The 109561-nt window shown below is 53.8% G+C and overlaps 2 protein-coding genes, 2 long non-coding RNA genes and 1 other non-coding gene across 18 annotated transcripts; all 5 read right to left on the bottom strand.

Annotated features, from left to right (window-relative positions):
* Positions 1–8924: 8924 nt before the first annotated feature.
* NUAK2 (NUAK family kinase 2) lies at positions 8925–20519 on the bottom strand. 3 transcript variants are annotated; one of them, XM_029999910.2, is made up of 8 exons: positions 20459–20519; positions 20244–20428; positions 15344–15464; positions 13768–13919; positions 12692–12757; positions 11537–11656; positions 11056–11188; positions 8925–10978 (listed from the first exon to the last, which is right to left on the bottom strand). In XM_029999910.2, exons 1-8 carry the CDS (start codon positions 20490–20492, stop codon positions 9846–9848), a joined length of 1944 nt encoding a protein of 647 aa, XP_029855770.1. In that variant the 5' UTR covers positions 20493–20519; the 3' UTR covers positions 8925–9845. The 3 variants fall into 3 exon arrangements, with proteins under 3 accessions (XP_029855770.1, XP_029855771.1, XP_029855769.1); XM_029999911.2 differs by having other exon boundaries at positions 20244–20434; positions 20465–20519; XM_029999909.2 differs by having other exon boundaries at positions 20244–20519.
* Positions 20520–26128: 5609 nt separating this feature from the next.
* KLHDC8A (kelch domain containing 8A) lies at positions 26129–49067 on the bottom strand. 7 transcript variants are annotated; one of them, XR_005931326.1, is made up of 10 exons: positions 48816–49067; positions 48442–48651; positions 48012–48046; positions 37311–37377; positions 36687–37119; positions 34909–35073; positions 33396–33611; positions 32899–33000; positions 27173–32679; positions 26129–26681 (listed from the first exon to the last, which is right to left on the bottom strand). XR_005931326.1 is itself a non-coding variant. In XM_029999912.2 (7 exons), the coding sequence occupies exons 3-7, from the start codon at positions 37060–37062 to the stop codon at positions 32486–32488; spliced, it is 1053 nt and encodes a 350-aa protein (XP_029855772.1). In that variant the 5' UTR covers positions 37063–37119; positions 37311–37377; positions 45147–46472; the 3' UTR covers positions 26129–32485. The 7 variants fall into 7 exon arrangements, 1 of the variants encoding a protein (XP_029855772.1); XR_005931324.1 differs by lacking the exons at positions 48012–48046; positions 48442–48651; positions 48816–49067 and adding an exon at positions 45147–46472 and having other exon boundaries at positions 27173–28156; positions 28580–32679; XR_005931325.1 differs by lacking the exons at positions 48012–48046; positions 48442–48651; positions 48816–49067 and adding an exon at positions 45147–46472 and having other exon boundaries at positions 27173–27352; positions 28580–32679.
* Positions 49068–50197: 1130 nt separating this feature from the next.
* On the bottom strand, positions 50198–65544 carry LOC115334957. 2 transcript variants are annotated; one of them, XR_003921315.1, is made up of 8 exons: positions 65350–65544; positions 64593–64792; positions 64371–64509; positions 62053–62243; positions 59585–59658; positions 56934–57019; positions 54512–55681; positions 50198–50830 (listed from the first exon to the last, which is right to left on the bottom strand). It is a non-coding gene; the product is annotated as an uncharacterized LOC115334957 (long non-coding RNA). The 2 variants fall into 2 exon arrangements; XR_003921316.1 differs by lacking the exon at positions 50198–50830 and having other exon boundaries at positions 54372–55681.
* TRNAW-CCA lies at positions 65404–65475 on the bottom strand. The gene has a single exon. It is a non-coding gene; the product is annotated as a tRNA-Trp (tRNA).
* Positions 65545–66469: 925 nt separating the features above from the next.
* On the bottom strand, positions 66470–102937 carry LOC115335270. 5 transcript variants are annotated; one of them, XR_003921407.2, is made up of 4 exons: positions 102255–102937; positions 74018–74221; positions 73408–73727; positions 66470–71309 (listed from the first exon to the last, which is right to left on the bottom strand). It is a non-coding gene; the product is annotated as an uncharacterized LOC115335270 (long non-coding RNA). The 5 variants fall into 5 exon arrangements; XR_003921403.2 differs by having other exon boundaries at positions 66470–73727; positions 102255–102936; XR_003921406.1 differs by lacking the exon at positions 102255–102937 and adding an exon at positions 91914–92916 and having other exon boundaries at positions 66470–73727.
* Between the last annotated feature and the right edge of the window lie 6624 nt (positions 102938–109561).

Below are 109561 nucleotides of genomic sequence, written 5' to 3'. Positions count from 1 at the left end.
GAGGTGAAGCTTTGACGTCAGCCCGGGAGGAATTCCTTAATGCCATTCAGGCCTCCCTCGCCAGCGTTGCTAATTGCATTTTATGTAATAGCTGCAGCTGGGCTCCCAGTCCGCTATTGAGCGCGGGATGAGACACGGTGACAGGGGCAGCGGGGGCCCGGGCAGCGCCGGCGGCTGCGAGACACGCCGAGCCAGGGGTGCCGGGTGTGGGGACCCTCGTGGTCCCGCACCCAGGGGTCCCGGGGCTCAGCCACCCCTTCCCCGGCATGGGGAGCAGCTCGCACCTACTGCGAGCCATGTGGCATGGGTGCATGCAGGGGCTGGTGCCTCCCATGCAGGGGCTGGTGCCTCCCATGCAGGGAGGACAGATATTGGGAGCTCAGCGGGAAAAGCCAGAGATGGGTCGGGGTGGGGTTCTGCAGGGGTGAGGGGCACTAATGCTGCAGCTGAGCCGGTGGGGTGGCACCTCTCCGGCCGGCAATGCCAAAGGAGTGCTTCCCTCTGCAGGGTTTGCCTTCGCTCCCCGTTTGGGGCTGGTTTGCAGCGTCGCGACCGCACCACCAGTGCCATGAAAAAGCACCCTGGGGTGCCCGGGCCCTGTGGCATCAGGAGAGGGGTGGCCAGGCAGGGCTGGCCCCCGTCCCCTGTGCCTCGTGTGTGTGATCGCCCATCACCGCAGTGAGCTTGGAAGAAGTAATAATAATAAATTGTTTTGGTATCTAAGGGGTAATTGCACTTAATGGAGATGAACGAGGCAGCAGTTTATCTCACTAGCATTACACTGTCGGGTTTCCAGCCGCACGAGCCTTGGACGATAAAATAATGTATTTGCTGCCCTTTGCTCTGCTGCTGCATCTCCCAAAATATCCCTGCAGCATCCCCATTGCTCTGGGGGCCTCCCAGCATGCCCAAGGAGAGGAGCACCAAGAGCTGGAGGCTGCTCCCTCATGCAGGGACCCAGAAGCACTCACCTCCTTTTCGGGGCGCTGCTGGCATCGCCTTGCCCCCCCTCACCCCGCTGCACCCTCACCCAGGCACCCGCTGGGACGGCCGAGCCAGGCGCATTGTGGGGGTGCAACGCAGAGGGGGAGTTTACCCAAGGAGGAGGATGAGGAGGACGGGGGTTTGGGGGGGGAATGTTGGCAATCACCAGTGGGAAAGTCGGCGGGACCCCAGGCGTCCCCTCCCCCCCTCCCCGCCGCCGGCGTGGCCAAGCTTAGGCCGTAAAAAGAAAGAGCTGGTACCAAGGATAACATGCTTTGCATTCCTGCGCTGTCTCCGGGGGAATTTCGACTGATCTACATGAAAAATACTCGCTGCCCCCCAGGTCAAAGTGTCTGGAGGAAAAATTTCCGAGCGGAAAAGCTAAAAGCGGTGGAGAGCCACAGCCAGCGGCCGGCTCTGGGACACTCGGGTCTCACCTGGTGTGAGTGGTGGTGGCCAGTGCTCATGCCACCACGGCTGGTGCCAATGCCACCACGGCTAGTGCCCGTACCACCATGACCAGTGCCCGTGCCACCGTGACCAGTGCCCGTGCCACTGTGATCAGTGCCGATGCCACCATGGCCAGTGCCTGCACCACTGTGGCTAGCGGCTCTGCTACTGTGGGCAGTGCCCGTGCCACCGTGACCGGTGCCGATGCCACCATGGCCCTCCCCAGAGCGTGGCAGGGGGCTGCTGCCACCACCCGTCAGCCCGTCCTGCTTCCCTCATCCCCATCAGGACCGGGGGGGGGGGGGGATGTCTGCCTGCCCCCATGGGCAGCTTCGCTTTTCTTTCTTGCGGCCAGGGAAAGGTGGGGAGGGAACCGCTGCTGGGAGCCAAAAACACCCCACGCAGCCCCTTTCCTCTGAGCCACTGCAGATAAAACCACGGCTCGTGAGTCCAAGCTCCTGCAGCCACTCGGGGAGGGCAAGTCCTGGCCGGAGGCAGAGACAGGGACAAGTAGGTCGACACGGACGGTCTCAGGTGCCGCCTGCCTGCACCATACCAGTGATGTGGTTTTTGGGAACCGCCCGCTTGCCAGACCGCTGCCATATGCCCTCACGCTCTCGGCCAACACAGGCACTTTGGTTGCCCCCGGGGGCATGCGGACCCCTCCCAGGAGTTGCTCTCGGCAAGCTCAGCGCCCAGCGGTGAACACCATCACCCCGTGGGGCTTCAACTTTCTCCTTCCCCAGGGCTGCTCCGGGACCGGAGCACCCATGCACATCATCTGCGCCCATCGGAGGCACATCGGCCACACCGTGGAGCTGCTCCTGGTGACGCTGGGCTTCGGCAAGGCCAATGTCTGTGGGTGCTGGCTGCTAGACACGTGCCGTCCCTCTGCCACAGGCTGGTCCCGGGTCCTGCAGCAGCACAGGGGCTGCCAGCCCCCGAGCCCGAGCTCCCTGCCCTGTGCACCCATGCTCAGGCACCCAGGGCGAACAGCAGCATCTTGAGCTTGTACGAACCCGGCAGCCCACGGTTCAGCTGCACGGGGAGGGAGAGCAGGGGGAGAGCCCCGAGGTTACCCCCTGAACCATGCGGAGCAGAGCCCCGGTGGATCTGGCTCCGGTTATACTCATGGCCAATCTAATAATTTAATTGCACATTTAAAAATAAATACTCGTCTGGGGTTGGGGAAAAGAAAGGCTTACGGAAGAAAATTAAGAGGAATTTAATTAAGGGCAGTGCTGGGAATGTCTCTACCACAATAAAGATAAGGAGGATCAATTGCTTCTTCCTAGGATCAAAGCGAAGGGCTGGAGGGGGGAAGCGGGGCTGTCGGGCGGCTACAAAGGGAGGGAGGGGAAAGCAGGGAGAGAAAGGCACACAAGAGAAAGCAGGAGAAAGACAGCTAGATAAGATTAGAAAAATAATTGATCATGTAGCTCCCCAAGGGCTGCCCGGACTCACAGGTCGGTCACAGTGTGGCGGAGGCTGGGGGGGGTCTATGCTGTCTCCCCGGCTGCCTCCCGCCTAGCAAAAGCAGAGGGAAGGGGCAGCACCATCCCTCCCTTCCAGACTGCCTTATCTCAAGGTACCGACCCGGCTGGGCACCAGCTGAGCACCCCTCAGCTGAGGCCATGGCTTGGTTGTGCCTATCCCCAGTCACCCTCGCAGGGCTGCGCAGGTCCCAGCGTAAATCAAATTAAACGGTCGGTGCCCCACGTCGGGCACCATATGGCCAAAGCCGTCGGCCAAAGGTTCGGGGTCGGGCTCTCCCCCCGTCCCGGGCCTCCTGGAGGGTCCGTGATGGCTCTGCTGTCCCCATCCCCTGTGCCCGTGGGCTGGTGGCCTCCCGGCTACCAAGAGCAGGATGCTGTGGGTAGATGCAGGCAGAACGCAGAGGCGTGGGGCTGCACCGTGGGCAGCTCCCCGGCTACAGGTACCCTCATCCCAGCCCTTCGGCTGCTCGTGGAGCACCGCAGGTTTGCGCAAGCCACCGGCTATCATCTCTCAGGCAGCGTGGGTGCCCCGGGGTGGCCCGTCTGGGGCGAAGCCCTGACAGCGCAGTGACTCAGGTGGCCCCGTGGGACACCGAGGTTTGCGACACCTTCTCTCACCACCGTGTCACCCCGATGGCATCTCCGTAGTGCCCAGGCCAGCACCCCTGCAACTGGGCAGGGCTCCGCTGAGTCCGGTTAACTGGGGGAAAGCCAGACCCCGAGCAAGGCTGTGACCCCAACACCACGACCCTCCCGGCCAGGTCTGCACGGTGGTGGGCACAGGGCTACCATTAGCCAGCACGGGGGGAGCAGGACACTCCGAAACCTCTCTGCCAAGAGCCCTTTCTGCATCGGCAGGGAGCCTCTGTCCCACAGCCCGGCGCCGTGAGGGAGCTGGTCCCGTGTCTCGCATGGGAAGGGAGTGCGGGACCGCTGGGAGCTGCAGGGGAGGGCGATTTTCCCAGCCTATCTGGTTGCCTGTGAATGCAAAGAAGTACCCAAACGGGTTTCTTGAAAGGGTTGGACCTGGCGGGTCCCAAATTCAGGAGGCTGGTACCCAGCCAACCGAGGCAGTCCTGACGATCCAGTGAGGCAACGCTTTGCATCTTTAGGCACCCAAGTAACTGTGTGACTCTAGTTTCTTCAGGTGTAAAACGGGAACGCCAATACCCATCTACCCACAAGACCTACCGCGGAGTTGCCAGGAGGCCTGCTTCTTGCTCATGGTGTTTGCATAGGTTGGGACACCATTGCCATGTCAGGAGCAAGTTTGCATCTCGGCTGGGAACTCCCTGCAGCGGCATTGCCCCACGTGTGAGCAGCGCCGAGCCCCGGCCCCCCCACCCCTCCTCAGCCGCTGCCTCCGGAAAAAATGGGCTCCTTTCTTGCCTCACCTGCTTTTGCAAGAAGCCAAACCCGCACCCGGAGAAAGCGGTTCAGCCGGCTCCGGCGGGGAGGGCCAAGCTGGCAGCCTGGCAAGGAGACAGCATCTGGGTGTGCCGGGTCCGCGCAGAGCCCGACGGCAGCCCCGCTCTCACCGGGCGACAGCAGCCGGCAGCCCCTGGCGCAGGCAGCCGGTGACGGTGCGCTCGGCTGGGCGGTGGAGCCGGCGCGGCTGGTTTACCGTGCCTCCGCGGGAGCCCTGCCAGCTTCGTGCCTCCCGTGCCTGCTTTGCACGTATATGAAGCACTTGAGAAACGTATGGGGTTTTATCGCCATATGGCGGCTGTCCATACAGCCGGACAGGGTCCCCCCCCCCCCCCCCCCCCCCCGCGGGGGCTCGGCAAGAGACGGGCTGTGCTGGGCAGGGTGCTCAGCCAAACGGCTGTCCGGTGAGAGCATTTGTGGGTCCCACGACGCGAGTGCGGCTTTCGCATCCCATCAGCTCATGGCGGGTACGATGGGGTGGTCGGCCCTGCAAATGACGGGCAGGACAGGAGGCGGCCGGCCGGTCCCCCGGCTGCAAACCATGCTCCGGCAGTGCCAGCAGAGCACAGCACCCTCGTCCCAAACCCCTCTGCCCTGTCTTGCTGCAGAGAGGACCACAGCCCCAGCGCTGCACGCCCCAGGACTGCAGAGCTGCTGGTCGGGAGAGATGGGCAGAGTCGCCCTGCTCGGAGAAATCCCGCGGGCTGCCTCCTCCGGCAGAGCCCCAGCAGCCCGAGCAGCAGCGCTGCAGATTTGGGAGGGCACTGGGGCTTCAGGGTGGTTACCAGCGCTCGGTTATCTGGGTCCTCAGCGGGGTCCAGGATTACATTTTTAAGTCTCAGGCTCAGATGTGACGCAGCCATTCCTTGTGCTCCAGGGAAACAGGATCAAAGTTTCCGGGTGCCGCTTTCTCCCCTTTTTCGGCCGCTCCAGGCTGCAGCAAAGTGCCATTGAAGATGGGAGGACTTTCATGTGGGGATTTCTCTTCTTCAGATCTTCAAAGAAATCCAGCAATCAAACAGGTAGTAGTGGAGGCACCTTAAAAAAAAAAGCCCTACTTTGAAAGCATCACATGCAAAAGAAACATCTAAACTTTGTTGTGTTAATTGTTCTGGCACTCAAAGTTACGACAAAATGTCTTAGAAATATTGTTGGCTCTGGGCCCACGACGCGTCAGACAGACACAGAAATGTTCAGGCAGAAAACCTGAGGAAAATTAAAAAAAGGAAGGAACAGCAGCGTGGCTCAGGCATGGCAGCCAGGGAGATGACAGCCGGTGTGCAGCTGATAGGAAAACTCCAGAGCACCCGGGGCATCCACCTGCGTTCCCTTGAGCCACTTCGTGCCCTGGGCATCGTTAGGAGCCGGCTGCTAACGAGAGCAGGCCGTGGCCCTGCCACCATCTCCTTTCCACCGATATGAGAACGGTTCTTGCAAGCACCAGCAGAAACCCCAGCTGCACCCCTGTGCTACTTGCAGCCGCTTTCTCAACAGTTACGTGCAAGTGGCTTTTGCTGCGGGCTGTCCCTGGGGGTCACAGGCATTTCCCCCCCCCCGGGAAGGCACACGTTCCCCTTCCCACGCCGCGTCCCCCCTGAGCCCACTCTGCCTGCCCCGCTCCGAGACCCAAATATGGGCTCGGCGCATCCGGGCTCCCCGGCACAAGCCCGGACAGGAGCGCGGTGCCGTGGGGTGACTCAGGGTGCCGGCAGCTCCCCGGGGCAGGGGAGCGCTGACAGCTCCCCTCTGCCGGGAAATCTGGCCTGGTCCGGGCAGGATCTGCTGGGAGTGGTGGCGGAGCCGCTCGCTTCCGCTCCTCCAAGCAGCTCGCCACTGTCCCGGACCCAAAATACCTTTTTTTTTTTTCCCTTTTTCAGGACACACGGGCACTGGGGCTGCTTGTGGATGTCGCACAGGGATGTGGCTCCCGAAACATTCCCCAGATGAGTCGGGGTTATAGGTCTGGGCTGGTGCATGGTGCAGCACGCCTGGGGTGCAAGTGACCCACCAAGCCACAGCCGTGCCATCCACTCCACCCCCCCACCTGGAAAAATCCCTGGAAATACCCAATTTTCATGCGTGAAAATGCCCACGCCTGCCCTCTGGCCATATCCACAGCACCAGTCCCTGGGGTGCAGCCTGTGGGGATGTACCAGCTGCCCCCCCCGTAGCCCCATAGGACCCCCCCGAAGGGGTCCAGGCTGCCCCCAGCAGCCACGATGCTTACTGCGGGCCAGCTTCACCTAGATAACCCCTCGGGACAGTGAGAAGGGAAGCTTGCACCGGTTGGTATAAATCCACAGGGCACCGTGCTGTGCTCCAAGCACTTCAGCATTACCTCATCACCCGGGACAATTTATCTTTGGGTGCTTCTCCCCGTTTCCCTCTCCCCCAAGCCAGACCGGGAGGAGCACAGCTCCGCTCCCACACGCCGAGGCAGCACTGCCGGTGCTGGCAGCAATCGCAGCAGGTCAGCTGAAGTCACCCCCAAAAAATGGCATTTTTCTCAGCAAAATGCCGCTGAGGTCATTTTCACCCGCTTCAAACACCCACGGCGGGGGGGACGGGTCTGTGCTAAGCAGCTCCCGGGAGCTCGGGAGGCTGGAGGGAAGCAGAGAGTTTGCGAATCCTCGGGATGAAAGGGCTGAATAAAAGCAAGCCGTTAATAATAGTCGTGGCCTGAAAGGGGGGCTCAGCCCCCGGCTGTGGGGGGGGGGCAGCCGCCGTACGGGGGGGCAGAGGCAGCAGAAATCAGGGCTGGGATGAAAGGAGCGTTTCCAAGGGCTGGCGGGGGAATGCCGGGAGCATGGGAGGGGGCCAGCAGCAGGGACGGAGACAGTCACTGCAGCCCCCCCCTCCAAGGTGTCTTTGGGCTGAGACTCCCTCCTTCACCTGCTCATCCAGCCCTGGGAGTCTCTGACGGCATTTCTCACCCTTGCACATCGCTGTGGCCCAGGACAGGGTGGGCAGGGGCTCTGCCCACCGCCGCAGCCCCGAGCAAGCCGGGGTTCGGCTGAGCTGACCAAGACGCTGCACCGAAACCAGTGCAAACAGCAGCTGATGCCCCCGGGACACGTGCAATGGGGTGGTCAAGCGTGCGCCTTGCACCCGTGTGCACCCAGAGCTGCCCCAGCCCAGCCCGGCTCTGAAGGCAGCATGCAAGAACATTTCCTTGCAAATCATTAATGAAACAGGACTGCAGCACGCCGGGACGCTCCAGAAACCAAACCCACAGCTGCCTTCCAAAAAGGAGGGTCTGTCCCTCAGTGGCTGTTAAAAACTCAGCCCAACCTGATGCTCCGTGCCCCGGACCCACGGGTGCTGCAGCCCCCGGCTCACCCCATCCCGCCTCGGCAACCCGCAGGGTACCGGGACTTTGCCCTGGCTAAGCTGGATGCCCTCGGAGCGGTTTTAAGCGCTCCGGCGTTTCTTAATGGCGCGGGAAGCACGCGGGGAATGCGCGGCGGGGGGCAGAGCGTGCATGGCCCCCCCATGGCTTCAGCCGCGTGGGACGAGGGGTGGCATTCCCGGCAGGCAGCCCTGTCACCCTGCCCCTGCGGCTCAGCTTCTCCACGGTGGGGCCGAGGAGACCTGAAACATCTCTTATTAACCCAACTGGAAACAGGAGATCGTTACAGTGCTTTGTAGAGCAATAAAACTGGTTTCAATGCCGCAGCAGGAGAAGAGGATAAAGGAAGCTGGGGGAAAGGGCCAGAGAGGTGACAGCCCCGTGGTACGTGCTGTGGCAGAGCTCCGGCTGCCGGGGCTCGATCTCACTCGGTTCTTCCCCCGGCAGAGGTACCTGCAGGCACTGTGAGAGGAGACGGCAGCTGCCCAGGAGGCAGCTCCTGCCGCCGAGACCTGCAGATATTTCACAAACCTAAACCCACGCGCCACCAGCGTTGTGAAAGCACGTTTCGGGAGCGGAGCTGGCACAGGAGGGCTTTCCGTGGTGGGGAGGGGGCAATGGGTCCATCATCCCCAACAGCCATCTGCCTCCATCACAGCTTTTCCTAAACTTTGGGCTCTGCTTGTTCATTGCCCTCTGGGTCAGGGGCACAGATCTGGCAGCATCACTGCGCCAGTGCCGTGGTACCCCAACAGCAGGTCCTGCCTCCAGCCAGTCCCCCCTCGCTGGGTCACGCAGCAGCAGCTCCTCAGCCTTAAAAACTACAGCCAGTCACCCTCCCGGTGGGTGCTGAGCCCCCGACATAAGGGATATGCCAAGTCACAGCTCAGCACCATGCAGCGCTGGGGGGAGGCACCAGTTTAAGCCCACACAGCAGCCTCAGCACTGGAGAAGGGGCACGTGCTGGAGCCCTGAACGAGTGGAGCACACGCTGCATGGAGGCGTTACACCCTGCAGGACATGCGTCCAGAGCTAACTCATGCTCACCTACACTGGAGCGAGACCCAGCACTGTGCACAGCCCCATCCTGCTGGGAGCAGCACAGGAGCCATGAGACACCAGCCCAGGACAGGCAGCTCAAGGCAGCAGCACCCCATTACACCTCCCTGCCTGTCCCGAGCTGCGGTGGCACAGCAATCAAGAGAACAACTCAGATCTACCATTTGCTTTTAATTTAATGGTTTTCTCAAGACCGTTTTGTAGGAAGGAGGGGAAAACACACACACCCTGGAGAAGGGAAAGGGCCAGCGAACACGCGGCAATAGTGCAACTGAGCTTTGACGTGCGGCACATGAGACAATGGCACAGACACCTCCACCTCCCCGTGAAAAACATCTGGGTGGCCATTATGGAGCCAGACACATCCCGTGCTGCTGAAGTTTTACATCAAGTTGGACAAAGGCAATAAATAAAGAAGTGGTGCCTCAAAGGCACTTTTTTTTCCTCCTTTCAACATAAAGGAAAAAAAAAAAAAAAAAAAAAAGATGTTGGCATCTGAGTGTGTTCTCACACTAGGGTTTCGGCCAGATCCAGTTGGGTTTCTCAGCGGAGGAGAGGGAAGAGCCAGGGCCTGGGCAGTTTGGACCCTTTTGCCAGCGCGTCCTGAGAGCCCAGCCCGCAGGCAGCAGCCAGGGCAGCACCTTTCAGCCCCTCGCCAGCACCCTGCTACATCTCCAGCTTGTTTGAGGTATATCACCTGCCCCATCCGTTACCTTGTGCAGCCAAAAAACAGTGCAAAGAAAAAAAAAAAAATCCCCCCAACCCTTTAGTTTCTCCCCCCAATGAGATGAGCCTGTTTACAAGGGAAGGATGGCAGCGAGGAGCCTCCGGGACCCCCCAGCCCCTCCACAGGGGCAGTGGCCGGATCACTCAGGGCTTTGGTCCATTTTATGTCCTAGCCCTGGGGCATCCCCCCACCAATGCCCCACAGCCACTGCAGCTCCCTTCCCCGCCTGCACCCGAGGCTGCAAAATAAACACGCGGGACGTGGCTCAGCAGCACCGGCAGCCCCGGGGCACGGAGGGCTCAGCCCCCTCCCCAACACACACCACCCCGGGGAGCCCTGCCGGGGGCTGCCTTCAGCTCAACTTCATGCTGATGGCCACGGCACGCCGGTAAACCTCTGTGACACTGTCACAGCCCGCCAGGGACAAGCTGCTTTCTTGCAGGGGACTCCGGCAATGGGTCACAGTCCAGCGGCGCAGCCTGCGCCCTTCCTCTATCTCCTCCTCCTCTTCCAGCCGGAGGAGGCTGTCGGCAGAGATGCAACCCCGCATGCCCCCGCTGCCGTGGGGGACGCGGGTGGGCAGGTCGAGCTGGTCAAAAGACTCCGTGGAGAGGATGCTGTCCTCGCTCACGGCGCTGGACGGGCGGGCACGGGGAGCCTGGGGCAGGGGCACCTCACCGAAGCCCCCGAAGCCCTGCCCGGGGGGACTCTCTGGCTCGGTGCTGCTAGAGGAGTACTTGCCGTTGTGCTTGAGGATGCCTTTCCGACGAGCAGGGAGACCCTGGGGGCCCTGCTCCGGAGAGGGGTTGTCAGCAAACACGCTCCCGTCAAGGTCCAAGCTCCCCGCATCCAGAACATCCCCAGACTCGCAGCACTCCAGGGATGAGTAATACCCCGACTCCCTCGTCGAGGGCTTTTTCAGTATTCCCTTCTTGGGCGCAGCCGTGGGCACCGCTCCAACGCCCGTGTTGCAAGGCAGCATCCCGGAGGACAGGATCCGGGTGAGACCCGCAGCAGCCACCTCGCCATCCTCACCCCGTGCCTCTCCTACGGGCACTGCCGACGAGGGGCCGGGGCCGGGCACCTTCTGCTCGCAGGAGTTTCTCTTCTTCAGGATGCCCTTGGGCCGCTTGAGAATGGACTTGGAGGGGTTCTCCGGGGCCAGGGCCACCTCCTGCAGCGCGTGGGAGACGTCGTTCTCCTTCTTGGACTTCTTGAGGGAGCGCTGCCGCTCCAGGGCCACGCCGGGGATGTGCTGCTTCAAGAAGCATCGCACCTTGGAGCTGTTCTCCAGGAGGGGCCGGGAGGAGCGGCGAAGCCACTCTGCCACCGTGGCCAGCGGGGACTCGCTCTCCCGCAGCAGCTCTTGCTCCCCGATGGGCACTTTGTAGCCCCAGTTCACCCACCAATGCGTGGCGATGTCCTCGATGGTGGCGCGGCGCTCCGGGTTCACCATCAGCATCCACCGGATCAGCCCGCAGGCATCTGGGGAAGAGGCAGGTCAGGCACCGAAGGGAACACGCGGAGGGGGGGAGCGCACAGGGCGGTGGGGGTCTGCTTACCTGACAGCTTCGTGGGCTCCCGGTAGTCCCCGCTCGTGATCTGCTTGACCAGAGTCTTGTAGTCGTGGCCATCGAACGGCATCGTGCCATGGACCAGGATGTAGAGGAGAACGCCCAGGGACCAGCTGTCCACCTGCCAGAGGGACAGATGAGCCTGGAGGGGGGGGGCAGCAGGACCGGGCTGCCCTGGCCCCCACCCCGGCTGGGTAGGACCCCCCAGCAGAGCCTCAGCAGCAGCTCCTGGGACGGACAGAGCGTGGGGCAGGACCAGCTCCAGCCACCTGCATCCCACCACGTTCGCCCCACTGTGGCTGCCACACACCAACCACGCGGCACTTGGTCTTAGGGGACCCGTTACCTCAAACCACAGAGGCAGAGCTCTGCCTACAACGCTCTCCTGGGAAAACACCCAGCACCTGCCCGAGTCCAAGCGAAGGGGAAGCAAGACATTCCCCCACGCAGGAGGCGAGACACAACCTACCTCCGGGCCCTTGTACGGCCTCCCGTTGATGATTTCGGGGGATGCGTAGAGAGGGCTGCCGCAGTAAGTCTGCAGAAGTTTGTCCTGCTGGTAGACGTTGGACAGGCCAAAGTCTGCAATCTAGAGAGACATTTATAGCTGTTATCAAGCAGCAAAGCTCCCTTTCGCTGGTGGAGCAGCATTGCCACCTGAAGCTCTCCAGCTGCAAGCTTGGCTGAAACCAGGTCTGCCCTTGGCACCCTGGTCCTGGGTGCCCTCAGTCTCCTCAGGGAGCAGCAGCTGCCTGGCTTTCCACCCACCAAGGCTGCTCCTGCCCCTCTCCCCCTCCCAGAAAACTCATCCCAGCCACCGCAGCAGCCGCTGCCCCTCCAGCCCCATCATGCTGGGAGCAAAGAGAGCTGCACAGGTGTGGTTAGAGGGAGAGCTGCCGGGCTCTCCTCCAGCTCATTCACAGCCACACGAGGCTGCTTCAGTCCCTATCTGCTCCGCCTAGCACACAGGCATTCATTATCCTCATTACGCCCGTCACCTCTCAGCGACCAGAAGGTACAGCCCTTGCTTGCAAGCTCCCAATTGCAAAATTACCCCTTACAGAGATAAAGCCCCGCAGCCTGTTTATCACCGACCGCACCGATTCCCAGCCGTGGCCGTGCCCTTCCTCCCCGGGCGGCTGCAGCGCTCCCGGCCGAGGCGAAAAGCATCGCTCGGGGCCAGCGGAGCCAGGAGCTGCCCTGCACCTCCCCGCGCCAGCCTGGCCAGCGTGTAGGGGGATCGGGACTTTCACTGGGGGAGCCCTTTCTTATCCAGCCGGTCATGCTTTGACCTCAGCGTTCAGACTTTGCCCTCTTATCAGCACTCAGATATACGTTATGGCTTTAATAGGCAGCAGGGAGGCTCTGCCTCTGCAGCCTCTCCCGCTCAGCTGGCGGGCACAGCTAGCGGGGGGGGGCACGTACAGGCACCCTCCTGGCTCCCCATCTCCTGGGCAAACAGCAGCGCAGGCCGATGCCAGCGGTCCCAGAGCTGCGGAGAAGCATGTGCCCTGGGGGGAATGGGCTGTTGTGGCCACCCCAGTCCACCCACGCTGGGCAGCATCCCTCGGACCCCTTTGCTGGGTGACACCCAAGGCATGGCCAGGCTCTGCCAGCCTCTCACCTTGATGTTCCCGTTTGTATCGAGAAGGATGTTCTCCAGCTTCAGGTCCCTGTGAACGATCCCGTTCTGCACGAGAGAAGGGAGAGCCGGGTTTAGTTTACAGCGTGTTTGAGGAAGGGAAAGTCAGGCAACACGGGGAGGTCACTGCCGTTCACCGGCACAGCGGCACGCAAACAGGACACGGTGACAGCAATCAGAGGAGCAGTTAATAACCCTGGTTGCATTGACGACAGGCTGTAAACCCTGTCCTGACATGGGTGCTACCAGCCCTTTGTGCCGCTCGGGAGAGCGAGCAGGGTGGGACCCCGCACCAGCACCCCGTGCCAGGTGCCATGCTGGGCTCCTGCACCCTCCCCAGCCACACACCCATGAGAGCGGCTGGTGCCAGCTCCTGCCAGGGCACGGTCGGCACAGCTCCGTGCTTTGCCGGGACCTGCTGCTTCCCAGCTAAGCAAGACCCCAGTTTCCTTTGGGTTCAGGAGGTGCCCTGAAACACCCCCTTTCGTGCCAAGGGCACGCGGGTACCCGGGACCGAGGCATGACCAGGCATGGCCTTAGAGCATCCTCCAGGGAGAAGGTCGAGGGTCCTTCCAGGGCAGGCTCAGCTCATCCCACAGCCCCAGGCAGGGCCCTATAGCTTTACATCCCTTTCAGGGGACAAGAAGGGTGAGCCCGGGCTCTGCCTTCAGCCCCGGCAGACAGCCCTGGGCATCTCCCACTGTGCAGGTGGGATGGGAGTCGGTAACTCCCCGGCGGGGTTAGTCAGCCCCACAGTGCAGCAGAGGAAAGCCAAGGCAAGGACTTCCCAAAGGCTGCTTGGGCACTGCCTCCCTGCAAGCCCAAGGGCAGCTGCACCCTTCAGATCAGTGGCAGGATCAACCCCTCTCCCAGGAAAGGCCAACGGCCACGAGTTCCCTTCACCTCCCAGCCCAGGCTGAGCTTCCCCATCGGGCACTGGATCCCTACCCAGCCCCGGCTGCTGCCCCTCTGCCCGGAGCCGGCCCTGCCGAGCACACAGGAGCCGATCCCTCCGCTCTCCCCCCGGGAAAGCGGTGGGAAGCGTGGTGCCGACCCACCTTGTGGCAGTAGTAGACGGCCGACACGACCTGTCGGAAGAAGTGGCGTGCCTCCTGCTCCGTCAGCCGCTGCCGCTCGCTGATGTAGTCGTACAGGTCCCCCTTGCTGGCGTACTCCATCACGATGACGATCTTGCTGCTGTTCTCAAACACTGCGCGGAGATGGGAAGCCACAGGCTGTTAGGAGGGATGCTCAGAGCTAAGGGACTTCTCGTTAGCACGTGCCTTTTAATGAGCAGGCGGAGCCCTGACCAACTAACACACTGCCCGCCCCACTGCCTGTGCCCTCAGTTTAGCGAAACAGAAGGTGTCGGGGTTTCTGCAGGTACCTGCAGGTCAGAGGGGGACGGCCAGAGCTGCCACCCGCACCCCACAGTGCCACCGGGGCTGCTGGCCAAGCAGCCTCTGCGGCCACAGAGCACAGGAGAAAGGGCTCTGCTCTGCCAGAAGGTGACCAAGACGTGTGGTTCTTTGCTAGATAGAGCCCCGACAAGGGGGAAGGCGAGAGCTACTGACTGGCACAGCCGGGTGGCCTTTCTGCGTGTTCCCATTGCTCCCAACAAGGCTCCGGCTCAAGCCAAGAGATGGAGCATTTTCTTCCTGTTTGCAGAAAGCTACCTCAATATTTTTGAATTCCAGCAGTCAGCGTGACTCAGTCCTTGCAAACGCTGCGTATGAACTGCCAATCCACTTGCTTTTGTTTAGAGGACAAAAGGACTCTGGATACCTCACATACACCAGCGAGGCAGCGATAACGCAGGCACCGACCACACGCCAGCACAGCGCAATGAACCCCAGCCCCGAGGAAGAGCACGGGGCACGCCGGGTTTGCAGCCAAAGGACTCGGCATTTAAGCGAAGGCTGATCCAGCTGGAGATTTGCTCTAAGTCTGGTCGTAGCTAAAACTTGAGAAATTCCCCTTCGATTGGCGTTGCCCCGATACCCTGGGAGCAAAGCCCAGCCCTGGCCGTTAAGCCAAGCCCAGCAGCACCAGGAGCTCTCCCAGCACCCTGCAGTTTGGTTTTCCTATGCCCCAGGGGAGGGAATGAGAAGGACTCCAGTACTGAGATTAGCTCCTGCCCCTAGCTGAGAGCAGACCCACAGAGATTCCCGCTGCTCCGGCACTTGCCACGGCTAGGGCGAGCATCCAGCACAACCAGAGCACACACGAAACTGGGCTTTGTGGGGGACCCCGGCCACCGGCTCCCCTCCCCGGCACAGCCTCTCGCTTCCAGCCTCAAAAGACTACGTAAACTTTTGGAGCCGGCGGCTTCCCTCTCCGGGCGGGAGGGGACGGGACGGGAAGCGGCTATTTCTGGAGCAGGTATTTCCCCTCGCCGCTGCTCTGCACGCAGGCGGGGGAGTGCGGTGGGGAAACCACAGCCCGGCAGCATCCGCTCTCCCTGCCGGCGCTGAGTCACCAGCCCGGCACAGGCAATGGCAAACAGCTTCTGCTCTCAACGAGCAGAGGGAGGAGAGCAGCAAGCGCTAACCCCGCTGCTGCAGAGCCTGCCCCGGTACCCCGGGGGCTCCGTTCGGGGATGCTGCTGGAAAGCGGAGGGAGAGGAGGGCTCACCTTCGTGGACAGCAATGATGTGGGGGTGGTTGAGGGAGGACATGATCTCAATCTCTCTCCGGATATGGACAAGGTCCTGTTCATCCTTGATTTTGTCTTTCCGGATTGACTTGATAGCCACCTGCGGATGAGCACATGCACAGAGGGTCACCCGGCTGTTGGGGCCAGGAGCATTGTGGCTTCCCAAAGCCTGTTGCAGAGCACGAAACCCACCCCCCTCTTTCGGGAAGGGGCTCACAAGCCAGAGATCAATGGCCCAGCTTCTCCACCCAGGCGCGCTGTATCAGAGAGCCGTGCTGCACGCCTCCGCTGAAGCAACTCCAATAAAAGTAAACTTTATCAATTAGGTTTTTATTCTCTCCAAGTCCTGTTGCTGTGCACAAGGGAGAAGCTCCCCCCGCCTCCCCCCCAAGGGAAACCTGCTGCCAGCTCCTCCCACAGGTAGCACAGCCCTGCTCCTCATTTATGTACTGTGGCTTACAGGAATTGTGTCCCAGGCTACAGCCGCCGCTGGACCGCGGCCAGCTAAAGGAATGTGACCTGCACACATGACTTGGGAGATAACAACAACAACGTCTTCTTGGGGTCACGCAAATGAAAAAAACAGGTTTCATTTTCCTCACTAATACTTATTTCAAGGAGCTGATTATGCAGAGGTAAGAGAAAGTTTGGTATTAAAGAGCAGATTCCTCCTAGGCACAGGACTGTGCTCCAGCCCCTGGGAGACCCCGCACCGACGATGCGAGCTGCTTTCCAGGCTTTCACTTGGGTTTTCAAGTTATCCTCTACAAGGAAATTGAAAGGGGAGGAGAAAGAAGAGTAAGTGCTGGAGAATAGATGCCTTCTAATCCTCTTTCAAAGGGGCTGGGAAGAGACAATGTGCTCCTAGGGTTGAATTTACAACTGAATCCAGCAGAACCTCTTTTTTTCTATCAGACAAGAATGTGGAACAGCATTAATCCTGTAAAGGGACCCCCGCACCGGTCTCCCAGCAACGGGGAGAGGGGCCATGGACACCCGCCGGCCCCAGCTGCCAGCACAGGAGCGATGCTCATGGCTACGCTGCACAGGGACCCTCGTCCGCCCTTGGCTGTGCAGCATGGATGCTCGGCCTCGTCCCCCTCTGATTTAGGGGACTGGGAAACGTTGCTCCTCAAGACCTAGCCCACCAAGCAGCAAAAGGCTGAGAGCAAGTTTGCGACCCTTGCTAAGCACTCACAACAAGTCACCAGACACTAAAGCGTCGAGATCTCAGCTGCCACATCAGCGTCTTCACGGGAGAAGGACGTGCCCATGTTAAGGGCTCAGACGGGCACGTGAGAGATGGCCGATGGAGTCCCTTTGGCCCCAGAGCACGTCTCTGCGGCACTGGGCCACTTCAGGCCAGCACTGGCCAGGGCAGGGGTTGCCTCCTGTGCACTGTGCCTGCACCAGCCCCAAGGGTTGAAGCAACCAAGCAGAATGGACTCTGGCCAAGGGAAGTTCAATAACCCAGGCCCAAGTTTCTGTACAAAGCAATACTGAAAGCGCTTAATAGCTTCTTGAAAGCCAGGTATTCTTTTTCCTGACCTTTGTGCTAGGTTAACAGGTTAAAGTTTAACAATTTTTTGCTCCAGCCCCTGATTACCTGACTCCCGCTAGCATGCAGGCAAAGCCTTTATGCAGCAAGTCAGCCTGCTCCTGCCCTCCCAAATTCCTGTTGACTCACTCTATTCATCTCCCCGCTAAAGCCTGACATCCAGCCCAACAGCTTCAGCATTTTGGGGTGTATGCAGCACATCTGCTCGCTGACCAAGATGCTCACTCACATACGCCGCTGAGCTGGGGCTTAGGGCAAGATCCACTGTCCTTAAAAAGACAAAGTGGCCCCAGGCTGCCAGCACGGGAAGCCTTAGGAGATGCCACCGGCTGTATTCAGCAGAGTGCCGGAGAACGCCCTCGCCTACGAGCCTGGCAGTTAGTGACCTCCAGGGCAGCCCGGGAGCCAGGGCTGCAGCAGCGAGCAGGTTTAGGGTGCTGCTAGAGCCCCGGGGCTCTCCTTGTTGTGAGTGCTGCCCGCAGGCCAGCTGCCTGCGTAACGGTCAGGCACAGCGAGGGTACGGCACCGTTAGGGTCCACATCTCATCAACAGAGACTGAGCAAGCCACTCGGGGTGGGATGATTTATCTGCCTGTCAAGCCCTGCCAGAGAGGCTAATCCCTTGGCCATCCCATCCTTCCCCAGGGGTGCTGAGAAGCGGCTTTGTTCCGAAACACCCCCTACCCAAGAAGGCTGACAGCAGAGGATCTCCCCTCGAGACACAAAAGCCTGTGCCCGGCCACCCTGGAGATGGGGACCAGCAGCTTCAGGGGCAGACACTGCCACAGCCTACACACTGCCTCCACCATCAACGCTATGAGAAGAATCTCCTGCAGGAAACAGCCCCAAGAAGTCCTGCTGCAGGAGACTAGAGAACTCGACAGTACTTTCCAAGTCAAAAAGGCTTTTAATTAAAAGTTTTTTGGGGGCAGAACAGGTATTTTCAGCAGCTGCTGAAAGATGCATTAAGCTACAACCCCAGGCAGCACTTTAGAAGTTGTTCCAGATTGCAAGTGCAGCATTTCATGCTCCATGAAATATGGATTACAACCCACTACGGAAGAGACCAGGGTTCGCCCCTTACGGGAGATCAAAAGAGACTTTGCTGCTTTGGAATATTCCAGGTGCTGCCTTCCCCTTGACACCATGCAAGCCCACACTACGTTTCTGACACTGCAAGCGAGTCCCACAGGAGGTCCCTCTTTCTATTTGACTTGGCTGCAGGCCAGGGCTTGGGAACCAAGCTGGGAGAAACATTAGGCTGGGAGAAAAAAAGGCCAGATGCTGCCATGCAAACAGGTGCAGGAGCCAGTTTGCACCACCATGGCACACATTACTAAATATTCAAACCAAAAGATGCAGGGAAAAAGAAAACAAAAAACAAAAAAAAAAAAAAAAAGGAAAGGAAAAAGAACCAGCAACTCTCTCCCCACCTGCCTGATATTTCAGGGGCACAACAATTTTGCAAGGACTGGGAAGGGCACTCAGCAGAAGTACCCACCAAAAGGCGTGAGCATCATTTCACCTAAAGGATTTCTAACCAGAAAACAAGGTTTTTTCAGACAAAGAAGGTTCATGGAAGTCCCCAAAAATCCTTCAGCTGTGGGAGCCTGGTCTTCCCTGCAGTCTACCAACTGATCAGGCACACCTTGCTCCGAGCTAAGTCCAGGTAGGTTGGTTAAAATTCAGAGGCAAAAAGAAAGCCAGGCAGTAAAACCAGATGGTTCAATATTCAGTGCATCTGACAGAGGCAGTTTCTGATTAGCCAGAGGCAAAAACCATGCACGGAGCAGCTCCAGCTTTACAGCCTCAGCCGGTAAGGTCGGATCCGCACAGCCCACGAGGGGTAACTGGTGGAGGCAGCAGTACCTGCTCTCACACCTCGGTGTTTAGGAAGTGAAAGCCACTTAGAGAAGGAGCAAATAACAACCCAGCTCAGGATAAGCCTAAAGATTAAACAGGTCCGGAAATGCTGAGTGCTACAAGAAAGAATTTGTGGGAAGAGGAGAGATTTGCGGTTAAGCCTCCTGTTCCTACATGGCCAGCTCGCTGAGGTACTAGTTAGTCAAGCCTTTGACTATCTCCGGCATTTATTGAGGAGTCATTGGCCTGTGTATTTAATTTGCATTATAATAGACCAACGCTGCTAGACAAACGAGTCCCTGTCCTAAGGGGCTTCCCCAGATAGGTAAGTTTTCTGGCAGGTCAGAGATTCCCCCACAAGCTTTGTTAGGTGCAGACTGGGAAAGCCAAGTCTTCTCGCCCATCCCGAGGGGAGGGATCCTTCTAGGTCTGTGGGTGGAAGCTGCATTTCAAGGCCCTGATTATGCAGCAAAACAGCAGCTTCTTCAGAACCAGATAGGCTAATGGCAATGGCAGATCTGACTTAATTAAGAGCTGTCGCCTTACACAAGAAAACCTCTCAGATTTACAGTTGTTTTCCTTGACGTGCCTCAGTGGCACGTTAGTGATCCAATCTCACGCCCCGCTCTTCTGCTCAGCCCAGAGCCTTACTGGGCCAGTCTTGCCACTCACAGGTGGACCCTCGTTGCTCACCCACGGTCTCAAGACGGGCTGGCGTGCAACCGCCTTTCTTGGGTCCCATCCCACACCGCAGGGTGCTCGGGACTGAACAGGGGCAAGGAAATCACACTCAAGTTTGCCCTTCGAACCCCTGCAGATTCCTAAAGGACAGGCCTGCCAGAACAGCAGCACCCCGCTTTCCTGGGGGTGAGGGTCCCCCACTCCTCCCTGCACACTGCCAGCACGCTGGATGGGTTGAGCTGTGCGTTGCACGGAGCCACTTGTTTCGGAGGGGCTGAGGCGTCGATGGACTGAGTCACGGTTTCAATCAGACGCTCGGAGGGGCTCGGCTTTGCTTGCGTGCCGCACTCCGCTGCCGAGAGCCAAGAGGCAAAACCAACCAAGAACCAGGGCGAGAGGAAGGGAAAAACCCTTCAGACTCAAGTGCGATGTTTGCTCTGCGCTGCCGGATATCTGCAGGCTCCTTTCCCCCAGGAAGCCTGACACGGTCAAGTGGGCAAGGGGAGCTGCAGTCCCCTCCCGGGGGGGGGCTACGAGGCCCCTCCGGGCTCCCCCCTCCTTCAGCCCGGGCCCGGGGACGGCAGCACCGCAACCTCCCCGCACGCTGCGCCGGGAACGGGGCCGGGCGAGGGCTGAGCCTTCCCGGTTACCGGCTGGGGAGGACCGATGCCGGTGCACCGGGAGCGGGGCTGGGGGGACGCAGCGGGGCCGCGCCGCTCAGAGCTGGGGGATGCTCCGGCTCCCGGGGAGGATGCACCGGAGACGGAGGAATCCTTACCAGTTTACCGGAGCGCTCCCGGGCTTTCTTCACCTTCCCGTAGGTGCCCTTCCCTAGCGTCTCCAGGAACTCGTAGCGGTGCTTGAGGTTGTGTTTATGGTGGTGCCGCTTCACCGCCTGCTTCTTCATCAACGGCCGCGGGGATTTAATGAGCCCCTCGGCCAGCGAGGCGGCCAGCGCTGGGCTCGGTCTCGGTCCCGGTCCCGGTCCCGGTCCCGGTCCCGGTCCCGGTCCCACCGCCCGCTCCATGCTTCTCTCCAGCCCCGGCTCCGCCGCCTCCCGCCCCGGCCGCTAAATGCGGCGGCCCCGACGGCCGCGCCCCCCCCTTCCCTTCCCCGCCTTCCCCCCCCCCCGCGCCCATTGGCCGCACGGCGGCGGCCGCCCCGCCCGCGAACCGGTGTCAAAAAAAAAAAAAAGAGAGGGGGGCGTTTGGGGGAGAGACCCCAGGAAGGGGGGGAGCTATGGGTCAGGGTGAAGGGGGGCACCCATAAGCTGGGTGCAAAGGGGGGGGGGGGCGGAGGCAGCCCAGGGACAAGGGAGAGAGGCAGGGGGAAAAGGGGGGACGGGGGGGCACAGGGGTAGCAACGGGCGTAAAGGGGTGTCCCGCAGACTGGGGGGAGTTGAGGACTTTCCAGAAGATGATGCGGGGAGAGATTGGTACCCAAAGGCTGCCAAGGCCAGAGCGCTGGGAGGATGCGGAGCAAAGCGCCCGGGATGCGGGGACACGGAGGGAGACGGATGTGCAGCCGGCCAAGACGCACACACACAGACGTGGTTTGCTGTAAGGAGCCACAATGCACCCAGGAGTCTCGGGAGAAAAAAATCGGTATTGAGGGCAAAATCAGAAAAGGGAGAGGCCTGGGCAAGCGCAGCTCGTCCACGCTCGCCACAGGACCGTGCTTCGCCCTCCTGGACGCACGGCCTGGGAGGGAGCAGGGTGCTCCGTGACCAGAGCCAGGGGGGCAAACGTCTGCAGGCTGCTCGGGCGCTCCCACGCAAAGGCTTTTTATGGACATTTCTGGTTAAATCTGCAGCACCTTCCCGTGTGGTCTTTTTGCCCCTGTGGTAAATCTTTGTTTTGAGATATTAAAAGAATGCAATTATTTCCCAAAGCAGCCAAAACAAAAGCTCTTGCCCAGCTCTGGCATGTGTGAGGACACACCGTATTGATTGAAGAAAGAGATAACTACAGCATTACTCATCCCCACACTCAGACCTGGATTTTCCCACCAATTCCAGCAGCTCAGGGCAGCCTGGCAGGGTGAGGCAGAGCAGGGGCTCGGGAGCGTCTGCGAGGGATAATTTAATCCAGCACCAGCCCCTCTCTGCGGGCTTTGTGTCCCTGAGCACAGCGGTGACACAGGCTGGAGCCGTGCAATGGCCCAGCACCCGCTCTCAGTGTACCGTGGCCGTGCCATGTCTCCATGTCTGGATGAGACCCAGGAAGGCGTCACAGTCCCCTGGCTGGTCTTGCAATCTGGGTATTGGAGGAGTGAGATTATAAAACAACTTGTTGAGGATATTCGCCCTGCAGGGTAGCTGTAACAACAGGCACCGGCATCCAGGTCATGGACACAGCCATGCACCAAACTCCTGCTCGCCCGTGGCTGTGATCTGTCTCGGTGCTGGAAAGATGGCATATTAGCTACCAGTTCGATACAGTTAGGACGCACAGATATCTCGTACTGCCACTGTCCCTAATTTTTATTGCCAATGGCCGTGTGGCACCTCTGTTCCTCACAAGATGTCAGAGACGAACAACTTCTCACAGCTTCAGATTGGTCCTGCATCCTTTCCACCCTCAAACCGCCCCCCCCCCCCAAGCTGAACACCCCATAACCCATGGGCAAATCTCTCTCATCATTTTAAAATTAGTCATCTCCCACCAGTATGGAGGGGGATTGTCCAACAGAGATACTGTGCTGAAGCAGTGAGTTGCAATAATGAATTATTTACTGTGCAGTAACAGGAGCTGCGTTTCAATCTGCAAGTGGCCAGCAGGACCCATAGGGAAGATAAACAAGGCGTAGATGAGATTAACTAAACTGCTGTAATTTCAATGTCAAAGTAAACAGATAGGATCCTGTTCAGGCACAGCCCAGAGATTGCAGAAGGGTTGAAGGGGGAAGGTACAAACCTACCTTATTGCAATAAACAAAGCAATTTCACTTGACTAAGATGAAAGTGTCTGTGTCTCCTGGGCACCGCGAGCCCGCAGAGTAATGCTATCGGCAGCTGTGGGATCACTCGTGGTTTAGCCCACTGGTCCAAGAAAGCACTTGAGCACACATTTAACCTTAAGCACGTGTTTAATACCACCGTTGATTTATAAGGATGCTTTCCAGAGGCTTTCCCCGTGATGAAAGGAAGCAAGCCTTGGGTAGCTTCTCTTTATGTTTCTACCAGATAAATTCTTTTCTGCAATTTTCTGTGTTGTCGTTGATATGTAGGCTTAGGTATGCTTTTGTTCTAGACTAGCTCAGGAAGCCTATTTTAATGGAAATGTCAAGGGACACAGATCTAAGTCCACTGGAATCCACTGATAAGGATCCTCTATTGTAACAGTATTGCTACTGCTTTCTCAACAGTGGGGAAATCCACTAAAATTCCCCCTGCCTCCCCCAGCTGCAGCCTTAGAAATCCTAAACAAGGTTTCTCCAGCGGCAGCCCTTTGTACCACAGGCCCCAGTGCATGTCCGCTAAAACCAACATGAAAGTCAACAAGGAATTTGGCTCAATGTCAGGTAAACCTGCTCAAAGCTAGTCTAATCAACTGGATGCTTTGTCATAACGGAAGCTCTGTTTACTTGCAGGCTCCTAACTTTATATATTTCTTATTTTAAAATAAATGCTACAGCATTACCTCAGTGCTAGAAACATCCACGTCGTGGCCAAAACCTACGGCTCTGCTTTTGGACTTGGTGGCAACGGGCTCTGTTCACCTCTGCTCGTGGACTGGTAAAGGAATAAACTTTCCCCAGAAGATACGCTTACAGCAGTGAGCCCTCCAGGAGGGAAAGGAAGAGCTCCACTAGGCATCAAAATGCCAAAGACAACAAAAAGTTTAATGATCGCCTCTCGTTAGTGGTCTTCCAAGCTGGCAGCATTCCTCACCTGCTGCTGGGTAGTGCTCAGGCAGGTGTGAAACCCATTCCTCCTCGGAAAACACTAAGGAAACTGGTTTTGCTCTGATCCTCCCAATTGGGTGCCCCATCCATCAGCAGAAGAAGGGAAACACATTAGCACCAATAGGAGCCTTTTGAAAAGTAATTTATGGCCTATCACATCTAATGATTACAGCAGAGGCCACCTCTGCCCCCCGCTTCCACCGCAGCTGTGCATCACACCAGCCTGCAGACTCCAGCCATCCGCATACGTCTGCTCTGGGTAAAGCCAAGCTCATTTTTTCTGGCTTGATAACTACTCGGTGGGCAGATTTGTGCCCAGGCTAGTCATTTCTAAGGATCATTTTGCAAAACTCCATTACCCTGGTAATGTTTGCACCGTGGTGCTCGTGAACCCAGGTCCTGCCATCTCTCCTTATCGCTGCCAGCATAGGCAGAGGCACAGCGGGGTGAGTGGAAGGGAGCTCCCTGCTTTGTGGAGCTCTGGAGACAAGGGATGTGCCGCAGCCAAGGATGGATCACGGCTGGAGAAAGCAGAAATATTGCCTCATTCAGCTGGACAACATAGAAAAAAAGCATCGCTCTTGGAGGGGCTCCACACGTAGAAACGCGAGTGATGATGAAGCACGCCAAGAAGAGAAAAAGAACAAAGCAAAACCGTACTTAGGAATGACCTGGTTTGTGTGCAGCGTGCGGGCATGGCCCTGCCGGGGTACAGCCTGCGGGGAAGGACAGGCTCCCGGGTCGGTATCCTGCTCACTCTGCACCTGAACCAGCCACAGAAGGTTCCAGAACCTCGTCTCCTGGCCGCTGGTACAGAGCGAGCCACCCCAGGTCAGTGACACACGCCTCCTTTAACCAGCAGAGTTATGAGCTCTTTAGTCCAAACCGTGATGAGGCCAGGAACCAGCCACTTCAAAATATGAACTTATCTTCTTTGGATTTTTAATCGTCACGTTATCAGGTGATAACCTGGTCTTCATCGTTATATGGTATTTACCTCAGAAATTGCTACAGCTACATAAGAGGTGTGCAGTGGTCTGAATTACACTTTAATCTAAATGTTTGTTGAATAAAAGCCAAAATGGCAACCCCCATCCAACTCAAGCCCTGTGCTTCAGCCACTACAACATAATATTAACTATTAACTACAACAATATTAACCCCTATGGCTGAAGCCCCCACTGAAAACCAGCAAACCCCAGACAAGTGGGAGCAAGGGCTGAGCAGGGACTCGCACACAGTTTTCTCTTATACTGGTGAGTTTGGAGCAATCCTCTGGGCTTTGCTCTCCTCTCGCATACACGCCCACGGCTCATTCTAACACACAATTAACAGGAGTTCAGTGCACAGACCAGCAATCACAAGTTACCCACACGAAGGAGAGAAAATTTTACATATCTAATAAATAAAATACATTATTATATATAGTATTCTTCTATTATACTGTCTCATTCAAGGTCCCCCTACTACAGATCAAACAGATTGTAGAAATCAAACAACCCAGGACGCCCTGTGATATGTTCCCAGGCGCTGGAAGTCACGGCAGGGAAGGTTAGAGCCTGCGGCAGCACATGGGGCTACAGAAATGCTGAGGCATTCATAAAAAAAATAAGCAAACTCCCCCCAAAAAAGCTGGAGCTTTTATTTTCAGAGCAGGAAGCGTCTGTATTTCAGGGTAGTGACTCGATATCCGTCCCAGTGCCGGCGGAATGTCTGCTGGCAGCGACCGGGCGCTCAGCTGTGACTCGGCAGCTGGTGTCCCTGCAGGGCTGGGGACCGAACGGGGCCAGGGCAGCACATACAGGGATAGCAGCAAGAGACAGGTCCGAGTGTTTCCTGGTGCCACTGCAGCTCTGGCAGCATGGAGGAGCTCTATTCCCAGCTATCCAAAGATAAATTCAGCGCTGAAGCTGTACGACAGCATTCGCACAAAAGCATGCTGGGTCTCCTTCGGGGAAGGGTTGGTCGACTGATGGCCGAAGGGCAGCACTGACCCCGAAGAGCATCTTCCTCCGATGGCCAGGACCAGCCGAGCAGAGCGGGGCATTGCTGTGTGTTATGGGCCCACGGCAAGGTACAGGAGTCATTTCTGCTCCACAGCCAGACCTGTTAGAGGTTGTTCTAAGGAAGGTTCCTGTTTATGCAGACAAAGTCTGCTCAGGGACAATAAGAAGTGATGCTTTTTGGCAGGAGGGCCAGCGCAGCCATGGGCACTGCTGCGTTGGAGCAGCCGCCGGCGCTGGTACTGAAAAGCCTGGCTTTCAGTAAACACAACTTCGAATATCGGGAGTTCAGGCGAGGACACGGCCGCAGCCAGCTCCAGGATCTGTTGAGCCCCATTAGGTAGCTGGAAAACTACAAGAGCTCGGCTGGGTTTCAGATAAAGGCGCACAGAGAACAGACCGCAACTTCTGAGAAGGTTGGTGGGCACAGGGCTCCTGTGAAACCTGAGGGCTGGCTGGGACAGAAGGACTAGCCTGTAGCTTTTTACAGCTCCCCAGAGACAGGAGGAGCTGGCTGACATACCTACTGAAGATCAGTAAGAAAGAATGCCACAATGCCCCGTTCAAAGCACTTGGTGTACTGAAACGTGATCCCATTTCAAGGCAAGTCTCTCTGAGAGCTAATACATATATTAAAAAAAAGAAAAGATACCGCAGGCAATTACCAATCCATTCTCAAGATTGCTTACAACAATTCTCCAAGGCAGGTTAAAATTACTACATATTTTGGAAAGAAAGCTGGGTTGAAAACCAGTTATTTTATATTTATTTGCTTTATTTCTAAAAGATTCCCTTTGCATCACCATCCACAATTTAAAGGCCAGGTTCAGCAAACGTGCTTTGACATCAACAGGTCTTCTACACTGAGGTCTAAGCACACCCCTTAAATACACTACTGAATTGGCATCTAAATAGGTTTTCAATGTCAGACAACAGACACCAGTAATCCTGACGATGTGAGATGAGGTGGACAGTTCACTGAATTCCCTGCCCCTGAAGAACAAACACCACAGTTTGTTTTCAGTTGGCCTTGGGAAGCCCTGCCCAACGTACCAGGGCGGCAGCAGCAGCCAGCCGAGGCCACAAACTCTCTTCTCTGTGAGCAGGAACGACCCCAGCCACGGCAGCAGCTCCTCTGGAACAAAGCAGGGAGGGAGGAACGACGCAACCCAAGATGCTGCAATGGGACCTGGTGTGTGTCTGCCACCCACTGAGCTGGGGCAATGTGTGAATCCATGCGAGTACCTCCCCGAAATCTCCTGAAGCAGCTCTGTTTGTCACAGCCGTGGCTCAGACAGCAGTACCTGCTAGAGATGACAGTAGCTGACAGGTATGTGCTCTCCTAACACCGGACAAACCCAGCCGTGGGCGCAGCCCGTGGCGTGAGCCTGCAAGCTGCCGGCTCCCCGACCTGCTCACCGTGGTGGCAATTTTGTTGGCTGACATCTCCCAGGAGCACAGCACAGCTGCAGCCTTCGCAATGGGGATGTACACACAGCCCCGTGTGCTATCACACATGAACCCGGTCCCACGGACGGACGTGCCAACTTACACATGTGCTGGCAGTGCAGGGCGTCTGCACGCACCGAGCTGTGTGTGCGCCCACGCCAACACACACGACTTTCCCCTCTGTGCATCTGCGTAGGTACGCACACAGACACACACATCTCGCGGCACAGGGTACCTCTGTGCCATGGCCAAAGCTAAACAGCCAAACCGTTCCGGAGAAGAGAGGGGTTTGTCATCACCCCTCGCCCTGAGAAGCGGCCGTCCGCCCCACGCAGCCGCAGAAGCTCACCCTCCACTGCTGGCAATTCCCATCTAAGGCCCCGTTCCGTGGGGCTGGTTTGATCATTGGGCTGGACTTCCCGGCTGAGGCTTTACCTTGTCCCTCCAGGCACAACAAGCTCCACCAAGTATCAGTTTCAAAGATGGAAGCACTTAGAATCATCTGCTGAAAAGCACAGGCAACATGCATCTGGGGAAAGAAACGCTGCAGCTATCTAATCTCTAGAGATTCGCTGCAGAGCTCAGGGAGCTGCAGCAGTGCGAGCAAGAGCAGGATTCAACTCCACAGACATCTTGACTGACACTGTGCAGCAGCATTACAGACTATCTGCCTGGGGGACCCGAGAACAGAATTCAGCTCGTGTCATAGCTACTGCAAGGTGTCTAGACTCAGGGGCGATGCCTGTTCATGGGAACGAAATGCTAGAGGAGATGCATAACATCCTTTCCATATCAAGTTATGGATCCTTATGCGATCAGCTAGGATCCCTGCACAACCCAAAAAGGCATTTTGGAGCCAGTCTGTGATCCCAGCAGCACAGTCCATCACCACCTGGGCAGGGCAGCCCCCCCAGCTCCAGCAGGATGCCTGCCAGGAGGTGCTGGTCCAGCCTGGGCTCAGCCCATGGATGCCATCTGCCGTTCAGAGCACTGGGAGGAGACTGGGAGCCCATCCAGCACTGCTCAGCCCAAACAAGCACAGCACTTCTTAAAAACAAACAACCCTACACACACAGTCAGGGTGCATCTGATTCACCTCCCTGCTCCCCAGCCTTGGCTCAGGGTCACATCTCCATCACCTGGAGGGCAGGCACAGCCCTTTTGTTGCAAACAAAAGCAGATTATCTCCTGCAGTCTTCTACTTCCCACAGCAGTAGGAACAACACAGAACAGCAGGATTCAAGGTGCAGTTGTGAGAACCATCAGTGGAGACACTTAATCCTCCAGCTCCTGTCTGCCAGCATGCTGGAACTAGTGAATGCCACCATCAAGCCTGTAGAGGTAATGAGAAAGTTTGGAGGATTTCACCTGCTCCTGGAGGGAATCTCAACCCCGCTAGAAGGGTTTTCCCATGAGCCAAGAGGAGCCAGGGAAGGGCTGCTGCTTCTCAAAGGAGGCTGGGTGGCTGGCAAGAAGGTGGCTGTGGCTGGAGTCCCACAACATCTCCTTCCAGTTGTTGATAAGCCCAGAAGCAACTTTAAATAACCTGGTGCTGCCTAACAGCTCACTGCTGATTGCTGGACACCCATCATCCCCATGAGAGAGATGCCCTTGGTCCAGAGAAGATCCATGGATGAGCCCCCAGAGAAGTTCAGCAATAGCAAGGAAGCCCAGCAGGGGTTGGGGGTCAGGAATGGCATTGACCAAGCCATTTTCGGGATGCAATGCAAGTGCTGTGGATGGGACACATGCTTACCTCTGAGTCTCTGCCATCGGGTTGTTTTTGCTTAGTGCCATTCACACTGTATACACAGACATCTGGGGTGGACACTCAAATAGCCTGTTCCAGGGCAAGTGGCTGTAACATACTCTGTGTTTTGAATTATGGGTTGATTTTCCCTGGCTTCTGCTGCAATCTCATTAAATCTCTTATTCCATGATTAATTAGCAGAGCTCCTCCAGCCCCACCTTGGGCTGCTCTGCCACCCAGCTCAAAAGCATGCTTAAAAGTTTGAAACCTTTTCTTGAAACAATCAAAGACAATTAGTTTGAAAACACAGCCAGGTTCCTTCAGCAGGGGTTATGCACTGGCAGAGCCCAGGAGGTCCCTGAGCCCCATTAGGGACCAGGCTGAACTCAAGCCACCAAAAGCCAGATCAGAGGGGCCATACCGAAGTGGTGGGCTCCCACGAGCAGAGCCCAGCACAGAGGCCGATCAGACCTACCCTCTAACCGTAGCTTTTGCCACTGACCACGTAATTACAGGTACAGCTTTTCTCACCTTCCTGCTGCCTGGTTACCTCTCTGTGTTTGCTAAGCCATTTATGATCTGCCGGTAAAAAGCAAACAACATTATTACTAGGGAAAGTGCTTCAATTTTTCAGGTACAGAGGTCTCCGAGTGGGTGTTATTTGGAAGCACGGTGCAGCGGAGGCGTGCTGGAAGTGTCTGAAGTCTCAGCAGCTGCTTTTCCTGGCAGATTTTGGGAAGAAGCCAGCAGTCAGAGCAGGAGGTGGCTGCAGAGTGCACTAGGGGTCACAGCAAAAGCTCACAGCTGCTCAGGAAGCCCCCCAGTCGCTGAAATCAGGATAGACATGGAAACAAACCCCTGGGAGAGCTGCTCAGGGTGGGAACTACACCTGGAAAAGTCCAAATGACATCTAGGTTTCAAGCTCTTGTGAAAACTTGACTCTGCATAGCACCAGCATGGGGAAAAGCATCCCCAGCAATGCAGAGCTACCTGCTGCTGGCTGGGGAGACAGCAGCTCTGGGGACAGACGTACCAGGGATCCTGTTTGGTGATGAGAGCTTGGGTTTCACCGCAAAGGCAGCTGACCCGGATCTGCTTCTCGCTATGCTGCGACTCGGAGAGCTCCTCTTTCTCTCCCTCTCTAAATGCTCAGCACATCCCCCCAGCTTTGATTACTGACCGTCTACCCCCAGCCTTGTCCCCAGTCCCCCATCTCTTCATTAAGTCCTAGAGCGGGTTTACTCCCATGACACTGCTTTGTCTGTCACTCTCTCCAGCCTTTCTGGAGGGAGAAAGCAAAGGATCAGCCTCCAGCTGTGCTGCAGCCAGACAAAGGGAACAGATTCCTCCTCCCCTTGCTCCAGCTTAACAAAGCCAGCCCAGCAGCACCGAACCCTGAGCCTCGACCAGCGCGGCCTCACTGCAACAAACAGGGCTCAGGGCTAATGAGAAAGCAAGAGCAGAGGAGCATCAGGCTGTGCTGTGTGTGGGAAAGGTTCCTTAAGGACAAAGGAAAACACTTCATTAAGAGCTAGAGACTCTCAGCTGTGCAGAGGCAGCTGAAATGGCGATCTGCTGTGCCAGGAGACACAGGGTTTGTTCTAGAAGGCGAGAAGGCTCCCTCTTTCCTTCCAAGCCTCTTCCATCCTCCTCCAATTTTTTACAGTTCAAAGGGATGTTTTATGAGCCTTCTAGGGTCAGGAGGCAGCACCCCCAGGGCTGCACACACAGAGAGGGGTGCTCTTAGCACCTTCCCTCAGCTCTGCTAGACCCAGCAGACCTTTAATCATCCAGGGATGCTGTTACACAAAAACACCTGGCCCCGGTGCCCCACTCACCCTTCCCTGCAGCCTCACCCCCCAGCAGGTCTCACCCTGGAGCCCTGCTCAACTGCACTATGTCAAGATTGTCTCTGCTGGGCTCCGTGCTCCTCACCGGAGGCCTGGAACACAACCCAGCATTGCTGCGGGCAACTCCTCCACCCTGGCCGGAGCTGCGTATCCGCATCAGGGTAGAGCTCCTTTCTGCAGTTAGATATTTGCATCTACACAGCCTTCCAGAACACGGCACCTGGACAAACAAAGCATCAGGACCACAGATGGGAACGTGACAAGGGATGGGGACAAACACTGTTGTGCCTATGTACGCAGCCAGGGACAAGCAGGTGGGATGTAAATAATTAGCGAGCAGGTTATTAGCTGCGGAGTTGGTGCCTTTCCCCTTTCCTCTGAGCTACACTGCACTTTGGGGCTCAGAGAGAGGGGACTCGGAGCTGACAGGGCTGCACTTCAAAAGGAACCACTGGCTTCCTCACAAATACCGGCAGACAGGAACGGACACCCCCCCCGCGAAGGGGCAGGAGCCAGCCCCAGCCCGGTCTCACCGGAGGAGCGATGCTCGGAGGAGATACAGGCAGAGGGGCCGGTCCCTGCCCCCCCCCGGGGAGCCCAGCTCGGGGGTTTCCCAGCCCCGCGCCGCCCCCCCATCCCCATCCCCATCCCCATCCCCATCCCCTGCCGTTGCGGCGGCCGCCGCACGGTGTCCTCGGTGCTCCGCAGCGGCGGGAGCGGGTCCGGCCCCGGCAGAGCCCCGCAGCTGCCCCCGGGACCCCCCCCCCACCGCCTCCTCCAAAACCTCTCCCTGCAGCCCAGGAACCGCTTGCAAAAAGAGGGATGGGACACCGCGGAAAGGAACAAGCGATGGGGCAAGTGCCCAAGGCACGGGAGAGCCCACCGACCCCAGGGACGGCTGCCTGCACTAGCCCCCCACCCCGTCCCCCCCCTTTTCAGTCCGGGTCCCAGCTTTTCCATACAATGACAGTCCTGATGCAGCCCGGAGCACAGCCAGCCTTCTCCGAGGGTTTTTCTGAAGACAGCTTTTAATGGTGCAACTGCTACAAGCTAGAATTGTAACCCGACGGTTTGGACGGCCCTCCCGCAAACCGCCTGGGAAGAACGAAACCAACGAGGAGGCGATGGCCAACAAAGCCATCCCCAAGGCCACTGCCCAGCCCTGGGGTGAGAGTGCTCCAGAACCAGAGGCAAGGCTCAGTTTTGCTCCTTTCTCCCTGGGCTGAACAGAAGATCCCAAATCATTAAAGGAGCTAAAAACAGGGTTGGAATATTGTAGGTTGAGGTCATCTCTGCGTGAAACCCAGCAAAGGCAGTATCTGTGCCAAACATAAGGTCTTCCCTCTAGCCAAAACAGTCCCTTGGGCATTCATCCCTCCCAGGAGCATTGGCAGCCCCTTGCTCCAGCTCCTGGCAAAGTGACAGTCAAATGCTACAGGTTTGCAGGAAAAGCCTTGCTATGAAGGCAAAAGAACGATCCCCCGGATCTGGCTGCAGGTTAGGAGTTTCCCGTGTTGCAAGCCAAGGGGATCTGTGCAGGGAAGCACGCGTAGATCCCAGGATGCTCAAAGAGGGCAACATCACAACAGTTTTCCCTGAACCACCACTGACCTGTCTGGACACTCCTAACACCTTCAAACCCATCGCCTTCGGTAGTGGGTCAGGATGGCCGCAGGGAGACACTTGCCAATGCCCTTATCTCCAGAGTCCTTCCTGCCGGCAAGAGACATGGCACACCAGCGCTGCGAGCAGTTCCTTCATCTGGGTTTCCCCGTAGAGCTCTGAAGACAACTGGGAGGGGGATCCTGGCATGGAACGGCAGCACCCAGGAGGAAGAGGAAGAGCAGCCCTGGCTGCGGGCTCCTGCCAGCCATGGCTCCAGAGCAAGGCTGGGTTTAGCTACAGGCAGGCAGAGCTGAGCTGCCAGGCTCCCAGGCCAGCTCGGATGGTGCTCACCCAGCCTCAGCACTGCTGAGAGCTGCCCAGCACCACCACCACCAGCACCACCACCACCACTGCTGGAGGCAGCGAGGGGCAAGTTCCTCCACCGGGCAGGAGCCAGCTAGGAATCGGAGAGGCACAGGGCCTCCACGGCACTGCTCAGGCCCTGGCTCACCCCGCCGACAGCCAGCAGGCAGTTCCGGATCACGATGCTGGAGCAGGCACAGCGTGGGGTGGGCATGGGGGGCAAGCTCTCCCACTTGTTCTTCTCGGGGTGGAAGGCCTCTGCGGACTCCAGGACGGTCGGATGGTTTCCTGGAAGCATAAAGCGAGGTACTGGGTCACCTGGGAAGCACTGGCAAGCGTCCCTCGTCTGCTCCAGGACAGTGTCTGTGCTCTGGACCCCATCTCCTTATGGGGTCCCTTTTCCCTGCTCCCTCAGGCCAGCCAGGGCCACGATCTCTCTGCTCTGTAACGGTAACATATGACTCACATATGCTTTTAAAGTGTTATCACCATCCCCCAGTGCCTCACCTAGCCCCCCAGCCACAACGACTCTGCCTTTCAGGTAGCCAGCCACGAAGTCTGCTCGCCTTTTCTTCAGGTAGAAGGAGCGCTCCATCTTCATCCAGCCACCTGGGAGGGACAGCACAGACTGGGTATTACAGGAGCACCCACTCCTGGGAAACCATCTAGCTTCTCTGACCTACTTGCTTGTGAAAGCACAGTTTTGCTGCTGCACCTTGGGGTAATAAAACCCTGTGACACAGGGGTCAGCTTCCTCACCACCACCACGTCAGGAGGGAGCTGTTGAATCCAGCTGCCTCAGGACCACGGTTTTCCCCTCTGCTGCCTTGACTTGTTAATCCTGACCACAGGCCTTCCTCTAGGCTGAGCTCAAGACACCAGCAGTCCCAGGACTCAGCAGACGAGAGCTCTGAGCTCTGCAAGGACAGCAAAGCCCCAAAGCACAGCTCTGCGTGCCACCCACCCTCCTCCTCTGGAAAGGACAGAGCTGGGACAGCCCCCACCTTGTTCCATATCAAACATGTCCACGGTCCTCATGAACTTGGGCTGCCGGTAGAGCCGTCCCTGCCGCAGGCCCCCGAGACTGAAGAGTTTGTCTTCTGTGGGCACGAAGCTGGAGAAGGCCCTTTTGTTGGGGATGTTGGGAAACTTGGTCCACGACCTGGTCTCTGTGTCAAAGACCTCAAAGGCATTGATAGCATACTTGGACTGCCTTCCACCTGGGGCAGGGAAGAGGGAAAAAAAAAGTCAGCTTGGCTCATAGCACCAAGCCAATGGCAGCAAGAACCAGAGGAGCCTCCTAGGGCAGGCTGAGAGCGAACTGCCAGCCAATACGATGTCCTCAGGTCTCAAGTCACCTGCATGAGGGTTTGCTGAGCCAGGTAACTTCTCACCCTTGCGCTCCCTTCTCCTTTAACTGCAGGTTCATGACATGAAAACACTTCATTTTTCAGTGCATCACACCCTCCGCTTCCCTCCACACCAGCAGCAGCGGGTCGCTGGCACAGGAAGGTGTTTAGTATGCACCAGTTTAATCAAGACAAATTCACAGCAGAGCAGGGATCAGCTCTCAGGGAGCCTTTGCAATTCAGATGAGTTCAGCGCCAGTGCAATCCAGCAAGCCCCGGCCTTGCTGCCAAGCTCCTGACGGAGCAGGAGAGCCAGAGCAGCTGCTGCTACCACCGCCAAAGATGCGTATTATTCTTCTACCCATCAGATGCAGATGAATACAGCTATTCTCAGCTCAGATGCTCAGCGTGCCTTTGAAGGCAGAGCCTGTGCTCGCTACTGGGCCCACAAACTGTTCGCCAGCAGCAAGCAAACTGCAAAATAGATCAAAGAGGTTTTTTTCTGGTAACCCCTAAAGAAAGCCAGGGCTGTCTGGCAGTTTGAGCAATCAGGACTCCTGCATTTTGATCCCAATATGCCATTTGGCCACGAGCTGACAGCAACATTTCTCTGCCTCAGTTTCCCTTTCTGTAAGCCAACATAATAAAAATTGTCCCTGCAAAAGGCTCGGTCCAGCATTTCCCAGCTACAGCAGGTTTTTCCTCTGCCAAAGGCAGACGCTTTTTGAAGCTGCACGGTACTTTGCTGATATAAAATGCATAAAGGTATTTTTGCTCACTAGTTGAGTCCAAGGGCTTTTAGCGCAGTTGCAGGACTGCAAATTGAGCAGGCAAAGACCAGCTGTACCCTCAGCTGCCAGCAGCCACAGATGGGCCTGGGACAGGGGTGGCCACTCACCCAGCACAGAGCTGCTGCGAGACCCACGAGCTCCTGGGGCATTCAAGGGTGCAGGGGCTCTCACGGATGCTTGCTATGGAGCTGTGGATCCAAACCGCACACCAGCCCCGCTCAAAACCTACAGCTGCAAGCTGGTGTTTCTGAATGCATGAGAAAGCAGGCAGGGATGGAGAAGAGCATTCCCAAAAGCCTCTTCCAGGGAGGTTTTTCAGTGCTCAGATCAAAAGAGCTGCTGCCCAAGGAGGCGGCAGCAGCAGGACTGCTTCTTACCCAGCACGTAGATCTTGGTGCCTCGCAGGAAGGATGTGGCAGCGTACCTGGGTGTGGGCATGGCCGCCAGCGACACCCAGATGTCCTTGAGCATGTCGTAGTGCTGCAGGTAGTTGTGCGGCCTCAGGTCAGATCCCATCCCACCAGCCGCATAGACTCTATAGTCTGGACAAGGCCAAGAAGCAAAAAAATTTAGTCCCACAAAATTATTATAGGAAAGCATCAGAAATACCCACCTGCAAAAACACATGCCATCATACGATGTGGACCAGAACTGTTCAATCCTACCCGTGACCCTGTGTATGTCCCGAGCTCCCATCTCCGGGGCAGAGGGGAACGCACTAACCTCCCGGTCCCCACAGCAACACCGATGCTCTTCCCCCAGCCCCGCTCCTCTGTTTGGGGGCTGCTGCTCCTCAGCTCAGCTCCTGCTTTGTCCCACTGAGGTCTGGCACAGGATGGCAGCTCTGTGACCCAGACCGGAGGGCTCAGAGCCAAGACAAGGCACCGAGGCTAGTTGTTCCCCACCAAATCTGTATCAGCTATATCCTCCTCCGGCTAACAGCAAAGATGGCTCTCCAAAACAAAATCCTACCTGCACAGCACCCACATTATCTCCTTCAACACGCACTTCACCCCACAGACAAGATTCAGGAGAGCAGCGACAGCAGCCTTGCCCTTGCGGGCAGCCCTACAAGGCAGCTGAAAAAGCAGAGACCAGCCTGCACACTGCAAGGATTTGGGCAGCTATTTCTGTTCCTGGCCTCTCACACCAAATTGACCCTGTCGTATCAGTCAGGCAAGCTTATACTCAGAGAGAAAATCATCTCCAAGATGGTAAACATTATTTTTAAACATTCCTTGATGGTAGCTTTTAAACCCACTTAAGCAAACAAACCAAGCAGCTTTCAAAGAAGCTGCCTAGAGATTAGATTCGTAATCCCAGGCACGGTGGGAAGCTGGCTGACCTCAGGCATGCTGCTCAGGAACACAACTCCCAGCCCCAGGCTCTTCAAAGAATGGCAGAGCATGCTAAAGGAAATCAATGCTCCGCATCTCTGCTTAGAAATTAAAAAAGGAGATGGGCTGATAAGGCAGAGCCTCACAGGCCTTTATCAAGCCCCATTTAAGGCAGTGGTTAAGCTTTCGGAGGGGAGCTACGCAGGAACCCCCCCATGAGGCCAGCTGCTTTCCCTCCTTGTACAATGATTTGAGCTCATGACCATGAAGCTGACTCTCTCGTGGCTGGTTCTGGTTTCGATCAGAGATGTCTCTTCAAACCAAAGCTATTTTGTGGCTCAGACCTTCACCTCTGGCTCTGCAGCTCAGCCAGGTCCTCCCAGCTTGGCTACGCTCAGCCAGCAGCACCGTTCCTATTTTTCCAGGATCTGCAGCACACAAGGACCAGAATTTGCTACAAAACCCTGGCAAAGTTTGATTTGAGGCCCTGGAGCTTGGACCTGTCTGAAATACCCCCAGGTACCACCACAGCCATGGCCCTCGTGGCTCCAGGGCTGACGGTACAGAGCAGTCCCCAGGTTTATCTGCTTTTGGCCACCCACAGAACAGTCGTCTTTAGCAGGTGGGATACGACAAATACACAGGGTTCAACTTCTAGAAGCACAGAAAAGGTTTTGGAGAACAACATAACCCCGTGCCATTGCCCAGAAAGCTTTTGTGCCTGACGCACCAACCGATGCTAACCCTCCCCATCCCACCACCCCGCAGGCATCCCTCCCTGCCCTGGAAGGACACAGCAGGAATTGAACCCTCCTTGCCTTTTGCCGTCACCGAGATGCCCATGGCTGCTTCTCTCAGCGAGTTCCTCTTCTTCCACTTGCCCTCATCTATGTTGTACATCTCCACTATCTTCAGCGGCATCTGATTCACTCCGACCCCTCCTATCACCATGATCCTCTTGCCCAAAGTGGCCACGGCCACCCCGGCCCGGGCCGTGGGCATGGGGGGCAGCGAGGTCCACTGGTCGGCCTCGGGGGAGTAGACCTCAAAGCAATCCATGGGGACACCGTTGTCATCGCAGCCCCCGATGGCAAACACCTGCCCGCCGGCTTCCACCAAGGTCGAGTAGACCCTGCGGCTCGGGAGCGGGGCGAGGGTTTTCCACTGGAAATCTTTGGTATTAGCTAGCTCCATGGTGGCTGGCGGGGCGAGGCAGCATCGGTCCCTGCCCACGGGAGGGGGCTGGCTACGCTGCAAAACAGAGCAGACGGAGAAGTGCCAGGGAAAAACAGAGAAACGCAAAGTGCAAACACCATCCTTCCCCTGGCAGAGCTGCAGGCAGCCAGGAGCAGAGCAGGGATGGGAGCAGCCCCGTCAGACAGCCTCCCCCAGCCACCAGCCCCCTCTGCCACCCCCCGACACAGAACAGCAGCGACCGGTACCTTTCATTGCGTCTCCATTAATCCTGCAGTTCCAGATCTGCCTCAGAAGCTCGTGCAGAGACCGATCCTAAAAATAAAACAAAACAAAAGAGGGAGGGTAAAAAAAAAAAATATAATAAGAGGCAAGAGAGGTTGGAGTCAGTTTGTTATCCTGTTCCCTGAGCATCCCCGCCCCCAAGCGACATTCAAACTGAGGAGGCTGCAAGCCGTCTGCTCACTTCCCTGGCTGTTTTCCTGCCTGCTGAGGAACTTTTCCTTGCATCCTCCTTCTCTGACCCAATTCCTCCTCCTGACCCCTGTCTACATCCTCCTGCAGACCCAGGGAAGGACCCGCTCCGGTAGCCCGCTCGGCTGGGAAAGGCGAAAGCCAGCGCTCGCCTCTCCAGCCCCGAGCCATGGGCTGAGCCGCGGAGCTGTGAGGGATCCAGAGAACAGCCCAGGGAGGAGAAGGCACAAGCTCTCGCTGGAAACCCATGGTCTTTTTTCGTCTCCTCTCTCAGAATGGCTGTTAAGCATGCAGATGAGATTAATTAGCACAGGAGGCCAGAGAGGACAAACGGAACAGAATAAAGGCAGCGGCTTGCTCACTTGCCCAGCATGGAATAAGGTGCGTTTTGCACTGAGCATCTCCACCTTCATTGTGTAACTGGGGTTGTTTAACAATTGCCCTTAAAACAAAGTAAGATTTATCTTTACCCTTGCAGACGCAGCAGGCTCTCCCAGCACATGCTGCCTGCATGAACATTTGGAGACAGGACTGTAGGGTAGAGAGCGCAGTTGCCAAAAAAAACCCAAAGAAGGCATACTCCTGGCTGAGCACTGCTCTGGTCTAGGACAGAGTCATTCCCTCTTCTCCTCATGCACTGACTCCCGAGACTTTTCCCCATGGATGCTGAGGTCCCACTGACCCCCTGAAAAGAGCTTCCCTGGCAGGAGAGCAGGGCTGGCTGGCTCTGCTTTTCTGTAGACCACCATTTGAAAGCCCCTGGAGCAGAGATTCACTCCTGGACCCACTTCCCTGGCTCCTGGCAGACACCCAGCCCAGGGCCAGTGCCCCAGCCCATCTGCTGCTTGGGGTTATTTTTTTTTCTTCTGATACAGCAGTGTGGCTGTGGGGTGGAATGCAAAGAGCCAACTTGCTCTTTCCTATCTAAGATACCTAAGCACAAAGCAACCAACCGTTATAGCCCTTGGATTTCTTAAGGGGATGGACTCCCTTCTCCCGAAAAGGAGAACCAGACTTGTTTCCTGCTGCTTCATCTGGAGCAAAGAGTAAACAAGTGGGGTCTGCAAAACTCCCTGAGCCAGGAACAGGTCATCTCCTCCCTGCACCCCACCGCCTTGCCCGGCCGCAGCACTTACTGCCCAGGTCTGACCACAGCCCTTCAGCTCTCGGAGCCCTCCGACAACCTGAGCAGACAGAGCCTGTAGCTTAGCAACAACCACCTACAGCCGCCTTTCATCACCCATCACTTCAGGTGATGCGAGTGGGTATCCTGATGCTTTCCAGGGACCACACGAGGCAGATCCCCCTGGAAGGGGAGAAGCCCTGGGGTGCACGGGGCTGCACGCGGGGCAGAGGCACATGGGCTGTTGCTGCTGTACCCCAGACTAATCCTGCGTGTAGCACACCGGAGATGCCACATTATTTCTTCTATAAATTCATGCCTGTTGTGTTCATCAGGTAAGCAGGGAGACAGAGGTGGCCGTCGGACCGCAGCCAGGGCCGGGGCATTTGCCATTATCTCAGACAGGTACAATGCAGCATCCCCACAAACTCCTCATCTCTGTCTCGGGGCTCAGCCTGCAGGGCCCATCTGAAGGGGAAATCAGTTGCCATGGTCATGTTAGTTCCTATATCTCCTCTGAAAGCGTGGATTAGAGGAGGGTGATGGAAAAGCATCAGTGAAATGGGTCTCGGACAACTGGACTGAGATCCATCAAAATCACTTCACGTACAAGTCTGAGCCGGCATGAAAACCAATCAGTCCAAGCAGGGCTGTTTATTTTAACTTATTCTCCCAGAAAAATTTCAGTAGTCAGCTAAACATCATTTACTGCATAAAGAATGTGGTTAATAAACCCATAAATACTCCTTGGGCTGTAACCCTCCAGCAGCAGGACCCAGCACGGGCACATGCGCACATCCCCGGCACTGTGGGGGCCGCAGTACAAAGGAACACAAAGCAACAATAAAAAGCAGCAGCAAGTCAAGCCACACTTTGCATCTTCCCAGCGGCTGAGGAGAAAGGGGCAAACAACAGACTAGATCACCAGCTGCTGTTCTCCCCTCTCTTCAATCCCTCGTCCTCTGATGTGCATCACCGCCCACAACTGGATCGGCTCAGGGATTTATGCCTTGGCAGTTTAAGCAGCTCTGGACTATTGCTTTCATGAATAATTTATTTTCTTTCCAGGTGAATTTTCATGCATTACCATGGACAAATTCAGCACGGGCCAGCAAATTAGAAAAGCAGAGCCAGCTCCTGGAGCATGACAGATTTGCATCCTGACCTCCGAGAAGTCATTTTTCTGCCCTGTGCCTCAATTTCTTCAACTATACAGCACAGTGCTAGGATGAGACACAATCAGCATCACCCAAATGTCTGACAGAAGCAGAACCTCACAGCTGGTGCCAGACAGTTTCTCCACTGTCATTAAGGCTATGCAGAGCTCAAGCATAGCTGTCTAAAATTGCCTAAAAATTCTTTTTCAACATACCAGCACAGAGTGTGATTCAAAGCATTTGGACATGGCTGAGTATTTCTGTGGAGTGCTGGGCAGATCCTTCAGGAGAACAGGCAGAGCAAAGACCTGCAAATTCAGCCCAGCTGTGGTCCCAGACAATGGGAACCAGCACATCCAGACAGCCAGCACTCTCAGCAGCAGTAATGCAAAGCTCTGCCTGAGCTCAGCTGCCTTAGCATACAAATAGTAGTTTGCTATTCTTCTCTTTCATGCTCTTTAAAGAAAATCAAGGTCAACCTGAAACACTGTACTCGCACCCTTTGTCTCTGTCTCTCCAGCATCACCTGAATCTCACTAGAAAGCAATGCCAGCACTGCGCCGTAGGAGCTGGGAGCTGTCAAAATGTGCTGACCAAACACCCCCATGTGCTGCAGCCATGTTCTCCTCCCAGACAGAGGGAATTATCACTTAATTATACCAAACAAATTGGAAGCATTAAAATTTCTTTCTTAAATGGCTACATTAAAATAAAAATGAATGGTAATTGCTTTTCTATCAGAGGAGATGGCAGGCACAGCGCTGAGCCCACTCCAGGGTTCAGCCCTTACCCTTGCAGGACAGAAACCCCTGCTTTAAGAGCTCAGTAAGCAGCAGAGCACCCCTCCACCCCCCCCCAGGGTCTTTCCCAAGTGGTTATGGAGCACAGTTGGGCAGGGAGATCCCCACAGCACCCACCGAGAGGGGGACAGGGCTCCGGTGGGAGAGGGGGACTGCTCGGTGTGGGAGGCTGAGCTCCCTGTGCTCTAACACCCAGCTGCTCCCTCCAGAGAGAGGCCATTCCTCACCCCGCAGGTTACATCAGGCTCATTTTAGAGAGCTCCCAGTTTAGTGGCATTTATTACCTGCAATGATTTGTGGTTTATAAAAGAGATACGCTGGTGGGCATTAAAGTGATAGACGGGCTGAACAGGGGAGAGAGATCTTGGTGCTGCTGAGTGCAGCTGCTTTTGCTTCCCTTCCCATCTCACCTCTCTCCAGGATTTAGAAGTTTTGCTGCTCTGGGTTTGAAATTCCCTCAGCTGCAGGGAGCCAGCACACAGCCCTGCTGGAGCCAAAAATCTCCACCCTCCAGCCATCGGGGTATTCTTTTGGCTGATGCACTACCCTAAATATTGCATTGCAATGCCACTGCATGAGCACAGAGTGAAAAGGGGTCCGATGTACACCCCTCCAAATCGAAGGAAATGCAAAAAAGGCCCCAGAAGATGAAAAGCCATGGATATACTCCCAAACCTTCTATTTTTATTGCTCATGCTGAGGATATCTATCCCGAGACATCACTGTACCCAGTCACATACCCCCAGCCACACTTATGCATAACACACTCCCTCCAGGGAGGAACTCAGGGCTCAGGAAACAGAAAGAGACACCTAATCCTCACCCAGCCCGAGGCAGATACAACTCACTGCGAACGGATCCTGTACCACATTTGTCTAACTTGCTCTGAAAAGCCTCCAGCACTTCTGCTGCCCCAGCAGCAGATCACTGCTGTGCCTCACAGAGCATCACCCACTCAAACCCGCACTTCGGGAACAGTGATCGTTTTAGGGACACCACAAACATCCAGGAGACCGCTACACTTCTTCATGGCATCCCATCACAAGTTAACTTGAGCTGTATCCAGCTGACCCTCAGCTTCCCTGACTTCAGTAGCATGACCCCAGATCTCCATCACTGGATCTGGGGACGGGTCAGACCCAGGACACACATCACAGCCCCATCAGGAGCTGCGCTCCCAGAACATCACTGCTCCCCATATTGTCTGCCAACTGCCAAACACCCACATGTTCCTTGCTGTCACCAGGAGCAGGTTAAAACAGACACAGCCAGCCACCAGCCTGACAGAGAAGCCTATTAGATAACCTACTGCCTTCAGAGAAAAAGCTCTTGTACTCACCCAAATGTCACGCCAGATAAACACAGGGCAGTCCTGCCATGTGCCAGCCAAAGTGAGAAAAGGGGCTGCAAAGCTGAGCTGAAAACAGCCTGACATCCAGCCAGCATCACTAGCCAGAGCAGTAACAATTCCCGCTGCTCTGGGGATGGGCGTCACGGGGGAGGCAGGAACAGGGGCAATGATATGCTGGAAATAGCACACAAAAACTGAGAAGAAATTGTAGCTCCTGCTCCTCAACACCAGGCAGGAGTCAGCAGCTTCATTTCAGCTCTGTCTTGGCTGCCTGCGCTCTATTAAATAAAGAGCAGGGAGAGATGACACAGCACAGACTCAATTAAGACAGCTAAAAGGAGATGATTCTAAAAGGAGATGATTCAGTGCAGGGAACCCATTTCTGTCCCAAGGAACAGTCATGGTACAAGGCCAGGAGGGGGGACACGGAGAGGAGAACCCCAGGAACTTCACCCGCTGCCAAGGAAGAGTGTCAGGCACTGCCCAGCTCTCCCCTGCCTGCCTGCTCCTGACTCTCTTCCCAGTGCAATTCCAGGTTACAGCAACACTCGGGTGCTTTCCCAGTGCTGCTCCAGGCACAGGGTCCAACAGAGTTTGGAGCAGGAACCAGCCCCTGGGAAGAATCAGTCCCCTGTGGCTCAGCTCTTCTGCTCCCAGTGTGACCCCAGAGCCCAGCTCACCCGCTCCAAGGGGCAGAGACAGAGATGAGCTGTGCCACGTACGGGATGCCCGGGATGCTGCACACAAGGGCCAAGCACACCTCGCACCGGCAGCCTCTCCTGCGACCTTCATACGTGCCCTCCCCAGGACTGGGTGCTCAGTTCACCCACACGAGGAAGCCACTTGCTCCCAGGTCAGCTGGAACCAGGGCAGGTAGGGAGCCCACATCTGCCTCTCCTCAAAACCCCAAAGGTAACTACCTGCAGCTGGAGCCACTTGTTAGCACAGGAACATCCCATATTGGCTAGAATCAGGGACTTTGAAAAAAAAAAAACAAACCAGCAAGTGAAGAGAAAGGACAGTAAACAGTGACAACTTTCTTTATGCTGTTTTCATCTATGCTGGAAGCTAGCAGGATACAGGGCATCTCAAATAACACATTGAAAAGTTTCAGATGTGGGAGCAGCACCTAAACCTCCCCATTAATCCCTGTAATTGAAGTGAGCTGCTTTTCCTCCTAGAAGCATATAAATATCATGGTGTAACCACCCTTTGCACTGTCAGATAAACAGGAGCACAGCATGAGGAGGCTCTGTCCCTGTGGACTAAGGTACCAACCTTTGCTGTTTAAAAAAAAAAAAAAAGGCATCTTTATTTCAGCAAAGATACAGCCAACAAGAAACAACATTCACAGGGGCAGATTTTTCCAGGAAGCTTTAAGTCCACATTTCCCCCTGCTCGGCACCCAGAAGGGAGCCATAAATCCCTCCTCCTACAGAGAGAAAGCTCACTTCTCTGCCACCCAAGAGAGCAGACTTTCAGAGGAGCCCAGCACCCCAAAACTCCATTGTACAGTAGTCCAGAGAGCTCAGCACCCCCCCAGACACAGCTCTCTTCAAACCCTCACCGCTTATTTGAGGTTCTTAGTGGGATCAGGGTCTTTGGAAAAATCTGGCACCTTTGTAATGTCCCCAGCATGGGAGAAGCCTGAGCTCCTGTCCCAAACTCACACTCTCATTTCTTGGTGACACTCAGAACAAGATATAGACAGCCTTTCTACAAGCTCTGACTATTTTACAGTCCTAGCCCACAAGGTCATGTAACACCAGGTCTAGGTTTTCAAGTAACTCCAACTTTAAACAGAAAAGGCTTTTAAAAAGCCTTTGAAAACTGGGGACTCTGGTGCCTTTACTTCTCTCTTGCTCAAAGCCTGGCAGCTGAGGCTTTAAACAGAACATGCATGAAATTTTCAGTCTGGTATTTCTGACCTCTCTTCACACTGAATCAAGTTTCCTTGCCATAGTTACAGCTACCCAGAAAAATAACAACAAAAAATCCACTAGTTCCCTGCCTTTCTCTGCAAATTACCCAGCTGGCAAAAGAGACTGTTTAGAAATAAGGAAAGACAAAAAGCATTACAATTATAAGAGAATTAATTGTACCAAGCAAAGAAAAAGCAGCAGCACTCACAAGCAGTTCATTCCATTCCTTCTGTTCCTGAGCATCCCTCTTTGCAGACATAAGTAGGTGCAGTTTGAACGTGAAGACAGCAGGCTGTGACTGATCTGACCTCCTCCCCAGCTACACCCCTTCCCCCCATTACCAGTCCCTTGAGATCATTTCCAGCCTCATCATGCCAAATGCAATTTCCTGAGGTTGCTAATAGGAGGAAGGCAGAGAGGTCATGGAAGGAAATATTCCACAGCTAAGAGCACAGCAGTGGTGGATTAGAAGGATGCCAGGAGCTTTAGCAGGCTATGGGACAGGGAGAAAAGAGGTTTTGTTTTTTGGCACTTGTTAGCACAGGGAAAGAGCCCAGGCCATCCTTTTTTCCAGGGTGGGCTGAAGAATCAGCAGAACAAGGTAAGATTTATTCACATCACAGTTTGTCTCAAGAGAGAGTGTTACAATTTCATCAAGAGAAAAGATAATCCACCTGCGAGACTGCAGGGTACCCCTTCCCCAGTCCAGCTCCCAGCAGCATCCTGCATCCCCTCCCCTTGCCCCCGCAGGCTGCCTCTGCTCTTTGCACAAACAGCTTCTCTTTCTCACAGGTCAAATAAGAAGATCTTTTTCAAGCCCTGCAGTCTCACTGGTTATGTTTATAAAGCTCCTGTTACTCTGTATTTAGGCTGCATCCCTCCGGAGGGAATGTGAAGAGCTTGGGCCAGATCTCAGCTGGGGGTAGCACAGCGCACGCACCCATCGCTGCTGCCTGCCTCAGCTGCCAGGGCCTGGTCTGGGAGAGACGCTGAAAAGATGGGATTTGGGGACTACTGGGGGGGAGAAGAAAAAAAAAGTAAGGGAAAAAACATCCCCCTTAACCCACTTTTTGGGGAGGGAAACACAAACTCAAAGCTTTGTTTCTGGTTGCTCATTAAAAGCCTGGCCTGACACTGGGAGAAAGCTGTCCTCCTCCAAAGCATCCCCCTCCCACCCACCCCCAATAACTCGCTGACCTCCAGCGAGAAACTCCCTCCCTCCTGCCAGAAAAGCTCAGGAAGCACGGATATACTCACAGCTCCCGGGAAGCCGCGCCGAATCCAGGTAGAGCATGGCTCTCTGCTAGAAACGCTCTTCAACACCCAAATCCTCAGCGCCTGCAGAGCATCCCCCTCCTCCCAGCTCCCTCCCGCACCCTCCGTCCCTCCCTGCACCCCACAGCCCTGGCAGGGGGGATGCGAGCGACGATGGGAGCAGCCAGGGCTGGGAGGGCTGCGTGGGAAGGATGCGAGGAGAGAAAAAAAAAAAGTCAGCATAAATCCAGCAGCCCTAATCTTCACCCTCCCAGAGATGTAGGGCAATTAAGAGGGAGAGTGTTTCCCCATCTGGTCTCTTCCTCGGTGCCGACAGCCGGGGGTGTGCGTGCGTGCGTACACAGTGCATTACCAGACCCATACTTAAGCCTTTTATGGCTCCCCACGCTTGCACAGGATGTTCTGTAACGGCTGGTCCCTGCCTGCAAAAACAAAACTCCTAGGAAAGGGAAATAGATGGACAAAAAGAGGGGAGTAGGAGCTGAAAAGCAGGAGCTGCCTCCGAGAGGAGGCAGAGACCCAAACGTGCTGCTGCGGCATTCCCTGGGCTGCAGCGGGACCCACTCCGGGAAGAGCTGGGGGTCTGCCCCAGGCTGGGTCCCAGTTGTGGCTGGGAGCTAGTGGACCCCACGCTGCCAACAGCTCAGGGAGAGAAGAGCCCAGCGCTGGTGCGCACATCTGATGGACGCGCACCCCACGGGCACCCACCATGGGGAAAACAAGGGCACAGCAGGGGCAGTTCAGGCAGCAACAACCCCAGAGCTTCTGCTCTCTGCAACTCTGGCTCCAGGCGTCCCGCGAAGAGCATGCTTTGCTCTGAGGTTGCAGAGGCAGCAGTAGGATGTAGGGCCCTTTGGGCCCTGGTTTCCCAGCCTGCTGGTCATCCCAGGCTTTCGCTTCCCTCACCTGCTTCTCCACTCTTCTCCTAAAAGTGTTGCAGAATAACTTTGCAGAAAAATCATTTCTAAGCAAAAGCCAAAAGAGAAAGATATTTTCAATGCATCTTCCATCGAGCTTCAAAGCTCCTCCCCAGAGATGCATTTCCAGTTCAGCCCAGCAGATGTTTCTAATCCTTCAGGAACCCCCTGAGCTCTGAAAGTCCCCGACACCCCCAGAGATTTCTGATCCTTTCAGCGTTGTGCTCATACATCTTTCCCCACCGGCACAGAGCTCCGAGCACGCATGACTTGGGGCACAGGCAGTACCCACACAGCAGCATCAGGTGCTCAAACACTCAACAGCCTTTGAACCTGCAGCTTCCAGAGCTGGAAGAGTCTCCTATTTTCATCTCAGAGGGACTTACTTCTCCACTGGCCACTTCCCTGCAGCCCAGACCAGGGACAGTCTCCAGAGATGGCTGGAGGAGGTTTCCAGTTCAGCCCTGGCTTGCAAAAGCCCCTTGGTGTTGACCCCAATTCAGGCCCGTAACGATCCAGAAAAGGTTTATTCTTGCCGATAGCTCATGCTGGTTGAGATAGAAAAGTATTTTAAAGCAGCTCTAGCCATAAAATAAGAAAAATGAGGAAATCAACAAGAAGTTGAGTCAAATGACTCTACATAAAGCAAATTGTCATCCCCTACCAGCTATTTTAATCTCCTGTTAGCTTTCCGGTGGGAGGATTCAATTTGCATTTAAATAAAAACCTCAAGCACAGGGCCAATCTAACATTAAGATGTTCATTACAAAGGCATTTACCTCTTAAGAAATTTTAAAAGACCCCATCAAACTGGATTTTAACACAGGGGCTATTAGCAGTCTGGCATTATTGGACACTTAGTATTTTTAAGTTGTTATTATTTACCAGACTGTTTACAGATGAGTCCAGGCAGCTCTGAACGAAGGTTTCCAGCAAGCTTGAAAGCTCCCTACTTACAAAGCCAGGAAGTAAGAAAACCCACACAGTCAAAAAACATCACAAAAGGTATTCTGGAGCCGCTGAAGAGCTGCCTGCAGAAAGCTCAGTTTCATGGGGGTAGGGAGGCATGGGGAAGGAAAGGGGAGGCTGCAGGACACAGCCGAGGGCAGGCTGGTGAGATGAACCGGTGGTCAAGCAACAGGGTTGGCAGCTCCTCTCTGTCCCCAAATTAAACCACGGGGCTCCCATGCTGGGCACCAGCTCAAAGCGGCCTGGCGATGGGTGACCTTTATGGGTGATGGTGAAGGGGCTGTGACAGATTGCAGCTGGCCCTTGCAATCGTATTACAGAGCCGTTTCCATTTTAAAACTGGTGATAAACTGTGGCTTACAAAACCCACTGAAACGCAACAGCAGGTTGGTGTTTCAAATCATTTGGGTGCTCCTGCTTTGTGGGACCAGGACACTGGGTTTGGCCCCAGGTGGGTTTTTGGTTGGTTGATTTAGATTTTTTTTTTTTTGGTGGGTTTTTTGTTTGGTTGCTTTTTGTTTTTTCACATTGCTGTTTGATCTCAAGCCCTTCATCTGCTTTTCATTTTCCTTCCTGCTTTTTGTCTGCCCATTTCACCTGTTGTTTCGTGGCAGCAGTTGGGCTCCCCATGCTGTGTGTACAGCACCTGGCAAGTGGGGTCCTTGGGTCAGCCGGAGCCTCTGGCTGGTAGCAGAAACATGATGGATTGTGATAAAATAGGGAGCAGAGATGGTGTGACACAGACCAAGGCCCTGGTAGAACTCTGCCAAGAAGCCTTGATAATCCTCATCCTCATAGTCCTACATATCTGATGCTAATAACTTATTAAAACAAATACTCTTTCATCTTCATAAGCATTTAATTCACCCAGTTAAAAACAAAACAAAGTAACTCCAAAAAAAACCCTTGATGACCTTTCACTGGCCAGTGTCCTTTCTTAGATCAATGCAAGCAGCCTTACCTTCCCACGATGAACAGTCTGCACCACGTCAACACCTGCAAAAGACCAGAGAAATGAGAGATGAAGGCAGCGGAAGAGGGCGAGTTTATATTGGATAGAAGCAGGGAGACAGGTACGGCAGCTTGGCCATAAAGCCCCAGGTGTTCTATCCCTGACACCCGACTTGCCTGGTGGATGAGTCAGACTTGACAGGCTGGAAAATAACTGTCTGTCTCGGAAGGACGGAGCTTACACAATGCGCTACAGAGACCCGAGCCCTCATACAAAGGCAGGCGTTGGCTTCACTCAGCAGATGCTTTTTGAACAGTGAAAATTGCACAGCACTAACAACCCGGTGGCCAGCAAGCCCTTCCCACGGCACAGGGCTTGCGCTGGGAAGGAGGGAGGGACACACTCTGCTACCCACCAGCAGCTAGGGAAACAAACTCACCATCGCCAGGCAGCTAACGTCGTGAGGAAAGCGGAGTTTACCCTCCTCCCGATAGCATCTTTTCCTGGCAGTGTCTTGCTTGTCGCTAAGGAGACCTCTCGAGATACCTTGAAGAACTTGTAAGACAAGGAAGGCCCTGGCTCACTCCAGATTTGTGCCTCAAAAAGAACAACTTTTCCAGGCTGCTTGGAAATGATAAAGGAGGTGTCACTGTTAAATAAAAAAAAAAAAAAAAGAAATAATAGTCCTGAAAACCTGTAGCAGTTTTCTGCAATTCAACATCTGTTTCCATGGGAACAACAGGAGAGTTGCAGGAATTCCTGCAAATTACACAAATAAGCCAAAGGGTAACATTTTCTTTTCCTCTTTCTTACCTGCATCACTTCAGGTTGAGCCAATTCAATCCAGAGAGCACTCTTGACCAGACCACTTCTCCTAAGTGTTTGGGAAAGGCATGTTAAACTGCAGTTAGCAGGCCAGGAGGTAAGAAAATAGGGGAAAAAAGCAGCAAAAATCAGCGCTGGAAGGCCAGTAAAAGGCTTTTCTTTCAGAAGAGATAGGATCTTGTAGATAAAGGGGAAAAACATGCAAGAGGACCAAGAGCTGCCCATGCATATCTCCGTGCCAGCAGTGGCTGGAGCACACAGCCCCCCCGGCACTGCTGTCCATGGGAGACCATGCTTTGGCACAAGCAGTGGAGAGCAATGCTGTCTCTAGTCTCCCTGCATTCAGTCCTCCCCTGTCATTTCTTCCAGAGATTTGGCAACCTGACAGTTAATTAACTAGTTAATTAATTAATTCTCCCTCCTGCAGGGCCCTGAGCCGGTTACAGCACAGATAGTCACCTTAATATATGGAGACAGCAGCCAAGAGCTTCAGGATCTCTCAATCAGAATATTTAACCCACGGGGAGAAGTCCACCAGCTGTGTCTGCCCATTTGACAAACACAGAGAGACATCATTTCAGGACAGACAGGCACTTTGAAAAGACAGTTGCTGGGGAAAAAAAACAAAAAACAAAAACCCCTGCACACACAGTAACATTCAAAATTAGCTACAGTTAGCAGAATTTCAGCAGCAGCGTGAAAGAGCTTTAAGCTGTCTAACTAGTTAGGCTATGGATGCATCTGGCTTTGCATGCTTTTTATAAAAACAAAACATAAGTCTATGTTTATATACAACTGGAAAAAAAAGCTGTTCCCAGGAAGAGGGTTTATGCAAGACATAGCAGGGCTGGGCACAGCTGATCTCCACACACAGTTACCAGAATACTGAAATAAAGCAGTGGTTTACTGGTTATCACAAGCTGCATCTCTTCTGTGTTCATTAAGGGAGTGTCTGTTATAATGGAAGATCACATCTGCCTTCCTGAGCAGTCCAACAAGAGTCAATATATTCCAGTGCAGGGTACAAAGTGCCTTGGGTTTTCCGCAGACCACGTCTAGCTCTGAGAAAGAGATGAATGCCTGAGCAAGAAAAGGGACTTTGAACAGCGGTGTTTTGTTCTCTAGTCTTCAAAGGAAGCGAGGGTTAATCATTCATGGACCAGGCAGCAATAAGAGACAAGAGCAGACTGTGTAAAGAATGGATTTGAAAGGCGGGATGTGGGTAAAAAACATCAGTGTATAATTCTGATTTTCTGTAAAAAAAAAAAATAATATTTTAATAGATTTTGGTGAATTAAGTCCTAATCCACCCCCAAAAAGTTTCATTTAAACTGCAGAGAACATTGTTTTTCTTTCCTTTGGGGGCTAAATGTCGAAGCATTTTGTGCTTTAAAAAGAAAAAAAAGACCAGTTTGAAAATTAAATGCTTTCAGAAGTCAAGATGCTGTTTCAAAGGTTGCCATAATGAAACACTCCAATTTCTCAGAATTTTTCTCTTTGTTTTGCTGATCCCCAAAGCTAAATTCATGGGCAAACATATCTGTAACAACATACTTTTGCCCAATTCTCCCTGGATTAAGTTCTATTCTTGGCTCTGTCACATGAGGCTTTTGTGACGAGTCACCAAAACCCTCCACGTGTCCATCCGCAGCAATTCATTTTGAGCTTGGCTGGACTGTGACTGCTTGGCAAGCACCTCTGACCAGTGTCTCCCCTAGATGTTCCCCTGCTCCTTACAGACTGGCTGCAAAATTGCTTCTGCACCTGCAAGATCTTAAGCACAGTTCCATGTAGCTGAAGGCCAGTAAAGCCAAGGGAAGCGACGAGTAGATCCTGAGCTGCTCAGATCGCTGCAGCAGCAGAGAAAAACCATCCCCAGAAAGAACAAGGCAGACGCAGAGGGAAGATGAGATTGCCTCACCCACCTAACCAAGGCTTGTCTTCTCTAGCTTCCATTCTCCAGACATCTCCCAGCCCCAGCTGCTGCCCATCCTGGGGTGTCTCTGAGAATAGAGATGTGTTACAGGAAAGTTGATTATAATTGACCTCACTGCTACAGCACTTCTGCTATTCCCTATTTAGCATCCATTTTGCTGTCATTACTCTCCCAGAGCTATTTCTGCCAAGCATAGATCCTTGCTGACAGGTCTCTAGTGGAGAAGGCTGCAGTGCATAAAATTAGAGACATGGGGGAGACAGCTTCTGATAGCAACCTGCCAGCCATCCGCGGGGGCTCCGAGTGGCAGGGAAGGTGCGAGATGCCCTGGTTCACCCGAGATGCGGGGCAGGGGTTAGCTGTTAAACTGGAGGAGGTGGGTGGTAATGGGATGTCAGTTCATCAGTAATCCTATCCACGCTTTCAAGGGAACTTAGCAAAGCAGGGTAAGAGGGGCTGGGGGCAAAGACTGAGAATTGAGACAGTTCAGGCAAGAAGAGGAAAAACTGCAGAACAGCAAGCAGAACAACTACTTTCTCTGCTGCCATCAGAGAGGTGTCAAGTCCTATTCTCCTTTAGATCTAGAGCAAAATCCCCATGAGTGACGTGGTCCTTAAATGCCACCCTACTGGAGTTTTCTTTTATGTCAAAGAATGGAAATACACATGAGTTTTCTACCTCCTGGATAAAAAGGAAATCCCAGACCAAACCATTTAACTTAAATCCCTCCTTTAGGGCAAGATCTCCTAGCTCAGTTTTAAGTATCATCATCTTTCCTCAGCAGATAATGCCACATGCATATTTCATCCTAAATGCCAACAACTGGAATTGGGTTAAGACACAGAGCAGTCCGACCCCAATCCCACCAGGACACAAGCAACCTTTGCCAAGTTTAGCAATCTACTGCTGGAAGTTCCTCCCAGCACATGACCCATTAGCATGCCTTGCATTCATCGTAACGACTCACAACCCTGTCAAACAGATTTAAAAGAAAAGCCTATCAGTGCTCTCAGGCACTAGCATTTTATTAAACACAACCCTTTTATGGTTATGCCTACTGTAATGTCTGAATTTCCAGACAGTTTCAGCAAGAGGCAGCAAGTCCATTCCTACAACAGCCAAATGCAAGGCTGCTTCCCAAGGAGGGGTGAAGCCTTCAGCAGTTCAGGAAACTGGCACCCTCTTTCTTTTCCTTCTCTAAATTCCCAGATATAGCAAGACCTACCTGCGATTGCACAGAGCTGAGCTAGATTTGTTTGCCAAATCAATTGATCTCATACGCTTCGGGCTCAAGAGCAAACATCTGTGATCCCTGGCATTAAGTAGGGCCAGTGTTGATGGTGATGTTTTCCTTCCAGCCACTGGGAAAGCAGTGCAAACTGCAGACACAGCAGGGCTGGGTGCCCTGGGAGATCCATCACCACAAATCTTATTGTGACCTCTTAAATCACAGTATGCTATAAGTGTAAAGTAATTTTATGTCCAAAAAAAAAAAATCAACCCAATCACCTAACAAAATGCCTTGCCTCCACGCTAGTTTTAGAGCAGAACAGTTAATAATGGTCCATTATTTCTGTCAAAATAAAGCGGATCCAGACCTCACATTTGCCAACTAAAACTAGACAAAGTCTGTCACCTCTGGGGAGGCACTTCTGTCCTCTCCCATGTGTCTTCCTAATAGCAAATAAGAGCCAAACCCAGCAGGAAGAGCTGCTCTAATAAGAGACACTGTAGGAAATAGGAGCACCCAGCTAGGGAAGGGCAAGAGCCCTTTCAAAATTTACCTTTCCAAATGGATTAACGGATCTGTTTTCTAGATGGCAAAGTATGCTATCTGCATAGGGTTTTACTTACCAAGAAAAAAAATCGCCGTATTTGGAAGCGTCCCACTGTATCAGTGGTGACCCATGACTTTATCCCTAGCGCTCCCAGTGCAGTCCTCAATATCCCCTTTTGTACAAAGCAGGCAAGAACAGAGCAGCACTGCATCCTTATTTTCTTACCTTGCACCTTCGCTACTGCTGTTAGCCAAGACAACAAATTTAGTTATCGTATACCTTAATCTGCCAAAAAGTAGGTACTCCCTTTACCTCTAATTTTCAGTGGTTGGGATTGCAGCTAACTGGGAGCAGGGATACGGAGTGGGGTGGAATGGGACACAATTTGCCTTCTCCCAGTGCAGACAATACCTACATGATGTTTGTTTGTTCTGATGATCAGTTCAATAAAGTGAGCAAGCACAATACGTGCTAAGCTCACTCCCCAGGGAAGGAGGATTAGGTCCTACTCTGTTCTGGCAAGATTGCTACTCTGCCTTATTCATTTCCACTGAGCTAGAGGAGTCTTGGCACAAACTGAACTTCTCTGGGGTTGGAGGAAGCTGTTCCTCCCCCATTTTGAGTCAGGAGAAGAACATGTTTTTAATCCAAATCCAATATTAACAAGACTTACAGCTCAGTACAACTTTCTTGAAGAAAGTCAGGCAGTAACAGGGAGTCAGTACCATCACCTGAGGCTAGGAGGAAACCAGGGATAATTGACATTTTCAAGAAGCCCAGCAAGTCTACCTCCTGTGCTACACAAGAGCCAGAATGAGAGTTTCTTTTCCAAGTGTGGCTTAAGCTGCGGTGCCTAATGTGCCCAGGGGCCTGGTCTAATTCTCTCTCTCTTTTTTTTTTTTTTTTTTTTTTTTTTTTTTTAAGATAACTGATTAGGAACATTTGCCCTCTAAGTATTTATATCAAAGACAAGACCCAATAAAACAGTGTTGGGCAGTAACACACTTATTTCATATAACATATCAGAACAGCACATATCCTTCAACATGAGAGCACACACCCCTAGCATGTTGAACAGCAGGAGTTATCCATTGCCAGGAGGATTCCAAAAATCCTCATCCCTGGAGCCAATGCTTTGCCATCCTCAACTGAAAGGAGGGACTAGAGTAATCCACTAAATTCAGGACAGAAAAACAGAAAGGGAAAACACATGTCAGCTACCCCACAGTGCTCTCCAGGTGAGATAGCTGATGCTAAGAAGGAGGAATTACACCTCATTTCATACAGCTTCAAATGAGAGGAATAAATGATAACTTCGTTTCCCGATAAGAGCAAGGCTCTGAAGTTAGTGAGGAGGAATGGCATGACTATACAGCCCTTCACCACCACCCTGAATAACCAGATCAAAGCTACCACGCATCAGCTGGATCATTCACAAGGTTTTGCTGAGGAAGTGCAAGATGGCTAGACAGAGTGGGGGCATATAAGCAGCAAAGAGCAAAGCCTCAGAGTGTGAACTAGAACTGACAGGGTCTATCAGTTACTTAACAGGGAAGCAATGGTATTTACATAGCAATTTGAAGCAGCTAGAAATTATTTTCCTATGAATGCAACATCAAGCAAAGACATAGCACATTCCAGCTTTCATCGCACTTGCTAAACTGGAAAATGAGCTTCACAAAGCAGGAAACATTTGAGAACAGAGAGCTAACGCCACACCTTGGTGGAAAGCCAGCCACCTTAATTCCATTTACTTAGACTGTTACAGGAGTCAACCCCCCACTTTTTCATTTATTACCATTTATCCTACTTAGAAAAAGAGGTAACATCTTTACCTTGCATCTTGGGAATGGCTTTAATGCGAGGTAAGATTACAAAGTGCACACATCTTAAAGATGAAGCAAAATATCTTAGAAGTTAAGGAAACCATTCAGTATCTCATACCACTAGCTTACTGTGTTATGACTTACGCAGGGAGGATTTTCCTCTTAAACCAAAGCGTCAAATCTAGGGAAATGAAATTTTCTTTCTTGGCAAAGCTGGCACAGACAACAGGAAAAAACCAGCAGTTTTTAAATCAAATGCCTTCAGCAATTTTAGGGTGCTGCAGTGCTTTTCTTCAGATTACGTGCCAGGCTCAAAGTTCTGCATTTCTCCTGTGAAAAGATACTGAAAGGCCTCAGCTTGATCTTAACCCGTAAGTCATTTAAATTTGAGTGTCATGATTTATGAGAACATTGCACACAAAATCAGGTCCTCCTCAGATGAAGAGTAGCAGGCCAACAATGGGAGATCCTCACTTCCACCATTCTCCCCTTTTCAGTAACATTTATAGACTTGAAGGGGCAAGAACGTTTTTCCAGAAGTGGTTAAGATATAGTAACTCCTCCTTTGATCCCTCATGGCTTGCATTACACTAGAGCAATTCCCTGTCTTGCCAGATTGGCAAGCAATTTGTTCCCTTAATTTATATCTGCTGTTTCTCCGATATAAGATAACCAGAGCACAGAGAAGCTGTAAGTTCTCAACGATGCAGTAATTCCAGCCACAGGCAGCTTCAGAAAAACCAAGCCATGCAGAACTCCCAACACCTCCGACTGATTAAACTCTCTAGCTGGGGCACAAAATGTGCGAACACGGCTTCAGCAAAGGAGAAACAGTATAGCACGTCACATTTCCAAGAGTTAGGAGCTACTGTATATAGTGAACACCAGACAAAGACAAGTCACAGGCTGTTTTCACCCTCCTACTAGCCTTTTAATTCACTGCCTGCAGAGCTTGTTCACAAGTAGCAGGGAGAAAGAAGTGCATTCTTTGGTTTTGTAGTCACCACTAAATGCCGCTTATGTCATCAGGACAGTGCTCTTATTTTCTTCGCAGAATGAGGTTTATGAGCAGACTAGTTGTATTAGCCTCCATTAATGATATGCACGAAGATCACAAACACAAAGATGGCAAATATCGCGATCCTCACAGGCGTGTGTGGGTATCAAACTTTGAGTGATCTCTTCCTGTGCTATTTCTGCTCAGTTCTTCCCAGTTTCCAGCATCAATGTCTCTTTTTTTCCACTTCAGCTGTCTTCATATTCTTCTGAGCTGGTGACTGCCTCCTCTCTTTCTTTGGCCTTTTCCTGCTGGATCTGTGAGGGAAAATAAAAAGTTGTTTCAGGTAACCTGAATTCTCATCACTGACCTTACAGAGCCAATAGCCATTATCTTTTAGACATAGAAACCTACCATCAAGTGAGCATGGAATCTTGCAATTAGGGCAGAAAAAAAAAAAAAAGTTAAACGAAACAAAAACAAAAACCACAAAGCAAATCTCCTGGTTACAAAACAACAATCTTTAGAAATTAACCCAAGTACCACCTCTGTGCAACTGGCACAGTGGGATAACCCAGTGCTGTTCAACTCTCCTGCTGGACATCTCTTAGACCTAGGGAAAGGTGTCTGGGATATAGCATGCAAGGAATTAAACATTCTGGGAGATGCTTGCTACTTGCTGCTGTAGAACTGCTAGCAAAGTAGCACTAGAAGCACTTCTGGTTAGCCTCTAGCTGAAGCATGATCTACAGGTCAGGACCCCTTTTGATTCATGTATTCCCATGCAAGAAAAAAAACCCCCCACAAACCCACTTTCACGATTTTCTAACAGCAGCAGCAGACAGGCTCCCAGGGTTCCCTCTTCTCTACATGCAAAACTGAAGAATGGGAGTGTATTTTTACAAAGCTGTAAAAAGGAGCTCAAACCTGAAAGAGACTCTAAGGAGTCTGTGGAGACTGCTTTGCTTTCAGTATCTAAGCAGGAAATTGTAAAAAGGCCACCCACACTTAGAACCTACCTGAAGTTCATCCATTAAAGGAAATGGCCCCCTTCTACCCCCCCCCCCCCCCGCCAAATGTTAACATCTCACTTCAACGCACTCGTGAAACAGGTTTATTGATATGGTATCCTATCAGCCAGGCAATGCCTTTATAGGAAACCAGGTTTCCTGAGCATCAAAAAAGTGCTGTTATGACTCCGCACAACTGTACAAGTGTTGTTTTTGCTCGGATGCAGAGAAGGGCAGAAGGTGCTGAATGGCCTGGCAGATTCACTAGTGCACTGCAGTTTCTTTGCTATTATAATCACCTGGCAGTGGGCTCACAGGAATCCCAGCCGAAACTCCAATGTTGCACTTAAGGCACTCTTCAACTTCAGAATCTTTTTTATCTAGTTCCAGATATTTCTCTGCTAAAGCTTTCTTTTCTAAGAAAGAATTTTCACAAACACCATGCTTTCAAAGATGTTAATCTGCAGATAACCATGAGGAAACTTTTCCAAAACAGGAAAACAAACCAAAGGAAAGGTGGTTGAGGAGAAGAGGAAAAGGCAGGTTAAATGCACAGTACCTGATTCCCCTGGGAGGCAAAGAATCAGAAAAGCATGCTTCACCTCGGTCATCTTCATCAGTTCCATCGCTAGACGTTCCACTCATCTGATAAAAAAAGAAAGTATGGCAAGAGATTCAATGAGCTTAGTGCATAAGCTTTTCATTTCTAGGAAGCAAAGCTACCCAACAAGCTGGAGAACACTAGAGCAAGGCCACCTTAATTTCAAGGGGGAGGATGCTTCATCTTTGGAGGTCCTGGTGTTACCAGAACAAGACTAATAAGGAAGAGTAAATGCATGTCAATGATCACAGCAGTCTAATAAGGATGGTGCCCAGACATAAGAAACACCATGTTACTTCTTGATGAGAAGTGGTTCAGTGAATGGAAGCTGCCGATTGTTCTTCTGCATATAGCAAAAAAAAAAAAAAAAAAACCAACACCTTTGGGAAGTACTTAAAATCACCAAGAGATTAGGTTAAAATAAAGGCTGGTTGCCTGCAGTCTACTCTAACATGGATGCCTCTGGAATATTAATTGGTATTCAGTATATCATTGTACTCTTGTCCACCATTTTCTCATCCTTCTGGAAAAAGCAAGACTACTTTAAAGTGATTTATTGCACAAGTCAGTGAGTAATGCACAATAAACAGTACTTTGCCTCTGGACATGTCATCTAATCACAGCAGCTCAACAAACTCATCTGCATGCAAGGAAAACACTGCTATAATCAACATCCCTGTTACATTAATGCTCCAAGGCCTTACTCAGGACTGGAGTCCCATTGTGCTGGGTGCCACCGAGAGACAGAAATCTTGTGCCAAAGAGTCCGACGGCCATGTCCTGCAAAGATTTAGCCACCATCTTTAACATCATGCAACAGGGTCCACTTCTAGGGCTGAAGCCTAAATACTGTACTTTTCAACAGATTACTTAACATTACACAGGTAAGTGTTTCGGCAAAAAGATCCACTCAATCGCCTGCTTCAAGATGATCCGTGTCTGAATATTAAATGCTAAGTGGAATTTATCCTACAACTACATCAAAAAGTTCTCCTAAATATTCTCTTCAAAAGGGAGCACTATCTTCTTTAAGATAGCCATCTTCTAGGTTACAGCTATGCCGGGAAGGAAGTGGAATGCCTTGAGGGGAACATCTGGCTACCCTGCCAGAATTCCTCCGGTACAAGCAAGCTCATTTGCTCAGAGTTGACTCGGGATCCTTACACTGCACTGTGAAGTGCATGTTAAATAAATTCAGATAAGATGGAAGATTTCTAAGCTTAAGACTGATTAAGAGACCAAGGGATGTGCTTCTGTACTACTGTATTAGTAAGTGAAATGAGATTCCGTGACTCGTTGTATCATTTGGATGGGGCACTAGTCTGAGGGTTGTACCTTGGAAGTGTTTTGCGCCCAGAGGAAGTGCAGAGAGGTGACTATTGTAAGTTAACAGTGCTGTAATACCCTTTTCCTGCAAACAGCCTTGAGACTGCTGTGGGGACTGCTGCCAGCTGATCTCTCTGGTCCCTGCATCTGGTCTATCGGCAATTCATCCTCCGGCAATATTTGTTCTACCTGTTAGTATTTCAAGACAGACTCATTAATGCAGGCTGTGGGCACGTAATTAAAGCCTCTCATTGGGAGTTACCACAAAGTCCTCAATGCCATACAACACAGACATGTTCTTGTTATTCATACAGATTTAAACAAGAAACTTCTTGCAATTTTTCCACCTGTGACAAGTCTACACATACAGTTACAATGCAAAGTTGATTTAGACATATGTAACTAAAAGCCTGAAATAATTTACATTCCATAAGTGAGGACTCAAGCAATCCTCAAGATAGCTTGTACTTTATCATTAATTAGTCATCTGATATATACTCTATTCTTAATTAGCAATCCTTTGTCTAATTCTTTTATATTTAAAAATATAATGCGAGAGATGGCCCACCATAAAGAGGCAACAATTTTCATTTCTGTTAGCCACTAGCTTCCCAATTATGCTTATGAACATATCTAGGATGCACTGAAAGCTACTAGATTGCCCAAATAGTTGGAGTACAAGTAAGCCATTTAATGTTCTGTTGCCACAAATTAACCTGGCTTCCTTTAATAGTCATTGCTAGAAAGTCGGAATTCGGAGACCGCAAACAGTGATGGAAGTCCAATTCAAGTTCGCTTCTAGATTTAGGAATTGCCAGATGCAATGACATAACAAAATTAATGTGTAACAAGTACAGATACTTTGCTATGATCTCCACAAGACTGTAATCTGCATCAGGCAACAGAAGCTTCATATGATATTCAGACATCTCCAGGTATGAAGACTATAAACAAAAGAAAAAGTGGCAAAATTGACTGAGAAAACACTGATGACTTTCACTACAGTATTAAAGGTCAATATATTTTCAAATAGCATAACAAGAAAGTACTTCTTCAGTGAAGCAGCTACAGAAGAACTGTGAGTTTAACAAATACTCACTCTTAGAAAAGAAAGCTCAGGAAAGTAGAAGGCAGGCCATAGAAGAATGCTATAACTAACTGATTGGAGGTAATTGCTGCATTTGTCATGAGCTAATACAAAGAACATCAGTTTATATCAACTTGCAATTTCCTTCATTTAGCTGTAGATACATAAAATATTCATGCATTGGTAGATTACTTACTTCAGCATAGCCAGAGGCACAGGCTGCTGTCACTTTGAAGTCTTTTGTTTCAAAGGTTACTCCAGTACTTCTGTCTGAATGAGGAGAAAGGGGAAAAAAGGTCCTTAAAATACAAGCAAATTAGCCTGAAATAACTATACCAGGTTGCATAATTTGATACTTTAAAAAGCTACAGTTCAGGCCATCTTTACAAATCGCATTGCTTAATTATCCTCTTGTGCATTCACTGGAGCATTCTGTGATTACAGATGTGGTTTGTGTGCATCTTGAAATGGCTTGCCATCAACCAAGCAGCACCCAGGCAGGCACCTACATAACATGGTTCCAGAAACAGAGGGACTGCGAACAAAGCCAGCAGCAAGCAGCAGAGCTGAGTATCAAAACACATTTGAGTCTCTAAGCTAGAGTAAAGAAGTGGTTAAGAGTCCATTCATCTGGTGGGGATCACATACCAAAAAACAAGTGAACAGTCACTTATCCAGCCCCACAGCTCAACGCAGTAGAGCCAGTAAATAATCTTTTCCTTTAAATCATTTTCAATCACTACACAAAGAAGCTGTGTTTGAACCAGCTCTGCTTTTGTTATGACAGCTGCTATACTGTCAGATTAGTCCAATGCACAGCTGTTGGCTTAGTGTTTTTTCAAAACATGTCTAAACTGCTCAGGATTCTGGAACTTTTTTTTTTTTAAACAGCAACAGAAATCACCCCACCAAGCTAATTGCTTAAACAAAGCTGGATGTTCATTACAGTCTGTAGAATAAATGGGAAGTTTGGCTTCATCTTTGAAGAGAACTTCAAAGGACATTACAATAAAGAAAAGGTGGGAGCAAAACAGCTTTTAGTACTAAGGAACTCCCCAAAAGGCTTTTTGAGATTAAAACACAGAATGTTCTACTTGAGTAAAAAGAGTAAAAACCCCTTTCAGCTCAGATTTTCCAGAATATTACAAGACCTCTGAAATGGTCCCCTCACTTCATTCTCTTTATTCCACCTCCTTTATCTGTTCATCCAGAGTGCTTCTGCCACAGGATTTTATTTTCTTTCCATACAACCCCCTGCCATAGCCTTCATTTAGGTTATGCTTTCAGTGCTGAAGGTATCGCATTCAGATATGTCAGTCTAAAAGAAGCATATACATACGGATTAAGTACAGTCAAGTAATGCTACCTAACTAAAAGGTAGATTGCCTATGTTTATTTGACATATCAAAAAAGGGAAAAGGCATATAAAGGCCACAAATCAAAGATCAGCTCTGTTAGGGCTGTATGAATACAATAGGTTATTTTCGGCAATGCTCCCCCAGCACATTTCCATATATATTACACAGACTAAATGAATCATTTCTAGCACACAAATATTGTGCATGACTGCATGCAACAGCTGCTCCTTCATGCATTGGTCTCTAGTGACCTGATTTTGATTGTAACATTTGCCATCCTGATGGGGGGGGGGATAAACTCCAGAGATCAGAGACTGTTTGTTTTAAGGAGCAAAATTGCCTAAAGCCACACCTCATTTACCTCCCCTTAAGAGGGCAGAGGCTTCAGATCTGCTCTTTAATGCCTTTCTAGATTGTTTTCTGGAACAATACTCTTTCCTCACTCTACGTTAATAAGTACAGCAATTGGGACAAGATAAAATGAAACAACCTCAGTGATATTCCCACAGTCTTTGCTTCTATTTGTGTGACTAGTGAGGAACAGATCAGTACCTGTCTCACAAGACACAAAATCCAAGTCACAGGTATAGACAAACATCACTAGCAAATACTCAGATGAAAGGTGGTTTAGAAAGATGAGGTTTTTGTATAAACAGAGCCCCTTTAGCATCAGCACTCTCTTCATTAGGGCCTCACCAAATATTGGCAATTTTCCCATTTAATTTGTCAACATCTCCTCATGGAAGTCAGAAGGGAGCCTCAGAAGCAGTCCAGGAAAGGTTGGCAGGCTGGCCCACATCACAGCAGTGAAGCTGTTCACCCCCTGGCACTGGTTCAGGGACCTCTATTTATAATCGGCTGACAAAATATGGGAGGAAGGAAGAAAGATGGGCACTGCCCCCCACAGATCACAGCAGGAACAGACCACGTAGATTCCCGGAGATCATGTCACAGTCCATATTTACTGTATTTATCTTCACATTTAATTTTTCTCTTGGGAGACTAAAGAAAAATAAAAATCACATAACACAGTACATTCAACTTCCACAAGAAGTTCTGTCCCACTGGTGTCAGTCTTTCACAAAATATTTAGACCTTACCAAGGTTAATCACATAATCACTCTCCAGAAAGACCACTTCAGCTCCATGTGCTCACAAGTTTGCCCTGACCAGCAGGAAAAGTCCATCACCACCACTGCAGCTCTGCTCCACTGGCCCACAGACCTCAGCTGTGCCCACACCAGCTCACAGGTGGGAACATTTATCCAAAATAAAAGGTTCCAGTATTTCAGATGAAACCACTTACCTTCTCTCAGAATCAGCTGGAGTCCTGATTGCTAATTAAAGCAGTGAGAGAGGGTGCTGGAAGGGTATCCTTTCCCTTACTCCACTGTTTGGTATTAGCAACTACTCTCTGACATCATAACTTCCCACAACACCCAGTAGTTAAGTCAATTGGAAAGAAACTTCACCTGGAAGGAAAAAAAAATCCTTCTCCTGGAAAAGTGAAAGTTGGAAGTGTCATCAGTATCATACAAGCTCAAATATAAAAGTTACACCTCATACCATTTAAACAAGTTTATCAAGAAAAAGCTAATGCTCATCTTTCATGGGAGCAAAATTGGAAAGATATAACCAACAATTTCTGGAATAAGTCCACACTGATGTATCAATGGGCAAAAGCAATATAAGTACTAATTTTTTTTGTTTGGGGTTTTTTTGAAGGACAAAAAGAAACACCATACTGTGGACAAGGGCGAGGTAAGCCTGTGTGACACCACAAGGAATCTGGACACAAGCCAGTTCCAGAGCCGCAGCACTACCAGGATCCCCTGCCTGGCTGGCAAGGGCAGGGTGCAGTAGAGATGCAGGGAACACAAGAGAGCATAAAAAAAAATTAAGAAACTAGAGGGATTCATTAAGGTGGCAAGGTGAAGGGAGATGAGAATGTATAGTGGAACACAATGACTGTAAATAAACTTTTTCAGACTGATTACACTATAAAAACAGTCTTTCCAAAAAAAGAGCAAGACCCTATGCTTGAAACCTTTAAGGAATAAGGCCGATTCCTGAAGATCACACAAGAGGGTAGATGTTTGCACCATCATACTCTCAGACACCATTAGCTGATGGAATAAAAATCACAGCAATACTCTATACCTATGCAATTTAAAACTTTAAGAGACAGGAAATAGAGCATGGAAAGCCATTTTGAAGCACTGATACTCCCTCAGCTGTGTAGTACCCAAGCGCACTGGAGATAGCTTGTATTAGAACAGTTTTAAGTGAGGAAATCCTAGGAAGAGATACTTTCTGCAGAATTCATTAGAGGTACTTTTACCCTGAAACACAGATGTAATTTCTAAACAGGAAAAAAAAGCATTTACTAAGCACCTGGCATTAAAAAGTACATGCACACAGAAGCCTGTTCATTGCAATTACCTTTCTAAATACTGAGCAGATGATAACTTTCGTTTCCTGTTGTATCAAGTCACCCTGTTCAGTCAGCATTGAATGCTTCAGTGAAAACATCAGCCAGAAGCCCGGCAGCTCCAGAACTTACCTTGTTTCACAAACATGTGTGTGAAATATGCAAACAAGACCCAGGTATTTTGGTATCACATTTGGTATTTAGATCAAGACAAATGTTAATCATGAAGCTATGAATGACACCTTCCTCAGGAAATCCTCATTAAACAATTGTCTTTTGAAAAAAAAACAGTTGTCCCATCAGAGGAAAACACATTTAACAGCAACCTGAAGGGCTTTTTAGAAAAAAAAAAAAAAAGAAACCCCAACCTTAACTATTAAAATATTAAATAGTAACAGACCACTGAGAACAGAGCAGACAAATACTCAAGTTCTACAAGTTATCCTTTTAAGGGGTTCCAGCCACTTGCTTTAAGCCCGTCCACCCCTTCCCACAGCACAGTTAAATCCCAAACCAATTACACATTTTAATTAGTAGCCACATAGCAAACACATGCAATATTTTTATTCAAGCTTCCACAGTGAGGTTTAAACATATCCTACTGTCACCTTACAAATGGTTTTAATATTGCACATTTCAGGGAGCACATCGCTGTGGATATATACTTCCAGATACGAGGTTATTTTTTGTCCAGCCATTTTTCCTTAATTAAAATTGTATCAGTGAAGGCAGTGCAGTGCAATAAACACTCTATTTCTTTTAGTCTGGTGCTATTTTTCAACATAAAGGTAATCTTTGTGACAACAGAAGCTCAAAGCATCATTCCTATGTGCTATTATAAAGCAATGAAGTTCAAAAGAAAAGCTAGTCAAGACAAAAGCCATTTAATGGAAAGAGATCAAGACTACAGGAACTCAGTTGTACATAACCCATCATCAGCTGAACAGGTTAAAGCAGTTCAAGTTAATGACCACTTAGAAGCTTTATCCATTCTGCAGATTAGACTTTGCCTTTATTGTTCCTTCCAAATGTAAAACAGTTTAAAATAACAAAGCACATGTCTTGAGTCAAAGCTAGAGCTACTTCTACTGTTGTAAAGGCAGTAAAGTTATGTATGGAGCACTATGTGTTCTAAGCAGTATCTAATTCAGCTGCTGCTGGGGTTTCTTAGCAAAAAGCAAGGCACCACTTACTTCACGTAGCATCACCAGAGACAAGCATCATCACCCAGGATTGTTTAAAAGCTGTGCTCCAGTTACTGGTGGTTCAGCTTTGTTTATCCTCTCAAAGCCTGTTGCCAAAGTTCCCTCCGAGTCTGTACAACACAAGCGCCTGAAGACAAAAACATTCCTAAAATATTACTTGCATCAGCGGGAGGATCCCAGCTGATGCCGTCTCTCCGGATCACTACTCACCCACGCGTATGGTACTCTGGCATCCCCTGGGACCAAATACCGCTCACATTTCCTGAGCGCTTTGGGGTCACATCTGTCTATGATCTGTATATTGAAAAGATTGCGTATTTCCCAATGGTATCAAAGCAGTTGAAATCTAGCAACTCTGAAAAATTACTCCGTCTAAAATTGTTTTCCTACAGTGTCCTTGAGAGTAGCGCCTGCGGTTGGAAAAAAAAAAAATCATAGTGAAATAGTTCTGTCATCCAAAGTTTCTTTACTTATGCCCTACCAGCAGCACTTCAGTCATTTCTCCTGTTTTCCCCCAGTACCTGGACTCATTTTACGTCACCCATTTCTTTGCTACGTTTTAGCAAGAGGACACGCTTCTAACGCGACCCCGATCACCGCCGCAACCGCAGGGCCGTCGCCGACGGGGCTCTCGGGGGACGCCTGCCCCGCAGGAGGACGCCGGGCGAACCCTACGACCGCGGCAACTCCGAACCTTCTGGAAGCCGCCCCGTTTCCCCTCCCACCCCGTCTGGAGCACCCGCTTCGTTAAAGCGGGGTGAAGCGCTGCTCCGCTTTCGGTAATTCAGGGCGAGGGCCTGCCGGGCCGCAGCACCCCGGGAGGTCACGGGCACCTCACACCCGCCCAAAGCAAGAATTAGAGGCGAGAAGGAGCTCTGCCCTCGCCGCCAGCTCTCTTCACTCCCCCAGCCTGCAGCTCCACCAGCCCGACACCCCGCAGCTTCCCGGCCCGCTGCCCCCGGCGTACCCCGAAACCGGCCCCGCTTTGCCCGGCGTAAAAGGGAACCCCCGAAGGGAGCCGTGACCCCGACGTGATTCGAACACGCAGCCTTCTGATCTGGAGTCAGACGCGCTACCGTTGCGCCACGAGGTCTCGGTATAACCAGTCCCGGCCTGCCTGCAAGAGCCTGCGCACCGCCCCGCGCATGCGCGCCCCCACAGCCCCGCCCCGACGGGCCCCCCAGCCTCCGCCGCCGCCCGGGGCCCCCCCCCTCAGCCGGGCCCAGGTCCGGGTTCCCCCCCCCCGAGCTGGGCCAGGGCCGCCCCGCCGCCCGGGGCTCCCCCTGGCCCAATCCCGGTGGCGGCGGAGCAGACCGCAGCCCCTCACGCCAGGCCGCCTAACGGCTTTCAAGCCGCCCGCCCTCCTCGGTCGGCCACGCCCCCGGTCGGCCACACACCCCCGTGGGCTGTACCACCGCGTGGGGAGGGGTTGCCCCGCGCTACCTGGCAGGGTCCACCTGCGCTCCCCCGTCCCGTCCCGGGGCGGACCCCCCCCCCCGTCCCCACCACCTCTGGTCTGTCCCAGCGCCGGTACCTCCACATTTAAAGGGCCCAGCCGCGAGAGAGGGAGCCCCGTTATGTGCGCTGAGTTGGACCGGGCGGCCGTCCTCAGCTGGAGCGCTGCCCATGGCCGGCAGCGATAAAGCGGTGTGTATGTTGCTATTACACTGCAGTATGGTTTTGCTGCCTCAGTCCCGTAACCATCCCATATTTCAATGTGCATCTGTTAAAGTTCAGCCAATTTTGGCTGCCCTTATGAGTGTCACCTCTGTTTATACCCACAGTCACCTTGGGATTTGGGAACCCATCCCAACAGCAGCTTTATTAAATATTACTAGAGCTGCCACCACTGGATTTTACTGCAGCTTCTGGTTTGCACCTGCACTGCGTGCGTGTAAACGAGTGACTTTGCAGCGCGACTCTCTAGCCGCACACAGGGCTTGGTGCGAAAAGAGCAGGGTTAGGGAAGTGCATCTCTGCCCGCCTCTGCCCGCCTCCCACCGCAGTCCCACCAAACCCACCTCCCCTTCTGCTCCCACACCAGCTCAGGGCCACAAGCACGAAATAAAACCCATCTCTCGGAAGGGTATCGTAAAACTGGTTTATTACAGCAGCTCCATAGCTGCTTCCCTGCATGCTCGTACAGTCGGGCTGGGAAAGTGCTTGCTCCAAGTGCAGACGGAGAGACATACAAACGACCTGCAACAGCGCGGTGCTTCCAAAAGCAGGGCCGTGGCAGTCCTGAATATTAACCAGCAGGAGACAGATCAATAGGCGAGTCTCTCAGTGCAAACTGCAGTCATGATATGCATCTATAATTTATAGTACAATCTTGTAAACTAGATACGTTACAGCAGAAGCCATCGGGCTCGGTGTATTTACAGCTCCAGGATACCTGGCAAGCATTAAAAGGAAACGGTCTCCATCGTCTCCACTCGGCAGAGGTTTGCTGATCCCTTCCCACGGTGCTCCCCGAGGACACGGCACTGCTGGGATGCTCCTGCACCCCCAGGAGCTGCCCCAGTGTTTGCCAAGTACCCCCGAGGGGGGCAGGGAGCAGCTGGGGAAATGCCCCCGTGGGCCGGATCCTGCCGCAGGGCTGCCGGGAAGGGGGAACATCCCGGGAGATGATGGGTGTTTTAAGAAAACCCTCCAGGAAAATGATGCTCTGCCCCAGCTCCCTTCCCTCGTGCTGAATTACCCGGCCAGCATTGCTCATTAGCATGTAGCCCGATAATTACTCAGACAAATGTGTTTTTCCATCTGACTTCAAAAGCCTTTGGCTGCAAATCTTACTGATATCGCAGGAATGAAAGGCGTTGTTGTGGGGCTGATTTATGGTTTAAGTACCACTGTGCTCTTACCCACATTGATCGCATTTCCAAACACTGGTAATTTGTATTACGGGGTCTTTTGAAGAACCAGCTCAGAAAATGAGGAAGCTTGTCATATACCAAAAACCCTGATCTCCAAACGTCTATAAAATCCATACTCTAAAAATTCTTATAAATATTTTCTCTAGCGTAGGAAATACCATAGGAAGTGATCTACTCTGTGCGTAGATATGTGCGCTTATTTACAAATGCCACATTTATTTTCTCAAACGTACAGTACTGCATGGGAGAGGACGCCTGCCTTGCCGAGGATGCTCATTTACCATCCGCCAGCACGCAAGGCTGACCTGGTCTTCTGTCTCTCCAAAGTAGAGAAAAGTCATTTACTGGCATCATGAAAACAGACTAAAAATAGCCGGTTTCTATGGCTACTGGGGCTGGGAGACTCCTGAGGAACATGTCTGGGTAGGTCCCTTCGTGATGAAATCCAGACAGTGGGATAAAAGAAAAGGACAATAAAGAGAGGTTTAATGCTTTGATCCTTGTTAGGCAACATTAGGGAGATGCTGCAAGGACGGTTCTGTGCCTTTCCCTCTGCTTGGTCGTTGCGCACTTCTGCGGGGATCGATACAGGTTTATTAGGGGGGAATTAGGCAAATTTATTGGATCGAGCAAAATCCCAAAGCAAACACTTAAATTTAAGCAGGGCTTTGTTGAGTCAGGGCTTCCTTAGTGCGTGCCCCCTGTAAGCCTGTCTTTGCCTGCTTGTGCTTGTTGTTTACGTGCTTTTGCATAGGGATGGGGCTGAGACACATCTAGGAGAAACCTGCATGGTGGGGTCCAGTCCAAGCTCATTTCTGTATAATTAATATTTTTGTAGACATCTCAGTATACAGACTGTCTCTCTGGATTTATACTGGCATAAAACAAAGGTTGAATTTGACCCGTATCTTTACACTTGTAATAAACTCCTGAGCAGTGATTAATCCCTAGAGGTTTAAGTCCACGAGTGCACTACTCGCGTGGTCACCACGCATTACAGGGGGACTGTGCAAAAACAAAGTTACATTCAAGAAATGCGCTTTGTGTTTCACCGACTTTCTTTTTTTTGTCCCAAAGATAAATCCAAAGGTCCTCGCCAAGGACAGCACTGGGGCTGCAAACCCTGAATTCAGGAGGCTGTGCTGATGTGCAAAAATAGGAACAGAACAAGATCAGCATTTTCCCAAAACAACGTGAGCTTCCTGGTGCCCACCTGGAGCTGCCTGAAACTGTCTGTACTTTGTCCTCAGAGTAACATGCTGAAAAATGTGGTGTTTTGGGGCAGCTACAGAGACCAGTTGTTTTTTGAACTATGGGAAGACAGATGCACAGGCAGGCGAGCAGGCACGGGCTGGGAGGATCGAGCCCAACCATGAACTGGAGATTTTATCAGGCTGCCTGAGATATTTCTCTGCGCAATCCCCCAGCGCTGGCTAGCAGGAGGGCAGCGGGTCACCACGGGAACGTCGAGCAGCTGGAAGAAAATCCTGCCTGCGCGAGGGAGGGAGGATGGCTTTGACCAGGTGATTTCTGAAAAAAAAGAGGCATTTTTCTCTTCGTTACCGCCTGCGATGCAGAAACTGCCCTGCCTGTAGCAAACACAGCTCTCGTCTTAAATCCAATGCGCTATGTCAAGCTGCTGCTTGCAGGGTGTTTGGGTGGAAGCCGTCTGTCCTGCTGCAGAGCATCTGCCTCAGGATCACCGGGGTTATTCCCTGGTCCTTTTTCATATCCCCAGCAAAACCTTTAAGAACATGTAACAAGACAAGAGTTCAAGCTGCAGCTTTTTTTCTTGGCTTCCCTCCTATAACTTGTGTGTGTACCCTTCCAGCTCACTGCACAAATATTTCTTCATCCCAAATCGGCGCAGCACAAGCTCCCCTGGCAGGACCACCTCCGTCACCAGCCCGTCTGCCGATGGAGGCTGCACCCCTCGCCCCCGCACACACACACATGTTTTGGTCCCCAACCCGGCTATTGTCATGCAAATAAACATCTGTAGGCTCCCCTGCTCCCAAGTAAGGGAATATTTACAAAGGGGCTACACTGCCTATCTTGGAAGTGAGCCTGAGGCGGTGCTTTGGTTATTTTGATCATTAAAACTGATTTTTCCTGACACTCCAGCATCAGCTCCAGACCCTGAACCCTTGGTACGGGCAGCTCCTCGTTTCAGACGATGTTACTTCTCCATCCACAGAGCTGGTGCAGGGGTGTCGCTGGCTGCTGCCGGCTTCGCTCCAGCCCTTTGGCACTGGAGGAAAAGTCGGGGCACACGGGAAGGGGCCGAGCCGTGGACCAAGCCCCCTCCAAAACCCCGGCGGGGACCTGGCCAGGGCAGGCACTGGCTGCAGCCCGTGGTGAGAGGGGCCTCCCTCCTCCGTGCATCCCACCGTCTGCTTCGAAGGAAGTTGGATGCTTTCCTTAGTGTAATAGGATTAAAGAAGGATTATTGCTGGTGGGAACAAATGCATCTTTTGGCAGCACGGCTTCTCCTCTTCCTGAGGAGGGATGGAGGTGGAGGGTCTCTCCATAAACCCTGGGAACCCACAGTACAGATAAGGCTCGTGTTGTAACGGGGGATTTGCAGGGAGCTCAGCTGTACCCTGAGCCAGCTCTGTAACGGAGAGGAGAAGTTACATCTCGCACACTTCTGCTGCACCCTTTTCCCCAAGGATGCCTGCGAGCAGCCAGGACACGGGCGATTGTGCAGCCTCAGCTTCAGGCTCACTGCTTAGCCTTGGGGGGTCCCTGCACCTCCCTTCCTCTCTCCAGAGGACGGGAAAGCCTTGGAAAAGCACTTGGAAAAGCACTGGACGGACAGCTCCAGTTTACAACTCATTGCCACCCATACAAGTAAGATTTATCTACTACAGTATGGCTCGGGTGCAGTTGCTTCTGGAGTGGAGAAGCGAAAGCAGGGTGGAAGAATCAAAGGCAGTCTGAACTTGGGAGGGCAAGAGGAAATCCTGAACAATAAGCAACCTCTTAGTTTATAAAAATGCCAGGGGTTGTGCAAATGTGGAGGAGAGAGAGACAGGGAGAGAGTGTTTGTACTGTGACAAGAGCTGTCAACTTCCCAGGCTTCGCAGTCTCAGAAGCATACGCTGTCCTATTAAAATGCTGCCACTGGAAAGAGAGGAAAAAAACCCTGTTTGCTTTTGCCCACTGCAAATTTGTCAGTGGAAGCTGGCTGGGCAGCTCGGAGGGGCGAGCGGCACGGGGCTCAGCTCTTGGCAGGTTTGCTACAGAAAAGCGCCAGGCTGGAGTCTGGTGGGAAACAATGTGCAGATGAAAGGACCTTCAGCCATAAATCTAGAGGTCAAGTCATTATGATGGGGGAATCAAAAAGCACCACAAGCCATTTATGAACACAATAGAGGTCAATCCAGGAGCAAACCATTTTGCTCGGAGCCATGGTGGAAAACATATTGTTGCTTTGAGAGCTACATCCATCCAGGGAGGTGGGAAGTTCTCTTTAAAAATAACTGTAGCTCAAGCGCTTTAACATTCATACTGCACTTGGTTCATTTATTCTGTTTTCAAATGAACATATAATAGGTGTGGGTGAGTGTCTGCCTGTCTCAATTGTACGTGCTACATTCATTAAATACCTGGCTTGGGAACCCCTCACTGGAGACAGGAATATTCAAGACACAAGGAAAACCTGACCAGGCACAGAGCTGCCGCACACACACACAGAGCGTGTGCCGTGCGTGCACAACGTGTGCATAGCACGAGCACTGTGTGTGCACCGTGTACAGCGTGTGCATAGTGTGTGCACAGCGCGCTGCGTGTGCGCTGCGTGTGCGCCACGTACAACGTACGCCCAGCATGCACAACGTGAGCACGATGCGTTTCCAGCAGAGCTCCCAGCTCATCCCAGACCAGCCTGGGGGACTCCCACCACAGCCGGGAGCCCCTGGAGCACCATCCCGTCATGCACCAACCTCATCTCCAGGGCTGCTCTCAGTGCAACCCCAGCCTCCTCCTAGACACGAAATCTCGGGGTGGCCGTTAGCTACACATCTTTAGCTGCCAAACCATGATGGATCTGTAATCCAAGAGGTTTAGCAGCGAAGGTTACACAGTAATGAACTGGGCCATCCCCCCTCAACCCCACAGTAATAATTCAGCTTTTGTAAAGCCTGACTGAGCAAAACTGCCCATGATTTTCCCCAAACCCCTGCTTTTGATGGTCTCCCTGGAGCATGCGCCCGCTGCCCGAACAGCCCCAGCTCCCCGCGCTGCGCTCACAAGGGTGATCCCTGCTCAGATCGTCATTAGCAGGGACCCAACTTGTGTCCCCCCCAGGAATGGGGCACCATCAGCCAAGCCAAAACGCGGGTGAATCGGCATTAACCTCCGCTACCCTCGGTGCCTCAGTGAAGCAGCTCCTCCTGCGCTGCCTAAGTAAAAGGTTGCTGCAGCCCCAGAGGTCCCAGAGGAGACATCACAGCCAGGACTAACCACAGTATTTTCCACAATCTGTGCGTGCCAGGCTGAAACCTGCTGAGCTCGATGGTGACAAATGACAGGGAAGCCGGACCGTTCTCCTGGCTGGTCCCTCGCAGGGCACCTCACGTGCCACCGCGTGCCCTCTCCTGTGCCGAAACCTGGAGCCCAGCTGGGAAATACCCGACTGGGAACGCTCGCCCAGGGACTGCACCGCTGGATCCCACAGCTCACAGCCCTTGGGCTTAAAGAGGGGAAAAAGCAAAGTACCCCGAGCCTCCCGACCCCAGGGACTGACGCACAGAGACCACATGCAGTCCAGGCCCCCGTGCCCGGTCCCGGCTGGCTGCCGCCTCCGAGCTGGCTCCGAGCAGCATATCCCACACCAGTCAGCTGCTTCCCACCACAGCCCAGACAACAGGCGCCCAGCAGAGAGGATTTAAAGCTCCTCAGCTGCACCTTGTGTTATTGGTGCTCCTGGCCAGGCTCAGGTTTTTGTGCTAAATCCTTTGGATAAGAAAATAAAATAATAGCCTTGTTGGTTCTGGATGTTGGCTGAGCCAACAAATCTCCTCCGAAGGGGAGCTGTCAGTGGCAGATACAGCTCTGTTTGCCGAGTGCAAATTTGGTCTGGGAGCACTGGGCAAACCCTGGAAAGGTCAAGCCAGTTAATCACAGGGGGAGGATTTGTTCTCCGAGTGTGCTCATTTGCTGTGGTGGGGGCTCCTCGGGGGTGTCAATCCGCTCAAGTCAGTACCCCCCGTGATGACGGGCATTGGGCATGGCTGTCCCTGAGCATTTACCCTTTCCTAGGGGCTGTCCCTGCTGCTCCCCAGCACGTCTTGCAAAGGGGAGCACTGGGGCCATTGCAGCCGCTGGTGCCTGAAATGAGATCTCGAATGCCGGGTGCATCCAGGGACGGGGAACCGGGCACCGAGATCCAAGCAGCGGTCCCCAAACCCCGGGGGGACCCTGGCTCACCAACACTCGCCAGCTTTCCAGCGCACAGAGCCTGGGGCTGTTTGGAGGGTATCTGAGCGGGGATGTGTGCCTGAGACACCTCCGGGAAGGCACAGCACGCAGGGAGCTCCCGTATGGCTTCAGCGGTGGGTGGGAAGGATGCACAGACAGGGTGGGAGAGAGAGGGGGGTACCACCGCGGGAGGGGGCGGTGGGGGGAGCAGGACTAACCCTGGGGGCAAGCGGCTCCTGCCTGGCAGCCCCGGGCATTGCTTTTTGCCCCAGGCTCAGGAGGTCTCCATATGGAGAAGGGAAGCGCAGTACGGAAGAATTTAAGGATTTCTGCTCTGGAGGACACGTTTATGCTAGAAGTGTCCCTGGAGTGAATCTCAGGTGCCCTGAGCTCAGGGATTTTGGCCCGTTTGCCAAACAAGAACAACCTCCCGCTGAGCCTCGTGGCTCAGGTGGGTGTGCAGGGGGTGGGGGTCCCGTGGCACGAGAGCTCCCAGCCCGCACCGGTCACACAGGGAACAGTGTCCGAGCAGGGTCCATGTGTCTGGTGCCTCCAAAACGCTCTGGTGTGCTGCACCCACGGGACCAGGCAGGGCAGAGGCATGGAGAATGGCTTCTTGGAGTCACAGACATCAGCTTGAGATAGACTTTGAAAAAAAAAAAAACAAACCCAAAACCAGCTTGGTTTCGACGTTCACCCAATTCTGCAGCAGCAGGACAACTTACCAGCCAGGGGCCAGCCTCTCCGGCACTATGACTCCAGGAAGGACAAGGTCTGGCCCCGGCTTTTGAAAACCCCTCCAGGTCTGTCCGTTGAGACTTGTTGGAGCAAGGGCAGGTCAGCTAGCTCAGGAGGGAAATCTCTACCCCGCTGGGACGCAGGGTCCCTCCGACACTGACTGTTCGGGTGCTGAGGGCTCAGCACCCGGCCAGGCTGGCGGTCCGGTCAGAATTGCTGCAGCACCTGAATAACTTCCACAGAATCTGTTTTTGCCTCTCGGCAAGGTCATTCCCGTGCTTCAGATCTCCCCCGGTCACACAAGTATCTGGGAAGAGGGAGGGGAGAGAAAAATGAAAGAAGCTGCAGGATAAGTGTGTTAGAGCAGATTAACCAGCTCCCCCCGCGCTGTCCCCAGCCCACTGCCGCTATCAATGAGCAAAACCATTGCTCAGCCCCGGGCTCCCCTACCCCTGCCAAGCACCATCCCAGGCTCATCAGCTCGGCCGAACAGCCCCCCGAGACACCCCGAGACAGTGCAGGCAGAGGGTGATGCTGGTCCTTGGAGAAGCGAGAGGAAAGGAGGCAGCAAACGTCCCCCCAGCAGTCCCGGCGTACCGAGGGGAAGGGGACGGAGTCCCGAGGTACGGCTCGGCAGGGCACACGCACGAGTCTGCTGCTCACACTGCTGTCTCCTGCTCCGCGCTGGACTCTTCTTTCTTCCTCTTCATCTTGCAGAAGCCATGGAGCCCGCAGAAGCAAGCAAAGGTGAACTGGGGCATCACCTGGAGCAGGAGAGGTGTGGGAGCACCGCCGGGAGACCTGGATGGGGACAGGGAGAGGAGTCAGGGCAGCTCCTGCAGATGCACAGGGGATGCACAGGCAGGATGGAGGGCGTAGGACAGATTCCAAAAATCACAAAACTGGAACACCACCCTGCACCGGCACACATCTCCCTTCCCCCTCCTTCCCCATACCCGAAGCCCCCAGCCACGCGCTCCCAAATTCCCCACCCAGCAAAAGATGAGGAGATTAAAACTCCCCCCACCCAGCCCCTCTCCTCAAAAGCAGGGAACAATCGGGACAGACGTGGGGACAGCTTGCAGCGCCTAATGCATATTCGAGGGCCCGGGAGGTGAGGTGCCCTGGGAGCGCCCCGGCACAGAGGCAGCACCAGCGGTTACGGCACAATGAGGCACAGCTGAGAGCGGAGTTCACTCTCTTTGTGTCCGTTTTCAACGGATAAAATAATGCCCCAAAGCACAGCACACATTACGGCCCAACAGCTGCAAAATGTAATTATGCAAATGAATGCTGGTGGGTTTTTTTAAAATAAATAACAAATATGCACAGAAATACTATCTGAAACAAAACCTTCATTTTCTCCCTACTTTAGTTTTTAGCTTTTGTACAGTTTGCAGATGACCAGCTCTAATTCTGCCCCAGAAGAGGCGGTGCCAGTGCTCAAAGCGAGCCAAGCTCAACCCACACGGCGCTGCACTGCCCAGCAAGACTCATCCTCACCACCACGACCGTGCCATCCTCCAGCCCTGCGGAGAGCAGAGGGACCACGGCACCCACAGCACGGTCACTGCCGGGGGCTCCCTGCAGAGCCTTCACTCCGGTGCGGACAGGGAACATCTCGGGGCCTCAGTTTACCCATCTGTGAAATGGGCGCGATGCTCAAGCTGCCTGAGGACTAAGTGGAAATCTCGCTGTAGGAGGTACTGTCACCTCCTGAGGCTCACAGCCACTGACAGTAGTGAGCAAAAAGTGACCTCCCCGACAGCCAGGAACTGCTGAGAGCCCCCAGCCCGCTGCCTGCAGCCTGCAACCCAGGCAGAGTTTGCAGCAGCCCTAATTCACAGCAGGGACAGCTGGGAGAAAATTAACTCTGGGGAAAAAAGCCAAAACAGGTGGGGGCCATGGCCCCCCATCTCTACACGCTCTTCACCAGCGGTGATGTTGCAGGGGGTGATGCCACATCCCTGCCTTCCCGCTTTCTCCCTTTCCAAGGGGCCCAGCTGCAGCACAAAGCGAACGGCAGCAGAGAGAGGCATGCCATTTAATTCACTTCTGCCACTGCCTCCCCTCCCCAGCCATCTGGGTACCTGTCTAGTAGCTCCCAAATTAAATAAGGCTACCTCTGGAGCTCACAAATAATGACAACAGGCTCTTTAATGAGTCTCCCGTTCTGAATGGCTTCTCAGCATAGCGGCAGGTCTCCGCGTCTCTCTTTGTGCTGCTGCTTTTTGTTACCAGCCTGAGAATGGGATTTTGGAGGGAATGGCTGGTGCGGAGGGGCTGCGCGGGGGCCAGCCCGCCGGGGTTGGGGGGGGGCACTCACCTCCCGGCCCCTGCGCCCTCCCGGCTTTGCACAGCTTCAGCAGGGAAGGGACAACGGGAAGGGAGAAGACGCCTCTGGGAGCCGGCACCCCGGTTTGGCACGCTGATCCGGCACTGCCAAACCCAGATTTGGCAAACACCTTCCTCGCCCGGTGCTGGTCCCCGCTGTTTACCACTCTCCGAATTAACGAGGCAACCACCGCACCAGACCTCCCAGGCAGCCTCGGCTGAGCAGCTTTCGGTCCCCGTGGGCGCCCGTCGCCGCTGCCCCGTGCCACCCCACGTTCCCCCCGCTCCGTGCCCGTCCCGGCCATCCCCCCTTGCAGACACAAAGCCGCCCCGAGAGCCTGGGCGGTCCGGCTGGGACCCCAGCGTCCATTAGGGAGCTATTGATATATTTAGAGGAGCTTGTAACGTGGAGGCTTTTCAGGCTGACCCTCTGCCTCCCATTCAGGCAGCAGACAATGATGAATGAGCCCCGGAGAATAGAGGCAGCCCAGCTGAGGCTGACGCTCCTGTTCTTCTTGAAAAGGTAGAAAAAGGATCCTGAAGGAGCAAGGAATAATTAAAAAATAAATGAACTGGCTTGGGCAGTGATGACAGAAGCCCCGCTTGATTTGCAAGGGTTGGGCATGCTTCACAGACCCGTGCTGCCCTTTCTATTCAAGGGAGAAGATCCTTTGGATAAAACTCCACTGCAGCAGAGAAAATGCGAGGAGCATTAAAAATGTAAAGCTAGAGAATTCTCTTTAGTCAACTGCATAACCCCAGGCCGTGTTTGTCACTGTCACAGTGATGAATTGGGAGCTGTCTGAAATCAGCATGCTCACTTTAATAATGTCACTTTCCCTGAGCCCTAAAAAATGTCTTTCTGAACCAGCTGGACAGAGCCCATTCCTTAGCCCAGCAATTACCCATTTCCCTGGGCTCCGCTGGGCAGCCGGGCAGCTCTCAGCAGCACGGCCGGCAGCTGAAACGGGACAGCTTCGGGAGAAGATGTCCTGGGCAGGGAGAGCCAGGGGTGCAGGCAGGGGTGCAGGCAGGGGTGCAGGCAGGACTCAGCACAGCCTTGCTGCGGGGACGGGCTGGGGCTGCCAGGTGACACCGGTGGCTGCCGGACCCGGGGAAGGGGTGCTGAGGCACGGGGATCTTTCGTTTCGGCTGATTTCCTTACTCTGCCTCAGCTTTTCTATTTCTGACAAAACGCCGTTGAATTAACTTTTAGCTACTTGGTTGGAAAAAACAACATTAAGTTTTGCATTTTAAACCCTGAATTTCAAAGCTGCCTTTTGCCGCCAGCGTGTCGGTTTTTTCCTGGGAAATGAGATCATTTGCAATGGAAATTGGTCCCATATTTTTGCAGGGAACCGAATGGAATTAAATCATTTGCAATGAAATGTAGAAAAGTTCCCAGAAATTTCATTTCATTTGCCTTTCATGATAGCTAGTCTGTCCACCTCTGCAGCCAAGATTTTCAGGAGTGGCTGATGATTTGGGGATCACCAGCCTGGTTTTCTAAAATCCGCTGAGCAGACATCCTCAGAAAAGTCCCCGGAGAAGCACCTGGGGTGGCAGCCCTGTGCTCACGGGACTTGCAGAGACTTTCCTTTGTAGCACGGCAGCCCTGTGTGATGCAGACGCTCCCTGCATGGAGGGAGCCTTGCCTGGCACTTTCGGTCCTTTCTTTTTCAAGCTTCAGAGGTTCAGGTCCCACATCCCTGGGGCTCGCTGCCGGGGCAGCCTGTCCCTGTGGGGACACAACCCCTTTCCCACACTCCCCATCCTCCTCTTCCTCACAGCCACAGGATCCATCCAATTTAGCTATTTTTCAGCCAAGCTTTCAAAACCATTATTTCCCAGGGTTGCTTATTTCCCCCCCCACCCAAACCTTGGACATCTCGCTGCTTACAACCAGACCTAAGATAAAACCAGCTTCAAAGCAGTTTCTATAATGAGCAGCAGTGCATTAGAATCCCAACAACAGAGGAGACGAGACCGGGATAAAACTAACCTGAAAAGAAGCACCATCCCTTTAAGGAGAGATAATGAACGGAGAAGCTGTTGCTTGGCATGTTTGCAGAGAATCGCTAATTAAAACATCGCTTCTGTAAAGTATGCTGATCCCATTGATTCTTCCCCCCACACAGTTAATTTGCTGCTAGGAAGGCAAAGTCGCAAGGGTCCTCATTATAAAAATTTCACTGGCTGCAGCTAATGGTTGTAATTAATAGGTGCAATAAATTTCAAATGGGCAGCCAGGGTGTTCATTAGCTGTGGGCTGACTCAGCACCGGTGGCCTCACCAGTTACTAAATAACCCATTTCCAAGCAGACGGGAGGAGGAAGGTGCTCTGTGGCACAACCGGCGCATCCGTAATTCCCCGCCGAGAGCAGAGCTGAATAAATAATTCCCAGCAAGTCCCGGATTTGTCTCTTTTTGTCTCGGTGGTGGATTGTCCGTGCAACCCTCCTCCAGCTCTCGGCCAGCTAACTGGGGGCAGGTTTTCTCAAAAGCACTGGTGCAGCCAAGTGACCTGGATTTCGTGTGGGATCAGCACTCGAGGAACCGAACTCTCTGATGCAAAGGGCGGGTAAATACCCAACGGTAATATCACATAGCCAGGCACAAATCAAACCCCGGGGAAGCTGTTCGTGCAAAGCACAGACCCACATGTGCCCACGCAGCCAGCAGGTCTGCCTGTTGGAGATGTGGGCTGCAGCGTGATTTTTAATGCCCCGCTCTTCCTCTGGGCATCCTGCGCAAGGGCTGAGCTTTAAAATCTCCCTGGGCTCCCGCTGAGCATCATCCCCTCTGTAGGAGGTCCCAGTGCCGCAGCCCCCTGTGTGCACCAACCCTCCCGGGGGCCGGGTGCTGCCGGCGAGGCGCTGGGCGTCCCGCTGTGTCCCGTTAGGGCTGGGTGCCGTCACAGCTTTGATTAAAAACCGCAGCTTTTTAGTTCATTATCATCTGGCGGTAATTAAAATATTAATAATTGGCACTCTTTCCCCGACTTATCTCCTGGGACCAGCATCCACGGGGTCGGGCGACCCAGCAAGAAGCCGGTGCTGCTTCTGCTGCTCTTCCAGAGCATCATCAACGCTGCATGGAGGCAAACCCCATCCCGAGCCCCGGGCGGGCAGCAGCGGGCAGGGACCTCAGCCCGTGCGCCGTGACGTGGGAAGAAACCCCCGTTCGCCCCGGCGGTATTGGGGAGCTGGTGCCCTGTGACCTCGCACGCCTGAAGCCAAAATTGCGGCTGCTGCCACAAGGGATGGCCGGGGGCCGATACGGCAGCACGAGGCCTCCGTGTCGGGGCATGCGGCTCCGATTTCCCCTCCCCGCAGGGCAGCGCGGGACAAGCCTGTGCCTCACCCGCCGGCGGCTTCGGGATACGGGAGCTCCACGCCCAGCTCCCGGAGGATGCCGGGGACGATGGATGCCTCACTCATAAATGGCAGTTATTATCTGTAATTAGCGGCTTGTCCTGCTCTGCACATTCACTCCCGGGAGCTCAGGAAGGACCGGGGACTGCTGGAGGGGTCCGACTGCTCAAGCATCTTCCTTTGCTGGATGCTTTCGGAGACGGAGCTGCCCGGGGCACCTTTGCAGCGGCTCTTCCTCAAGCTCGCTTCCCTGGACCAGGGATGGGATATCGATCCTGCCTTTTTAAATATAGGTGCGTGCCTAAGTTCTCAAAGATGCTTTGAAAATGCCAACCTGATCTGCAGTTTTATTTAATGCTGTGAATGTTTTATAAGCACGGCAGCCAAGGGTTTTTGCTTTGCCCAGCCCTGGACGTGAGCAGTAATTGCAGCCGCACGGGGCCGCGGGCAGAGGCTGCGCTAATTGAAAGGTGACTGGAGCTGCTGCTGAGAGGTGGATGCCAGACAAGCTGAGAGCTCACCTGGTGCTGGCAGCATCTCCTCTTCACGATGGACCTTTTCCAGGGGTCCCTGCCAATGCCTTCTGCACGGCAGGGCTTTCAACGAAACATTTGTCCCGTGTGTGTCTCCCCCCTCGCCTCCTGCAAGCCCCGGTCCGGTCTCCCCCTGAGGATCAAACAGACTGAAAACCACAAGTCAAATCTCGCTGCTTAAGCCCTTGTGCGTTGGCAGGGGGTACCGGAGCTGGACAAACAAGGGCAAGAAAGAAATTTGGCAGAAAGTCACCGGCCCTGGCTCCTGACGACCAGACACCCCGACCAACGTGCCCACTCGGTTTCCTCCCGTCCCGGCTGCTCTTGAACACAGCACCGCAGAAACACAGTGGCTCGTGCTCCCTCCGTTTCTTCCCTGCTTCACGTCTGCCTTGCTAAAAGAAAAATCAATAGCATAAAGGGTAGTGAGAGCAAGTCTCAGGGGTGGAGTATCTTGTCGGCATAGTGCAGACAGGCTGCCAATAATCCTGCTCTGAGCCGCTTTGCCCAACAGCCGCCGAAATATTAATGGGGGCTGCTGCCGCTCCAGCGCGGGTGTTTGCATCCCTCCGCGGGCTCTTCACGACAGGCAATTGCCACTCAGGGATGGGGTCTATACCCCTGCGCCAGCATCCCCGCTCCCCGATAGCTCTTTCCCCCAGGAATGCTTGTGGCGATGGCAGGGGTTTTGCTGGAGGGGCTCGGGGCTGTGCCCCCCTCGGGGATCTGCCGTAGCACAGCACCCACTAACCCACCGGGACCATCCAGAGAGGATTTTGCTCATTACTTCCCCAGCACAACATTTTGGGTTGCAACAAAGCAAATGGCAAAAATGGGATTCCTCGGCTATTTTTGGTTGATTTGCCCTGCTCTCCCCTTCTTGGCAGTTAATGGCACCCTCATTCCCGGCTCCCCATCCCTGGCCTTGCGCCGGGTCCGGAGCAGCCCCGGGGCGGGAGCGGCGGGGCCAAGCCATGCGTGTCCGCCGCAGGGACGGGCCCTGCTCGGTGTGAATGGCTCGGGGCGGCCATTGTCATGGGTGAATTTTCTGAATGAGCAAATCCTCATTAAAAAATAATTAAAACAGCCTGGTGAGATTGGCTTAATTCCTTTCATTTTGACTGATGGTGTTTAGTTTTGATGATTTATGTGCCACAGTCTTGCCAGCTCTCATGCTTTCATTGTTGGAACTCATGGGATTTCATGATTTTCTTCCTTCCACACCTCCTTGAGTCATGGGATTACAGCTGAATCTCAGCTTTCATTTTTTTCAATGACTATTATTTTTAAAGATGCATTCCAGGCTGGTGAAATAAACTTGAAAGCCTGACACCTAATGACTCAAAGCTCAGGAAGTGAGGCAAAAAAAAAAAAGAATAGAGAAACTGCTCGCTTCCTGCTTGGCGAGGGTGGTTTGTAACCCCCCACCGCTGTTCGGGTGCTGATGGTGTTCGGGTGATGGGGTCTGCGGTGGTGGGGACTGCAGGATCTGCAGCGGCGGGGTCAGCAGCAGCACCCTTCTCTCCCACCCCATCCAGCCCAGCTCTGCCAGGCTGCTGCGCCCGCAGACATTGCTTTTGCACACTTAAAAAGTGCAACTTCGCCAAGTCCCGCTGTATAATTAAACCTGTCCTCCTCACGTGCTCCCGGCCACCGCCTCCCCTCCGACGTCCTCGTGGCACCGGGCTGGCCGTGCCCTCGCGGGCGCTGATGGGACGGATCCTGCCTGGTGCAAACTGGATCCTGCCTGGTGCAAACTGGGTGGTTCCAGGCTCTGCGCAACCCGCCGGGTCTGCAGCATCCCTGGAAGGGGCACGGTGTGGTGGGCAGACGGGGCTGGAGGTGCCCGCATTTTTCTCAGCCCCCTGCTCGGGGGAGCCGACAGCAGCAGAAAGGGCTCCTGCCATCACCTGGCAGCCGTTTCAGTGCCGGGTTAAGGCAGCGGCCGCGGCCCTTGGAAATGCCCTTGGTCTCCGCCTGACGCTTTTGTTCTGTGGGGCTGCAGGTGGGGATGCTTTGAACCGTGTGAGAAAAGCTCGCTGCCAAAGAAAAGCCGCTCCCGCCGCCCTCGCAGCCCCCTTCGCCGGCACCCGGCGCCGCCGAGCGCCCTTTCAGCTCTGAATGGGGACGACGGCGCCTGAAAGGCCGTGCCCCCCGCCATCGCCGTCCCCCTTTGTCTCTCCCTCCGCTCGCCACCCCCTGCCCCATCCGTCTTGCTAAACCTCTAAGGCCCTGCAAGGCTTCAATGCCCCCTTTCACTTGTTATTTGTTACCAAATAAATATGGGTGATTAAAAAGGGATCAGGAGTCCGTGCGGTTTGCAGAGGTGCCTGGAAGGTGGAGTCCCTCCTCTGTGTAGCCCATGGCTTTTCGCCCTACATGAGTTAGGAAAAGCAATCACATAGGAATAAAAAGCCATAGACCACAGCAGAGGGCTTACCCAGGATAAGCCAGCAGTCTTTGGGGAAAGAAAAGGAAGAAGGGAAAGGAGGGGTAAAAAAAAAAAAAGTAACCCTTCAGTCTAAGTTGCCCTCCCTCCCTGCGCCCAGCTGGGAGCACAACCCACTCCCTCCCTGTACGGGGACCCCAAAAATAGGGGAACCTCCAACCCAAAGCACCCTTCAGCACCATGGCATCGCGGGGTGGTTTCTCCTGGGTTACCCTCGGGTCGGGAAGGAGAAAGCCAAACCTGCCGTGCCTGTCCCCTCCGCAGTAACCTGCCAGCGCAGTGGCCTGACCCCGGGAGGAGGACCCGGCACCCTGCCTTTTCGGCTCCGAACGCCGTAATGAACTGCGGTTGCAGGGACAACCGTCTCTCGCAGCAGAGGTGATGCTTAAAAGACAACATGCCATAGCCTGAATCAATGGCAGCACGCCCAAGGAGCAGGCAATGAAATGGTTTATTTTCACTCTCCCAGTGTCCTGGCCACAGCTGCACCTTGGTATTCCCCATCACATCTTTTTGTGCCGCTTTTAAGGAACCCAATAAACCTTGAGTTATAAACCACATAGTCGTTCTGGTTGCAAATGGAGCAGCACAAGTTTACGCCGGCAGATCAAGTGTCCCTTTCCATAGGGGACCACCTCGCTGTTTGGCAGCCACTTCCCTTGCAGCAGCCCAGGACCCCGTAGGGCAAATCCCTTTTGCAAGCAAGGGGGGAAAGCGCTCGCCTTGGGGTATGGCTGTACCCTGTCCTGTAGCTGTTTTGAAAATCTGACCCTTTGGGCCACCGAGGGACCTGCCCACAGTCACAGAGTCGCTCAGCGGCAGAACTGGGAACTGAAAACCTTCCCTTGGCCCCGCTGCCCCCGCAGCTCACCTGGCTGCAGAGGCGGCGGATGCTCGGCGGGGAGAGGTGCATCCAACAGACCTGCCTTTGTCGGCTGAGACAAAGGGCTAAGGAAAGGTCTGGCTGCAAACCCGCCTCCCGCTCACTTCCCCCGCTGCTGCCTTCCCCTGCCGCCTTTTCGGGGGAGCCTCCGTCTCCGTACCCACAAAAAAGGCATCTCAGGACAAGGTGACGCCTTTCATGGGGAGCAGCTGCTCCAGCAGCTCCTCTGAGAGCCAGACACACACCTTATTCTTTAGCAAAAGCCTCTGCACCTCCCCGCAGCTGGGGGAGCTCCTCCCGTGGCACCAAAATTGCCCAGGTTGTCCCTGGGAAAGCGCTGGCCTCTGCCTTTTTTCCCTTGCCCTGCCAGGACGCCGGCGTGTTCAGCAACAGTGACTGCTAATTGCCAGGAGCTGATGAGGTCAGCTCTGCTCTTGAGTCTAGGAAACTCCCTTTCTTGTTGCCCTAGCAAGAATCCTTGGGAAATTCAATGTTTTTAAAACTATACAGCAGCCAGGTTTGGAAGTAGGAAGGATTTTGCACCCTGTGGTTCATAATAGCAGCGAACATGACTTTGACCTACAAACCAAACTTCTGAAGCACACGGGTAGCTCTGAACTGGCGTTTTCCCAAGGTCTTTCCTCTTTTAACTCCCATATATGAACGGCGAGAAAAAAACAGTCCACCATGTGCCCCCACCTTCTGACACAGTCACGCTCCCTTCCCGGCCCCTTCGCTCTGCAGGCGGCAGCCGCGGGACGGTGCACCCCCGGGCAGCCCGACGCCCCGAGCTCTTGCAGGAGCATCCTTTGGCCCCAGCGTTACGCCCTCGGGTGCAGGCATTGCGCTGGGGAGGTCTGCCGGCAAATACCCCGGCGCGTGCCCGTGGGTGCTGCGTGCACGCCAGGAGCCCCGCGTGGGTCTCTGCTCCCCGGCTCCGGCACCAATCCACCCCCTGGTCCCGGGGGTCGCACTAAAGAGACAGCCTTAATTTCATTGCGCATTGCACATTCGAGGGGTAAATCTGCCAAGCCGGACTTAACGGCTCTTTGGGATATGGCCCTGTGGCTCTGCTTTGGCACCCAAGACCATCCCAAGGCGGTTGCACGCAATGCAGGGCAGCTCCGGCGCCAGGCTGCTCTCCCCAGCGTTGGAGCCTGAGGACACATGCCCATCCGAGAACCACCAGCCCCACGCCACACACCGCGGGGACGCGAGGACAGCCCGGAGCCGCCGGCCGAGCGCGGCTGACCTCACCTTTGGCAGCGTGGCATCCTCTCCGCGGGAAGGGCACCACGCCAGCGGGCACGGGCCTCGGGATGGCAGCCGCCGTGGCATCGCCCGCACCATCCTCTCCTCCCTGCGCCGCCCTGGTCCCCGCCAGCAAAACCCGGGCATCGCAGGGATGCTCGGGGAAGCGGGTGCCCAGCGCTTCCCGGGGCGGTCGCCCTCCATCGCCTCCGAGCCCCCGACAGCTACGGGGGGGGTGGGGGGTGTCTCATTTTTGAAGCCTCGACCCCTCCCTTGCCGGCTGCTCCCACTGCCATCCCCAGCGCCCCGTCCCCACGTCCCCGCCGAGCCTCGCTGCGCGGTCGCATACTTGAAATGGTTGTGCACCGAGGGGCCGGGAGCAGAGGGAGGGAGCGGGGGGTCAGGTATTTCTCCATCCCTGGCTCCGGAGAGCCAGTAACAAAGGCGCTATTGAACTGCAGCCTCTCTGGTCTGTGAAGCAGAAACCTCTTGTATCTACTTCACTGCCTTTGATCTAACTCCCCCAGTGGGATGTATATTACTCATGTCCTGCTGCTCGGGTACTGCTGCCAGAGTGGGACGGGGGGGACGAGCCCCCGCTCGTCACCCCGGGTTTGGAAAGCGTCCTGCCGGCACCGGGCAGGGGCACCCGGCACCCGCCTCCGCTGCTGGCCTTCCCTACGGCCCCTCTGCCTCCCCACTCCGTCCCCCAACCCCGTCACCCTCCCAGACCCCAAACTTTGGGGGATACGTGCGGGCGCCCAGCGCTCAGCCGAGCATAGAGGCGGGAGGAGCAGGGCTCTGCGCCTCGCATTCCTCTTCTGTAATTAAAGCCGGTGTGCTGGGTGGAGGGGGAATTTCCCAAAGGGTTTTACTGGCGTCTGGACAAGGGTCAGACAATGAGAACATTTGACAGGGTGCCCAAATCCGCTGTATCTTGGATACGCTCAAAGCCTCCCCCGTGCTGTTCGTCCCAGGCGCTGGTTTGCAGGAGGTGGGGGCCGTTTGGGCAGGTTGGGCGGTGGGGAAGGCGGGTGGGAGCTTGGGGACTTTCTCATGACGTCCCCGCAGCCTTCACCCCAGCCAGGGTGCCCCAAAAATGCAAAAGCTTGAGCAGCACCAGCTTGCTCCGAAACCACGTCCCCACTGGGATCCCCCAGAAAATCCTAGGTAAAAGCATCAAATGCACCTTAGGGACTGACGATACTTAAAGCGGTGCTTTAAAAAGTGCTTTGCTGCCTTCAGCAAGCTACCTGCCTCGCTCCTCAGGGAGCCAGGGGCACTGGGGGCTTAGCCTGGTTTCACCAATCCCAGGGGGCACTGGGATGCTGTGACAACCTGGCTGGAAACCATCCCAGCTACCCAAAAGCACTTGAGTGCTTTTGGAAATCTTATTCTCCTGCCTTGCTAGCTGGTTTGCAGAAAACCCTGCGCCTGGCAGCTCCCAGGAGCACCCATGTGTGGGCATCGCCTTTGGAGCAGGCAGGCCCCTGGGGTGCCCGCATGACAGTACCCAAAGTGAGAGTACCCAAAATTACAGCACAAGAGGAAGCCTCCCTGGAGCCAAGGGCTCTCAGCGCTGCTTCGCCTTCTCCCAGGGCTCATCCCCTCCTTCCCCAGCTCCCTGCCCGTGTCTCAGGTGCGGGGAGAGCTGAGAACTTCAGAGAGCCTCTCCGGGGCTGCCTCCATCCCTGCGGCAAGATGGAGAGAAATAATACATACCCGACAACTGAAACAGAAAGGATGGATGGGCAGATGGATGGACAGATGGATAGATACTCAAGAACAGAGACTGACCAAGCTGGGTACACCTAAAGGATTTTGTTTTCCACAGAGATCCATACTAGTTGCATCCCAAGAAGGTGCAATCAGCCTTTCTTTTAGGCGATCGTCTGCAGTTCCCCCCTCCCCAGCGCCTCTCTGCCCAGCTGAGGGTTGGCTCGTGCCCCAGGGTAGGGCATGAGGGACCCAACTCTTGTTTAGTTTTTAAACACCAACAATTAGAACTTGGGGAGCAGTTGAAGTCAGAGTTGGGCAACGATCCATTTTCAAGCTGTCTTGACAACTGGCTCCAGCACAGCAAGATTAGATCTACTAATCACATTTATAAGGCGCCCAGGATCATCAATTGGGTATTCGGAGAATATTTGTCATTGTAACAATGTCATTTCCCAGCCTTCAGCATGCATTACCTTGTCCTCCAAGTTGTTATGGTTGGACTTTTTGGCTTTATGGAAACATCTACTTGGGGAAGAGGAGGCTCAAAAGCATTTGTTGTATCGGTGCCTTGTACGGCTAAAGGTGCACGCTGTCTGTCATTTGTACGTCCCATGGATAGGGTAATACTGGGGTTATTTATGGATTTTAATCAGCTTTCTCATCACCTGATTTTGTATTGATAGCTGCTTTAACAAAACAGATATAACCCAAATCTTTCCAGAATGCAATATAAATCCCCCAACTCTTACAGGCAATAAAAAGGGAGGCCAGGTAAGCTAGGCGACACCCCAGATCACGCAGTGCATCCTTAATGGTGAGCTCAGGAAAGCAACACAGATCTGCTTCCCTGTCGCTCCCCAAAGCAGGCGTCTGACGATGAGACCACGCTGTCTACAACACCGTATCAAGACATGCCGGAGAGATGTGTTCAACAAATCCATGTTTGCAGCAACAACAGCAATCGCAGCCTGGGCACAGCAGCTGCCGCTCGGCTGCGAGTGCTGCAGCATTGCATTCAGGGGAGAGCAGACGGAGCCCAGGCTCCCTTCACGGGATGCGCTGGCAGCCACAGAAAATCCACAGGCTCAGGAAGGGCCAAAATAGTCCCAATTTTGCAGGTGCGCATGCAGTCACATGCTCCTTCCAACACGCAGAATACAGCATAAAACTGGTCTGAGTTGTTTTAAGGAAAGAAAAGAAATCCTTTCATTTTCTGGCTACTTTTGCACTTTGATTTATGCCCATAGGGGATGCCCAGCCCACCCCTCTCCAGAACAGCAGACATTGCTTATGCGGCCTCTCCCGACATCCCAGCAGCCCATGAGATGTGTTTTCCCCTCCCAGCAGGTACCAGTGCTCCAGGGCCTGGCTTTCCCTAACTCAGGGACGTGTGTAGGGAAACTGGGGCCGGCGAGGTGCCGAGGGGGTCAGGGCGTGCGGAGCTGGGCTCCGGCTGCCCCGGCACAGCTCAGCCCTGCACCGGGCTCCCACAGGACTGGCTTTTCCCTGGGTGCCTGAGGTTGCTTTAGCAAGCAGAAATGTTCTCACTGGAACAGGCAAGATTGAGCCAGGAGGAATATTTTGCAAATCCAGTCAGTTTGTACCAGTTGGATTTGAGTACAAAACCAGCTCTGAGAAGTTGCAACCTTTCCTTCCCACTTTCCCATTTGGAAAAGCATGCCACTTCCAGCTCTCCTTCGTTCTTACCAAAAATACCGTTTTAGGTGGCTGGAAATGTAATGAAAGGTTTTTCTCTGGGTGAAACAAAACGTTTTCCAACCCTACATGATTTTGTTGCTCAGCTTGCTGAAAAAACTCAGAATGAATTCATTTTGGTTTGACCCATCGGTGCTTCTGTGCTCCGCAAACCAAGGAATCAGTCCTCAGCAGAGGTCCTGCACCTGAACCGAGCTGCCCTTGGAGGGGCACGTCTGGCCATGGGACCCAAGACCATTACTTGTGTGTGCCGGGTCACAGCCCATACGATCCTGCCGAACCCCAAACCCCTCCGCTCTGCCTCTGCTCGGTCCCGCTGCGCACCGTGGAGCATTGCTGTTTCCTCCGGCTTTTTTTCAAGGCAGACGGATGAGAGAGGCAGGGAGGGAAGGGACAAGATAATGACCCAGATCTGTTCCTGCAAACTAGCCATCAATTTGCCACGCAGCCCATTAAGAGAGGGCAAATGCAGCTCAGGAATCCAGGTAAGTCACTCGCTAACAAGATCCTCCCGGGCCTTTTAGCACATTCCTGGTCACAGATATTTCAGCTCCCGCAGCCCCAGCTGTAATTAAGTCTGGGCTGCGAGGCAGGAGACGCTGCAGTAGCCAGGGGGAATTTGTCTAGATTTGCCGGAGGAGCGCGCAGGGCCGGTGAGCAATGGTCTCGCTGAGGTGGGGGCTGCAGCCCCAGCCGTCCCGTGCGGGGCAGGGGCTGGTCCCTCGCTCAGAAGCGTGCGAGGAGGGCGAGCGCTGATCCCCTCGGATCTCCCGTAACTCGGGCTTGGCGATGGAGGGAGAGGGAGAGCGGCGGGCTGAAGGGGACGGTTCACTGATCGGGAGCGACTAGAGCAGAGGGAACAAAGAGACGGAGGAATTAGAGGGGGAAGGCGAGGAAAGAGTCCCGGGGGGGTACAGGGGCACTTCATCCAGAGGTAGAAAGTGAAGGCAGGATAACCATCACCTCTGCACCAGCGTGGCCCCTTTGACTCCCCTGGGGAGACACTTCCCTGGGCTCAAACCTGCCTCAGGTGACGCCGGTGACTTCAGGGACATCTCCCTGGGCACAAGCTTGGGAAGCAAAGAGATCAACCCATCTCCCATCATCGTAAATCGGGACTGAATCCACTAACGACAGGCGGTGCTGGGGGAAGCAGACCCGCTAAGGTGCCCTTCCCCTCCCCTCGCAGACCAGACCCCAAACCCCCTTTGCACGTGGCCTCACCATCAGAGGCACCACCTCAAACAGCTCCTGTAAAGCCACAGACCCGGCTCCCTCCTGGAGCAGGAGCAGAGACACCCGCCAGCGCTCTGCTGGAATTCACACCACAGCTTTGCACCATGTTTGAGGAGGGTTTAACCACCCATGTCCACCGAGGCTCCTTCTCCTCGCTGGCACGGGGGATTTGCACTGGCACAAACAAGAGAAATTGCAACCTCCTTTACAAACACCACTGTCCCGCGCTGTGATCCCTGCACTTGTCCAGCAGCCGCACTGACCCCCCAGAGCACCCCTGACTTAACCTGCACATGCAACAGAATATTCCTGGCAGATATTCCCATCCAGGTTGTCCTGTGCAACCCTGTCTGGCTGCAAGGTGGGACACTGGTGTGCTTCCCACTGGGGATTCCCCTCTGGATGCACGAGCGAGGGTGGTGGGGCAAGGAGAGGTGGCAGATGAAGGCAGGGATGCTGGCGGAGCTGTGGGGCTGGGGTGACCCTCCCAGCGTGCCCCTATTGATCCTCCCCATTGCTGGCTAGAGAGGATTAGCCAGAGCTGGGGTGACTGGGATCAAAACGGGACGGGTTGATGGTCTACCCACGTGGGAGCTGCCATTGTGGACCTGTGCGTGTGCAAGGCAGAAGGGTGGTTAAGCCTCACGCAGCTATTCACGCCTTCCTGGGGTTTGGTGGACCGTGTCTAGGCACCGAGAGGTCAAGCTTGCTCTTGCTTTGGGCTTTGCGGGGTCTCTGCTGTGGTCGTGCTGAGCTGGCAGCCCCGGAGGGAAGATCTCCTGAAAGCGGAGTGAGGGCTGACCCCGGCCCACGGGCTGTCCTCTGCCGTCGTCGGCAGCTCGGTGCAACAGGCAGCGTGCAAGGGCAGTGCGCCCTGCGAGTAGGAAACGTGGGGCTGGAATAAGAGACAGCACATGGATTAGCCCCTGGAGAGGGAACGGTGGCATCCGTGCCTAGAGGCAGGTTTGCACGGCTCGAGTGGCAGGGTTTGGGAAGCATCGCGGATGCATCCTCTGTGTCAGGTCCAAGGCGATGCAGATGTGAGATATTTGTGTTTCGTCTGCTGCTGGCCCTGTTGTTCGCTGTTGCCAGTGATTTGTCGTGTTCTGCTGACAAGTCGTTGGGGACTCGTGACATAATGTGACACCTATTAGCATGAGGAGAAATTCTGGTGGAGAAAGTGTCTGTTTTCCACTTTGGAGACCTTTTCTCCATTGCTCACCCTGCCGGACAGGGCACCAGGGCCCCATTGCTCCCTCCCAAGGGACAGCCACACCTGGAGGGAAGACGAACCTCATGGGGAGACCCATAAGCGCAGTGTGAATGTGCCCCAAGCCCGTACCCGAGTCTGTTCCCTCTGCCTGGAGCCATCCCAGCCCTGGTCCCACCCAGCCCTGCCGCTGAAGGTCTGCCGCTGCTCCCTGGGGACACGCAGACACCTGCAAAAACCAGGAGGGGACATCCCTTGGGTCCCTCCGGGCACCCCCAGCCTGCTCCTCGAAGTGGGGATTTGGGGCTTTGCCGCCTTCCCCTCTCCTCACTGTTGCTGAAGCTTCCAGCAGAGAAAAATTATTATTCGCCTTAACAGGCTATCGCAGTCCAGACACACGAGTGCACCCAGGCACTTGCGCACACACACACACAGTCTCTGTACACCGGTACCCAAATCACTGCACAAGCCGTTGGGAACTGTTTGGTCTCCCCAGACCCTGCCAGCCCTCAGGACCCCATCGCCGGAGTCCCTTTGGTTTCAGTATCCCAGCACGTCTGAAATAACAGCAGGAATCAAATGACACCGCAATCAAGGCAATTCCTATCTCAAAGTAATTAATTTCCTTTTCCCTTGCTGACATCACCGTTCAGGTTAATACATGCACCACTTCCTTTATCTTTCTTTCGGATTACCTCATCGGAGAGAACCCGGAGAGCCTCCCTCTCCGCTGTGCCGAATACCAGCACTGGTGTTGGAGCTGCAAGTTTGCAGCCGGAGGAAGGATTGCTCAAATGCAGTTCCACCAGCACACCCAGCTCTTCCGACCACACCGGCACTTCATGCTGTTTTCTTACAAGATTCAGTGATATTCGGCAAGGCACAAGCACTAACAAATCTGCTCTTCGCCCTTCAGTTCACACTCATCAGAAAGAAAAATACACTTCTGCACCAGGCAGAGTTTCTCTTTGCCTGCGATCGGGGGCCAACGCACAGATTTTATACACATTACAAACAATGCAAAAGTGTTTGCACACACACACACACACATACCCGGTCCTACAAAAACACCCCCACTTCACATGTGTGGTACTTGAGTAAGACAAAAAACTTATCATGTATGCACACAAACGTATATACAGGAACACTCATATCAGTGCATGCTTCATACTGAAATCCAATAGTTAAAGAGCTCACGTGTAATTTAGCTGATAAGTACGCTAACATGTGTTGCATGTAATTGTGTGTCAACATAAGTAATGTGAATACACATGAAAAGATATACATACATCTTCACAAACATTCATATAGTGATTAATTTTGACCAGTTGGTGATTATTCTCACCTAAAACAAAGAGAATTTAATTTCTTTCAGCTAATCACAGATACATCCACAAGAATATAACCACCACAAGCAAATGCCACACATTAGCTACAACGCAGCGCGAACAGCAGTAAATGTATATATTCACATACACGTACATAAACACATTTTCAACATACACAACAGAGATAAAGGACTTGAATTGCTTTGGGATGCTCATACGCAGACATTGCCCCCAGAGTTGAAGTCCCCGGGGGGAGCTGTACAGGTAATGCACGCACACAGGAGCTGATGGATGCAGGTGTCTGTGTGTGTGGTTTGCATGTGCTCATTACAAATGCCCATCGTACACTGAGCGTGCAGCCTGTGCACCCACTCCTATTCACTGCCTCGCTCTTGTCACACACACAACTCCTCCAGGCAAGACTTCAAACAAAGAAAGAAAGAGAAAAATGCTGTCTTACTTTTTTCCTCCTTTTTTTTTTCCTCCTCTCTCCTCCCCGCCGCCTCAATCGCGGGACTTCAGCGGGACCGCAATTCTTTGGTGGAGATTATGAAAAGCAACTTCACAAACCGCCGAGCGCTGCACACAGCCGTGCGGAGGAGAAGAAGAGCTTTGCCAGCAGAGAAGAGAAGGAACAAAAGCCCAGCGATGCCAGAGCGGTGCTGAATAGGTGTCTTCCTAATTGTAAGGGGATTGTGTGGCTGTGTGTGGTTGCGGGGCGGGAGGAGGCGGGTGGAAGGGGCGATGGGAAGAGGCCTCCCTCCCACGCCGGCTGGGGACGGCCGCCCGCAACCCCAATCTGAGGTTAGTGCATAAATTATCTCCCGTCTCTCACGCTCTCCCCATTGGGTCGCCGAGCCGCGCACACGTCTGCATCCCCGCTGCTCCGCTCCGCCGACAGCTTCCCATTCCCCGCAGAGCCCACCGTGGATGCCCGGTACCCACGGGGCACGGCCCCCCCCCCTCCGCGTGCCCCCCACCCGGGGCAGGGATGCCGGCTTTCTCCATCTCGCCTCTCTCCCGTTTTCTCCCTTTCGGCTTTGTCTTCGGCCTCGTCTCCCAGCCAGGCAGACACAAAAGAGCCTCTGACCTGGGAGGAGAAATACCCTTTTCCAGAAAAAAAAAACCCACCCGAGTGCTCCGGTGTGCGCTTTCAGCAGGCAGGGAAATTAAAAATAGCTGGTATAGCTCGAAATCGGAGGCAGTATTCCTTCCCTAATGAGTGTAATTAGCGGAGTGAGGATGGAAGCGTGTTTCCCTGGCTGTTCCCCTGCATCTTTCCGTGTCTCCGAGCGCCAGCCTGCCTGTGCTCTTCCATAGGCTTTTGGGAAACAGCATTTTTCCACTTCCAGGAGCTGCCGGGGCAGGAGCTAGCTGTGCTTGGATGCGGCTATCGACATGCACTTCAGCTGCCTTAAGCTCTCCCTCCACCTCCGTCTCAAAATAGAGGGGTTCAGACAGGATTAAATCCCCAAACACACATCCCGAGTCCTCTGGGGTTTGCAGAAGCAGAGACAAGTCAGATTTTGGACCTTTTTTTTTTTTCCCCCCTGCTCGTTGCTATCCATCCACGTTAGCTCTCATAAATCCTGAGCTGTCAGTGTAACAACGGGTGATTCAGTGGGGATTTAGCCAGGCTTCAGACCCGTGGAGCGAACCAGATCCTCCTCCCGTGGCAGCGCCTGACCGAACATGAGCACGGCATTACCTCACCCTGCGCCGGGTCCCCTCGTGTCGGGACGTGGGGCGTTGGGCTGAGCTCCCGTGGGGAGCCGGGAGGTCCCTTGCGGGGTGTAAGGATGCTCTCTGCTCTCTGCGCTGTGGGTAGCCCCCTCAGCGACCGCGTAAATGCAAATTCTGCCCAGGATTCGTCTATCAATCAATTTTGGCTAAATCAGTCTAGGTGAGAGCAGCGAGCGCCTGCGATGGGATGAGGATGCAGCAGGGTCCACCCCGCACATCCTTCCCCTGAACAGGGAAGGGGCAGCAGACGAAGGCCCCTGGGAGGGGATGTGTCGAGCAGCTCATTAACTGATGGGCCTAACGACCTGCTCGGCTGGGTTGTCCGCACAAGCCGGAGGAGGAGCAGGAGCATCCGGATGGGGAGACGCGTTGGATCTGGGCACGGGGCTGGCCGAGCAGGCGGTCCAGCCGTGCCGCCGGGCTGCAGCAGGCCGGGAGCAGTCGGGGAGGGCTGCACCGTCTCTCAGCATCTGCTCAGCTCTGACATTGTGCTCACTTGGGCTTTTTTTTAATTGTCTTGATGTCCCTCATTTGCATAATCCCCATAATGCAGCGCAGCAGGACTTTTGCTCTGAGCTAATAAATAGATGACAAAAATAAATGTGTCATCTAAGATTTGCTTCCATTTCTTTCCTTTGTGAGCAAGCTATCACCAAGAAATGATGCTTGCGGGGTTGATCTCACAGGAACTGTCAGCCTGGCCTGCCATAAGCAGCGATGTTCGCTTTGCCCGTGGTACGCAACTTTGCCAGATGCTAGGCTGAAGTCGTGAGCTGGGAGCAGGAGAAAAAGGTAACTGCGAAATGCGGGATGTGCTCCTCACTGCCTGGGGTTTGCCCCCCGTTGGCCCTCCAAAGCTCTTCCCCAAAAGTCATCTCAAAAGCGGGCTCGTGAAGTGCAGGCGAAAGGACTGCAGACCGCAAAAAGGTTCATCGTTGTGTTCGTAGCGTGTTTGCATCCAGTAACACCCAGGCAGGTATCTGGTGTGCCTTATTTTTGGATGTACTTTCTTAAAAATTATGGGGCACTGTGGTTTCGTCTCCTCCCTAACGCCGTGGCCAGCTCTCTGCTCATGGTGGACTTGCACTACTTATGAAATTAGTTCCCTTAGCTGAGAAAAACAGTAGTCACTCTGCCGTGAATATCCAAGGGGACTCATGAGGCTGGAAAGGTGCCACGTGTTTGCTACAGGACGATTTCGCCCTTGATTTTACAAGAACTTATTTATCACCTCAAATAACTTGGCTTGGTGGTGCATGGGGCATTGATGGGAAAGCCAGAGATCCCACCCCAAACCAGCCTTAACAGGCTCGAAGTTTTAAAACAGAGGCTGCAATTATCGCTGGGGCTCTTCGCTCCAGCACCGGGGGTTTTCCTAGGCTGGAGCTCAGCTGGAAGTGAGGGAGCTGCTGGGCTTCCCCCCCACATCAGGTCAGACCAGAGGATCCCTTCTGGCCAGCGGGTCTGTGAAGCGATGGGGTTTGGACCTGATGGAAGATAGCAACGAGACTCGTTAGGTTTCTGAAGATGTAGTAGAGATGGTTACTTTGCAGACGGTGCTGGCAGCTCTGGAGATCGTATCTCGTGCATTACAGCAGTTGGTATTTTTTTTTCTTCCCGCAGCCCTGTGATTCTGGAGGATTCTCAGCTCTTATATAAAAACGCTTTAGCATTTCCAACTGTGGTGTTTGCTGAGAAAAGCCTGAAAACATGAATCCTAAAGGGTAAAAGCTAGAAGAGAAATAAAGACCTGATAATGTATGAGCTTTCTTTTTTTTTTCTTTTAAAACCCTGACCAATTTTAAATCATTTTTATGACTGTACATAACTGCTTTCTGGCATGTGAATGCTTGAGCCTGGTGTTACCGTAAAGATGGATTCACAGCCACTGGTCAGTGGAGGAAAAAGCACTGCCTGTGGTTTCCAAACTGCTCTGATCAGGCTGTGAAAGGAGCTCATCAACCTCATAGAGCTGCAATTAATTGATATTTGACAGGTCCTGGGATAAGGCTTTCGGCTCACACACAGGGTTTCCCAGCGGGGCGGCTCTGCGGAGGTCTCCCCCGTGTCGGAGGTGGGACGTGTTTGCAGCAAGCTGGGCTGGCAGCCGGGGTGCTCGGGGCTGCTGGGCTGCCTCGTTCGTGGCAGCAGCCCTGAGCAGGAGACGCAAGTGCAGATGGGCATTTGGGGGGGAAGAAAAGGCAGAGGGTGAGAACAAGAGACAGGGAACAAAGGGAGAGGAGGAGGGAGAGGTGAGCTGTGGCGTAAGGCTGGATCATGACTCTGGCTGCGGTGAGCCCCAGCGGGAGAGCTTTCCACCAAGCAGCCAAGATCTGCAACAAGTCCTCTCCCAGCTCGTCCCAGCAGTGCGGTCTGCATCCCTGATGGTCTGGACCAGGTTCAGCTGCCTCCCAGCCTGAGCACCAGATCCCTGTGGTGGGGTGAGACAGTGGGGTGCTGGGACAAGGGTGGGCAGAGACCCATAAGGATGGAAAGAAGAAAAAGACAGCGAGAGAGGTGAAAACCAGATGAAGTACAGGAGTGAGGCATGGAGGACGGCGGACCATCCCTCCAGGATGCAGCGAATAATTTTCCCCTTCCCCAAAGCACCGCAGCGAGGGGACAGGATCATCCGTCTTCATTACATCACAAGAATAGGCTCTGTCAGGCTACACTGTAAAACTAATCAATATTCCCTGTGGCCTCGCTGGCCGCAGCTCCTGCCACGCCGGCAGGCAGCCGCGCAGCCAGGGCAGGCACCGGGGCACGCCGGCACACTGGGGTCTGTGCTGCACACAAGTGCTGGCACACTCGGGCACTGCTCCCTGGGCAGCACGGGTCCCCATGGTACTAGGGGCGGGGAGAGATGCCCCGGCTTTGCCACACACCGTCCACACATGCTCGATGATTTTTTAAACGAGTTCACACTCTTATCTGGCTACCCAGGTATTTCATTTTCCCCTTGCCGTAATATCCTGACACCTGGCTCCCTATTTTCTGTAGACAACTGAACAAACCTCCTGCAACAAAACCCCACAGAAGTGCATCTATCCAGGGAGCAAAAATCACCAGGAAAGCCTTATTTGGCCCCTTGCAATCACACAACCCCACTTAGATTGCAAACGTAACTCACATGCAGTGTCCTAGAGCCCGTGCACAGGGCAAGGCGCTTCCCTCCGCAGGGATGCTCCTCTAGAGCAGAAGGAAGCGAAGGGTTGTGCTGTGAACATTGCTCAGTTCCTCAATGCAATTTGGACCAGCCTGGCCAAAGAGCTCAGCATCTGCCCTTGTGCCCAACGCACCCAGCCCTCGCACCCAGCCCAGCCATGCGTTGCTTTTCCCTGGTGCAAACTCCCAGCAGTCCCGAGGCAGCACTGGAAAGGCTCCTTGTCTCATCACTGCCTGGCCCTGCTCAGTCCACACGTACAGGGGCAAGGAGTTAATAAACCTAGGAAATAAAGGTCAAGATTCAATCATCGGGTGCTGCTAAGAGCAGAGCAAAGATGCTAAGGCTTTCAATTGTCCATGGTTGAAAAATGACAGAGGGATGCAGGGGACATGCGTGTGCGAGCAGAGCTGTTGGAGAGCAAGGCAGTGTGCGGTGCAGAGGGGTTAACCCGACCGGCGCTGCCTGGACTGGCTTCAGGGATCAGCCCTTCCCTGGAGGAGGTCCTGGCTGCACCTAGAGCAGGGGCTCAGCAGCATTCCCGCTGTCTGATTGCTCCCGAGAAACACCGGCGAGAAGACAGACCCCTGGGATGGGAGACCCTCAGGGCAGACAAGACCCTGACTGCCACATGGGTCTTCGGATTTTAGGATTTTACCGGGGGATGCTGCAAGCTAACTGTAGTGGGGGTCCCTCGTTGGAGGTAAGTGCCCAGCAGCAGGCAGCCTGCACCGACTCATACCGGCCTCATACCAGGCATGGCCTCGTCCATGCCCACCCTACGGACCGTTCCCGGAGCAGGAGCGGGGGCCCGGTGAGCTCCCTGCTCTGCACCGGCGAGCTTCGCCCCGGCTGTTTTCAAGGCAGCTTTCAAAGCAGTCGCTCCCGCCCCGTGCCTGGGCTCCTACTGCAGGCAAAAGTCTCACCCAAGACAAGACCCATCCATCTTACTCTCAGCCCGGCTGCGCGGCTAAAAATAAGCCAATAAAGTAGCAATCACCTTGGAGCAGCAGCAGCTCTATTAAAGCGGAGCGAGCTGTGGCACCTGCGTCCCAGCTCCATGGCGCGCGTGAGCCAGAACCCCGGGAGCCTCCGCCTGCCCCGCTCTGCCCCGCTGCCGCAGCGTGACGGCGGCAGGAGCTGGCACGGCAGTGCTGCCCCACGGCCCCGTGCTCCTGCCTCGCTGGCCTTCTCCGGAGGGAGATGCTCCTCGTTGCCCCACGGCACAGCCACGGCTCCGCGTGCCGGCATAGGATGCAGGCGGCTCTGCGCCTCTGGCACCTCTCCTGCCTGCTGGGAGGAGGAGAGGAGAAGGGCTTATTGCAGCAGCCGAGTGGCAGCGATTGCTTTGCACGTCTCCCCTGTCCCGGCAGCTCTCGTGGCCCGAATTGCCCGTCGGGGCTTCTCCACCCGCCGTGTGCCCTGGCTGCAGGGAACCCATACTCATTGGGGTTGTTCGGGTGCCTCTTCCCATGCAGATGTTGGCCGAGGGGCAGGTCCATCCCGATCTGATGTGCTGGATGTTTGCATCAGTTTCCGTTGCGAACGCTCATTTGTCATGTAGATCCCCTGGCATTTTTTTAAAGGGTAGATTAATTTAGGGGAGCTCTCAGATCCAATTTCCTCTGGCAATGGCTCTATTAGGCTGTGCACAGCAGAGATACAGGCTCCCGTCCTCCTGCTGCTACTGATGGAATTTGATTCCGTGCTGCCAAATCTGCAGGGCTGCAAACACATTCTCACTCTTGATTAATGTGAGTAATTTCTGCTTGAAAGAAGGTTGAAATGAGCAGCCAAGGGGAAGCGAACGGTGAGGGTTCCCCCCCACTACCCCTCCTCCTCCCCCATCCCTCACTGCTGTTTGCATTTTACCAGCTCTGGCATGGGCTAACAGATAAACAGAATCGCTGGCCCCGTTTCAAGAGCAGCAGAAGGTGCGGGAGGCGGGGGGCACCTCGGCGCAGGCGGGATGCTGCTCTGCTATGGCTCGTGTAATGCAAGGGGCGAGGGATGGGTGAGGGATTGCCCCCCACCCCCAGAGCTGGGGGGGGGGAAGGGACCCCAGGCTGGGGGGACAGCACTGCCCCGGCCCCGCTCACCCACCCTGCGTGGTGGGGGGTGGCATGGGAGGGGGGGTACACGTGGGGTGCACGCAGGAGGCACGGGGGGGGTTGCACAGGGGCTGCACATGGGGTGGGGGGGTCTGTGGGGGGCAGCAGGTGGGTCCGTACGTGGGGAGAGGGTCCGTACGTGGGGAGAGGGGTCCCCCACGCCTGGCTGCGGGGGGGCGGGGGTGTCCTGCCTCTCCCCGTGCAGACACGCCAGGGCACAGCGGTCCTGCCCTCAGCCTGGGTTCGGTCGCTCCCGCTTCGAGGAGCGATGCTGGCAGCGGGGCCGTTCCGAGGCCGAGATGCTGAACATCCCCCCCGGCCTTGGCTTTCCGTCCCACCCCACCCACGGGTCCCCAGGGGTCCAACCTGCTCCCACTGGGCCAGCCGCTGCAGGGACTCCCTGTTTCCCTGCAGACCATTCACAACACCGTCGGCTTTTGATCCCTTCAGGCACATCACCTGGGGCTGGTGTGGGGACCTGAGATGCCTGCACGGCTCTCTGTGTGGTTTTGGAGAGGGAGAACCAGTTGCCCCATGCCGACACGGTGAGTACCCCCTGCCTCAGCATATCTGCGGCACCTACCACACGAAAACCTGCCCTGCAGGCAGGGTCTTTGTAGGACACCATTGTAGCACCAGTAATAATGGGAGTTTTTCCCTGGTGAAACCCCATCCCCTACATCCTCTCCCTCAGGAGCAGCGGTGGCTTTGCATCTCCTTTTCAATTTATTTTTATAAGGAAGGAGGGAGAGAGAGAGTCACATCCTAATCTGGCAAAATGTCAGGGAGTGATTCAGAGAAGAGGCGAGCAGCAGAGAGAGGCAGCCCACACAGGAGAGTTGTTTCTGATTTCCAAATGTCAGCATGTCCTTTAATTAAATGCTGATTAACAGGGGACGTGCTCCCTTGCGCTGGAACCGGGGCTGCAGTTGGTAACATCGCACTCCGCAGGGAGCCCAGGCGATGCCGCCGGCCCGCTCGCGCCCGTGGGATGAGCTGCCTGGCGCGTCGGAGAGGTGGGAGAGCCGTGAGACCTGGCCCTGCCGAAGCAAGACAGCCTTGCCCCGCGGTTTGGACCACCCTGAGGGCACCAAAAGGTGCTGGTTCAGCTGCTGCACGGCTCGGTCGCGGCAGGCAAGCCTCTTGCGCCCAGGTCCCCACTGTCTCGTCTAGCCTCTGAGCTGGGGTCGCGCCTGTGATTTTTTGTCTCCAAGTGGAAGTTTTACTGGATCTAGTTTAGTGAAACTGGATGCAAACCCTCATGTGGATGCTCTTACTTTAGTTTGAGCAGCTCTTTTCTTCCTCGGCTTCTGTCTGTTCTCTGTACGCTTAAGCTAGGCTGCAAAAATGCTATTGCATTTGGGATCTTGGAAAACAACTTATGTACCTAATAATGTCCCTAAGCATTATCAGTTACAATGCTTCTCTTTGTCCTCTGAAGCGTGCCTTGTCTCTGAAGTCAACGGGAGGGTTATCCTTGAGGCTAGGAGGGCTGGGCTGCGCTCTGGGCTGCGTCTGCCCCGGGCGGGTGGCAAAACCTCACTGACCCCAGAGTGGAGAGCAGCACCGTACGGAGACAGCCCAGCCAGACTGGAAGGTGGCCGGCTGCTTCGGTCCTGGCTGCCACCCAGCTGCCTCTGCCTGATGCTGTCCCCAAGCACCGGGGACGATTCTCTCCCGTGGTGCAGGGAGGTGGCACAGGGGATGGAGCAGGTAAGTGCGGGCAGCGCTGTGCGAGGCTGCGAGCTCCCACAGCCTGTCCTGGCCTGGGGAGCTTTGCATGGGACCTTCCTATGTGCGGACCCTCCTGGTGAACTTTGCTCCGTGCCCTGGGATGGGTGGCTGCCCAAGCCCAGCTCTGCTCTGGCCTTCGGGATGGTTCGGGCTGGCCCAGCTGCAGGTTTTGGACTGGGCAGCAGTACAAAAGAGACAAAAGAGGTACGTTCTGCTCTGCGCCGCATGCATCTGGCTGACCATAAAAGCGTTCCCGAGTGTACAAAAGCTCTCTGGACTGCACAGAAACTTTTACCTTGGGCAGTCTCCTTCAGAGACCCGTGTCACACTGCATGCGTGGAGCCACTCGCACAAGCAAAGCCTGCCAGGGAGGTCACAGGGCTGAAGTCACATGCCAGACAAGGCTAAATCTGAAGAAATATTCTATAATTAAAATCACGCTTTTCAGTGCCAGAGCTGCGAGAAAAACCTTTTCACGCTTATCTTCCCATCTCCACAGCCACAACTGCTCTGCACATCCCTCCCCGCGCCGGCAGAAAGTCTTTTCTCCCTTTCTGCGCCGGCAGGGCCGGAGGCGTGGGCTTGGGTGGCCAGTGGCTCTGGGTGCCACGTTTCCCCGTGCCCTGTGCAATGTGCAGCTCGCAGCAACAAGTGTTTGCTCTCCGGACTCCCACAGCGATGCTGCCTATTCCCAAGCGCCACCTGACGGCATCATCTCCAGAAAGGGTTTGTTAGACAATATTTATACTGGCATAGGAACACGAACCAGCTCCGGCACCAGGGAGGGTGGAAAAGGAAAATGGGGCCACTGGTTGAGAGCAGCCCTGGTCTCAGCACCCTGCCCCGTGCCTCTCCCCGGGATGGGGCAGACCAAAGCTGAGTTCAGCAAACACATGCACCGGCTGCTCTCTTCTTAAGACCACAAAAGTTCTTCCAAGCTACCCAGGAGGTAGGCAGGTCCTGCTAGCCCTGGCTGGGGGATCCCCACAACTTCCCCCGTTTTAATTCTCCTTGACGTGCCTGAGAAAACAGCTCTGTGTTTATAAACGTGAGACCGAATTGCACAGAAATCCTGGGGGCAGCAAGCCCCGAACACCTCCCACACGGCAATGGGAGAGAAGTCGCTTTCTTCTCCCGCCAGACAAGGGATTTTGCCACATCAGTGTCACCTCCAGCTCCCTCTGCCTCCCCAGAGAGGTGCCACCCAGACATTTGTCGGGGACCCTTCAGCTGCAATAGCCAATAGGTCGGATACCCTCCCAGCCGAAAGGAGAGGGTCTCCCCCGACGCAGCAAACAGCAGCCCTGGCTTGCACGACCAGCAATAGTGCATGGAAGAGGCATCCTTCAGTCAGGCCTCTCTTCTTCCCCTCGCCCCAAACCAGTGCCTGTTCAGGGCAGGGGCCTTAAGTGAGACGAGCGCGGTGCTGGCTCAGCGTCCTCTTTGCGCGTAAAGCCCCGGGAGAGGGAAGCCTAACTCTGCTAACGTCCCTGCTTCACTGCCTCCCCTCCCCTTCCCTCCACCCCACTGGGAGCACCGGGCACCCGACGCTTGTCGGGAGCAAGGCACCCGTCTGGGTGAGCCCCTGGTTGCATCCCGAGCCGCCCGCGTGCTGAGCAGGGCAGTGCCTGGCTCCCCAAGGACGATTCTTACCCGCCGGGATCCCTGCTCAGCGTCTGGCACAAGCCAACCTGCCAGTGCCCCGGGTCCAGAGCCCATCAACCCCGCGGGTACCACCCGCTCTCTCCCGCTGCTCTCCCCGCGTCTCGCTCGCTTAGCCTCCGCTCCCGACTTCGGCACACGCGGGAACGCTAAGACACCCAACATTAAGGCACCCAGATGGAGAGACTGCAGCGAAGTGTTTTGTGCTGGGAGGGATGGGGAGAGGACGCAGGGGAGGGGAGGTGGTGGTGGTGGTGGGAAGGGGGGATGAATCATTTTGAGGGAGCCAGATTTCCATATTCCCCCTGCTGGAAAATTAAAGTCTGCTCTGAGTTTGCATCCCAAATGTGATTGCTTTCGGATCCCTGCCTTGGAAGGCACGTACCTCTCTCAGCAGCCGGCCCTGCCGGGATCAGTGTCCATGCTGTCTACCTGTCAGCAGGCTCTTCCTTCTGTTCACGCTGAGCATCATATTTTCTTTGAACACCGAGGTAGTTAAAAGCTGCAACTTAAGGACTCGAGGGGGGGTGGAGGTGGATGGACTCACTAAGCATGAAAAGCAGCTATTGGCTCTGCCTCTCCGGCTGCTCTGCCACTGGGTTGGGCTGAACATGTGTCATCCTTCCCCTCGGCTCCCCTTATTTCCCCATCACTGTCCTTCCCCGCTCGGTGCCGGGAAAGCGGGGGAAGGAGGCGAGTTCTTGCCGGGTTGTGACCCCCCCCGCACCCCGCGGCAGCGCCCGTCGCACCTGCCCCGGGCAGATGCAAACGCTGCTCGAGACGCCCCGCTCCCTCCCCGTGCCGCGCGGCATATGGCGCGTGATTTTTAATTTCCTCGGGACGGCGGTTCGTATGGCGACTGGCAGGTTTCTCAATCGCGCTTTAGCAGGCCTTTGATTAACCCCGGGTAGATCCTTACGTGCCAACTGTCCGTATGGGCTGAACAAAGCGCTTCCCGATTCCACCGCGCCCTACTTCCTTCTCATTAACGGGGAGCTCTTCATTTGAGCCCTGGCCAGGACAGCGAGATCGGCGTCCTGCCTTTAAAGCTGCCTCTTCCCACGTTATGGCAGGTGAGATCCGTTGCTGGGAAGAGGAGCCCGGCTATAATCCTTTTTCAAACCCTGCCTACCTGTTACATGTCAGCCCAGTGCAGGATCGATCTTGCCAAGTGAAATAGCTGAACGTTTAAATCAGCGGCAACGTGAGAATCCAGCTTTTCTGCAGAGCTGCTCTCTCAGGCTCTCTGCAAACACAGGTGGAGTCGCTGAGTTTCACTTGGATCCTGCTGGGAAAGCTTCCTCTGTGACCCCAGCCACTTTTCTTGCAAAATTTGAGTCCTTAATAACATGAGAAATTAGTCCACCCCTTTGACAGACAAACTCCTGCGTGACTACAAGGAGATGCGCTGTGTCTCTTGGGTAACAGACACCATTTCCAACAACTTGGATCTGTGCTTGCAGATCAGCACAAATGTGTGTTTGAACACAAATGGGCAACGAGCAGCCTGGTTGTCTCTTCTGCAGAAAGGTTTCTAATATGTGCAGCGTTGGCTGTGACAGAAGGAATGTCGCTGCTTTAACTCCATCTCGCATCAGCAAGGCCCTACGGCTCCTGCGTGTGGTCCTCGGTGCAGAGACAGCACGGAGAGCAGGGAGCCCCTCGCCCGGTGGGTTGTGGTCGATGAACGATTGTGGAGAAGCAGCTGCTGCCTCGGTGAGGATGTGCGCACGCTTCCCACCTCTAATCCAGCTCTGCCATCTCACTGCAGCATCGCCATGGCACGCCGGTCCTCTCGCTGGCATTAGAAGGAACAATCCCGTTGCATTTTGCACATAAGGAGCATGGCAAATGGATTTGCCATCTTCATGGACTTTGTTTTTGAACAAAAGCAAAAACTACTAAAAACATAATCACTTTACGCTGCTGCTGTTACAAAACAAAGCTGAGTCTCCCTCATGCCTAGCAAACACTGAATCATCCACCTTTGTTCGGGCAAAGAGGGGATCATTAGTACAGCAGATGCATCGGGGAAATCCTTCTATTTGTTTTGTTCTTCAGCAGACCGCAAGGTTGCAAGAGCATTCTATTAGCTGTGTGGGAACTCAGGGCTTCTCTGTTTGTTTGATGCAAAGGATGAAGATTATGGCAGCACCTCTGGACCTGGGACACTCCTTCCTGGAGTTAAAGACCTTGGTCCCCTGGCTAGAGGCAAACCTCCAAGAACAGGTAAAGCTGCTGACAAGCAGGCATTTCTGATGCTGCTCGTGAGGGGCAGATCACATTAGCACAGCACTTGGATGACCAGTATGGTGAGTTCCTGCAAAATTGCAGTGCAGGGCAAGAAATCTGATACTCATGTGATCGGCAATATGATTATACTGTGTTTGCTGCTGGACAGGCACAGTCGAGCGATGCATTCCTAGCTGCAGGAGTTTTACAGCCTTGCAAGCTACACGGGAGTTGCAGCTCAGCTATAGTTAATGTTGAGAAAACTCCTTTTAAAAGAGTGGTTACATCCTCTAAAATACACATATTGAGTTGGATTTCTATAGCACTTGCTGACCTCCACAGAGGGCAGAAATGAGGGATAGTTATCCATCCTTGGGGATATTTCAGAGAGATACAGCTGCCCTAAACCACACTGTTCTTACAAAGGCCCACCTGGTTCCTGTAGCAGCATGTGGGGGGGGGGGGGGGGGGGGGAGCGCTGCCAGGTTTTTAAGTGTTTTTCCAAAATCCCCCCACTAGCGGGCAGCAGGATGAGAGGCTGTTTATGGGAGAAATGAGATGTCGCCTGAGAATTGCAAGAGAAGGATTGTTTCTCTTAAAAACATTTAATGTGAAGCGTAACGGTTATGGCCCGGAAGAAAACTGCGGATGTGTCACCCAGATCCTGTGCAATAACCAGCCAAAACCTCTGTGCCCTAGCAGGAAATCTGTGTGCAAGCTGATGGTTTTTTCCTGGAGCATTAAAGCCCAGGTAGCTCCCACAGTGGAGCAGAGGCGACCTGCCCAGCATTTCAGATGGTGTTGGTGGCAGAAGCGGGATGGGGACCCACACAGGGGCGTGATCCCCCCTCGCTGCAGCGTTTCCCACCAGCCAGGGAAGATTGCACGGTGAAGCCCCGAACGTCACAAGGTCCCAGCACTTACCATCACGCGCTCAAGGCTTTTCCGCTCCTTCCCCACCCCACCCGCCCGCGCAGGCAGATTTTGGAGGGGAACCAGGAGCGGCGATGCTGTCCCCCAGCAAAACGGGTTCGGCAGCTCCAGCTCCCCAGGTTGAGCTTTTGCAAGCACTTGTGTGCCTGCGTGTGTGCGCACGCGGGCTGGGAGGACAGTGTTTTAACAGACCATGGGCTGCTTTAACTCCTCTTCAGCCCTGCAGCAGCCCTGGAGAAATCTGTGCTTATCCTATGGGATACACCAGTGCCGGCCCCTGCGCCCGGGCTCTGCTGCCCGCTCCCTGCCTGGTGTGTGCATGGCTGAGAGGGTGCTCTGCGCTGCCGGCAGCACCCAGGCAATGCCAGGGCTGGGCAGAGGTACTGGGTACCCCGGTTCAGCCTGGGTGAAGGCAACCGAGCGAGCAGAAAGGGTGGCATGGCCTCGTTTGTGTCTGTCTGTCTCAGCTGGGTTGCGTGGGTGCAGCCTGGCATTTCCCAGCCAGTCATTTCTCCAGAGGGCCACGAGGTGGAAGCATTTTCCAAAAACTCCTGCGGTGACCTCGGAGGGTTGGGGGCAACCTGCCTCTGGCTTGAGCAGGGGGGGGGGACAGGACAGCCGAGGAGCTGAGGGGTGGCTGTGTCGTGGAGAAAAGGGCTGAGAAGGGATCAAGTAAGGGCACAGGTTACAAGGGCAAAAGCCCCTTCTTCAGGAAAAGGCTCCTGCAATTACCCATGATGTTACCTGCCCACTACCCAGGGGAAAATGTCTTGTCTTCTGCACCTCAGAGGCAGAAATGCAGGAGCACACACTGCACAGGGCCATGCACCTTGCTCTGGACCGCCCGTGCTTGCTCCATGCAGATGGCCTGCCCGGTAGTCATCTGTGTGTCACTTCTGGACCCCAGATGCTGAGCCCAGGCATCCTGGAGAGACGACCGGGTTCTTCTTTTTCCTTCTCTGAACAGAACTCCTGGACACCTGGATTTGTGGCAGCTCTGTGCAGCCCACTCCCCTTTCAGAGGAGGACCAACACAGATATCCAGATGCCTGTCTATCTGCCTCCCCACGCACCATGTCCTGCTGCTCAGAGCCAGCAAGTCCAACCAGTAGCCCCAGGGCTGCAAGCCTGGCAGGACCTGCCTCTGCCTGCTTGGGAGGACCGGTGCTTTCCTGGTGGCCAGGTAGCACAGCCAGGAGCAGGGTTTGCCACTTGGCACGGCGTCGCGCTCAGCCCTTGTTCATCGTGCTTGACAGGGGCTCGGGGTGCTGAGTCACGGCCGATCAGCTGTGCCTTGTCGAGGCCGGTGAGCAGACATCTGCTTCGTCCCGCTCAGCCCTCCCGGCCCGGCAGGAATTACTGGCACGTTGCTGAATGCCAGGCACCAGCTTGCCGGGAGGTTGTGTCGGCTCATGGGAGATGCTGGCTGGTGTTGTCCCAGCCAAGAGAGCTCGGCCGCTGTCAGCCAGGGTCCGGCACAAAGCAGGTTGGGGAGAGAGCCCCCGTAAATATCATTCCCTATGGCCATCAGCCTATGCAATGATACTCCACTCTCCTGCAAAGCCTCAGTGCCTGTGCTGAAAGCACACATTTCCCTGAAATATTTTATAAGTGAGGCACGGAGAGGAAAAAAGTGCTTAGCATCAGTGAAATGGCACTGAGATTCGCCTCTGTTGTGGAGGGCTCCACAGCTCAATGCTCCACTCTGCCACAGGATCCCATCAACCTTGGGCAAGTCCCTTCACCCCTTCTCCACTTGTGACACTGGAGTTGGACGTTGCTTTGTTAGCTGTGGGTGTGGAGGGGTTAAATACGGTAAAAACCAGGGAGGAGGTCATATATACAGACAGATAAATGGGTACTGCACTCCTTTGACAGACGATCCCAGTCAGAAGGTCCTCAGCTTCCAGATGTTCGGGGGGGGGGGATTACAAGCAGCACCAGCTTCTAGGCAGGACCCTCATTCCTTGGCTAGCTCTGCTCCACCCCCAGCTCCAGAGCAGAGAAGCAGTTTGGTCCAGTGTCCCTGTATGTGACAGAATAAATGTGCAGAGTCCAGCTCGGTATGCAAAAATGCCTTGACATTTAGCCTTCCCTTGTGTTTGTTTAATAAGTAAACAGCTAAAAATAAGTTGGTTATACCCAAGGGGCTTTTGAGTAGCATAAACCAAGAGAGTGAAGGCTGTATGCTGGGTAACAGAACTGGTATTTTCCTCTCATTCTCAGTTCTACATCAAAGTAGTTTTATGGACTTTATTTATTCCTGACTTGAATCAGCATGAGCACAAGGAGAATCAGCCTCAGCATCTGCAAATGCAGACCTCTTCTGTGGTGCTAATTGATTTAATCTGTGAGACATCAAGAGAGCAGATTTATCCAGCACAGTCCTGCCTTAAACCTGTATTTTGCTTTTTTTTTCTGGAAGTGCCTTACTTGGTCAAAAGTAGTGGCATCAGTGGCTGGCCTACAGGAATGCCTGTGCTGGCAGATGATGGGTCAGTGCTGGATCTCACTAAGGCAAAGCACAGGGGAGCAGAGAGCAACGCACAGCATTGGGGTTGCTCTGATTTCTGACATCTCCTGAGGGTTCCGCTGACAGTGCACCCTTACAGGGTCACGCATGTACCATCCCATCCACCGCTTCCAGCGCTCGCCATCTGGCAGAGGAGATGTGGGGCCCTTTGAAGTCCTGCTGCAAGGCCTCTTGGATGCTGCTGGAGCCTGGAGAGACGTGGTCTCTGCCTGTATTGCAGGGCTTTAAATGACCAAGTGCAGCCTCCAGTCCTAGGGCATCCTGCTCTGGTTTGGAGCATCTCAGTTGTATGAAGCACCAGGACTGGATGAGCCTCCAGAGTCCTTTTTCTGAGCTTTGCGATTTGGAAAGGCTTCTGGTCAAGTTATTTGGTACACAGGGATGGTACACAACGGAATGACCTCATGCTTTACCCCAGAGCTAGAAATGACTGCAAAGACAGTGTTTCCCTACAGCTATAAGCAGAGCATCAACAGTCCTGGGAGCCCTTTGGTGATGCTCTGGATGGGATGCTGAGGTGAGGAGCCCTGGCTCCCGGGCGTGCTGTGCAGATACCAGGGATTTCACTATGCTGTGGAGGCTCAGCATGCAGAAAACTAGACCAACCGAGGGCAGGATCAGGCTGAGACCAGTGGAACGTGCTGGGCTGCAGCCACCCCGTCCACAGAGCACTCGGCATCTGTCAGAATGAATCTTGAGCCTCTTCCAGCCAGAAGAAGTCAGAGGGAAAGTTTCTCTGCCGCCTGTCAGGGGAGATGATTTCAGGCTGTGTTTATAGCAGGTGTGCAGCATGTGAGCAGAAGAGGAGACTCAACATGCCATTAGAGCACTTATTGGCTGGGGAATTACAGCACTAATGAAATAATAGGTGCATTCAGCTAGGAAGAAGCTTGTGTTGTAGATTCTCCCCAGAGACTGCCTTGCAGGGAGCTGCCTGCCACCGGCCCACTGGTGGTTTTCTCCTGGGCAGATGCCTCAACACCAGTTAAAGCAAGTTCTGGGCCGCACCCTGAAAGCCCTTCCCCGGTGGGGGAAGGCAGCCCATCTCCCCTCCTCTGCACAGCCTGGAGCAGGACCTGTGCTGTGCCTGCACTGCTGTATGCTATCCCTGGGATACCTAGGTTTTTCCCTAGGGTGCAGGCTGTCCTGCGAGGCTTTGCCACCGAGTCTCACCTCCAGGAATCTCTCTCTGCCCGTCATAACCTTTGCTGCCGACGCACGTGTGTTTGCTAGCTGGGAAGGAGGGGGCAAGGTCCTTGTCTGCCCTGCCTGCGCCAGCCAGTTTTGTTTTCGCCCAAGGGAGAAGCAGCACAGAGCAGCGTGCAAATGTTTATTGCGGAGGCAGAAGACTGGAGCAGTGCTGTATTCAAGTGCAGGTTTCCATAAAGCCTGCGGGGATGAAGACAGGAGCTGACACTGAGGTGCACGGACGTGCAGGAGCTCACACAGCCCCCCAGGGGCACCAAGGAAGAGGGAGCCCGGGGCTCCTGGGGTCCCATCGGTGCCTTGTCACTGACCACGCTGTGGTTCACACCCCGTGCCTCCGGTATTCGTAGCTGCCCTCCCAGCAGCCCCCAGCCCCCAGGTGGGAGCCTTTTGGTGATGTTGCTGCTGCAGCACCCTGCCCCAGCAACTCCCGCTCTGATCACAGGAGCTGTCATCCTCCTGACTTGCCTAAGAGGGAAGGACTTGCTCACAGCAAGTGGCAGCTGTGTATGAGATTTTTTCCTCTTTTCAGCTAACGCTGCTGCCATCTGCTCCAATTCCCTAATTATAACGGCAGAGGTGGGGGATGTCAGACTGGTTAGCAGGCGGTGTGGGGTGAACATCAGCTCCGGCGGCCTCGATAGATCCGGGTGGGCTGGAGCGGCTCTCGGATGCCGTGAGCTCGGCTGGCACAAGCGCCGGCATACGCGTGAAGGCAGGACTGCACCCACTCCACTCCCAGCTAAGCCAAGCATCTTTCTTGGGCTTATCCCTACCATTCCTGCCCT

This window comes from Aquila chrysaetos, chromosome 24 (assembly GCF_900496995.4).
Source record: "Aquila chrysaetos chrysaetos chromosome 24, bAquChr1.4, whole genome shotgun sequence".
Lineage (NCBI taxonomy): Eukaryota > Metazoa > Chordata > Aves > Accipitriformes > Accipitridae > Aquila > Aquila chrysaetos.
This window is presented reverse-complemented; position numbering and strand designations above follow the sequence as displayed.

Coding starts and splice junctions, on each gene's coding strand:
- KLHDC8A (XM_029999912.2), bottom strand. CDS start 37,062: ATGGAGCTAGCTAATACCAAAGATTTCCAGTGGAAAACCCTCGCCCCG. Junction 35,074..36,686: donor CATCTCGGTGACGGCAAAAG/GCAAGGAGGGTT, acceptor GGCCTTGTCCAG/ACTATAGAGTCTATGCGGCT. Junction 32,680..32,898: donor CGTTGTGGCTGGGGGGCTAG/GTGAGGCACTGG, acceptor TTATGCTTCCAG/GAAACCATCCGACCGTCCTG.
- NUAK2 (XM_029999909.2), bottom strand. CDS start 20,492: ATGGAGCGGGCGGTGGGACCGGGACCGGGACCGGGACCGGGACCGGGA. Junction 13,920..15,343: donor CATCATTGCTGTCCACGAAG/GTGAGCCCTCCT, acceptor ATCTCCGCGCAG/TGTTTGAGAACAGCAGCAAG. Junction 11,657..12,691: donor ATACAAACGGGAACATCAAG/GTGAGAGGCTGG, acceptor ATGTCTCTCTAG/ATTGCAGACTTTGGCCTGTC.